Source organism: Megalobrama amblycephala, linkage group LG10 (genome assembly GCF_018812025.1).
Source record: "Megalobrama amblycephala isolate DHTTF-2021 linkage group LG10, ASM1881202v1, whole genome shotgun sequence".
NCBI classification, from domain to species: Eukaryota; Metazoa; Chordata; class Actinopteri; order Cypriniformes; family Xenocyprididae; genus Megalobrama; species Megalobrama amblycephala.
The window spans coordinates 18,131,892-18,276,070 of record NC_063053.1 but is presented as its reverse complement, the minus strand read 5'-3'; the positions used below and the strand labels follow the sequence as shown (position 1 = coordinate 18,276,070).

Here is a 144,179-nt window from a genome sequence, read left to right as displayed (position 1 = left end):
TTCAATTAATTAGCCAATTTCGTTCATCATTATAAGTAGTAATAGGCTGAATTGAAAATAGGTAGCCTAATTCTAATACACGCAATGACTATTCATCATTACATTTTTATATTTATGTAGCCTACACAATAATATTCTTTTACATTGTAATCCTTTTGTTTTTAATATTTGGCATGTTTGTGTGATGCGCATCTCTGTGTGTAATAAGCAAAGTCAATGCGCACTGTGGACGCGCCCAGAGGCGCAGTTTCTACCAACGCGCTCTAACAAAAAAATATTGCGCCATTGACTTTAGACTTTAGACCAGGTTTGAGTTGGTCTATGGCGCAGTCTATTTTCAGCTCCTTAAAATAGCAATGCGCCGGCAATGCGCCTGAACACACCTCTTTTTTAGACCAGCACGCTCATGGGCGCACTAACTGGCGCAAATGCATTTACTAATTTAAGGACGTGGCGCTGAACGGGAAAACGCGAACGGCGCCGGACGCAAACTAGCAAACACACTTGCGCTGCGCCTTCCGTCGCATTGCGCCGGGTGTATTATAGGGCCCTTAGTGTTTTGAGCTATGTAACATGATTAGTTTTCTGTCAATGAATGTATCCATCCAAACAGTTGCTCACCTGTCTAAGAAAACACATAATATATTAAAGCGTCTTTGGTGTTTCCATGGTTTCTACAAAATAAGACCAGAAACCGAGGGTAACGCTGGTATGATAAGCAACGCACAGACACGTCCTGGTTAAAACTGCTTATTTATCTGGATTTAAACAGTCTTGGAAGCATTTGGTATAATGTAAGTTCACAAGTCAACAAAATATATAACATTGTTCTAGTGGTTTTTGGATATTTTATTTCAAAAATTGTACATATTGTGCCTTTAATTCAGCTAGGTTTTCCACTATACACAAAGTGTTTCTATTCTAGAAGTTTAATTCAATATTAAAGGGATAGTTCACCCAAAAATGAAAATTCTTTCATCATTTACTCACCCTTGTGTCGTTCCATATGACTTTAATTATATGGACCAAAAGTTTTTCAAAATATCTGTATGTCCAATGTGTAGAGCCACAGTCCACAATTTAATCAAGTTCAACTGAATTATTGAATTATTAAATGCTAACGAATTATCTTTAATAAGTGAGTGAATTAAACAGAATATATATGGTTCAACTGAGTCCACTGAGCACAAACTTTATAAGTATTTGTGCATATACAGCACAACTGTAGACTCCAGGCACGCTTTTAAAGTGATATTCCAAGCAATGTATGAGATTAGAATTGAACGCATTAAATGAGACCACCACCAGCAGAATGACAGCCCAACATGTTTCACAGAGATTTCGTAACATGCGTCTTGGTTGAAACCCTTTTTACACTGCCTGCTATTGCACATCCTGTAATCCTCTCTTGAGCCCGGCACTACTTTGATCATCTGAAATGCAAAAAAAAGACCCCACTCAAAGCCTGTCATTATTGTTTCCCCTCAAGAATGCATGGTTTATTAACTTTTTCTAACCCTTTGGAAGCTCTTTTCTGCCAAACAGAGAGATGAAAAGTTTAGATAAGGACAGTAAATAACAATAAGACTAAATCCTTCACAGTGTGCCTGTTATACAACCATATGGACTGTTGTGTTTTTTGTTTCCATCCCATTAAGAATAAGACAGTTGATTTAATCTAGAATTTTTCAAAAAAAAAAAAAAAAAACCTCTTCTCCTGATTATCCATAATCCAGGTGTTATGCAACAAGGACAAAAAAAGCATGCTTGTTTCTCCTTAATTTGCGGTTAAATAGCTTTTTAATTGAAAATATTGATGAATAATTAACACAAGACTGATTCTGTTTACCATAGTGAAGTGTCAATCACGATGAAGGTTAATGGCTGTTGTAGAATGCATATTCGAATGTCATCTAATTACTTTGACATATTGTGTGCGTGTAGGTGTGACCTTTAATAAAAACAGACTTTTTCTGAGAAAACTCTGAAGGAACTCTGCAGTGTAAAGAGATGCAAAACAACTAATTTCAATCGTGACAAATCAATGTAATGACATGACACACTGGTTTCAAACGAGAAAGATATAAAAACATCCATGTTTCTCTTTGAAGACTCCCACCACTCAGGTCTAAAGAGGTAACGGCATAACTCTACTCAAAAAGTGAGACTTATTATGCCTTTGATGGTTTGAAAAAGAGGACATAATTGAGTCCTGAAGTGCACAGACTTCCCTGTAATTGCAAATTAATTCAGTCGACTTAAATTCAGCTCCCTTAGGACAGAGAACATACACACACAAAAAAATCAATTAATTTAATTTAATGAGATAAGGTACAGATTTGTTTATCAGAATGTTTGCACTTTGCAAATTCAGAGTTTAATGAAATTATCTTGCATATGTTTGATGTATATTTTAAAGTTGGGCACTGAAATGGAATGTGTTATGGTTATGTCATATCTGCCTATTTTATGTACGATATCTCACACACAAAGTCTCTTAATTCAAATGCAGCTAAAATACACTTGCTAATGAGCCAAATTGCTCAAATTGTACGTGGGATGCAGGTTGGTGGCTGGATGCCTATAGTTAACATCCGACAGCAGCTAGGGAAGATATGCTTCCAGTTTAAAAGCAAATTGGTTTTGCAGGCACCAAAGAGCATGCAAAGAAAGTCCAGGGATTTAGAAATAAAATTAAGTGATTTTCTACTCCGATACAGTTTTCTTGCTTGATACGTGCTGTCTTCACACAAGGTTTGTCATGGATGCAAGTTAAGACTTGGGCCTCAGAGACCACAGCCCACGCTTTCTTGTATTGACCTCTTTGAATGATTAATTGATTTAGTCTGCTAACACCAAGGGAGAAAGTTAGAAGGGAGGATTGACATTAGGATTAAGGCAAAAAGAGGTAAAGGAAGAGAATGCGATCAACCACATGTAAAATGCGATCACGTAAATCATGGCGACACTGAAGAGATGTTCCTAAGGACGGTTCACCCAAAAATTAAAATCATGTCATCGTTCACACTCTTTTATTCACGGACTCCATTTCCCAGAACTCTCTGCCCATTATTTATCAGTTTCAGCCATGTCTTGTTTTAACAATGTAATTAACTCTGTCTATTTATACTCCTCTAGGTTTATATCTACTTTCTAAATGCATGTTATTGATATTATTCATCCATTTAGGTTTAGTTTAGTTTCATTTTCCAGTGAAACAACAAGTGACTTCTCCAATCATTTCATCCTTATAAACCTTGACCTTTTCTTATAATCGCATTCAGATCTGCCTCCATCCAATCAACAACCAACATTTCATCTTTTATTTTTGGATAATCTGTTTCACTAGGATGTAGATCATAATATGAAAGAAAATACTTCTGTTTCATAGTGACTTTAAAATGTTAAAGCATTCTAAACTATTTTAAACGGTATAGCCATACAAAAATAATTAAATAAATATTATTATTATTAGTTCACAAATTTTATAATTAAATAACAAGCATTTTACTTATTCATCACTCCAATTAAAGAAAGACCCAGATGACAAACAAATAGAGGAAAGTCAAACAAATAATATAACAAATAATTTAGTCACCCTCATATTTTAAATAACATGAGTGTGGCTAAATGACAGAACTTTCATTTTAGGGTGAACTATCTCTTTAAAGTAAGCATTGACAAAAATACAAGACAGAAATAGCAGAGCTGCTTATAAGAATAGATTTTGCCATTCCAACCACAAAAAAAAAAGAAAAGGAGGAGCATGTTTCACTTTACACATTCCCGATCGACAGCCTCATCTAAAGTGAGACCAAAGAAAAGCAGGCCCATTCGATACGTCTGTGAAGAGACAAAATGAAACGGTGAGAAAATGCCGGAAATTATGGGGAGGAAAAAAAAAAAAAAACACAGCCAGGGTAAACAAGACGTCCTCACATATTTCTGGCGACACCGCAGAGAAGCTAATCTCTATTGAGGCCCGTTGTCACGCTGACAGAGAGAAAAGCAGAGGCGATTGATCTGATCCGCTCTCATTAAAAGCCGAGCGGCAGATTTCCTCTGAGCTTTGGTCCCTACAGTGCAGCATGGGTCAGCCATTAGAGCCGGAGCTGCAAACAGAGGGAGAAATATTAAAAGCTTACAGGCAGCTTTAACACAGTGGGAACTGGCCGAGCTGAGGTACTAAGGGGGCTGACAAGGAGAGAAAAGGGGCATTAAGCCTCATTTTGGGGCTCGTGTTTGCAGAGGCGCATCAGCATGAAACGGTGTGAGAAATGCAAAGTGGCACAAACTGCAAAATCCACTCATCATGACATGAATAAATAAAAACGGTGTTTTCACAAGCAAGATGATGGCAGGCTCACAGAGTAAACTTTGTGGAAGAACATTTTAAAAGAAAAGAATAGAAAAAAACTTGAAAGGACCTCTCTCTCATTTTCATTTTCTGTGGAAAATGTCAAAATATATTGCCTCGGGGATTTCACCAAAACCCATAAACACTCCTCCTGTAAACAATCCGCAGCTGATGGCTCCTAAGTACACGCATATTATGTGGAATCATTTGGTATGACAGTTTCTTGACAGCAAATTGTCCTCATCACAAGCTTGTTTTGATTTTAAAGCCCTTGTTTGCATGAAGAATTAATGAGAACTGGAATGCATAATGTTACACTAATATTTGAGAGCGACCTTCCAGCGGCATAAACTCAATAATGATGTAACCAGGCTGGTGGGGGAAAAAAATAAATCAAGATATACACAATATCTCACCCACTTGCCTGACGGAGGACAGCTACAGCCGGCACTTTGATTTAGCTCACATTAATGTCACAGACCTTCAATATCCAATCATTTGTCCTGAATCAGTGGAGCTAATCAAAGCTAATAAGGCCCAAAGGATGGACAGGCAGCTGAGGAAACTGCATGTGTGTGGCTGAAGGAAGCGTGGGTGGTTTGTTTGCGCTACATAATAATATCTCATTTCATACGAGTTACTTCACCGTTTGTGATATACGGTGTGGATCGCACGCTGTGACTATCATCTTTTGAGTTCTTTTTCATTTGTTTTCCGACCCCTATTGCTTTTTAAAATGTGTAAAAGTAGTGAGGAGGCAAGTAGAATAAATGTTTCATATCCTCAATAACCACCCCATTATATCCTCCATATCTACAAAATTGTATTCCTGTCCATGGACATAATTATACTATGACAATTAGCTACAGTGCACTGAACTATGGGATTAATGGCTCTCTCTTACCTATTAGATCTGTTTCTGCACAATGTGACCGCTCACATTGTGTGTCAGTCACCTTGAAACACACATGCACCAAATAACACACTCAAAAACCATTCAAAGTGATGCCTGGTGTGCCAATGCTTTTGCTGATCTGTCTTTTACACATTCTCTTTCTGTCAGAGCACAAGAAACGCTGTATTCTCTGGCTTGGTTTTTATTTTATTATTTATTTAATGATGGAGTAATGAAGGACTCATGAATAATGATCTTTCGTGAACATTCACATCATTTGAAATGTATGGACGGCCATTGCGGCGGTCTGACACGCAGCCAATCTGGAAAGCAGACAGGAAAGGTGATTGAAATTCATTGCTTTTGTATGTGTGTAATTTGTTACCAGATCAGATCTTGCATGCCAATTCTAACACGAACTGGGCTTTTTCCAAACCTCCAATTAAATAAAGGCACAATAAGAAGCTATTGCTTTTTGGTAGGTTGGATTGGAGCTGGGTGTGTCCACAGGAGTTAAGTGTTGCTTTGATTGATGGCAGATGACAGGTTAAAAGTCTAACAAAGAAAAAAAAAAAATTACTGTTTTCTACCTTGTGCTGAGAAATTCCAGTGGCTCTCTGGCAAAAACTGCACTATTAAATAAGCTCTAACCATCTCTGTGTGGCCATTTGTAGCTTGGATACTTAGAAGATGATGTGCTATAAGCCCATACCCAGCTGTTATACATTATGTCTGTGCACAGATTTGGAAAATACATTTTGAATGCATACTTAAATATTATCCAAATGACTATAAACAGGCCCCCAGACTATGACTAAAGTGTGACAAAAAATAAAATGTGCAACAATCATTTAAATCCTGGTTGGGAAAGTTTTGAGTGCATCATCAGCTATAATCTCTTTAGAGCTCCTAAACGCAGCAACGAACACAGCACAAGCCATTAATGTCAAATTAGCAAACAAACGACTCTTACAAAACAGTTCTTTTCAATGAGTCAAAAAGATTCACGAAACGCTTTCAAACTCATTTGTGAATTTAAGGTTTGAATCAGACTCACCAAAGTCAGTGAATCTTTCTGAGTGGTTATTGGTTCCACAGCTGGCATTTAGTTTGTCGTGTGTTATTCAAAAGGTACCGTTTACCATTTCCGTGATACATTACTTAAAGTGATAGTTCAAAATAAAAATGATCCAATGATTTACTCATCCTAGGTGTATATGATTATCTTCAGTTCTTTCAAACAAACACAATCTGAGATATATTTAAAGGTGCCCTAGAACCAGTTTTTACAAGATGTAATATAAGTCTAAGGTGTCCCCTGAATGTGTTTCAGCTCAAAATACCCCATAGATTTTTTTTAATTAATTTTTTTAACTGCCTATTTTAAAGCATCATTAACTATGTACCGATTAAGCGTGTGCGGCCCCTTTAAATCCTCTCGCTCCCTGCCCCTTGAGCTCTCGACTATTATACAGTGCATTTGCAAAGTTCACACAGCTGATATAACCCTCAAATGGATCTTTACCAAATGTTCATCATGCATACTGCATGCATGGATTGGATCATGTGAGTATAGTATTTATTTGGATGTTTACATTTGATTCTGAATGAGTTTGATGGTGCTCCGTGGCTAAAGCTAACATTACACACTGTTGGAGAGATTTATAAAGAATGAAGTTGTGTTTATGAATTATACAGACTGCAAGTGTTTAAAAATGAAAATAGCGACGGCTCTTGTCTCCGTGAATACAGTAAGAAACGATGGTAACTTTAACCACATTTAACAGTACATTAGCAACATGCTAACGAAACATTTAGAAAGACAATTTACAAATATCACTAAAAATATCATGATATCATGGATCATGTCAGTTATTATTGCTCCACCTGCCATTTTTCGCTATTGTCCTTGCTTGCTTACCTAGTCTGATGATTCATCAAGTTAATAGAGGAAGTTAATAAAGGCCTTCTGAAGCGAAGCGATGGGAATTTTTGTAAGAAAAATATCCATATTTAAAACTTTATTAACTATATTAACTAGCAGGCAGATGGCCGTACTTATTGATTTCTGGTGGAAAAGTAACCCTTGACCCGACACATGACGCAATGATAAGCGCGGAGCAAAACAAAACACTGGTCACAAATTAGAAGTCTAAAACAAGAAATTTTAAAGAGAAATGTCAGAGGATTTCAATATAAGAGAAGAGGAGCCTGAGTTTGTTGCACAGCCCTATTTGTTTAAACCGCGAGAGGCGTCTAAACTTACGCTACTCCTACATCCTACGTCATACAACGCGTCAGGGGTTACTCTTGTGGCGCAAGTCGACTGCGCATGCGTATGGTAATCTGCCAGAAGCTAGTTATTTTAGTTTATAAAGTTTTAAATATTGATATTTTTCTTACAAAAACCCATCGCTGGATGGATGCATTTTTTTGGGGGGGCTTCAAAACCTCGCCCCCTATTCACTACCATTATAAAGCTTGGAAGAGCCAGGATATTTTTAAATATATCTCTGTCTGAAAGAAGCTAATCATATACACCTATGGCTTGAGGGGGAGTAAATCATGGGATAATTTTAATTTTTGAGTGAACTATCCCTTTAAGGTTTGTGAGAGTTACTGTACGTCAAACTATATGACAAGTTGTTAAAGGGATAGTTCACCCAAAAATGAAAATTTGATGTTTATCTGCTTACCCCCAGTGCATCCAAGATGTAGGTTACTTTTATTCTTCAGTAGAACACAAATGATGATTTTTAACTCCAACCATTGCCGTCTGTCAGCCGAATAATGGGAGTGAATGGGAACTTGGATCAATAAGAGTCGAAAAACATGGCATAGACAAATCCAAATTAAACCCTGCGGCTCGTGATGACACAATGATGCCCTAAGACACAAAACGATCGGTTTGTGCGAGAAACCGAACAATATTTATATAATTTTTTACCTCTAAAACACCACTATGTCCAACTGCGTTCAGCACTCCCTTAGTGAGGTCTGATCGCGCTCTGACAATGGCAGTGATGTCTCGCGCATATACTGTACTTCAATGAGAGCGAGACATCACTGCCGCTGTCAGAGCGGCAGCGGTTGGAGTTAAAAATCATCATTTGTGTTCTACTGAAGAAACAAAGTCACCTACATCTTGGATGCACTGGGGGTAAGCAGATAAACATCAAATTTTCATTTTTGGGTGAACTATCCCTTTAATATGACAGCATGTCAAAAGAGATATATTCACAACAGCATTTTATAAATTAATATTGTATTCTAAGTTAATAATTGTATATTAAAGAAATCATAGAAGTTCTTATTGTTTAATACATGAAGCCAAACGTGACAATCTAGTATACACTAGTAAACCATCTTAGTTTAAATAATTTAAATCACTGTAGTGTAGCACTGATAAATATCTAAAGAAAAACACTTTTAAATTTCAAAGCATTATTTTATATTCTCAAGGCAAACTGTAAGCTAATTAGGCTTTATATATGCTTAAACCAGGTAAGCGACACAATCACAAATAGACAGAGTTTTGTGTTGAGTCGAGCAGCAGGGTCTAAGCCCCAGCGGACCCCTCTATGATTACAGGAGTAATTGTAGACGTCCCACTGTAAGGTGGTAATTAAAGCAGATGAGGAGATTTTCACATTAAGGCAATCTGAAATTGCTGACGGGTCACTGGGCTGACACAGCACGAGGGGCAATCCTTTATCCTTTATCTCAGAGCTGCACACAGCGAAAACGCCAGACAGGGTTCAGTTAAAATAAACCAGTCTGTAATTATGTCCATCTGGGTAGGGTGTGATTGGGATATTAAAAGTAACTGAAGTGTGATTTTAGGTTATATCAAAGGGTAGGTCCCCTCACAGCTCTCCCTAACGTTATGAACACCTGAGCGGTTCGAGATTTTCTTTATAGATTTGGATGGGGTGCTCAAAACTGCACCTGCTCTGCAAAAGCCTTGAGAGACAATCAAATCTCAAGAGCTGCTTTCTTTCTCTCTGTAATGCTAACAAGATAAATTATGAATCATGAAATAATGTGTTAGCAGGCAAATTTTCATTCAAATGCACAATTGGAATTGCTAGGTTAAAGAAAAAAATAAAAGTTCTGATTAGCTAATATTTCAAATAGCCAATCATTCAAAATAGCATACAAATAAATACCAAAACAAAATCTCAAATATGTATTTGAAAAATAAAAGAGGGAGCCAATGGAAGCCTGTTTCTTCCTAAATAAATAATAATAATAATAAAAAAAGGTATTTGTGACAATTTGTTGGTAAAACCCAAAATAAAATCTCAGCACAGGCTAAATATCTCATGCATGCCACGTCTGAGGCCAGAGACAAAGATATTGCCACTGATCTGAGAGCAAAAACTGAAAGCTGCAATCAATCAAACAAGAGTTAATGTCCTTCTCATGTCTTTAAACAAAAATGATGTTTCAGCCTGAAAAATCACCATTGAAAGTACTACATGCCACTTAATTAAGTAATAGAAAATGAGGTGCATAGAAACCCATAATACAGCAGTCACGCTTTCAAGCACTAGCAACACTGCAGTCGGTCCAATATTGAGTGCTTCAGCAGTGAGGTGAGCAAGAGTGAGGATCACATTTTCGTGTCCTTGCTTTTAAAAAAAAAGTCTACCCTCTTGCTATACACAAGTGATTACAGGATCACATTTGTTTTAGTATTTTGTCATGCATTGAAATTGAATTATACTGCCCCCCGGTTTCAAGGCTTATAGGGTTAGTTCACCCAAAAATGAAAATTCTGTCATTAATTACTCACCCTCATGTCGTTCCAAACCTGTAAGACCTTCGTACATCTTCGGAACACAAATTAAGATATTTTTGATGAAATCCGATGGCTCAGTGAGGCCTGCAGTGCCAGCAAGTTAATTTACACTTTCAAATGCCCAGAAAGGTACTAAAGATATATTTAAAACAGTTCATGTGACTACAGTGGTTCAACCTTAATGTTATGAAGCGACAAATTATTTTTGTGCGGCAAAAACAAAAATAACGACTTTATTTAACAATATCTAGTGATGGCCGATATCAAAACACTGCTTCATGAAGCTTTACGAATCTTTTGTTTCAAATCAGTGGTTCGGAGTGCCAAAGTCACGTGATTTCAGTAAACGAGACTTTGTTACATCATAAGTGTTTCAAAATTTAAATGGTTCACGTGACTTTGGTAGTTTGATACGCACTCCGAACCATTTATTCAAAACAAAAGATTCGCAAAGCTTTGCAGCTTCATGAAGCAGCGTTTTGAAATCACCCATCAGATATTGTTGAATAAAGTTGTTATTTTGTTTTTTGGAACACAAGTATTCTTGTCACTTTGTAACATTAAGATGTTCAATCACTGTAGTCACATGAACTGTTTTAAATATAACTTTAGCACATTTCTGGGTGTTTGAAAGTGTAAATTAACTTGCTCACTGAGCCATCAGATTTTATCAAAAATATCTTAATTTGTGTTCTGAAGACGAACAAAGGTCTTACGGGTGTGGAACAACATGAGGGTGAGTAATTAATGACAGAATTTTCATTTTTGGGTGAACTAACCCTTTAAGCCTAGTCTCAGGCTAAAATGCATGTTTGAGCAGTTTTAACTGAAAGCAACTTGCACTGACTAATATGTCAGTGCTTAAACTAAATACCTGTGAAACCAAGCCAAAATATTTTAAATACACCTATAATATCTTAAGAGTAATGCAATCAAATGGATTGAATGCAGTACTGCATGATTCTCAATCATTACATGCTTCAAATCTGAAAGGTGACCACTAATATACCTGTCATGCATACCTGTCAATGGAAGCACCTTTTAATCTATAGCATTAAGCTCTGGTGACAAATGCTGCTTAATTCTAATAGGACATAAAAACCAGTTGCATAAAATAACTGGCAATTATCTATTTAACAGCTCAGACAGCAGTGGCACCACTGGAATTCTCTGTGAATGCATTTACCTTACATGCACAATAAATCTCCACACATGGTTCATACACTCAGGGTCTGAGTGCCTCGAAGTTCTTCCATTCATCAGTGAGGATTATATCTGCATCATAACTTGCACTAGGGATATTTCCTATCTGTGCAGAGGCCCCAATATATGGTGTGCCAAGGAAGATGGAATAATATTTAAAGACATAGTTCACCTAAAATAAAAACATTATAATTTACAGTACCAGGGTTGGGCAAAAATCATAATTTAATAATTGTTTTCACAAACTTTTTTTCCATTAAGTTTATAATTATATTTTTAGTATTTTATATCATATTTATAATTAAATTATGCCTATTGGGGTTATATGAATCTCTTTTGATTTAAATAAATTTAAATTCTACATCCTTACATTCAAATTTGAATATATAATTCTTGTTCCGATTTATTTCCTATTACAATTCATAATCAAGAAGTTGAATTGGATTTTAAAAAGTATTTTCAATTCAATTCTGAATGGAACAATTCCATTCTAAATAGCGCACAACCCTAATATTTATATTAGCCCTTCTGTCCTTCCAAAACCAGAATACTGAAATGCACGAGGAAATGTTTACAGTCATGCTCACATCCGCACATGAACATCGCTCATGACCCTGAGTTTAGTCCCTTATAATAATATATCCCTGCTGGCACAGTTTCCAATGACTCTTATTCTGATTGCTTCCTTCCTCTTGGCCTCTAGCTCTCTCTCTTTCTCCATTCTCTGTATCCCCATGTCCTTTCTAGGATGACAAGAGTGCACAGAGCCTATGGCTACATGCTCCTTTAATAACAAGTACATAAACATTGATGTGCATGTTTATCTTTTGTGTCACTATCTCTTATTCTGTGGCTCTGTGATTCAGACCAAGCACAATGTCATCCACAAACGCAAGTCCTTTGAAAAGTCATCATCTATGTTAAAAACACAGATAACATTTGTTAAAAGAATACATATACGCAATTGTGTTTAACTTTCTAGACATCAAAGCCTTTTTTTTGTCCAAAATATTTTGCAATGTGTAAGCAGGAAAAAACACATGGATTCCAATATTCTCAGATCAGTTTCAGGCCTCATTCATATGTGGAAATAAATCTGATACTGATATGAATTGGATGTGTGCATTTGTGTCTGCCATGTAAGCAGACAGATTGGGTATTCCCCTGTCAATGTGAGTCGTACAAAACACATAAAATTACAAAAGCAAACTAAAATTAAATTGAAAAATGAAAATAAAAAACAAAATTTCAAAATATTGAATCAAACATGCGATGACAGTAAGTTTCTGTATTTTTAAATTGAATAAAACCAAACTTAGAATTATAGCTCTAAATTGTCATTTAAATGAGGTCACATGAACATGTGTCTTACCACAATCACATAATTATAAAAGCTATTATTTCATCCTATAGGGTTTGTGGGTTTAGAATTATGTAGTACACATCTCTATAGAGCTTGTGTGGGAGATCCACAAATTAACTTATATACAGTCATTGAATCTTCTAAGTTTCTCCAACTTAAAGGGTTAGTTCACCCCAAAATGAAAATTCTGTCATTTATTACTTACCCTCATGCCGTTCCACACCCGTAAGACCTTCGTTAATCTTCAGAACACAAATTAAGATATTTTAGTTGAAATCCGATGGCTCCGTGAGGCCTGCATAGGGAGCAATGACACTTCCTCTCTCAAGATCCATAAAGATACTAAAAACACATCTAAATCAGTTCATGTGAGTACAGTGGTTCAATATTAATATTATAAAGCGGTGAGAATATTTTTGGTGCGCCAAAAAAAAACAAAATAACGACTTATTTAGTGATGGCCGATTTCAAAACACTGCTTCAGGAAGATTCGTAAAGTTATGAATCAGTGTATCGAATCATGATTCGGATCGCGTGTCAAACTGCTGAAATCACGTGACTTTGGCGCTCCGAACCGCTGATTTGACACACTGATTCATTATGCTCCGATGCTTCCTGAAGCAGTGTTTTTATCGGCCATCACTATGTAAGTCGTTATTTCGTTTTTTTTTGGCGCACCAAAAATATTCTTGTCACTTTATAACAGGGGTCATCAACTATATTTGTCCAAGGGCCAGAATTTTTCTCTGCAGACACTGTAAGGGCCAGATACTCGTAATATAAAATAAAATTCGAATTGTATCCTAATATGTTATTATTTGATATACTAATTCTAATTCCAAATTTATTTTATTTTTTACATATTACCTGTACTGCAGCAAGCCACCAGGGGGCGATAGCGATATTTTAGGCTTCATATTTGTGAGGCTGTCAAGCTGTCCATCACTGTCACGCAATTGTGCGCTAATCCCAGGCAAGGAAAATTTTGACATTTGTGAAAAAATGAGCACGTGAAACAATAAAAGATGTTCAATAAGAGAACGCGTTTATCGTCATTCTTGACTGAAGGCAGGCTACGGCACAAGCTACTTTTCAGAAGGGTTTTTTTTTTTTCGTTAGATTTAAAAATAAACAAATATGGAACGGACCCGAATATTCAAATATTCGTTCGGTGGGTTGGTATTCGATTTGAAAATTTGACATTCGAATATTTTTTTATTTTTATTTTTTGCACACCTGGGATCCCCCGCGAAACGATTCTCATTCCCCCTTGAATAAGGCCGGCGACACACTGGCTGCGTGAGCGTCTCAGCTGCGTGGAGTGTCCGTTTTTATTTCGGCTCCCATATTTAACAGGTTGGAGTTTGCACACTGAGACACGCGTCTCAGGCGCGCTCGAGCCACGCGGAAAACGCGTGCATGCTAGAAATAGAACCGACGCGTGTTCCAGCAACGGGAGTGTTCAGAACAGCGGAGTTTGTATGGACCGAAGTGCATGTCTGAGCTTGTGTTTTGTTGCTTTGACACTGTGGAAAATACAATAATAGAAACAAAATGTATTAGCATTTTTACCCGTTATTATCAATCTAAATTAATCTTGTTTTTAATTTAACTTAATTTCGTTTTTCTTTATTTAAATTTCATTTTTCTTTATTTAAATTTCGTTTTTTCTTTATTTAAATTTCGTTTTTGTTTATATAAATTTCGTTTTTTCTTTATTTAAATTTCGTTTTTTCTTTATTTAAATTTCGTTTTTCTTTATTTAAATCTACCCTTACTGTGCCAATTTGTTAGTCAGAAAAATATTAGACTACCTTAAAAGTATTGCTTAATTTAACAGACCTGTGTGTGTGCGTTTTATATCACTAGTGCAGTGTCCGTTCTCGGAGCATAAGCCCTGCCCGCGTGAGGTGCGCCGCTTCCCGCTCGCGCTGTTCTGACTGTAGTTTACTAAAAGTTTATTAATTCTGAATGTGTCGCGTCTCGCGTGTCCATCTATATTGCACCAAATGCGACACTGCACTGCCTTGTGAAGTCGATTGGATGAACGGTTCTCGAAATAATAAAAATGCAAATGGACATACAGACACAGATTCCTGCCTTTATTAGAGAGAAAAATATGTTCAGCCCCTCTCTCCGAAGAGTCGATGTTCATTACTACCGAAGCTTCGAAGCTCAAAAAATGGTATTCGGACCAGCCCTAAACTTTTTTCCTCTTACAAGGCTATTCCTGAATTCAGTATTATTCTGGGGGCCAGATGGAAATCTCTGGCGGGCCGGATTTGGCCCGCGGGCCGCCAGTTGACGTTGCATGCTTTATAATATTAATATTGAACCACTGTACTCACATGAACTGATTTAAATATGTTTTTAGTACCTTTATGGATCTTGAGAGAGGAAATGTCATTGCTCTGTCTATGCAGGCCTCAGTGAGCCATCGGATTTCAACTAAAATATCTTAATTTGTGTTCTGAAGATTAACGAAGGTCTTACGGGTGTGGAACGGCATGAGGGTAAGTAATAAATGACAGAATTTTATTTTTGGGGTGAACTAACCCTTTAAATGGATTTAAATGGGGTTTTAAAAAAAGCCCAAAACTGATAGTGAATTATACTTTTACCTCATTAGCATCGTACTTTGCGCCTGTCTCTTTCAGTTTACCCCAGATATATTTACTACCAAATTTAACAGCAGTTCACATTACTGCTGCTTAAAATAACAGTATAATGAAACATTAATTTATGACTAAAATAGAATTAACTTAGTGGTTTTTCATTCATGGCATTTGTAGCTACACCCAGCCAGTCTAACACACTGTAAACACACATGGTGGGAATTCTGCTGCTGACATGAAAGGCAACTTCCTTTCTCTGTGTTGTGCAATGTTAAAATCACTAATGATGTCAACACGCTTTCAAGTGCTCAAAATTGTTTTTTACAAGATTAATAGTTTTTGTTCAAGTGCCAAGTTTTTGTTCATATTCCAAATTTATGGTTTGTTTTTGGAACGCCACACAAATTGCTGTCGTTACTGGAGCACCACAAATTTGATATTTATAAATTATGAAAAGAATGAGCTACTGTTTCATAATGAGCATCAATTATAAAGTGCACTATAGTTCTCAAACTGAATGCTTTCACACTATCATACCTGGTGTGTTCACATTGCATATAAAATCAGTTAAGTTATGCACAGATGATTCTTCTCTTCCTTCTTTTTGGATGGTGATGATCTGAATGCAAACAAAAGATCTCATGTGCATCACAATCTGAACAGAAAGGCATTTTCAATGAATAACGATTTAAATTATGTTCCATTCCTCTCACAAAGCTATCATATGTCTTTAAAAAAGACAGAGTATAGCCACACGGAAGATTAAGAGACTCTTAATATAGAACTCATCAGGTACTTTCTGTCTTAAGGTTCATTAATTTACACCTGGTTGAGATGTGTCAGCGACTTCACTCAAGGTCATGGTTTGACTTGCTGCCATGTCAACGAACTGCAATATCGTGTCACCCAAGTGTAGGTGGAAATGTTATTTTCATAAGTTTTCATAACTGTTAATTGGCAGCTCTAAGATAACAGAAAATATAAAGTTGCCTGGCTGATTAGCACTTACACTGGTTTCACAAAGATACAACCCACACCCACAAAACTTTCTATTGACTTAGTATACAAATTGTATGGAATCAGTAAAGACAAAGAGTTGGAGGGTGATTTATGTACTTATGTAAATTATAATTATAATTTACATAAGTACATAAAACACCCTCCAGGGTAGCAGATGAGGGAAAATTACTTTGTGGATATATTCATAAGATACATATTGTGAATATTAATCAATATTTTGTCTTGTTTCCAGCAAAAATATCAAATCTTTTACCTAATTAGATTGACTTTATGTTACATTCACGCCTTCCCGGACTCCAGTTCCCAGCATACTCCTGTTCTGCACACCCATAGACTGTAAAAAAAGATGGACGACGTGAGGCCGCTTCCTTCCATTGTATTGAACTGAAGCCAAAATGGGCTGATGAATGGGCGCTGACACATTACGCAATACGTAAAAAAAAAAAAAGTTTGGAGCCTGGGCATACGCAGAAGGAATCGCCCAGACGACTGCGTCGTCATCCATGTATTTTAATAGACTATAAAAATTATACACAATTTAAAAGTCTACCTATAAAATAATAGGCTATTCTGTTTCTAGAGCAATAATATTTTTGAAACAGCAAATTCAGTAGATAAAATCAATATAATATGCCACTAGAAACAACTCTAAATCGTCAGAAACGGTCCTGCCATTTTAAATCAAGTTCAACTAACGTTACAGGAGATCGATTGCTGTAATTAGAGTAAGCTATCATTAGTTTTGTCCTGCTAATTATTATTTTATACCCATAAAAATAATAAGTAACTGCCAGATAACGACTGCATTGATAACGACTGCATTGAGAGGGCGGGGTTTATGACCTGTACTGCATCCAGTCTCCAGGGGGCAATCAAAGAGCCCACAGCTTTACTTTTCAGGACGTATGAGACACACCCGTGCACACCTGTCTGCACTTCCCTCATCAGTCTTCCCACCATCCCTGGATTCCCTGTACCTGTTCATTGTCATTAGCACTCCCTTTTAGTTGGACTCACTCCCAGCACTCCTGGTCCGTTCTTATTGTTATGCTGTACGTTAATGGAGATACCTATACTTGTGTTGTAGTTCAGCTGTTCCTTGTTTATATTAAAGCCTATGTCATTATTGTGGATTTCCGTGCCTGCCTCGTCTCTACAGCACAGTGTGTAACAGAAGAACGAACCAAAACCGCTGGAAATCTACAAGGAAAAGGATGGGATTATTCGTCATGTCGGAAGTTCCTGCTTCTCCCATGCCCACACCAACTTCTGTCACGGATCGCCTCGTTGGGCTCCTGCAGGATGGTCGTTCGCTGGAGAGGTATGTGGAGGAGTTTGTCGAGTTGGCTTATCTGACGAATTGGCCAGATGCCTGTTTAAACGCCTTTTCTGGAGGGGCTGGACGAGAGCACGATCTGTTTTAAAGAACCTGCCGATTATTTTTTCCTTAGGTGATACAATTAATCTGATTTTGTCTTTAAATTGTTCTAAGTTTGTTATCGCAGAGGTTCTTGATAAATCGTGCGATCCTTGTCCGGTCCCCCCAGAAACACAGGCGGCCTGGCCGGTTCGTCAATATCCATTTTCCTCAGCATGCCCCTCCAGTGAGTTTTTCCTCTGTGTCCTGCCGGACCCAAACCCCCCAATGGCCAATGAAAAATCCTCCACTGGGCCCAGATGGCCTAAGAGGAAGAAAAAGAAGGCCGCAAAGCAATCCGAGTCTTTTCCGCCTCCGTGCAGCCCAAATCTCCTGAGTTTTCTGCCCCCGTGCAGCCCCAGTCTCCAGAGTTTTCTGCCTCCATGCAGCCCCAGTCTCCTGAGTTTTCTGCCTCCATGCAGCCCCTGGCTCCTGAGTTTTCTGCCGCCGAGTCGCCTGAGTCGTCGTTCTTGGCGACACCCCCTCCAGTGCCTGTAGGCCTTCTTATTGAGTATGAGGGGATGGACTGGACCCTGCTTCCAGAACCCTCCCCATGCCCCGCCGAGCCCGCTCCATGGACCGCTGAGCCCACTCCAGCCGGTGAGCCCACTCCTTTACACGAGTCCTTCCTAAATCTCACGAAATATTTTTTGAGGGGGGGGCAGGGACCTGTGGGTGGGAAACATGTGGGCGCCACACATGTGGGTGGGGCTCCAGACCCGCCATGGCCGCCCACGGCCCCTGACCCGCCACGGCCGCCCTCTGCTCCAGACCCACCACGGCCGCCCACGGCCCCTGACCCGCCATGGCCATCCTCAGCTCCAGACCTGCCATGATGGCCCGAGGACCTAGACCCGCCCTGGAGACCTCCGCACCCGTCTGCACCCCCCGCACCTGCCTGTAGGTCTCCAGGGCACCCACCCCCCCCTCCCTGTTGTATCATCTGAGGCATGGGGACACGCCTACTGGGGAGAGGGAGGTAATGTTACATTCACGCCTTCCCGGACTCCAGTTCCCAGCATCCTCCTGTTCTGCACACCTGTCTGCACTTCCCTCATCAGTCTTCCCGCCGTCCCTGGATTCCCTGCACCTGTTCATTGTCATTGGCACTCCCTTTTGGTTGGACTCACTCCCGGTCCGTTCTTATTGTTATGTTGTACATTAATGGAGATACCTATACTTGTGTTGTAGTTCATCTGTTCCTTGTTTATTGTGGATTTCCATGCCTGCCTCGTCTCTACGGCACAGTGTGTAACACTTTATATACTTGAGTATTTATTTTAGACAATATGTTTAAGTCTATTTTATCCCACTGGTGTAAGATTAAAAAAAAATAAATAAAAAACTGGAAAGCAAAACATAAATACTGAGATCACTGAGAACCCAAATTTGCAAATTTAGAAGACCATGTGGTCTTCTAAAACCTAAAGAAATGCCAACAAACACTCTTCTGACTAAAATATCCAGACTTTCCTATGTGAATTATTCTTTAATAATTTGTGATCATTCATATAGTCTAAAAGCCGTGATGAAGAATTCCCCCTCATTTGGTCTCCTGAAGATGGCCCAAAAGATTTATTAAAACATGCTATAAAAAGAGTCTGAGTAAAAATAACTGACACTGATATCATTTCTCACCTAGCCTGGCTGCAGACCACCTCAGGGATCAACGAGTGTTAAAAGAGAGCAAGAGAGCATGTATGTATGTATGTGTGTTTGGTGGTCTTTATGAGTTAAAAAGGGGTAGGCATTATTAAAATGACACTTGGGGACAAATTCACCCCGAGTGAACCCTGAATTCAACTACTGTGGAACTTTAATGTACTGTATTTCAACATCAGTAATATCTTCATCACTAAATAACATCATATTGTTTTTATTATAAACTTTGAATATGACATTTGCACATATTCAGTAACACACTGTTTAAAATATATCAAATCAAAACTTACTTTTATGTCTAACTTAAATGTATGCCTTATTTATTTGTCTGTATATAAACATACTGCCTTAAAGCCATTCAGAAGATTATATAAACTGACTGTGATAAGTAAACTTTGACATTTAGAGCTAATTTGCAAAAATACCAAACACAAACTAATAACTCCTTTTAATTCTGAAAAATAAACAAGGGTTAATAAATGATTGTGGCAGGAGAGGGACCAGATTGTTGTGGATTAGTGAACCAAATGAAGTGGCATTATGGGAAATATTAAAACAACACAAAGGACTGATAGGCAGAATTCCCTTATGCTCTGATGATATCCTTATTACCATAGCAACACCATGGAGTCTGGGCTTTGAGTTATTTGCCCTTTTGTGTTGTTTTTTTATTTCTTTTTTTCCCATTTCTATTTTTTCATTTAAATAAAGTTGCTGACCCTGACTCTTTTCACACAGCTCCAATAAATCCTCAGCACAAGAATCTGGGCAGTTAAGTTCCTCATTCTTTCATTAAGCATCACAATAAAAAAAAAAAAAAATAATAATAATAATAATAATAATACAAAAAAAAAAAAACATTATTATAGAGGTTTTTCCCTTATTTTACAAGAAAAACATCAGAGAATATATCACCAAGATGAGTTTTGTTTGTTTGTTTGTTTGTTTGTTTTTGCCACAAGTCTCTCAGAAAAAGAAGTTTTCATTAAAACAGGAGAAGACAACCAGTTATGGTTCTGGTAATGACATAAAATTGTGTTTTAATAGAAGCATGTTAATGATAACAATTAGGGAGTACAAAAAGGGTGTAATGGAGAATAACATATTTTTGGATGCTGTGCCCATCCTTTTTTTGTCATAGTAGCAGTATATTTGCTTCTTATTACCAAAAAAGCCATAAAAGCCAAAGGCAGCTTAGGACATAAACCGAGTGCTATGACAAAGCCACAGGCAATGACCTCAACAGATCATCGGTTCAGCAGAAATAAAATGCAACCTGCACTGCATCTATGAGTCAAGGTCCAAAGAGATGGCAGGACAGATCATTAGTTTTCCCCCACAACACAGTTATAAACTCTTGAAGAACTAAAAGAGGAGACAATTACATTTTAAAGGATTTGTGTTATAAACTTGGAAAGAGATTGAGGATTTGGGGAGAAAAACAAGATTCTTCGTTGCATTCAGGGAATTATTAATGGGATATATTGTAAATTAAATTCGGAGAACAGACCACAAATGCATAGTGGTCTTTTTTTTTTAAACGTTACAGTGGAATACAAAGGGGGAAAAAAGGAAGTAATCAGTGTTGGGGGTAACGCATTACAAGTAACTTCAGACTGAAGTAACTGGTAAAGTAAATTACTTTTTAAATTTACAACAAAATACCTAAGTTACTTTTTCAAATAAGTATCACAAGCTGTTGTTTGTTTGCAAGTTGTTTGTTTGTTTTTCTCATTTATTGACCGACAGCCTTCCATGTCCTCATGTTGAGAGAAATAAAGTGCAGAGGTGTTGTGCGCGCTATGTGAACATGATGGTTATTTTAGTTCTAGACTAAATGTGAACACTCATCTCAGTTGTACAAAAACATTCACTATTCCTCAAAATCAATAAAAACAGTGAAATGCAATCTCAGAATTTTATGCAAACCTGTAATAATTATACTTATTAAATTAAATATACTTTATGTATTTAATCTCACTTTATTAACCACCGTCTTTGCTGCTGACCTTCAATGATCCTATTTAACCATAATAATAAACAAAAATCACGTTATATTAGATTTATAAATAAGAGTGTTGAACAACTTCTCATGTATCCTATTCTTCTTTAATCCAGAATGGCAGCACAGCTGAAAGGTTAGTTTGAGCTGCGCCCTCTACTGTACAAGCGTAAATATGCATTTCCTTCAGCCTGAGACTTTCATATTTGGTGTGAAAGGGCTTAACATTTGCCAAAAATAGAACTTTTTTATTGTTATAAAAACAAACAAACAGTCCAGCCCAGATTAGACAAAAAATAACGCAAAAGTAACGTAACACATTACTTTCCATAAAAAGTAACTAACACATTTAGTTATTTTTTTAGGGAGTAACGCAATATTGTAATGCATAACTTCCCCCAACACTGAAAATATTCAGGAGGAAAAGAGAGCAGCGACTGAAAAGAGCTCTTGCCTATAGATATTCTTGTCATACCATGTCACATTAAAATACCAAGCGTTACATTATTCTCAAGACGTCTGAAAATAAAACATGAAGGAAAACTAACAGTTATTGAACTGAAATGAATCAGCACTGAACTTATTTCAACTGAATAATGACAGTTTACTGTTGTCTTTTTAGAGCTGCTTTACAGCAGAGTTGAATTCTGTTTGCATCATTGAATTGTTATTTTCCGGTTTATTACTGTAAAGCTGCTTTGAAACATTCGATTTGTATTGTGTAAAGTCCTATATAAAAAAATGGTGACTTGAATTGACGTTATGAAGAGGGACACACTTCTACCTTCTTGACCTCTTTATCTTGGAGATGGTTCATCCTCTGCTTATGATAAAAACACAGTTTATGCTGGTTTTATTATTATTTAAGAAATAATGATACAAAATGTGAAAATGGCTCTACCTGCAGGGAACATGTCCAACTCAACAAAGGAAACATCTCTGTGAATCACAGCCCAGCAGCCATTATCTGACACCTGTGTCTCTATGGAGTACATTCACTCTGTTCTCTGCTGTATTTGTCATGGCAACAACAAAAGCCTTCCTGTCAGCAAATCATACTTAGATTTGACTTAATAGAGAAAATTTGGTTATTTTTCATAGCATTCAGTCTTGAGGGTTTTTTTTTTTTTTATCCAAAGCTATCAGTATCAGTATCATTTCACAAAAAGAAAATAAAAAAAACACTTTGACACTTTTAAAACCATCATATGACAATAAACCTAAACTCAGTTGTATTGCTTTTTAAAACCGTATGTCTTAAAACATTTATACAGAAGACTGTCAAGATGAAACAATGTCTGAATCAATCAGACTTTGTAAAGTAGAAACTCTCAGCCAGAAGCTAAAAGTCAGCATGTGCTTTTTAGATCACATAAAATGCTGAGTTTATGTCTGAAAAATTAGATGCAGCTCATGATTAGGATGTTATGGCAATACTGCTGTATGTGTTATGTGGAAGCAAAAACCAATGATGGTAAGACTTTTCATAATGGTAATATAACTTGAAGAGGGGAGACACCTCAACTAATTTGTTCTGAACCATGGGGATTTCAAGCTCGCTTTGCAAGCTAATGATTTTAAAAAGGCTCAATTAGTGAAACCTGACAGGCAGGGCAGGTATCATTTGTCACAATGGTAGAAGGAGCCCTTTTGAGGTTAGACATTTCAAAAGTTATTTTGAAAGTGTCACTTGCTTGTCCAGACAAGGGTGTAATTTTTTCTCCCATGCGATTTTTTTTTTTAACTTTATTAATAGAGTGTACATTTGCATTTTCATAGAAATTATATTGGATATTATAGGGAATATCCTTTGTCAAAGTAACCCATCAATGAAACTTATTTTTATAAAACTGAACACGAGTGTGCTGAAAATGTCAAGAGAGAATATGCCATATTAGTAGACAATGTGTATTGGCCTTTCCTCAAAACATTCAGTGAATGTTTCAATCAGTGTCACTCAATCACAATTATATACTGGACTGATGATCATTCACACTAAAGCCTCACATAATATAATATTCATGCTCAGTATGTTTAACACAAACAGGAATATTTCTAAATCAGTAAGCTACTCATACAACATTTGAATGAATTAATTGGAATGAATGAATTGTAATAACAAGACTGATCTCTGCCATACAATTGCAGTTGAAGTTTCAACTGTTAAGCTCCAAAAGGGACCAAAAAAAAAAAAAAGACAAATAATTTTTTTAATGAACTATTTCTTTAAGCATACTCTAAATTAATTTGCATAAAACTGCCACCCTTTAAGGCACAGTGTGCAATTTTCACTGCTAGAGGTCGCTTATTCAAAACAATAACAAAGAATGAGCGTGGAATCATGGGAGTTGATGTCTTCACCTCCACAGCCAATAGGTTGTTTGCAATCACGTGGTTCTGGTGACGTGCGAAATTCCGGTGGAGGGCAAGCAGTGAAAATTAGAATGGAAGAGATGGAGAAAAGTCCTTTCTGTGCTGATTTAGAAAGGTATAAACAGAAAATCACAACATATGTTGGACGTGAACCTTATGTTATGAAGAGGAGCGATTTTTCTACTGAATTGAAAGAGTTGATTGCCATCGAGGAGGTAGATATAGAGAATGTGAAGCTGCCGTCACACCGTGTTCAGTTGTTTGGTTTATATCATGCTGCCTTTCTGCTAGTGACGTTAAGGGCAGTATTTTAATTTTCTGTCATGATTGTGAAAAATGTTACCATTGTTGGTCATTTATGCTGAATCGAGAATTGTAATAGGTACAATATCGTTCAGGGAAAAAAACTGGACGCTAATACAATTTTCGCCTTGGTTGAGAAGGTGAGGGAAGACGACTATCAAATGTAATAATGTCATTAAATAAACCCACTGTCTTTCACTCAAAATAATCACATACTTAGCTGAGTTTTGTATTTGGTTTTTGTGTAATTAATTAACATTATGTTTGCGAGTATGACTCGCTTGTGAATGATTATAACTTGCACGCAGCCACTTCAAAACTGTTGACGAGCTTCTATGGGTTTGATTTTGGTTGTCATTTGTTGAAATAAATACAAAAATACAGCATGTCGGTGTCTGTCCCCTTAATGTGACCCTCCGATTCTCCTTCGTGGTCATATGGGAAAGTGAATATTTACAAAAACAACATTAAAACTAGTTACATTTACACGCTTCCAACAAAAAAAATGCATTGACTTCTGTCAGCTTGTTAAACATTTATTTTATTTGGACATTTTTTCTACCATACGACGGCTGAAGCAGCAGTGCGTGACTGTTTTCATGGTAACCAGATGAACATTGTGAACGGAATTCACCAAATTATCATTCAATAGGATAAAATATCTTCTCTTCCCTGCAAACGATAGCATGAAGAATGTGAATATTTAACCAAGTCAAAAACAAAAGGTAAGCAGGTAGCCATATTCATTTCATTATCAGCAGATGCGAAACGCTATAAAAGGCGACTTTTAAAGTTAAAAATTGAAATAAGTTATGTAAAACGGTATAAGTTATGTAAACGATATAAACACCTTCTGGGATCCCGATTTTAACGATTTTAGCAACCATAAACAATGCAAAACATACGAATTTTGAGTTTTTGAGAGGATTCCTATATAGAAACATCACTCCCTGCCCTCCAGACTCATTCACGCTGCTGCTGTGACATCATGTGCAAACAACCTATGAAAAGCAATCCGATGGGACTCAGCCAGAAATCATGTTCATGGATGAGCTAATGTATTAGTTTTATTAACGTTACAGTGGTATTAAGCTTCTTCCCTGAAACTTGAATTTTGTTACAGTTACATTTGATCACTTAAATTCACATTGTTTTATTTCATTCTAATGAAACATACGCAAGTGCTGAATTACTACACATACAGGTCACTTTATTTGACTAATAAGATTGATTTCAGGCAGACGAAAGTTCGACCACATCTCACCCATTCTTATTTCACTAAACTGTTTACCAGTTAAATTTAGAATTGGTTTTAAAATTTTAACATTTGTTTTCAAATCCTTGCACAATCAAGCCCCACCATATCTCTCCGAGGCAATCTCTATTTATAAACCAGATAGATCTCTAAGGCTACGTTCACACTGCAGGCTGAAACAACCCAATTCCGATTTTTTTGCCCCTATGCGACCTGTATCTGATTCTTTTCATGACAGTCTGAACGACACAGATCCGATCTTTTCAAATGTGACCCAGGCCACTTGGGTATGTGGTCCTGAATCCGATACGTATCCGATCTTTTGAAATGCGACCTCCGTCTGAACGGCCAGGCCACATGTATCCGACCCGTACGTCATTGATACGCTACAAACGTCATAATTGTGCGTTGAAGTAGGCGGGAACGAGAAGATAAACAACAACCATGGCGGACGATGCTGCTGAGACCAGTCAATGGAAGGGAAGCGAGGTCACAGATTTAATTAATATTTGGGGTGACAGCTCTATTCAGGCCAAACTCGAGGGCTCTTATCGAAACCGGGCGGTTTACGAAAACATTTCCAGCGAAATGGCCGAGCGTGGTTACAGACGATCCTGGCTCCAATGCCAGCGAAAAATGCTCCGCTGTTGACTACACTGTTGTTGACATCCATGTTTAACGTTAGCTACTTCCGCAAACAACGAGTGACGTCGTTGACCGTTGCATACTCTTCTGCGCATGCGGGTCACTTCTGGGTCATTTCACGTTCACACAGGAGATCACAAAAGGTCGCATTTAATTGAAAATGTGAGCGGCCTTGCAAAAAAATCTAATTTTTTCAAAAAATCGGAATTGAGCATTAAGCCCTGCAGTGTGAACGTAGCCTAAGATCCAGTAATCTTGGTCTCCTCACTGTTCCTAGATCTAGGTTCCATTGCAGAGGTGATTGAGCCTTCGTTGTTGCTGGTCCTAGTCTTTGGAACAATTTACCAGCTTCTATTAGAGCTGTGCCTTCTTTGCCTGTATTTGCCAGCTTAAAAATCATTTTATGTCAATAGCTTTTATCTAGCCATGTAAATCGTATTGGCATGTTGTGTTTCGATGTTTTGTTGTCTCTTATTCATTTTATTTTACCTGTATTGTACAGCACTTTGGATCAACTAGTTGTGTGAAAGTGCTTTATAAATAAAGAAGGAAGAAGGAAGGAATAAAAGCTGGATGACTTGTTGCTAAATGGCATGCAGTTAATTTTAAAATATATTGTATGGAGAAACTGCAGTATTACTGTGTTACTACAAATAAAGCTATTTCTGATCATGTTACGTTACAAAATAGTGTAGTCTCTGAGGCATTGTACAATAATTTTACTCACGGTAAATCAAGAAAACAAGAGATTCAAACAATAAGACTAACCGAGTTGAGCTACAATGATTAGTTTTCTGACGATAAAGGTATCCAAACAGTTCCTCACCTGTCTACTAAAACACATAAAACATATTAAAGGGATAGTTCACTGTTCAGTTTAACATTCTTCAAAATATCTTCTTTTGTGTTCAACAGAACAAAGAAAATTATACAGATTAGGAACAAATTGAGGGTGAGTAAATGATGATAGAATTTTCATTTTTGGGTGTACTATGCCTTTAAAGTGTCTTTGGTGTTTCCATGGTTTCTATGGAAGTAAAACCTACAAATCAAGGGATCATCAAAGGGATATGACATCATTGACAGACGACGCAATGACATGGGCCGTTAAATTGCAGATTTCTCTGGATTTAAACATTACTGGAAACATGTAGGATAATTAATCCAAAAATCTTATTATGTCTTATTTATATCCTTTGTGCTGGTTCTTCAAGTTCTTTTATAGTTTACGGTTGAGCAGGGACTGCACAAACATCTGCTTTAGTCAGGCAGGTCACAGAATCCAAGGCATGGGGCTTTGTTCTCTGTGACAGTGTTAAAAACAGCATTTGTGACAGCTCAGATTAAGTTGGAGCCAAGGATGTTCAAACAGAGACTGATAATGAAAGTAACCTCCAGACCGCTGACTCTGTGAACCCCCCGCTGTAACACGGCCACTATCTCGCCTTGCCAAGCAGGCTTCCATGCTCAGCGCCGCTTCGGGGGAGGCCTGCTCCTCTGACACTGCAAAGCGAACCGGATACGAGTCTGAGAAAATAGGATGACTCCATCGTGCCCAAAATAGAACGAAAATAAAATGTCAGATGGAGTCAGAGTATTTTGGAAGAACTTAATTTGTGTGTCAGTTTATCAGCTGCTGTTTATGACCTGCTGACTACAGTAGCTGACAGAACTAGCTAGGTTTGCACAAACAAAACCAAACAAAACATGGCATAGATGCAGCAGACCTCGAAGCAACGTGAATCCACAGAGACAAAAGAGTAAAGCACCATGCAGTCATTTTTCAGTAGACTCGTAATGATGGCAGCCAACACTGGGGAGAGAGCAGGGTCAACGCATTGTGGAGTGAGAGCCAGACCCTTCCCAAGGTCAGTCTTGCTCTATACATCACACCACCTCACTCTGTGGCCTCCACAAGCCGACACACCATGGCCACATACACGCATCATTGAAACACTCCTTGCCAAAACAAATCACCCAGAGTGCACCCCAAACAGATCATTCCTCTCAGCTCAGGGACTTCATGTGATCATCTTTCAGTTATGCAAATAGGAGAGAATTGAAATCGAAATACCCTAAATTATCATATGTGTTTTCTGTGTTGGTACAGTTACAAATTTTAATTTATGCAAAATAAATAAAAATCAGAATATCGGAAATAAAATTTACTAGAAAGCACCATCCTATTTGTTCAAGAGAACAAAAATTTGTCATGGGGAAACTGGTGCAAATGCCTTTGTGGTTCATTTGTTACAGTAAATGCAATAAATTACGGTCATGGTTTAGTCAATGCATGCAGACAAAACGCAATGAAATTGACAAACTAGACAATGTTTGCTAGTGATCGGCAGCAAATGTCTGGAAGCGACACAGAATGTCAGACATTTCTAGGAGGTCATAGCAGCCAATCATTTTGATGACAGGTTTTGGCTCTGGCATTTTAGAATGCCTAGAATAGATCAATGTTTTCTTATGTATGAATGACTTGCTGAGACAATGTCACATGATTTGCTTTTAGGAATTTAAGGGTGCTTTCACACCTGCCTCCTTTAGTTCGGTTGAATCGTACTAGAGTTCATTTTCCCCTTTGGTGAGGTTCGATTGGGCAGGTGTGAAAGCAGCAATCGCACTCGGGTGCGCACCAAACGCGGACCAAACAAGCGTACCGAGACCTCCTTGAAGAGGTACGCTTTCATACGAACTCTGGAGCGGTTCGCTTGAGATGTGAAAGCAATCTGACCCAGTTAACGGACCAACGAACAAAATGATATCATAATTCATAATGGGAAATGTGATCTAAAAAGCGGTAGTGTCTGATTCTGTAACAAACTTAGTCCCTGTTTCAGAACAAAACAAACGATCCATAGGTGTGAAAACACCCTAAGGGTGCTGGATCGAAGCTGAGCTCGATTGCTCCCCCTGCCCCCACTAGACTGTGTTCATATTATATTGTCATGAATGGAAGTGGATAATTTGAATGTTTGATGTACACGCCCTTCAGTTTACGTAAGTGGGTGTCCCTTAATGAAATGAATGGGTGCAGGTGATGCGTGTTAAACATTCCTTAAATAATTATCTCGAGGACTGCTCGAGAGAGAATGCTGGGGGAGTTTTTGGGTTTTGGAGCTCTTATGTGGGGAACACGAAACGGCCGCTCGGGACAAATAGTGTCTCCAGCGGTGAAGATAGTAAGTGGGGGGTAAATGTGGTAGGCAGTCAGGGTGGAACTTCTGATTAGGAGAGCTCCTGACTGAAGCCTCAAATAACTCTGCCCCAGGAACTGAGCTGAAAGACACTGAACCTGATGGACTGATTTCTATGTATTGAGTGATTAAGTGACAAAAGGGTCTATGGTGTATCTTCCCTGCTGAGCTGAATCCATCTTCGTGTGATCCTCTCCTGGTCCATCAAGTAAAGGGGGGTAACGTTTTTTTTTAAGTGTGCTGTCTTTTAATGTTTAATAAAGAATTGTGTTTTAATTGCCATCCAGGTGTTCTGTTCTCTGCCCTCTTATTCGTGCGGTTGTTACAATATTATTTGGGTCCGACCCGCGGTTCGTTTGCGTCATCAAACCAGCAGCTGTTTACCTTGTTGCTTAGTAACGGAGAAGGCGGCAAAATGCATAAAGTTGCTCTCCTCACTTTTATTATTTTTGTTTTTGAACCGTTGGTTTCCAAAGCTTCGTACGGCGTCTGTCTGCCACGAAAGTAGAACGCTGAAGGTGTCAGCGAGCGGAAATGAGATAACTTTATGCGGCTCGTCAGTCACGCTCGTCGGGAATGCGAGTGAAACACAAACACACACACAATCACACATTTTTATCAAATAACGTCTTTAATAAAGGCTCAGTTCCGCGATTTGGTACGTTTGCATTCATTTCAGCAGCGAACCGGACCGGATCTTGAACCGGACCCCAGACCAATCTTTTTAAGCGGACTCTGGTTCGCGGGTGTGCACCTGAGTTGTGTTCACATCATCCAAATGTAGCCTACCGAACTCTGATGTCAGTCGAACCAAAAGAGCTAATGTGAAAATGATAAGGACTAAAAATTAAAAGTATAAAAATTAAAAGTTTAAATTTAAAAATGTTTTGGTAATACTTTACAATAAGGTTCAATGTTCATTAGTTTTATGAACCATTTTTACAAAATGTATGAATCTAGGTAAATATAAATTATACTATTTTTCATTGTTTATGTTTGTGCATCATGTGGCGTGCACCTTGAGTCATTAGCGCTTTCCCATTTGTCCCGCCCCCTAAAACGCGATTTCTACGAGGGGGACACCCACCACCCCCCGGAAGGCGATTTCGACCCTTCCCCTGCGGATGTCTGTGCGTGCCACTGCATCATAGAAGTACAAGTTAACTTGAATTTATTAGTATAGGTGGAAATTAATATCACCCTTGATGCTGTAAAATATTTTATGAAACTTAATTCATTAACTACGTTAACAATTTAACTTATAGTAAACTGTTTTAATGCATATGTCGGAAACTGAATTTTCTTCTTGGCATTTCCATCTAGCATTTTTTAATATACAATATCACAAAAATTTGTATAAAAATATTTGAATGGAAATCTAACTAATGATGGATATTTAACTAGATGCTAAATTGGTCTATAAAACCGATCTTAAAAGAAAAAGATGACAATGGAAGAGCTAAAATGACCAATGTATATCTCTAAAGGAAACTGCTTCCTAACTGCATTTTTTCCCAGACTGGTCCCTTGTTTTTTCTGAAGGTAACTTCTGCACTATAAATTCATCTGCTAATCTAAGTCGACCTACTTTTTTGCAGATTACACTCTAAAAGAAGATTTTCCTTTTATATAACTCAACAACACACAAGTATTTAATATATTCTTTTCCTCATCTCCATGGCGTTCTTCTAATTTATGGCCTCTGTGTTTGTCTTTATTCATGATAATAATAATAGTACAGCATAACAACGGTGCCAACCAGGTGTTCAGTAGAAGTGATTAATGTTTTCTATAAGGTCACAACAAAAGCTAGTTTCAGCTGTGGCACCTTTTTCCAGGAAAATGTCTTACTGAAGCAGCCCCAGCTTCCCGGCATCCACCTCAGCAGTTCACGAGCGTCCACTCTTCAGATTTCCAGCTGAAACCCAATGTGGAGTCAGTTTCCTTAGAGACCTCTAACAGCTTTTTGCATTAGGACAGAGGGGTAACCACAAACGCCACAAACTGTCACTGACACCATTATGAAACTCAGCCCCTTATGCATGAAGTAATACACACATAGCAGACACGTTCAGTGCGCACACACATATATCCAACACACACCCTCCCCAAACCCGGGCCATTTATTATTAATACAAGAAATCATTAAAGAATCCTAATTGGTGATGTGCTCGCGGAGTCTCCGAGGTGTGCGCGGTTCTGTCAGAACTGATCTCCAGTCTTCCAGTCTTTTGATAAGATGGCAGGACACCCTGCTTTCATGTGCTCCTCCTGTTGACTGCAAAAGATGTAATTTAAATCTTCCTATCCTTCTCCTCCCCATCCCAGGCTGATTAGCGCAAACCCGCTCCCAGACTGGCAGATGCTAATTCAGGAGCCCTCGTCTGGGGAACGTTGCCATTAGCGGCAGGTAGCACGCCGACGCGAGATACGAAAACCTCCAGACGACTCGACCCGGCTGTCAATCACAGAACTGAAGTCAGTAGTTCAGTGTGGCTAATGATACCTCACCAAATCGACAGAGAAAAGAAGACTGGAGTCGTGAGGTAAAACTAGAGGAAAGATGAAGAACGATGTGAAAACGTAATCAGACGAGCGCTAATAGCAGGGTGACCAAAGATACCACTGGCTCTCTGGACTCTTAATGACAGTCGGCACCCAGAGCAAGAGACCAGGGTGCTGTAAGACAACCTCCGCTGTCTAATTTCTCTCTCATTATGTCAGAAACTTCCTGCCTGTTTCAAAATCTCACACTAATGGTTTAAAATAACATCAATGACGTCCGTCCTACCAGCCCCCATCTGTAAAATATAGGCTAACAAATGCATTTGACTGTACAAAATCAGCAGTGACCATACTGTCGACCTGTCAGACAACACAGGCACGCTGAGATTTCAAAGAGCTTATCATTACCCAGGAATCTTAGCAATGTCTGGTTTGACAAAAGCAATCATGGTGACAGCCCATAGCCCTGTCTGACAGGGCTCTCCGCAAACCCAAAGTGTGACTGAACCAGTCGGACACTGATTATGCAGGCGTTGCACTGCTGCCAGCACCTGTCAAACCAGCTGTCTTCTGTCCAGAGGTAAATAAGAGCCTCTAGTCATTTAAACCTCTATTAAAAAGATTACATTTGGCTCCACTTCCAGCCAAGGGCATCATGAACCTATTTTTTTATTTATTTTTTTGAGGTGGCCCTCAGTTTGAATGGGCACGACTCTTCCGCTTCTAGCCATTCTCACACATGAATGCTAGTTGACCTGCTTGCAACTGCGCTAATTCAAAGCCAGTTCATTACATCCCAGTCTCATCATCATCTTCTGCCGCTGATCTCCCTCTGGTAAAAGCTATTTAAATGAGTCCCATTGGTCACTTGTTAAAAATGAGGTTCCTTAAGCCCAGTTGTACATGATTGATGGCAGACAGAAGTAGCGTAGCTGGTGTACGCAGTGTTGGGGAAGCTACCTTGAAACTGTAAAACTAATTTAATATATAATGTAGACCGATATGTAATGTAATATAATATATATAATGGGAAAAATGTAGCTACACTACAAACTCATACTAACAAAAAGTTGCTAACTACACAAACTACTGAAGGGGGCAATATATTTTTAAATACAGTAACTGTAATTGGAAATAATTGGAGATATAACTTTCCAATTATATGATTTATATTTGATTTCAGAGAAGTAGTTTTCTGGCACAAATACAACAAGTGTTTTTGAAATAAACAATCCAAATTAGGGTAGTAACATCAAATTTGAACTGAAATTTACACCAAAACCACTAAGGGATGAACAATTTGGGGGAAAGTTGAATTGAGATTTTTCTAATAAAAACTGTGATTAAGAGAAAAAAAATTCAGGTTTGCGGTGCTTGTTTGTAGGGCTGCACAATTTGGCCCAAAATTGTATGATTATATATTAATATGACAATAATAATAATTATTATTATTAGTATTATTTATTATTATGAATCATGCAGCAGATATATTTATTTAATTCAATTGCAAACTTTGTGCTTTGACATTTGCACTAAGCCATATTGCGATTTTGGTTTTATTTTGACTAATTTTGCAGCCCAAACTAAAATCAATTAATAGATATAGGGCTGTCGCGATTCCTCGATTCAATCAGAGTACTCAATTTTTTTTTTCCGAGATTGCAATTTGCCCGTGTCGAGTAACTGGCAAAATTCCAGAAGTGGTGCATTCCACGGACGAGAATCCATAAACCGCATTATAAGACCATTTTCTAAGGCTGCACAATGTATTATAAACATTTAAAATGATAATATAGCATAGTGTTATTGTGAAATCAGAAAGGCCCATTAAATAAATATATTTAAAGGGTTAGTTCACCCAAAAATGAAAATCCCGTCATTAATTACTCACCCTCATGTCGTTCCACACCCGTAAGACCTTCGTTCATCTTTGGAACACAAATTCATATATTTTTGATGAAATCCGATGGCTCAGTGAGGCCTCCATTGCCAGCAAGATAATTAACACTTTCAGATGCCCAGAAAGCTAATTAAGATATATTTAAAACAGTTCATGTGACTACAGTTTTTCAACCTTAATGTTATGAAGCGACAAGAATACTTTTTGTACAAAATAATGACTTATCAACAATATCTTCAAATATACAATATTTGAATATCAATATCAAAACACTTCTTCATGAAGCTTCGAAGCTTTACAAATCTTTTGTTTCGAATCAGTGGTTCGGAGCGTGTATCAAAGTCACATCCCCCAGTGGTGAGCCATTGAAATTTCGAAACACCGAAGCCTCATTTACTGAAATCACGTGACTCTGGCAGTTTGAAACATGCTCCAAACCACTGATTCGAAACAAAAGATTCATAAAGCTTCGAAGCTTTATGGTTGAACCACTGTAGTCACATGAACTGTTTTAAATATGTCTTTAGTAGCTTTTTGGGCATCTGAAAGTGTTAATTATCTTGCTGGCAATGGAGGCCTCACTGAGACATCGGATTTCATCAAAAATATCTTAATTTGTGTTCCAAAGATAAACGAAGGTCTTACGGGTGTGGAACGACATGAGGGTGAGTAATTAATGAGTAATTAATGACAGAATTTTTTTGGGTGAACTAACCCTTTAAGCATGACACTTTTAATTATTTACATGCGTGCAGGTTACCATTTCATCAGATTTGTATCATAAATCGCTTATAAACAGGAGAATACACATTTCTAAATATGCAAACTGTTTATCGTGATTTAAAAAAAAAAAAGTTTAAACCCTCGCTCTGAGTTTGCATGTTCTGATGTCCACATGTTCAAGAAATTACAGTGGCTGTAGCATTTACATCGTAAAGAAGCGGCCAAATATTAAAGATTAGGGAAACATTTGGCAAATATTAAGGATTTGATCTTGATAACAACAACAATCACTAGACCATTAGCGCCCACTGCAGGTATTTTTTTTTTTATAATACATAATGCATTTTCTATTTTTATTACCACAAAAAAAATCTGATTACTCGATTAATCGTCAAAATAATCGATCGAGTACTCGATTGCCAAAATAATCGTTAGTGACAGCCCTAGATATTACAAAGAACTAAATATTCTGCTATTTAAAAAAAAAAGCTAAATTCCATAGGGACTCATTTTGTAATCTGTAGATTTAAAAGAATCGTCTGAACTAACATTCAAACACTACGAAGTACCATTAAGGACAAACCGACTCACTAAAATGAATAGAACAAAGTGTGTTTGATTATGTGTTAAACATAACGTAACATTACAAAAAGGCATTTTAGCATTTGATTGTGCAACACCACTAGTCAAAAGCTGGAAAAACTATAGTTCTGTCATGACAACTCTCGGAGTGTTTGACATGGTAATGGGTATGACAATGTTGATATGTTTGATCTTGGCGGAATAGATCTGCTACGCTGCTGCTGCTTTTATTGCTGCTGTTGATTATAGCTCCAGCACAGCAAGTACGGGACTTGCTACTGCCAATACATACACAACACGCTGCTGTGAGCAAGTAAGACATGCTGCTGCTGTACAATATAGCGTACATGAATTACCCATAGCAGATCTATACAGGTGGAGCTGGGGAAAGTGGAGGGTTTCTGAAAGCACGCTGCACTGCTAAGGCAAATGCTAACTCATGTATTTGAAGATCAAGCTCATTGGCTACTAATACAGCAGGAACCAATCATCTGTGTCCTATAGATAATAATGTGATTATGAGCAGGTTGAGTTAAAGGACCTATTAGCCTGCCCATTAGAGGTTCATGCCAGAACTTTGTATTAAGCAGCAGTCACGCTGCTAAACAATTTATTTTAGTTAGTTACTCCCCAACACGGTTTGCGTGTGTAAGAGTTAGTCGCGGGGCGGGAGGGTCATCGAAGCTGCGGCGATACGCATCAACTCATTTTCCCTTGAAACGTAAAATGACAAATATCACAATAACACACACCTTATGTGTACAGCCTCCTAGGAGACGACGCTGAGTTTCATCCTATTTGCACCCAGAGTGTCAGCATAGCACCCAGGCTGACAGTTCCATTTCTCCATCTCCCTGCGGTCGGGCTCACGGTACAGCAGGCCATGGAGGATTCTGAGGTGGGCGCAAGCCTCCAGATTGCCTGGAGTGAGGTTTGTAATTAGCCACTTGCTCCGTGGAGCTGATAGAGGAGAGATGGTAGGGTTTGCTTGCATGAGTGTGTATGTGTTAGAGCATGTGTTTAATGCTAGGCATGTGTGACCGGGGGTGACAGCCTGGTTTTGGGAGGAGAAGAGAGATTGAGTGTGCTGCGATGGTGCCTGGCGTGTCACAGTTCTGTTGGTGAGAACAGCGCCTCGGGCTCTGCTGGTGATTGCTTTGATGTGAAATGATTTCACTGTACCCTCCGGTGGAGTCCACAGACCGTGGGTGCATTTTGATGCCACCAGGCCCTCGCTTAAATGGGCTTGCTAATGTTAACTCACACACACGACACGCACACCTCTATAACACAAACTGAGCTAAGTGAGAACACAGCTGCTGTTCTGATCATCAGGTAATGTCCCTTTAGGACAGACCCGGGCCATCAGCTTGAGAGGTGAAAATGAAACAAACCAAGGGTGATGGCCATGAAGGATGGGAGACACACACACAGGCTATGAGCTCAATGACACCGTCTTCTAAAAGATATTAGGCCCTAGCCGTCATATACGTAGTCTGTCTAGCTCAGGGATCTTTTAACTTTACTGAAGCTCTACCCAGACTTTCAGCCCCATATATATAAAAAAAGTTAGATTTAGCTGGTAACACTTTATAAAACATTAAAAAAAAAAAAAAATTAAAAAAAAATCTGTAATGCTGGGTACACACCACAAGGTAATCAGGCTGATTTTGGGGCTGATTTCTCTCCTTCCGACAAGGTAATGTCCCGATTATCTTGATGGTTCTACAGATTATCTTATAAGATTTTCCTGTGGTGTGAGGTGTGTTAAGAGTAATTGAATCTGCTCGGAGGAACGTCGGAGCCGCCCCGATCGCGAATCATATTCATGTTGAATATTTACGATCAGAAATCCTGACGTGTGGGGGGAACCCCGAGGACAAACGCGCACACGTGGAGATTATCACGTGAAACGAAAAAATATCCAATCAGAAAGCGAGCTGACAGAAAACGGAAGCATAACAAACACAGTCATGGCGTAGCACAAAGTTAAATGGATTTGGACAGCAGAGATGTAGGACCAGATCAGCTTGTGGATTTGTGGCAACAGCACGAGTGTTTATACAACGTGTCCTGTAAAACATCCAAAACCAAAACCATTATGTCAGTAAAGCCGGTTCCCTGATTACCACTAAATCACCATCACCTGCTTTCAAATGGAGCGGCATTTTATAGCCAGAGCCGTAGTTCACTGATAAGCCACGCAATATCGCGTTCATATCGCAGATGAATCGCCTTCGATAATGAACGCGATATTGCATAACTTGTCAGTGAACTACGGCTCTGTCTATTAAATGCCACTCCATTTGAAAGCAGGTGATGGTGATTTAGCGGTAATCAGGGAACCGGCTTTACTGACGAAATGCGCGTGACAATCTCATGCGATATATCGTGCAGCCCTAAAATTGATGTAAATTTTTTATGTCAATTTGACGTCAATTTTATGATGTCAATTTGACGTCCACACACTGATGTCATATTGTCGTCAATTTTTTATGTCAATTTGACGTCAATTTTTTATGTCAAATTGCTGTAAATTTTTTGATGTCAAATTGACGTCAATTTTTTATGTCAAATTGCTGTAAATTTTTTGATGTCAAATTGACGTCCACACACTGATGTCAAATTGACATCAATTTTTTGGTCAAATTGACGTCCACACACTGATGTCAAATTGACGTCAATTTTTTTATGTCAAATTGACGTCCACACACTGATGTCAAATTGACATCAATTTTTTGGTCAAATTGACGTCCACACACTGATGTCAAATTGACATCAATTTTTTGGTCAAATTGACGTCCACACACTGATGTCAAATTGACATCAATTTTTTGGTCAAATTGACGTCCACACGCTGATGTCAAATTGATGTCAATTTTTGATGTCAAACTGACGTCAATTTTTTGATGTCAAATTGACGTCCACACACTGATGTCAAATTGACGTCAATTTTTTGATGTCAAATTGACGTCAATTTTTTGATGTCAAATTGACGTCAATTTTTTGATGTCAAATTGAAGTCCACACACTGATGTCAAATTGACGTACATTTTTTTTATGTCAAATTGACGTCAATTTTTTATGTCAAATTGACGTCAATTTTATGATGTCAATTTGACGTCCATACACTGATGTCAAATTGATGTCAATTTTTGATGTCAAACTGACGTCAATTTTTTGATGTCAAATTGACGTCCACACACTGATGTCAAATTGACGTCAATTTTTTGATGTCAAATTGACGTCAATTTTTTGATGTCAAATTGACGTCAATTTTATGATGTCAATTTGACGTCCATACACTGATGTCAAATTGACATCAATTTTTTATGTCAAATTGACGTCAATTTTATGATGTCAATTTGACGTCCATACACTGATGTCAAATTGACATCAATTTTTTATGTCAATTTGACGTCAATTTTATGATGTCAATTTGACGATGTCAATTTGACGTCCACACACTGATGTCATATTGACATCAATTTTTTGGTCAAACTGACGTCCACACACTGATGTCAAATTGATGTCAATTTTTTATGTCAATTTGACGTCAATTTTATGTCAAATTGCTGTCAATTTTTTGATGTCAAATTGACATCAATTTTTTGGTCAAACTGACGTCCACACACTGATGTCAAATTGATGTAAATTTTTTATGTCAAATTGACGTCAATTTTTTGATGTCAAATTGACGTCCACACACTGATGTCAAATTGACATCAATTTTTTTTATGTCAAATTGACGTCCACACACTGATGTCAAATTGACATCAATTTTTTGGTCAAATTGACGTCCACACACTGATGTCAAATTGACATCAATTTTTTGGTCAAACTGACGTCCACACACTGATGTCAAATTGATGTCAATTTTTTTGTCAAATTGACGTCCACACACTGATGTCAAATTGACGTCAATTTTTTTATGTCAATTTGACGTCCACAAACTGATGTCAAATTGATGTCAATTTTTTTGTCAATTTGACCTCCACACACTGATGTCAAATTGACGTCCACACACTGATGTCAAATTGACGTAAATTTTTTTGTCAATTTGACGTCCACATACTGATGTCAAATTTTTTATGTAAAATTGATGTCAATTTTTTAATGTCAATTTGATGTCCTCAAATTGATGTCAATTTTTTTATGTCAATTTGACCTCCACACACTGATGTCAAATTGACGCCAATTTTTTATATACCATATATATACCATATTACCATATATATATATCATATTTTTTCTTCATCTTTATTTCCTCACTTAAGTTGGCTCTATTCCCTTTGTTACTGAAAACCCCTAGCATAAAACATACAAAAAAGGTGATCACAGGCTTAATGATTCACTGGTGCGTTTCGATACTGATGAAGCCAGTAGCTAATTTTCTAACTAATTATATGGTCGAGTCACCCAGGTGTGTGAGCATATGTGCGGTGTGCATATGTTCTGGTTTGTGTTTGTGGATGTGCTGTGATGCTGAAGCACCTTGACTAGGGTGGAGGTCTCTAGCAGACCGCCAGCATCTGCTGCACTTCAACACCGCCCTGCCCAGACACCATGAGTGAAGGTGCAGGTATAGCCATCAATTAGATTTTAACAAATGACTTTCTAAGTGCATTACCTAGCAGCTGCTAAATCGGTCAACCCCTCCCTTTCCCCATCTCGGAAGGGACAGCAGAGAAAAAGAGGGAGATAAGAGCAGAACTTTTTTTTTCTCCCTTCTTTTCCACAGTGTTTTGTTCCACATCACGGCCAGCTGCTTGTAAAGTCAGCTATGGCCAGGGGCGCCGAACGGTGGATCGAGAGGGGGGGACCTAACCACATCTCTGGGGGCCGAAACGGGAGGTAGGGACACGGAGACACGTACTAGAGACCATGTCCACCCCAGGCTAAGGTCGTAAAGGCCACTCGCTTTCTCCCTTCCTCTTTCTCAATCTTCGTTTAAAGGGATAGTTCACCCAAAAATGTAAATTCTGTAATCATTTACTCACCCTCATGTCATTTAACTTCATTCAAAGGACTTTCTTTCTTCTGCATCATGAGAGTATCATAAAAGTATATTACAAGCAGTGTTAATATTTTCACCAAAATTAATGATGGAAATGTTCATTAACAAAGTGTTTTTATGATTTTGTCAACAATAACGGAGATGAGATGAAAAGCATGCATCATGATGATGATAAACTGAATTAAAACATGCTACTGAGCAAAATAAAATAAAAAAAGATAATACTGCAACTAATTTTTGAAGAAGAAAATGAACACCGCTAAACTTTAGTTAATTAACTCATCCAAACAAACCATATACAGTATATGAGATTATTCAAATATAGTCATGTCACAAATGTTGTGAATGTGCTCTTTCGGTAACAACCCACTAAAACACATTAATATAAATAACTAAAGCATAAAGAATTCATAACATTGTTTTACAATAGTGTACTAATTTTAATAAACAGACCAAAATTTAAGTTGTTACTCAAAATTTTGACATCCGCCCTAGCTCAAATTGGCACGTTCATGATACAGTAGCTCATGTGAGAAGCAGAAAATGAATCTCTCTTTTAAATGAAATCTTTTCAGTGAATCAATTGAGTCAATTGAAATCAACTAAAAGATTAGATCTCAAATCTGATACATTAAATTAAATTTGAGTTAAATTTAACAATCTGGTCACAGAGGTTAACAGCTCACTGGAGGAGAAGATTATCAGTGAAAAACAACTTTAAAAAAAACTTAAAACTTAAGTTCTGTTCCTCAGACAGAGCATTATGAAGACTTAAAAGTTACCACAGCCTCACTTTTTCCCTGAGAAGAACACAACACATGCTAATTCTTCCTCTGTCAGTCAATCCATTTAAAGCATATTCACACAAACGCTGCCCTTCAGAGCCATATATAACTTGTAAACTTTTCTCATCTTTCACTTTGTGGTACCTCTCCATTTCCCTTGGAGGCATTACAGTGTGACACCGGCAAAAGTTCAACTGCTTTCACTTTATCACAAGCTTCTGAGTCACACACTACTTTCAGTCATGGCAATATAGCAGGAGTGATTCAATCAAAATGACACGTTGCCATAAGCTTCCATGGACACACAAAGCCCAATGGTGAAAACTGCTGCCGTGAAGGCCATATTTCAGTCTTGTTATCGTCTTTGAATGATTTCACCAAAATGTTTTTGTGCCACTAATGGCACTGTAGGAAGCACTTAAAAGCTTGCCAGTATAAATTCTGTGACATTCAGAACTGAACTCCAACCTCTGAAAGCTTCCTTTTTTACTCTTTAGAGAGACATTCTGTGACGGTGACTGAGACTTTGCTATTTGTTTGCGCAATGAACAGTGAGAATTCATGAGATGTTTCTCCAAAAGTACAACAGACTTGCCACGGAGACCTGGGTTGTCATGGTTTGTGACATAGGCTACAGGTAAAAATTCTTCCCACGATGATGATAAAGCCTAGTCGATGACGTTTTTCTGTGTGCGATCCATTCGCAGCTCATGTGCAGTGCGAAAACAACTGGCAGAAAGGTAGATGTGAAGCTGAGGAGGAGTTTATCGCTAAATAAAATAAAGTAAGGAGCTACCTCTACTATCTGGAACTTGTACACACAGATATTTTTCACTTGCCGAACACTGAATGAGCGCTTGAGAGATTCGCTCCCTGTCAAGCGATCTGTAAAGCGCACTATTTCAGTTCATCTCAATGAATGCACATTGTACAAACCCGATTCCAAAAAAGTTGGGACACTGTACAAATTGTGAATAAAAACAGAATGCAATGATGTGGAAGTTTCAAATTTCAATATTTTATTCAGAATACAACATAGATGACATATCAAATGTTTAAACTGAGAAAATGTATCATTTTATGGGAAAAATAAGTTGATTTTAAATTTCATGGCAACACATCTCAAAAAAGTTGGGACAAGGCCATGTTTACCACTGTGTTGCATCCCTTCTGGGGACTGAGGAGGCAAGTTGCTCAAGTTTAGGAATAGGAATGTTGTCCCATTCTTGTCTAATATAGGCTTCTAGTTGCTCAACTGTCTAAGGTCTTCTTTGTCGCGTCGTCCTCTTTATGATGCGCCAAATGTTTTCTGTGGATGAAAGATCTGGACTGCAGGCTGGCCATTTCAGTACCCGGATCCTTCTTCTACGCAGCCATGATGTTGTAATTGATGCAGTATGTGGTCTGGCATTGTCATGTTGGAAAATGCAAGGTCTTCCCTGAAAGAGATGACATCTGGATGGGAGCATATGTTGTTATAGAACTTGGATATACCTTTCAGCATTGATGGTGCCTTTCCAGATGTGTAAGCTGCCCATGCCACACGCACTCATCCAACCCCATACCATCAGAGATGCAGGCTTCTGAACTGAGCGCTGATAACAACTTGAGTTGTCCTTGTCCTCTTTAGTCCGGATGACATGGCGTCTCAGTTTTCCAAAAAGAACTTCAAATTTTGAACCACAGAACAGTTTTCCACTTTGCCACAGTCCATTTTAAATGAGCCTTGGCCCAGAGAAAACACCTGCGCTTCTGGATCATGTTTAGATATGGCTTCTTTTTTGACCTACAGAGTTTTAGCCGGCAACGGCGAATGGCACGGTGGATTGTGTTCACCGACAATGTTTTCTGGAAGTATTCCTGAGCCCATGTTGTGATTTCCATTACAGTAGCATTCCTGTATGTGATGCACTGCCGTCTAAGGGCCCCGAAGATCACGGGCATCCAGTATGGTTTTCCGGCCTTGACCCTTACGCACAGAGATTGTTCCAGATTCTATGAATCTTTGGATGATATTATGCACTGTAGATGATGATAACTCCAAACTCTTTGCAATTTTTCTCTCCTTTCCAAACTCCTTTCTGATATAGCTCCAGCATTGGGGGAATTGGTGATCCTCTCCCCATCTTGAATTCTGAGAGACGCTGCCAGTCTGAGAGGCTCTTTTTATACCCGATCATGTTGCCAATTGACCTAATAAGTTGCAAATTGGTCCTCCAGCTGTTCCTTATATGTACATTTAACTTTTCCGGCCTCTTATTGCTACCTGTCCCAACATTTTTGGAATGTGTAGCTCTCATGAAATCCAAAATGAGCCAATATTTGGCATGACATTTCAAAATGTCTCACTTTCAACATTTGATATGTTATCTATATTCTATTGTGAATAAATATAAGTTTATGAGATTTGTAAATTATTGCATTCCTTTTTTATTCACAATTTGTACAGTGTCCCAACTTTTTTGGAATCGGGTTTGTATTTGACGCACAGTAAATACATTTGAGTCGCCCACCTTGCCGTCGCTTTGCTGAGATGGCTCAAGCACCGTTCACACCACCAGCGACACACTCAAAGAGAGAGTGAGAGAGTCTTATACCACGCAGAATTGACGTGCTACATGTAAACAATATTCTTTGTTGTATTTTCCTGTAAAAATAATGGAGTCCATTTGGAATTATTCAGTCTTTAAGAACAAGCAGAAACTAATACGCAAACGGAAACCTCATTGGTTGGCGCTTGTTTGTTTGTTTGTTTTACAGAAACACAGAATGACCAACAATGTCTTAAGCACCACCACCAGTCCTGAGTTCAGTTAAAATGACAAATATGCGTTCATACGTTTTCAACCATGCATGGTTAAAGTTTTAGTTCTAATTACTAAGTTTATTAAAAATCATTAAATAATGCTTGATTATTTGCACTCTTGTAATTTTGTAACCTATCTGAAGACCATGAGAGTATGAGAGTATGAATAAATACAGAATATGTTTACATTTCAAACTTGTAATTGATTTCAATTATTATTGTGTGTAATTTTTAATGTTTTTCAGTACAGTTGCACTCTTTAAACATGATCTGCACTTTTACAGAAGAAAAGTATATCTGCAACTTTTTTATTTCTGCAAGGGCTGGTGTTTGTTTGTTTGTTTGTTTTTATAGCCAAAACAGTGGTGAATGGTATATGTTTATATCGTCATTGATATCGTTATCAAAATAAATAACAAAATATTGTGATCGATTTTTAAGTCCATATCGCCCATCCCTAAATGATAAATAGTTCCTCAAAGGCTCAGAAACTAAAATTAATTCTAACAGCACAAATCCTAAAACATAACACTATTTTGTTAAAAGGAAGATTCAAAACTACAATATTTATACTATTTGTGTATTTCACAGCAGTTATAAATCTGTTAAACTTTTTTTTTTTTAACTCTAAACACAAACATACACATTTTACAATGTAGAATCATTGCAAATTTTAGCAAATTCATTGCAACCTAGGCATGGTTAACACATGGTAGATCACAAGTGAGAAAAATAATACATCCTAAAAGGTCACAGAAAAGTTTATTATTTCAAACAATGCAGAAGTGCTCAAGTTAGCAGAAAAGTAATAGTGACAAAAGGTGTCTGATCAGGTGAAATTGGAGGTTCATGTCATAAAATACTATTCTCACTGCTGTTCAAAATGTATAGAAGCAACTGAAAACCTGATTCATTGTAGTAAAAGGTCATAGTCATAGTTTTTTAATAAATCACAGTATGTAAAGACTTTGTATGACCTTGTGACCCATTAGTAGTCTGAATTAGATTATTTAGTCTTGAATAGAGTGTTTAATTGTCTTGTTTGGTATGTTTAAAGGTGCCCAAGAATGCTTTTTCACAAGATGTAATATAAGTCTAAGATGTCCCCTGAATGTGTCTGTGAAGTGTCAGCTCAAAATACCCCATAGATTTTTTTAAATTAATTTTTTTTTAACTGCCTATTTTGGGGCATCATTAACTATGCACTGATTTTTTCAGCGCGCCACCCCTTTAATTCGCGTGCTCCCTGCCACACGAGATCTCGATTATATTACAGCATATTTACAAAGTTCACACAGCTAATGTAACCCTCAAATGGATCTTTACAAGATGTTCGTCATGCATGCTGTATGCATGCTTCGAATTATGTGAGTAAAGTATTTATTTTGATGTTTATATTTGATTCTCTATGAGTTTGAGGCTATATACTCTGTGGCTAATGGCTAATGCTACACTGTTGGAGAGATTTATAAAGAATGAAGATGTGTTTATGGAATTATACAGACTGCAAGTGTTTAAAAATGAAAATAGCGATGGCTCTTGTCTCCGTGAATTCAGTAAGAAACGATGGTAACTTTAACCTCATTTAACAGTACATTAGCAACATGCTAACGAAACATTTAGATAGACAATTTACAAATATCACTAAAAATATCATGCTATCATGGATCACATCAGTTATTATTGCTCCATCTGCCATTTTCGCTGTTGTCCTTGCTTACCTAGTCTGTTGATTCACCTGTGCAGATCCAGACGTTACTGGCTGCCCTTGTCTAATGCCTTTCATAATGTTGGGAACATGGGCTGACATATGCAAATATTGGGGGCGTACATATTAATGATCCCAACTGTTACGTAACAGTCTGTGTTATGTTGAGATCTGCATGTTTTCCGGAAGTCTTTTAAACAAATGAGATTTACATAAGAAAGAGAAAGCAATGGAGTTTGAAACTCAATGTATGTCTTTTCCATGTACTGAACTCTTGTTATTCAACTATGCCAAGGTAAAATAAAAATTTGAATCTAGGGCACCTTTAAGGTTTGTACAAGTGAGTTTTCATTTTGTGGTTATTAGCTTTAGCAACAGAGAAAAAACAATAAAAACATCTTTAAAGTAAAAGTGAACATTTCTGAGTGAAACAGGATAAGTCACAAGAAAATATCAGAGCTAGACTTGATTTTATTAATTTGGAATTGACTGAATCTTGAAAAATGTGTGTGTTGCATATAAAAATGAAGGAGAGACTGAATCAGGTTTGCAAAAACAATGACTATACAATTAGTTATTTGAGAAAGGAAAAGGAATGTTTTTTTCAGAAAAAAAACAAGTTCTTACATTTTGATGAAAGATTATAATGTCAATTTACATTTTTCTTTAGAATAATATTGTCACAGCTTGGGTTGCAAAATAAAGATGAAATGGGATATAAATGCAGCAGTCTCTCAGCAGTCTCTGAGAGGACAGTCTTTGGACAGGGTCACGGTGAATGAAATCATGAGAATCACGCCATCTCATTTGTCCAAAAAAACAAACAAACAAAAAAACCTCTTCCTGGCTTCAACGCGCCTGGAAAGAGTGAATGCACGACTGAAGAGAGTCATCTCCACTAGCTCTGCCCGCATGCCTTAATGTAAGAATCTCATAAAGTAGCGTTATGATAACCTTCATTTAACTGGCATAAGTATCAATATGTAGGCTAAAGCTTGGGACTGTCAATAAGCCTGACATGGCTGACTTGTTTTGATTTTAACGTTGTTATAGTTATTTCCATTGAACATATTTTTTATTCCAAATACAACTTGTATAACGCTAACATTACCATTTTGCCAACGAATACAACTTTAGTTGAGCTCTACTACATTATATTGTCAATTACATAATGAAACAGTTTGCTTTTACACACACAAGATGTTCTGTGCAATTTCATAAAAATCTGCGCAGATTTAGCGCACAACTCAATTCAATATGAATATTAAATAGGCTATAGCCGAATTGAGCAGCACCTGCGCATTTCTGGCTCAGGCTACTTCAACACAACCGTCACTAAGCAACAAATAAAGGAGCATTGGTTTGTTTGCTTTGAAGGGAATAGCGCAAATCCAAGAAACATAATAATGTGGAGTAAATAACCCCAGTGTAAAATGGAAAGAACCACCTCATAACAATGATGCACATCTGCCAATTTTAGCAGACCCTGGCCAGATATAAACACTGATTTTGCAGCAGCGATAAAAATGAGTAAACGACCTTTGAAACTAATGTTACGCTGCAAATAACAATTGTATTACATTGTTATACCAGTAGGTGGCGACCAGTGACTTTTAAAAAGTACTTGATAGAGATTCGTTAAAAAACTGTACAAATTAAGTTTTCATTCATTAATTTCAAACATTTTTTAAACAATAAAATAATTTAAAATAACATTTTAGACATTTATAAATAGATTTATAACATTAAATAGAACATTTTGTCAGAACCTCAAGTAAATTACATGTTTGTTTTGTTGTTGTTGTAGTTTTCTTTTAAATACAGATCATGGTTCTGACTCTGAAAACAAAGCATTAGACAACTAAACAAAATGAACATTTAAACTGATGCTGGTTAAACTTCATTCACACATTTCCGTCGGATAAATATGTTGACAGGAAACAAAATTGGTGAGAGAAGGCAGATGGGATTCGGAAAATTCCATGAGCATGAACTCAAACCTAGGATTTTTTGTATGCAACTGCACCAAAGGTCAGCGCACTGTCCACAAAGCCATCGTGAAGTGCGAGAATGGGCCAATTTGATAAATATTAGAAACTCATGGGGGGGGGGGGGACAGAATTCGACGGCAAATATACAGCTGCAGTGACTTAAAAGATGCAGATTCTATTCTCTGTGTGGATGGACTTTAACCAGCATCAGTGTAAATGTTTAATTTTTGCCTTTTTAGAATCTCATAGAGGTGGGGGAACAGAATTCAACGGCAAATATTCAGCTGTCGAAATCTGTTCCCACCCCAAATGATGAGAGATGTTGATGCAATGACTTAAAAGATGATGACTCTATCCTCTGTGTGGATGGAGTTTAACCAGCATCATTTGAAATGTTCAATTTTTGCCCTTTTCGAATTTCATAGGGGTGGGGGAACAGAATTCGATGGCAAATATTCAGTTTAACCAGCATCAGTTTAAATTTTCATTTTTTTGCCTTCCATGATTCTTTTTGAAAATGTAGCAATTCTTTTTTAGGAAAGTAGCGATTCTTCTGGGGAAAAGTAGCTATTCTTTTTTTGAAAATGTAGCGATTCTTTTTGGAAATTTAGCGATTCTTTTTGGAAAGTAGCGATTCTTTTTTTAAGAAAGTAGCGATTCTTTTATGAAAGTAGTGAATCTTTTTATAAAATGTAGCGATTCTTTTTGGGGAAAGTAGCGATTCTTTTTCTTTTCTTTTTGAAAATGTAGCGAATCTTTTTGAGGAAATGTAGCAATTCATTTTGGGAAAAGTAGCGATTCTTTTGGGGGAAAGTAGTAATTCTTTTTGGAAATGTAGCAATTCTTTTTTAAGAAATTAGCAATTCTTTTTATGAGTAGCGATTCTTTTTATGAAAGTAGTGATTCTTTATGAAAAATGTTACGATTTTTTTTGAGGATCCGGAAAATTGCACAAGCCTGGACTCGAACCTAGGACTCTTTGCACGCAACTGCACCAGAGGTCAGCGCACTGGACAAAAAGCCATCGGGAAATGTGAGACTGATCCAATTTTATATAATGGGGGGGGGGCAGATGGCAAATATACAGCTGTCGAAATCCCCCACCCCCATGATGAGAGATGCTGATGTACTAACTTAAAAGATGCAGATTCTATCGTGTGAGTTTAACCAGCATCAGTTTAATTGTTCAAGTTTTGCCTTTTTAGAATCTCATGGGAGGTGGGGAACAGAATTCAACAGCAAATATACAGCTGTCGAAACTCTCACAGTGCATTATGGGTATTCTGTAGCCGTTGAGCCGAGCGCACATCGGTTGTACATTCGTTTTTGTAGTGCATTGTGAAATGAGTGCACTCGATAACATCCACTATGGTTTCGGACACCACTACAAATGGCTGTCCCTTCAGATAAGGCCCTATTTAAGGATATAGGGAGCAATTTTGGACACAGCCTAGGTCAGGATACACATGGCAGGGAAACAGAAAAGAACCAAACCAAAAAACAATGAACAACACATAATCCTGACAAACATGTACTAATGAATCATTTACAACAATACTAGGAATGTGCTATCTATTTACAGTATCTATTTATCTGTCGGTCTATATATTGGTCTAGGCTGTAAATGGGATGTGAAATTTTCACACTTTTTTAACCATGCATGTAACGGCCTTTTGACCTCTTACTGAATACAAGGCCAGTAGTGATATGATTACAATCCCTGTGTTGTAGTGTTGTTCAGGAATTATATGTGGCATCCCCCAGGCATCTTCCACTGAAAAGCTGTCTTTTACTTCTTCTCTCCGCTATTCGCATAAATAATAAAAAAGAATTAAATAAAACACAAGTCACATACAAATCACAGATTCATTAAATAATAAATATCTCATCTCTGGATTGAAGGCTGGTTCAACATGAGATTCTGTGGAGAGCCTCTTATTCAGTGAGCGAGTTTGCAGATCCTTCATGTGTGTGCTAGACTTACACACCCCAGCTTTTGTTTACTGATAGAATTAGTGTGGAAATTCATTTCCACTGCACAGACAGTGTGGCCTCACCTTTGAGTCTGTCTCGCTGTTTAGAATGTGATAAAGCAGAACGTAATTAAATAATTTATAATTTTTTTTTTTTTTTTTTTTATAATTATAAGCCTTCATTTTGTTTCTTTAACTCACAAACTTTTTCATTACAATTTTAATGCATAAGCCTCAGGCGTCAAACACATCAAGATTGGTGGTTAAATAATTAGATGGTGGCCCACATTACGTACATTACAATTTTAGGACATGCTTCATGCTGTCCAATTAGCCAAAAATATGGCACTCAACAGCACCCTGCTCCTCCACTCTCACCTGTCTTCAGGGTGATGAATCATCCCCCCCACCCTGACTTTAAATATATATATGAGAGCAGTTTTCTACCCGTTTAGCACTGGGTGGAAAATCCTGAGTCTTAAACTGTCTACTTAAACTGCTAGAAAAGGACAAATACACTTTTTAACACAAATACTCACCGTTTACACTCACATATGTGAAGTGTGGAATTGAAATAAAGGTTTTGACATGCTTTTCCCAGTGAGGTGGTGTTATTTCTGTCACCATCTGGCTTCTTGGGTCATTTGGGGTGGGCTTTTAATGCCTGTGCAGAGTTCATTAGGAAAACCACTAATGGAGAAGCCATTATTGAAGAGCACAGTTTTAAAGAGACCTCGGAGACTGGCATAACAGTTACTTTAGCTGTACATACAAGACACAGGAAGCAAACAAAATATTCTAATGATGGAAGCAGTAAGTGATTTGTGCTTAAAATGCTTAATTCAGATGGATATTTTATACAATGCAGCAACTTTCAGCATATTTCCTATAACATCGTCTGCCATGTTTACGTTTTACGCAGTGTGGGAAAGAGACATTAACCATGTGAGACCCCATTAGAGTGTTCAGACTGAAAAGGATACATATGTAGCTCAAAACAGAATTGTAAAAATTGCATTTCATGCCATTTTTTGCTAAATATGATCAGATTCCAATCAGATTTGCGCAAAAATCAGATTTGGACTGAAAGGGGCCGTTCACACAGAACACGTTTTTCCATTGCAATGCACTACTTTTCCATTGTTTTTATATGTAAACGCGCTAGATGGACGTGCAAAACCGTTGCGTTCGCGTCTTGCATCTTTTGCAGCATCTCGCGCATGACATGGAGTTCTAAAAACGCACTTAAAGGTACAATTTGTAAGATATTCACAGTAAAATATCCAAAAACCTCTAGGCTAGTGTTATATATTTTGTCCAGTTAATTACTAACAATATCTCTAATGTTTTCAACTACTTGTAAATCATGAGAAAATTCCCATTCTAAACAGTGACACGGGGCAGTGCAGTCGCCTGTCAATGACGTCAGTTACCCTTTGTTACCGCCTTTACTGACGTAGAAACCACATGACAACAGTGTCGTGGACATATGCGGAAGTAGTGTCTAGCGTCCAGCAAACCACTAGCTTGCTTCAAGCAGTTCCTTATTTACTTCTTGCACGTTTTATGGTGGATTGTGTTACTTATTTATGGAACATCATTACTGTTTACCATCTGCCGCTGGTTCTGTCGACAAGGACAGCTCCCGTAAACGTAAGCGTACGGGCCAACCAAACGACCCAAGAAGAGTTTGGGACAAGAGGAGAGAAAGAGCGAGGATCAATATCGGTGTTGCATTTTCTAGATGGAGAGAGCTTCGCGACAAACTTCACCTAGAAAGAGATGCCGATCTCGCTTGTGTTTTACTCGACAGGTGAGTTGTTTTGATTCGTGTCTTTACAGAAAACGTATGCCATTATAACGATCAACACGATTAGTATTATGGGGCATACACGCCAAACGCGGGGCATCGCGTCTCTAGACCCGCACGAGGACGCGTCTGATCCATAGTTTATACATTTATAAAACTTTACCTCATCCGTTAAATCCATGATTTATCTTATCCGTCTGATTGATGGCCGTCAGCGGTTGGGTAGAAGACAACAAATCCCATCATTCCACGCACCTTCTTAGCGTCATCAAACCACGCGATTGTTATTGTTTTGGTAGTGCGCCCTCTAGTGGCAGGTCCTACAAATTGTACCTTTAAGTTAAAATCAGTTCAAATTTTAAAAAACATGTCTCGAGACCTTGTGTTTTTTCCCCATTCCACTGCCCGCGTCTCGCGTTTTTCAAAGCAAAAACGCTTTCTGTGTGAACAAACCCTAAGAGTGCTTTAGTGGTGGGGATTTTTTTGCAGGTTACATCAATTTACCAGTAGGTGGTGACAAATTACTTTCTTTTATAAGTGATTAATTGAATAATTTATTCAACAGAGTCTTTCAACAACACAGATTAATTCAGAAACTAAACAAGTGTCTTTAAAGGGGGTGGGGTCTAATGCTATTTCATGCATTCTGACTTATTTGCACTGTTAAAGAGTTGGATTTCTCATGCTAAACATGGCCAAAGTTACAAAACACAAGTTGAACGTATAAAAATTCTGTGCCACTTCCGATTCCTTTTTATGTTAATAAATATCCTGACGCATCCGAGCTTTATAATGGCAGTGATAGTATTCAATGAATATGAGTTGAAGAAAGTGCTTCCATCCACATGCACCCATTTAAAATATGTACTCCACATGGCTCCGGAGTCAAAACTTACGCTACGTTATATGCCTTCCCTATTAAACTTATGGAAAAAATTTAATTGACACAACGCCAGTTTACACTTTCTGCGTACATTGAATACGAAAAGTGGTTTGGCGGAGGCTTGATATTTGACTTCATAACTTGTTTAAATATGGATATTTTTTGCACAAACGCATCGCTTCACTTCAGAAAGCCTTTGTTAACACTCCGGAGCCATGTGGAGCACATATTTATGATGGATGGATGCGACGATCGCTATGCAAAAGCTGTGCGTGCTCATCACTCTAGCTTCGCCCATGGCACACCTCCAGGCGCTCGGCTGTTTTCGGAAAGACTCGGTACAGCATATGTATCTTTTATAAATGTGATCAAACTTTAAGGGAGACTTTTCGGAGATATGAAGGATGCACTACTGCTCCATAGGTACTCAAGATTAACATGAAATTGGCAGAAACTGTGTGTGATTTCACCCCCCCCCCCCCCCCCATATCTATGCTAATATCTCCATATTAACATATTATTTATTGAACTGTTTTAAAAAGCTTATAATCAGATTTGCAAACTATGCTGCTCTGAATACCAGCAATTTCATTATCAAATATTTGGAACAACAGCTCTTTTATATTATTATTTTGTTTTATTTTATTTGGAACAAAAGCTCTTTTATATTATTTTTATATATCATTATAGATTAGAGAATACAAATAGACAGTTTTAGTTATTAAAAGCAAGTGATCTAAAAACACAATTAGTATATATTTTCAGCATATAATTATTACTATAAATTGTATTAAAAATATTATTATAAAAATGTAAAAAGTCATTTAATGACTCAAATTAACTGCAATAACTGCCTGACCTTGTGTAAAACCCCTCTTTACAAACCCTCCATTTACTGAATGTGCTCCTTCCACTTATTTTCATTATGTCTCAAATGATTTCATCTCAAAACAATGTATGACTCAGGAGTATTTGTCTGTGTGAAACGTTTGTTGTGTGAAACATGGGGCGCACAAACGCACTAAAGTGTCTGTGATTTTACAGAGCTGTCGTCAACACCGAGACCGTTATAAAAACACAAGTGCATTGAACGCACCCTGTCACCTTGGTTACACACATCAGCTTTGTCCACTGACTGGGAGAAGTGAGACGATTAAAATTGAGCACATTAAAAACAGTCTTGAAAAAAATGACACCACATCCTGAGAAGACAGGAAGGATCACACTGACTTTTCACAAGTTGATATGGCAAAAAAAAAAAAAAAAAAAAAACACTGAACCCAGATGCAGTGTTAAATTAATTAAAATTACAAATGTGCAATTTCTTGAATGAGTCATACAGTTCATGATGCAGAAGCTGTACAGAAGGCAGATGGTCAACACAAGGGATGATTTGAGCTGTCACTCCAAATGTGTGTGGCTGCTACCCCTATTGGCACTCTGAGGAATAACACACAAAACCAGAGAGAACAATCCCTGAATGCTTCCCCCGACTCCTGTGACCCCCTTCGACCAGGCTGCATGCCTTTCTCCCCTCTCTTCTCGCATGGCTCTTATAACCCCTCTTGCATCCCCCACTGAGAGTAGCTTAGGTCATTACAGTGTGCTGTCAAAACCTGTGACTGCTCTGCGTCAAAGGACTAGGGGTAAGAGAGGCACAGTCTTCATGTTTTCTGCCTCCTTATTCCCCTTCCCAAAGCTGACCTCTCACCATGTTTTGTAGCTACTTTCACAGTGGGTTCCATTAAGGCAAAAGGTATAGGGGTACACGGAACTCACGGATATGGACAACAGGTCAGGATCAGGATTTATACAGCAATCTTGTAATTATTTCCAAAACATCCCAGCTTGTTTAGGTTTTGAAAAACCTAAAATGCACTCATAATGTCTCAAATTTCATTCAGGATTCAGGCCTCATCATAACACAGAAACTGCGCTTGTTAAAATTACAAATGACTTACTTTTAGCTTCTGACCAAGGCTGTTTCTCAATACTAGTTTTACTTGATCTCAGTTCTGCGTTCGACACTATAGATCATAAAATACTCTTAGATCGACTACAATATTACATTGGCATTAAAGGATTAGTTCACTTTCAAATTATAATTTTCTGATAATTTTGGTGGTTTAAAAAAAAAACATTGCTCATTTTCTAAAAGATTTTTTTTAAAGGTGCCCTAGAACATGTTTTTAAAAGATGTAATATAAGTCTAAGGTGTCCCCTGAATGTGTCTGTGAAGTTTCAGCTCAAAATACCCCATAGATTTTTTTTAATTAATTTTTGTAACTGCCTATTTTGGGGCATCATTATAAACGTGCCGAATTATGCTGCGGCCCCTTTAAATCCCGTGTTCTCCGCCCACAGAGCTTGCGCTTGCCTTAAACAGTGCCCTAACAACGTTTACACAGCTAATATAACCCTCAAAATGGATCTTTACAAAGTGTTCGTCATGCATGCGGCATGCATGCGTCGGATTATGTGAGTATTGTGTACTGTTATATTGTTTACATTGATTCTGAGTGAGTTTGAGGCTATGCTGCGTGGCTAAAGCTAACATTACACACTGTTGGAGAGATTTTTAAAGAATGAAGTTGTGTTTATGCATTATACAGACTGCAAGTGTTTAAAAATGAAAATAGCGACGGCTCTCTTGTCTCCGTGAATACAGTAATAACCGATGGTAACTTTAACCACATTTAACAGTACATTAGCAACATGCTAACGAAACATTTAGAAAGACAATTCACAAATATCACTAAAAATATCATGTTATTATGGATCATGTCAGTTATTATTGCTCCATCTGCCATTTTTGTTTTTTTTTCATGTTGTTCTTGCTTGCTTACCTAGTCTGTTGATTCAGCTATGCACATCCAGACGTTCTGCCCTTGTCTAATGCCTTTCATAATGATAATGTTGGGAACGTGGGCTGGCATTATGCAAATATTGGGGGCGTACACCCCGACTGTTACGTAACAGTCGGTGTTATGTTGAGATTCGCCTGTTCTTCGGAGGTCTTTTAAACAAATGAGATTTATATAAGAAGGAGGAAACAATTGAGTTTGAGACTCACTGTATGTCATTTCCATGTACTGAACTCTTGTTATTTAACTATGCCGAGGTAAATTCAATTTTTCATTTGAGGGCACCTTTAATTATATACATTTTAACCATAACTGATCATCTTGAACTAGCTCTCTTCTTCTTCTTTTCTATTAAAATCCCGGCAGTGTAGACACTGCTAAGTGTATTACTGACCTCCACAGGTCAAAGTTTGAACTAAATTGTCATGTACAATATGCTAGTGCAAGTATATAACAATTAGTTCAAACTTTGACCTGTGGAGGGCAGTAATACACTTAGCAGTGTCTACACTGCCGGAATTCTACTAGAGAAGAAGAAGAAGAGAGCTAATTCAAGATCAGCATTTATGGTTAAAACATATATAATTTAAAAAAAATTTTTAGAAAATGAGCGATGGTTTCTCTAGATAAGACCCTTATTCCTCATCTGGGATCATGTAGAATGTTTTGAAGCTGCACTGAAACTGTAATTTTGACCTTCAACCGTTTGGGCTCCATTGAAGTCCACTATATGGAGAAAAATCCTGGAATGTTTTCATCAAAAACCTTAATTTCTTTTCGACTGAAGAAAGAAAGACATGAACATCTTGGATGACATGGGGGTGAGTAAATTATCAGGAAATTTTAATTTGAAAGTGAACTAATCCTTTAAGGTGGTTTAGATGGTACCTATCAGACAGTTACCATTTTGTTTATTTAAACGGAGAAAAATCTAAGATAACATCAGTAAATTATGGAGTGCCGCAAGGATCTGTGTTAGGCCCTCTGCTATTTTCAATATATATGCTGACTTGGTAACATTATAAGAAAACATGGAATTAGATTCCACTGCTATGCCGATGATACTCATATGTTACAAAAATAGCCTTCTTCCACCTCTATAGAAGGTGACTATAGAAGTGAAATGCAGAAAAGACGAGAGTAGTTTTGTGTTTCTTATTCTTTTCTATTAACACTGTCAACAAAGACAGAAATGACAAAAATAATACTAAAATCAGAAAAAACAAAATCCTGAGTTTTGGTTAAACCCCTGAATCATGGTCTAGCTTTCAAAACAGTAAAAAAAAAAAAAAAAAAAGATATTGCGCATATTACACAACTAGTTCTTCTTGTAATATAAGATATGACCAATCCAAACTGCCATCTGAGCAACAGCTGCACCTTTATCAAGGTTACGTGAGGAGAGTCCTTATAAATTGGCAGTTTCTCATTAAGTGTAATGTCAGCCCACTCAACAGGCGTGCAAACATAAGATGAGTCCAACAGAATGGCAGGCTTTCCTGTGCAGAAATAAGAACCAAGAGTAGGAGCATATCATAGAGGGATACATACTAATGACAAGAGTCTGAATATATCATCTCGTAACTGTCTGCCAAGGTCTGTCATTGTCTACCAGCCCTGCAGGATCTACCAGCCCACTGCAGTCACTGGATGAACTGAGTAGGAAGGAGACAGAGTGTAAACATACCGGAGCGAAACCCGGGGTGAAACCGCATCTGTCAGGAAAACTTTTAATGAGGGTTTAAATGCAATGTCACACACGTTTTTCAAGAGGAGGATGGGGGAACCTGCAGAGATTGATTTAAAGGGATAGATAAAATAATCATTTAGTCACTCTCGTGTTGTTTCAAACTTCTCCTGAAGAAGATATTTTGAAAAATGTCTCAGTTTCTTTATGCCCATACAATAACAAAGGGATCCAGTGTTGTTTGGAGCCCAGCGTTCTTCAGAATATCTTCTCTTGTGTACCACAGAAAAAAAGAAAATCATACAGGTTTGATAAAAAGTTATAATGACAGCCAATTGAGTTTGTGCAAATAAGACATTTTCCTTGCTCTTCCATTGTTATATAAAAAAAAAAAAAAACGTGAAGTCTCTTTTCCATTTAGCCAGTATGGAGGGCAACAACTCGCGTAAGATAGTATCACGACTTATCGTGCACTTCATATTAGTTTAATACGCCTTAGGGCTTACTTGAAATGAGTTTGAATCAGCTTGCTAACAAAGGCCTCAGAATGTGAGTGTTTTCATCCAAAATACTTTTCTGAAAGCCCTATAAATAGAGAGGCTTACGCTCCACTCTCTGCAGTTTTCAGCCAATGGAGGCTGATTCAGGCAGAGCTCCTTCAGTACTGTAAATGCCAGCAGTCTAATGCTCCCTTATGTCCTGCAGTTTTCGTTGCCCTCTGCTAATCTGCGTTTGGGGGCTCAAAGTACACTTCTGCCTGTTCCAGAAAATCTACAATTGAAAAAGATAAGGGGAAAAAATGGGATATGACCTCCAAAGTGCAACATTTAACAGGTAAAAGCACACTATCAGGCTCATCAAATTTATTTCTAGTCCAAGTGATGAGTCATGTAGAAGTTGGCTAGTCAGTTAGAGAGTTAAGAACTTAGCCAGCTGTGCCTCCTCCATTATGGCACCTGGCAGCCGCTGTGCCATGCCTCCATCTGTTGGTAGCGCCAGGCTCTCTTTTTCTCGCCCAGTGCTACGGGGTACAGACTGCACAGGCCTGAGAATCCTGGCCCGAGGCCCGTCTCTCCCCGCCCTCCCTGCCGGTTCCCTTTATTATCTCATGGTATTCCTGTATTTGCCCTCTTCTCTTTAAAGGACTGCATTACTTCCACCTCCACAAACTTGTCAAAACCAATTTGCTCCCCTATTATCCCCTGAACTGATTTCGCAGTGACCTCCTCTCTCCCCCTCACTTGCTCACCCCTTTCTCCTCAACCCACTGCATCTCTCAACTGAAACCCCAACACGACCTGTGCTCCAACTAAACCGAACACCTCCCCCTTCCCACCAACTCAACCCACCCTTCCTGAGTGGAGCTTTACCTGCACAGCGTCCATCTTCCTCCCTCACTATACAGTCCTTTATCCTTCAAGTCCTACTCTGGAATACAAAACAAAGGAAGAAGAAAACAACAAATGCAGAGTCTAGGGAAACACACCAAACCTCCATAAAGGCAAAGGGAACATAATATACTTGACAGACTATGATGGAAGCGCAGCTCTGTCACCCCTTCGTGGCCTCCCCTTCCGCCTCCCTTCAATTAACGTCTCACCAGTGACAACATGGAGGATCTTCATTAGGGGAGAATGCTCAATTATATCAGTTGATATTCGTTTCCAAAACTAATTATCCCAGTTGCATGGCATGGCTGACTGAGCCTGCCCCTGCCCCAGGGCGCAGCGGTTACTGATGTGACTTGGCTACAGTTGGGAGTTTGGCTCCACTCCATCCGTGCCTTTTCTACTTGCTCTAAAGTGGCTGAATACATACTCATTTAATTCTCACTTTTCGGCAGGTTTAGTCTGGCAAAAACACATACAAGCATATTAGCAGACTCTGATTGGCAGGTAATTGCTTGGCAGTTATGTAGTCATTTTCATTCTTTTGAACACCACTGTTACTGTGTTTGTGATTATCGAAAACTAAATAATAAAAAAAAAATTAACTGAAATAAAAATACACACTAATATCTGTAAAAATTTGAAACTAAAATTAAAATTTAAGCAATATCATGTCTCCTCAACTAACTTCAATGTAATAAAGAGCATAAATTGTAGTTTTAATTAGAAGAGAATTAATTTTGGAGGCCTAAAATACTAAAACTAAAATAAAAACTATTTAAAAATTGAAACTAAGCTAAAAATAAAAAATAAAAAAAAATATGTGACCGGTGAGAACAAAACTGAAAATCTGAACTGTTTAAAAAAAACTATAGGCTAATATGTTGAACATAATAAAAAAATTTCATGACTCTCAACCTAACTAAAACAACATAAAAATGTTTTATTACATGGTTTTAATAAAATGTTCATAAAATGACTATTACAAATTTAAAAGTAAACTAAACATGAAAACTACAAAACTAAACTTTAAAAAAAAATAGAATTAAAAATCAATCATAGCCATGTTGTTGTTGAACACAATGCTGAGCTGTACACTTGACTGTCGCGGACAGTGAAGCTGTTATTATTGTATTTAATTTCAGGTATTTTACAGGATTTCTATTCAATACAACAGATTAAATGACTAAATGAGGTATAATCAGACAGGAGTGCTGAAGCCGACTCACAGTGTGGAATATATTAATGGGTACATTTACCATCAACATTCAGTGTGGCCCAGAGGGGGATGAGGAAAAAGAACCTATCATTTATGCTAGATGAGGGAACATATTTGTTATTTTAAGGCAAATAAGCTCTTTTTTGCTCTTGTTTATTTATGATTTTCTCTGGATATGAACAGATCTGATTACGTGAATACCCTGAATGCAAAAATAAATCCTAAAAAGTACTTAAATGTAGTTGCTGAGAAAATGAAAAGGTTTAATTAGCTTTCTTGTGAAATCTCTGAAACACAGCAGCTCATCTCACGTGAGTCAGATGTACCATCCTGCATAGAACACTAATCTAAAATAATTATCACGAGTAAAACCGTATAATTAAGTCTTTAAGAGTCACTGGTCTAAATCTTCAGTCAAAATGTCCTAGACTGAAAAAACCTGCTCTAACAGGGAAGAAAGCAGTTAATTGTGGAAACAGAGTAAGTCGCCTGCAGTGACAAATGATTAATCACAGTCTAAAGTGTGAAACAAAATGTGAGGGGGAAAAAAAACATTTAATTAGACTTCCATTTCACCATGGTAAACGAATCTATAGATTTCATGTTAGATTTAAAAAAAAAAAAAAAAAAAAAAAAAAAGATTTCAAGTTAGATAAAAAAAAAAAATGCAATACAAAACTACAAAAAATGTGACATTCATTAAAAACTTTGCAGACGGCTTGTTTGCCAGGTACAACATTTCCTCAAATCAATTATATATATAAAAAAAACATGTTTCAGTCTCAAGTGTAAAGTTTATGACCTTGTGTCTCTTTTGTGTGTGTGCTCACATGCTAGCTGTATTAGCTCACAGAACAAACAATTTAGGTTCATTTCAAAGTAGCTGAGGCCAGACTGATTATGCATAACTCCCCAATTCCAACTCTCCCTCCCTTTCCCAATCCCTGTTTCTGAGCTTAACCCCTCTGCCCCTCTTCTATCAAGCCTCTGTGCCCTCCTCCTTCCCTGGTTCCAAAGCCCTGGGTCCACAGTCCGGAGGTAGATCACTTTAATTCTGCTTCATGGATCTTTTTCAAAAAGGACCTGAGACCCGGAGACCCCAGAACCAGTGACCGCGGGCTGAACCCAGACCAGCCAGCCGGGCTCCGCGCACTCGTAAACACAGCCATCATCTCACATGCTCCCTTTTCCACCCCACACTTTTGTTCCCTCCCAATCGGGCTCAGAGAGTATTTGATGTGGGACATCTGAGTGGGACATCTGAATATGACACTTGACCAGTGCTGCTGTTCAGTACCTATAATGCATGGTGAGAAGAGGAAAAACTGTCAAATAATTTATCAAATTCATGTTCTGATGTAATACCCGGCTTTCACTAGACTAGCTCCATGGGCTCTTTCTTCAAAACACTGAGCTGCAAATGGGTCAGTGATGTACAAGAGTGTCAACAATAAAGAAAAGGGAAAAATATTTTTTAAAAATCTAGATTAAAACAGACATGGCAAATTCAATGTACTATTTGTATTAACATAGGTTTTAAAGCATTTTCAGTTTAAATTAATAGTTCCCTCAAAAATAAAAAATTCATCATCATTTACTCACCCTCACGTTGTTCCAAATCTGTATGAGTTTCTTTCTTCTGTTGAACACAAAAGAAGATATTTTGAAGAATGTTGGTAACCCAACAGTTGATGGTAGCCATTGACTTCCATATAGGGAAAAAATACTATGGAAGTCAATGGCTACCATCAACTGTTGGGTTACCAACATTCTTCAAAATATCTTCTTTTGTGTTCAACAGAAGAAAGAAACTCATACAGGTTTGGAACAACATGAGGGTGAGTAAATGATGACAGAATTTTCTAGCTCTTTAAGTACTTTTAAACTGAATGACTCTTAAAATGTCATGTAGGTGTAACTGTAAATGTGTACAATTAATCATTATTATTATTATTATTATTATTATTATTAATATAAAAAAATTAAAGTAAAAAAATATTTTTTATAAATATTAAGAATGATTAATCCATAAATATATATATATATATATATATATATATATATTTTTTTTTTTTTTTTTTTTTTGGGGGGGGGGAACATTAAATTTTACAATCTGAACTAACCTTGCTTAATTATTAAAAATCCAAATAATATGATATTTTAAGACTCATTGACAAAATCCAGATTTACCGCCACAAAAATATCAAAAAAACTGAAAAAAAAAAAAAAAAAAAAAATCATCATAGAAGATGTGTATTTAACGTCACTGACCCGTATACATGTTGCACCTTGGATGCTCAATAGAGTAAAACAAAATGAAGTTATTCATCATCTTTTTAAGATTCTGGCGGCCTGCAAAAAGCAATTATGAGAACCTAACATCACATAGTTCATGTGTGGACCAGTCCAACGTGTGCTGGCAAGACTTTCTAGGAGATCAAAACGACCATCGTCTGGTTTCCAGCATCCCAATAAATGGCACTTGGCTTAAGGCTTTCCATAGTGAAAATGGGATTTACAGTAATAGTGTCCCTAGGTAGAAATGGATTAGACTTGAGCAGCTACCTAGGGATGATCAAATGAGCAATTTCTTCTATAGATGGTCACCATAGCAATGACCTTTACGCACGCATGGCAACCGGTAGCATATTTTAATAAAAATGATTTTTTTTTTTTTTTTTGGATATCATTTTCCCTATAAGCTTAAAGGCACCTATGATAAAAGTTTGTGCAAGCTCAGAAAATATTAGTCAATAGACATCCGAAGAACTTTACATGGAGGAAAACTCCCATACTGCCATTCCAGGTACCCTAAAAATTACATGAATAATTGTAAGATGCACTTTACCCAACCTTTCTGCAATCTGCAGCTTTACTTCCCATGCTAAGGTTTTCCTGAAAGTGAGAATGAAATCTCCAAATCAAGCTGATGAGGTCTGATGAGGACTGACACAAGCAAAGCAGAGCACCCAGTGGAACGGCCCTGAAGCATCACAGTTTGGGGTCATTCTTTATCCCCCTCTGGGGCAGCTCGTTCACACTATCACACCTGTCTGTCAAAAGAAAGACTTGCAAGCCTCAGCGGAGGGGAACAAGGGAAGAAAGAAGGTTTATGCAAAATTGGAGAGAAAGAAAAGAAAAGAATGGAAATGACAACAGGCAATAAGGGCTAGGTTTAAATTACACCTTAAATAACCTCATGTCCTGCTTTGACTTAATGACCAACATGATTTTATGCCTCTGAACTAAAACCTCAAAGAAATCAAAGCCTTTATCTTCATACAACTGGCAAATTAATTTTCTTAAATCACATCTCTCTCTCTCTCTCTCTCTCTCTCTCTGTGTGTGTGTGTGTGTGTGTGTGTGTGTGTGTGTGTGTGTGTGTGTGTAAAAAACGAAAATACCGTACTGACTGACTATACTACAATTCACTAAGGGATAACTTTGTGTTAAACATCATACCAAGTCATAAAAAATATAATAATAATAATGAATTAATTAAAATTACAGAATTCTAAAAGCTTCTGACACATTTTGACAGCCCATATTTATTTAATGCGCAGAAAGTCCTATTAATAGTAACTATTTGGCATAAACGATGGCTACTCAGATAAATATTTGAAAATAGTTTTACAAATACATTTTACATGCTTAAAATGAAATATGGTTCATAAAATTGATGGATTAACAAATAGAAACAAAGGATTAGCGTTAATCATAAACCAACAACTCTCAAATTCACAACACATGCCATGTAGGCCTACTCTTCAGGTTGCCACAGCTGTGACGATTAATAGTCTATTATTTGAAAACTTCAACAAGTTTGCGTGAGGTTAAAATGAAAACTTTAAAACTGCAATCCGTCCGACAGATGTGCCTACCTTGGCCAGGTCCAGGTGTTCAGGGTGGGCTGGAATTTGCATGCGTTCCAACAGCGTCCCTGTCGTTTAACAACTCGAATATTGTTGATTTGTTAATTTACAGCGACACCTTGTGTTAAATAGAGGTAGAACACTTAAGGGCGTCTGGGGAAACATTTTGAATATATTTAAAAAATAATACAAATAATCAGAAAATAAAAGACGCATTTCACCTTCCTGATAGTACGCCTATTTATTAAAAAATACATTAAACTATAAGGAAAATCAATGTTTATTTACAATCAAGCACAAAAGCAAAACAGGCCAGAGAGTGTGTATTCTTGCATGATATATTCATGTTCATTTCCATGTATGGAAAATAACACACATTAATTTACAACATGTTTGAGACTCATCTTAAAACATCTCTTTCTTCCCTCTCTCTTTGTTCATAATACTAAAAGGGCTTTTAAATGAATACTTCACCCAAAAATATAAAAATTCTGTCATCACTTACTCAATTACACAATTGGAGTCATCTACTAGAATGGTGAAGCTGTTCTATTGTTTAAAAAACAATGAAAATGGATACAGGTTAACATTCTGATATTTGTGCATCAAACAAAAAAGGTTTGGAATGACATGAGGGTGAGTAAATGATGACAGGAGTTCCCTTTTTATGTAAACTATCCCTTTAATAGAGTTCGTGTAGTTCCATTTGGCCTAAAATAATCAAAGGCTTTCAGCTTTATTGAATTCCTAGAAAGTCTTAAACAATAATAAATACATTTGCTTTATGCAGAATAGAAATGTGACAATATCTGTGTATGTGAAGTTCTGTATATGAGTGCTTTATATGCTCAACCTTATATGCATTGCATGCACAATTTCATGGCAGTACACTTGCTGACATTTCAACAATCACAGAGTATACAGAGTTCCGTCAGTTTCCACAATGGTAATAGCTAGGTCAGTTCGTCTATGGCAAGGGTGTCCAAACTCGGTCCTGAGAGCCACTGTCCTGCAGAGTTTAGCTCTAACTTGTCACAACACACCTGCCTGGAAGTTTCTAGTATTCCTAGAAGACCTTGATTAGCTGCTTCAGGTGTGTTTAATTGGGATTGGGGCTAAATTTTACAGGACAGTGGCCATCCAGGAGCAGGATTGGACACCACTGGTCTAGAGCAACATTAGTTTGACAACAGATGCCAGACGAATAACAGAAGGCCCAGAAGGAAGCCGAAGCCTGTGCTGTTTCTGGTGCCGTGTCCTGCCACATTGCAGTCATCAGAGTAGCAGCAGTGAACTTTGACCCCTGGAGCTCTGTAGCCCTGGCTGTTAGCCTGGCTGCAGAAGGATTTGTACGAGCACGACTTCATTACACCACCTAACAAAGACAAGACCGGTATGAGAGCGTGATTACATATTAATGTGCTTTGATCCGCATAAGGAAGCTGTAGACCTCCTGCTATTTCTAAGCTGGAGCCAGACAGAGCAGTCTGTCTTCCACCAACCTGATCCAGTGCCTCCCCTTAAAACACACACACACACACACACTCGCACACACACACAGTCGTTAATGACTTTTCTAAAGATTTATCCCTCTGTGATTCATCACCTACATCCAAGGAAATAAAAAAAATGTTCTCGCCCAGTTTCCTCTCATCCATCCATGCAGGAAGATTAACTATTAACTATGTACCCATTAAACTTACTCCCATGTCCCCGAACAACAGCACATGCATCTGAGTAGCTCGGACACGTTTTGGAGCCCTGGCGATTACAGTCTTCATCTGTAGAGCCCATGCAGGTGTAGCACTTCAGCGCCTCACCTAAAGAGAGACAAAGGGGGAAGAATGCAGCTGAATATGAATTTTTCTCAAAAAAACAAACAAACAAACAAAAAAACTAAAGTGTAAGTACTGATCCATCAATATTTATTACTTTTCTTAATCAGTATTTTTGTATTGTTTTCCAGTAAAAGTTAAATATAATTTTTTTCTTAACAATTAAATGTATTATTATTATGAATATTATTAACAAATCATTTATTTAGTTTGTTTATTACTTATTTTATTTAATAAGTTTATTTATTTGTTAATAGGGTAATAAAAAAACAAGTCTTAATATTTTATGCAATTTTTCTCAGATAAATTTCATATGTTTTAAGGGTATTGTATTAAAATAAAAATAAAAAATAAAAATAATAAATTAAAACAAAAAGAGCAAATTAGATACAGCCACACGGTTTACTATATTTTTATCTTTGTAACACTTTCTTTCTTTTTTGACACTTTTATGATATGTTACAAGTCTGTATCAAAATTGTCCACATGAGAACTATGGTTCAGTGCAATGTATCCGTGTACACTAATGCCTAGACCATGGCTCCAACAATGAAGGCAAATTTCAATCTCCACGGTGGCATAATAATTTGCATTTGACTAAACAAACCTTAATATATTTTATGGCATTTTCATTTTTAATGTGGAGAAGGGAAAATGTCACTCTACTTTACAATGACATACACAGATAATGATGTGATCTCAATTTCCACGAAGAAGCAGCTTTAAAACCGCAGCAAATATGCCATCAACATGAGATCAATAAAAAAAAAAAAAAAAAAAATATATATATATATATATATATATATATATATATATATATATATATATATATAATAAAAATAATATATATATATATTATATTATATTATTTTTATTATATATATTTTATATATTTTATATATATATATATATATATATATATATATATATATATATATATATATATATATATATTTTTTTTTTTTTTTTTTTTTTTTTATCTAAACCCACTGGTCTATGAAGTCAGTAAACAGAACATTGACATTTCATCCTACGACAGATCTTTGCTTCGACAGACCCAAGGGAAGTCAACAGGAGTCAGTGTTTTTAACTGTCTTGTAAATGCCCAACAGTATATGTTGTGGCTAAGCCTTTTTCTTATGCTTCTTTGTTATCATCTCCTAAAAGTGCTTTTTTTTCCAACAAACATCCTTTGAAGTTCAAACCCACAAGATCAGACACGTAAACTCTATGCCGGCATGACTGTAACACCTTCAAAAACAGGCATTGCTTTTTAAAGTATCTGCTATGTGTGTCTTAGCACTGTTAGTTCACCCTAAAGACATGCTTCTGCTGCATCTGAGTCACTCTCTTTGACAGCAAAACCTTCAGTTCACAGGACAGACTCAAAGCTATTTACTGGCAGGCTATTCAATCAGTTTAAAATTGAACTTTTAAAGTGCTTCTTTCTAAGCATTCATCTAAAACGCCATCCTTTCTCTCCCAAAATGTACATTACACTGTTACTTCCTGTCTGTTGAGTTGGACACCACCATTCAAAAGTTACCGTTTTCAACATTGATAATAGTAAGAAATTATTTTTGAGCACCTAAGGATATCAGAATGATTTCTTAAGGATCATGTGACATATATATAGTTAATAATAATGTTATTTTTTAAGAACGTTCTAGAGCAAACTTTATACGAGAAATGTACAAAACACCCTGCTGAATCCTGTACCTGGACTCGTCTATGATGTCACGTAAGTCGCTAAACGTATTATTCATTGTCCTTCAAAAACTACACACACACACACAAGAACATTTGAAATAAATCACTGGTTTGGAACTAACGCTGTCATGTACTTTATTTGCATAAACCAAAAACCATCCAGCAGAGGTTAATAATAAAGTTGTTACATATCATCTGCACACAACATCCATAAAAGAAAGAACAAGCAATCGCCAGTTACTCTATGTCTGACCTCAGCTGTCATTTTTCAAATATATCCAGACAGTTTTGTATTACAGCACAATCATACTTGTAGTATGCTGGGAATATTTCAGCTCTCATTTCTCAAATATATCTGAATAGTTTTGGACTACAATAAAATCATTTAGTTTGTTTGGAGGGAATTTTTTATAAAAGGAAGTCCAATTATATCTGACCTTAGCCAAATACATTACCTCCATATACATTTAATATTAGCTTCAATGTGTAATTTTAGTTTCCTTAAAAAGCTTAATTAGAACTTACATATCAAACTTTCACAGCAGATGCAGTCAATGTTACGCTGCAGAACTGTGTTTTAATATTGAATGCACTGCTGTTTTGGACAGTACTACATGGTAAAATAAGATATTCACTCTTTTTTGGTCCAGCAATCTAAGAAAAATTACACCACCTGACTTGCAAACTCTTTTTAGCCTACAATCTGTTTAAGGGATTGATTTGCACCAATTATTTTCTGTTAGTCCTTTAACACCTTCCTCTAGGCCAACAAGATATTCTCAAGCAAAAGGACACTTCAAAAGGAGGAAATTGGAGAGACTAAATTAATTAAAAATGATGAAAACAACAGAGAAAAGCCAAAATACCAGACTGAGACGTCTAGACTGAAAAGCTAATCAAGATTTGTGAGTGTGGCATACATATGGTAACTGAAAAGACAAGAGCGAAAACTCTTAAGACGTAGAAACAACCGAGAAGTACTCACTGTGAGCCGTGAGGAGGATGAGGCCCAGGCCCAGCAGCAGGAAGAAATGGACCGCTCTCATGTCGCTGGTGGTCTATGGCTGTCAGGTTAGCACGATGAAAAGCAGGTTGTTTGCTCTTAAAACCCCTGAGCTTAAGCCCTGCTTTTGGAGAGCTAATACTCAACAGCAGTAAGGACTCACAGATTACCAGCCTGTCCACTGAGGCCTGTGCTTCGGTCTTAAGATCTGAATGGATTCTCACCATCTTGACTAATCAGAGATGAGGGATCGAAACTGTGCTCCACCCCAAACAGTATTGCATGCAAGCCAGTGGTCTGATACACCAGATTTCATTAAGCTACTGCCTCCATGTACAGTACTAGTTTATCAGTGACCAAACTCACATCATTTCCCTTTGCGACACAGCAGAACAGTGAACACAGCCAATCAAATAGTTGATGCAAAGGCTATTTGAATACGTGCATGTGGTACGGGTAACCAAAATCAAACCTTTACATGAAATTAATAATTAGATCAGTTGTTCCTCTTACAACTACTTCTTATTTTGTATTACTTATTTCTATATGTAATTTCACTTACATACACTGGCATTTTTTTTTGCACTTTCAGGGCTGATATTACAAAATAATAAAAGAAATGTTATTATATAACAAGCCTTATGATTACACAAACCAAATTTGAAGATGATCGGATTAAAACTGTTGGAGGAGTTCGTTAAAGTATGAGGCCAGAAAATGGCAAAAACTACACAAAAATCACACAGGAAATTCAAAATGGCTGACTTCCTGTTGTGTTTAGGACTTAGCTCCTACTTACTACCTACTTTTTTGTAGGTAATGGGACGGTACACGTATGTATCGAATTTCGTATATGTACGTCGAACGCAGCCCGAGGCACACACCGTTGAAGTTTTATAGGTGGCGCTATTGAGCCATTTTGCCCCAGTTTCGTGAGTTTTCGAGCATGTTTAGGCCCTCAAAAATGCGATTATGTTTGGAAAATAATAATAATAATAATAATAAATGGAGAAAAACCAATAGGGTCCTCACACTTTGGTGCTCGGACCCTAATAATTATATATAATTGTAAATAATACAATATAATTGTGTATATAATTGTAATATAATACACATACAGAATATATATAAAAAAATATATATTTTTCCTCACTCACAGACAGTTTGGTTTTGTGCCAGCATGTAATTGCCACTAATATAGCCTGTCTGGTGTGATTTTAAGAGCCATCTGCCAGCTAACTAATGCATCTTTTTATGCACATACGTAGGATCATGTCGGCAAGATTCATTGTTTTTTAATTAACAACATTATTGCTTTTTCTCCCTAGTGGGAGGCTAAAACGTCTGCTGGATGAATAAATGTAATTATTATTGCATCAAACATCATGCCTTTACATTTTGTATATTATCTGCAATTTGGGTCAGATGAACAGAAGAGCTGTATTGCCATCTTTTATTGCACTTTGTAAGCATGTCCTGTATAAATTACAGAGCTTCTGCTGTGTGAAACATCAGCTATAGCAGGACAAAACCGTTCAGATTAAATTAGCTCAAACCACTGACAGTAACAAGTGGGTTCATTTATATATCAAAATAAAATCCAAAAATAAAATCAAACATCAGTGTTGCTAGAAGACAACAAAACAAATGAACAACAAGTATCTACAAAGATACACAAGGAAGCAGATCAAACCAACAGTATCAAAATCTGCAGTTGTGTTCCTTTACTATATTCAAGTCATTTTTATATTTACAAAACCGTCAAGGCCTACAACATGCATTTTTTATTCATGATCATGAATACCACTTTGTGACAACTGAATGATTAATTCATCTATTTTATATCATATATATTCGCTCTGGTCATTTCTGGTTTCAAGTTAAGAAGAGGGTACAACAGGAATCAGTTTAACAGTCGACTCCATCAGCGGTTGTCATGGCATCGACACTCATAACGTCACACTCACTATAAACACATGCTCTCTGTGTGTGTGTGAGCTATACAGACTCTCAAAAAAAGTCTCTATTAATGGGGAGTACTTTCACAAGACCCTCAACATAGGTAAGTTGGTGTACATTAATACATCAAAATGAAGAGAAAATAATTACAGCCAGAATCTAGTGTGTCCTCCCAGTCGTTGGGATTCCAGTTTATGTGTAGAAGTCAGTAGTGTGAGATCCTTTTGTTTTGTTGGTTCATTGTTCTGTCCATTAGAAAGAGGAAAAACAATACCGAACCCTTTAATCTTGCTCCTCTGTCTTTACACCGTTGTCCAGTCATTGTTCTTGTGTCTCTTTGTGGTTTTGGACAGAACTCGACGAACGGACGGCTAGCTCTTCCCCATCTTGGCAATCAGTTCATCGCAAATTTTGGTCAGTTCCTCGATCTCTTTGTTCTGTAAAAAGATAAAACATCATGTCTTCTGAATGTTGGTAAAAAAAAAAAAATTTTGGTCCCACTTTATATTAAGTGGCCTTAACTACTATGTACTTACATCAAAAAATAAGTACAATGTACTTATTGGGTTCATATTGAATTGCAAAACACTTTTTCTGCTATTGAATTGGGATACGGGTAAGGTTAGGGAAAGCTTTGGTAGTATTGGTAGGTTTAAGGGTAGGGGTTAGGTGTAAGGGATGGGTCAACAGTGTAATTATAAATGTAATTACAGAAATTAATTACAGATGTAATTACATGCAGGTGTGTTTCAAATATAAGTACAATGTTAAAACATGTATGTACACAATAAGTGCATTGTATCAAATCATTAATTTAAACGTAAGTACATAGTAGTTAAGGCCACTTAATATAAAGTGGGACCAAATTTTTTAATGTTTTTGAAAGAAGTCTCTTATTTTGGCTGCATTTATTTGAAAAGAAAATGCAGTGAAAACAGTAATATTATTACAATTTAAAACAACCGTTTTCTGTTTTACATGCTAAAGAGAATAAATGCTAATCCAAAAGAAAAACTTCGCTGAGATAGTGAACATCGTTCAACATGTGTTGGTTCCTGACGGAAGCAGGAAGTTGTACGTTATTTTTTAATGGACATTCTTTATGCACAAACTATGCATTCTTATTCTGACACTGATTTGAATATTTTCAATAATTTTCTATTTTTGACTGATGTTTTTTCATAATTTTGCCAAAAGATGAACTGAGATGAGTCCCTACAGTCATCCAATTCGACTCTCACGTGCTGATGTAATATATATTATATACTTGACAAGAGGCAATTATCAAAGTTTGATAAATGTTTAATTTCCCAATAAAAGATGATACATTTTTACATGATTTGTTTCATTTAATAACCCCTTTGAAGATTTTGAGCATATATTTGAGCATATATATAATTACATTATTTTGTTTGCTTAAAAAATCAACTAAATGCTTTAAAAAACAACAAAAAAATGAGGTAATTTTTAGGCTTGCAAGATATGCCTTTAGCAGATGAGCATGTGGATTTGTGAGTGTGAGCAAACCTTTTGTTCCAGTGTGCGCTCCAGTGAGTCCACCTTCATCTGTTCTTTCCTCAGACTGGCCTGATATGCTGCCTGCTCCTGCTTGGCTTTGGCTCTCACCTGAGCGATTTCAGCATTGGCCCTGCGGGTGCCACATGGTCAAAGACATGCCATGATTTCATATTTCTGAGGACTCTTATAGATCACTGAGTGCACAGTTTAAGTCTAACCCTTAATTAGCCTAACAGTTGTTGTTCTAGGCAACATAATTCCTTAACAAAGCAAAGCATGTTAAAAACATATGCATAGATTGCCTGTGAAAGATCTGTACTTACTTATCCAGCTTCTCCTCAGCGTGGATCTTCAAGGCCTGGTAGCGTTGCTCCTCCTTACGGACACGAGACAGGTACTCCTGCGCACATTTCTTCAGCACATCCTCATTCTGATGGGAAAACAAAGAGCTGAAGTGAGTAAATGACTGATAATAATGATTAATAATGAGCTACACGGCTTATTGGATAATGTTAACCAAGAACCATATCAACTCGGGCATTGGTTTAGCAAGCTTGCATTTGGTTTGGCTCCATTTTGGTACGTAATGACCACAATCTAATATAAAATTCTGTTTTGCTCAGAAATACATCACAATACAGAATTGCAAATAGAAACTCACAATGACTTTAACCTTTAACAATCTCAGTGCAAAATGACTTACTTTGCGGAAGCCTTCCAAAACATCTTTCATCTTCTCGTAGCGCCGGAACAAGTCAGCAAGAGATTTCTCCACAGAGTTGAGATCAGCTAAAGCCTGGTCTTTCTCCAGGATCAACTGTTGAATAGTGTGATGAGACAAAGTCTTCTCCCTCTGTTCACCCTCTGAGACATACACACAAACACAAAAATCCATTATAGGTTTATATTATATGATACACGAGCACACAATACACTCAAACAGATGTGTAAATCTGGTTTTGGATGCGGTAGAGGTTAATTTTACAGTTCTCTTGGTTCTTCAGATGTGATGTTATACTCTACACCACTAGTCTACATATTTGATAATGACAAATGAAAATGCAGATTTCGACCCTGCATCTCTATGATGCATGCAGACAACACTCATACACACACACACACTCAATGATGGGCAAACCACTGAAACACTGTGAGAGATGAGAAGACCTTTGAAGGACTTACTTAGCACAAGCCTACTGAATGGTTCGTTTTAATGAACTGGTTTAAATTCACTGATTAAACTGATTCATCGCTTAGTTCTGTGTCTCAAACTAACTTCCCTACCTTTTTTAGGAGTTAAATATTATAGTCTGTCACATGTTTCTAATCAATGATATAAAATTTACTTAGTTTAGTTTGAATGTACACCACCGTTTAAAAGTTTAGAGTGAGTATTGTTTTGTTTTTAAATAAAAGAAATGAATACTGTACCTTTATTCAGCAAGGACAAATACATTAGATTCTAAAGATTTCTATTTTTTTAAATAAATGCTGTTCTTTTGAAATTTCTATTCATCAAAAAATCTTGAAAAATGTATCATGTTTTCCACAAAAATACAACTGTTTTCAACTGTGCTGTAACTACTTTTTTTCTAAATGGTAGCTTGATTGTACTTAGGCTACTTTAAATTAGGATGAGCTTGTCCTATTGAAAAGTACAGTATCAAAGTAGCTTCCCCAACACAGATGAGCTGGCGATGGAAGATCTTTGAGAAAAGGCCTACACAAAGACCTGAAGAGCAAAAGCAGATGATGCTAACAGGAGAGACACAATATCAGGCTATAACAAGAGAAAACTCTCCTTGTCCGTCACTATCAGATGTGGTGGATGCAACACAAACAAAGAAATTAAAGAGTTGCAGTTACTTACCAGGCATGCCTGTGTGATTTATCAAATATTTATGGGGGACAGAGGGAGCAAAACAGAAAGAAGGGACGGCATTTAGTCAAGCCAGCAGGGTGGGACATGTGAGAGAGAAAAGCGTGTCTCAAACATGGAAGAATTTTAAAATTAATGAAAGCGTCAAGGAAGAAAAGTAAGAAAGGCGATGAAAGCCAGAAAAGTGGCCAAGAAAAATGAACCAAGGAAAAATAACATGATTTAAAAAATAAAGTGAAAATAAAATCAAGTGGAATATCAAGGATGGTATTTTATCATGAAGAATGAAAAAAGGTAATGAAAATATTTGTTTTCTTTGTGCAAACAGAGAAAAGCATGTCAAGGTTAAACCAAAGATCACAATCTGAATACGTAAGAACGAACGTACGCAGCCTACAGTATTTACATGGACGTAAATACTGGAGAGGCAAAGAAATTAGATTAATTTGTCAGTCGGTGAGGCTTGGTAAGGGACATGTTTAAGCAGACACATGTTTAAGTTTTCTGAGTCAAGTGAAATATACAGGGAGACATGAAGGTTTGTGCTTATAACTGACCAGTGTTTGGGTCCAGAGGCACGAAAGATTTGTCTGCAAATTAAATGAGAAATTAACAAAAATGTATTGCATATGTGTGTCTGTGTGGCATGACTGGGAAAGGGCTGTGCCTGTTCATTTATAGCATTGTAGCAGAAGAAAAGCACAGATAAATAGAACCGAAACACATAAATTAGAAATCCCCAGGAGAAGATGAAATCGTATTTAGCAATCAAGACTCACCGATCATCTCTGCAATGGTCTTCTCGTACTCCATAACTATCCTCCTGTGAAGAATAAGCAAAAATCAAGTTAATATTCAAATAAGATGCATTTATACTGCAAGATCAGATCTTTTTAAGCAAACTTGCTTCCCACATAAAGCTCTAAATAAATAAAACAGGCTGTGACCTTTCACGAACAAATGTATTAATGCATATATACTGTATCTGTAGTGCGTTATTTTAAAAATCAAGTATCCAGAGGAATAAAATAGGATTGATGTAAACTACTGTTTAAAAGTGTTGGGTAAGTAAGATTTTTTTAATACTTCTTACGTAGACTTTGTTACAAAAAAATATATACTTCAAATAAATGCTGTTCTTTTGAACAAAAATGTCTCAAGCAGTAACTGTTGATAATAAGAAGAAATGTTTTCTGAGTACCAAATCAGCATATTGCGATGATTTCTGAAGGATCAAGTTTAAACCTGGATCTGTTTCAGATGATCCAATCACAAGTGGTTAGCATTAAATACAAGTGTAAGCAGGGTCCAAAATGTTTTGTGATCTGATCACTGAAACCACATACAGAGGTAGTTGCTTTAAAAGAAAATAGGGCTGAGCTTCATACTGGTACTTCGCTAAAAGAACTCAAAATGTGCAAGGGGGAAATGCGTGCCATCTTTTTCACACTTTCTTTCAGTTTTGTTTGTTTGTTTGTTTACTTTTTTGTGATTTGCCAACATGCAGAAACACATTGACTTAGTGAGTGGCATGCATTCGCGAAGTCAGAGACCCTCCCCTCGAAATCTGAACACAAGTGGTCACGGTAGATGCATCTGAGACACATTACTTCCAGCTACCCATCTTGGCTAACCACTTGTGATCGGATCACCCTAGACTAGAAACAGGATTTAGAATCGCATTTGAAAGTGTCCCAAATTGGATGTCAAAGCATCCAAGTTTGCATGCATGCAGAAAAATCCGCTCTGTCCCAGATGTCAGTAAAAAAAAAACGGATTGGTTGATAACATAATAGAAATGCAACTAAGCAGCACTGACGACAAAACATGCTGAGATAACAATGACTTTAAATACTTCTAAACAAGGTTATTTACATGAAAGGTCAAGAAAATGGCATTTGCTATGTCATGTGTTTGACTACTAGAGTTCGGCTGGCAGAAAGCCTTGCTTGGAGAAAAGCAGGTTGCCGGCACAGTAAGCAGATGGATTAGCTACGTCTTCCCTTAGCCTCTTAGGCCTTCCTTATCCTGAGCCCAATCAGGCTAATGAACTAAGCTCCATTCTTATCCACACTAACAAGGCCCAGTCCAGCTGGCTGTAATCCTCAACCCTTGCCGATTGTCTTGTTCACTTTGCCCCTTGAAAACAAAAGGACAGTTTTAAAACATGTCCTGTTCTCTCAACTGTCTTCTGAATTAGACAATACTGCATTTCTTTTAATAGTGCAGTGAGGTGATAAAAAGCTTCAACAATGCTTCAACATGAACTGCGTAATATGTCAACTGATGTAACCTCTCAGTTAAGCGATTCTAAATTAAAAACTAATATAAATCACCTTAAAATTGCATTTAACTGAATGACAAGACAGTTATATGTGTTTTCCAGATGGTTGAAAACAAAACTACATAATCTTTCATCTATTCCCTCTCTTCTCCAGCTCCCACGCCTGGCACATCTGACACATTAAGGCCGCCTTTAATTGGCTTTCTACTTATGCTCGACTTCAAAAAAAAGAGTAGGAAAGAGATAAACCGATTGAGAGGTGGACTGAGGTTGATGCATGTGCTGTAAACAGAGACTTGCATGGTTTACTGATTTCAAATGGTGCTGCCAGATCATCTCATTTTGATCTGAGGGGTGTCATATCAGCTAAGGAACATATGTAGTGCATGAACATTTTGGACACTTTTATTGATTGGAAGAGTATTGAGAGGATATGAAGTGATGGGAGTGTGGGGGGTGGGGGTCAGGAAATGATGCAAGCCTCGTTCGTCACAGCTCACAAGGTCACAGGAATCTTTGTCCATGTGAGAAAACCCACCTCATCTCTTCTACCTCCCGTCTACTCTCCTCATATTTTCTCTTCCACTCCATGGCTTCTTTCTCTTTCAAAACAACCTGAAATAAGAACAGCATCACTTCACACACATGAGCTTTTCACACTTGAAATTGTTAAACCAGTGTAATTCTGGTTTAAAAGTTATCCTTTGCCGTGTTTCAAACTGTAAAAATCCTTGGTTAATATTCTTATTTGCGTATTTAATAAACACTGATTTGTTTAGCAAGTGATGAGCATGGAACCTGTTTCAAAAAAATCTGTGGAAATGTAACCACAAAAATCCGGCTGTAATGCTCTTAAAGTCAAGATGAAATAGAAGTAGCAACAGATCTTTTCTTCCTTGTGTGAAGTACAGCCTATTGAAATGAATTATCGAAAAAATGCTGGGGCTTGGTTCTGTCTATCAATTGTATTTTCAGATGTACAGTACAGTCCAAAAGTTTGGAACCACTAAGATTTTTAATGTTTTTAAAAGAAGTTTCGTCTGCTCACCAAGGCTACATTTATTTAATTAAAAATACAGTAAAAACAGTAATATTATGAAATATTATTACAATTTAAAATAACTGTTTTCTATTTGAATATATTTCACAAAGTAATTTATTCCTGTGATGGCAAAGCTGAATTTTCAGCATCATTACTCCAGTCTTCAGTGTCACATGATCCTTCAGAAATCATTCTAATATGCTGATCTGCTGCTCAAGAAACATTTAATGTGTACAATTGTACAAAATATTTGTGTACAATATTTTTTTTCAGGATTATTTGATGAATAGAAAGTTCAAAAGAACAGTGTTTATCTGAAATCTAATCTTTTGTAACATTATAAATGTCTTTACTGCCACTTTTGATTGATTTAATGCATCCTTGCTGAATAAAAGTATTCATTTCTTTCATTTCTTTTCAAAAAAATAAAAATAAAAATTCTTACTGACCCCAAACTTTTGAACGGTAGTGTATAATGCTACAGAAGCTTTGTATTTCAGATAAATGATGTTCTTTTGAACTTTCTATTCATCAAGGAATCCTGAAAATAATCATAAATGTTTATTGAGCAGCAAATCAGCATATTAGAATGATTTCTGAAGGATCATGTGACACTGAAGACTGGAGTAACAATGCTGAAAATTCAGCTTTGCATCACAGGAATAAATTACTTTGTCAAATATATTTAAATAGTACACAGTTATTTTAAATTGTAAAAATATTTCACAATATTACTGTTTTTTACTGTATTTTTAATTAAATAAATGTAGCCTTGGTGAGCAGACGAAACTTCTTTTAAAAACATTAAAAATCTTAGTGGTTCCAAACTTTTGGACTGTACTGTAGGTGTTGCACTCAAGAATGAATGCGAGCTTTCAGTCGACTAAGAAAGACTAAATGATTAGTCTGTCGTTTCACCAGAAAAATCGAGTTATGAGAAATCAAGTCATTTTCATTTCATGCTGACTTTAAATGTTCTGAAATACAGAAAAATTATACTCTCTCATCACTCCAGTTAATCAACATGAACTTCCGTCAGACTCTTAAACTAAGCACAGCATTCTGACTGTACAGAGCTCATGAATATTTAATAACATTGATGGGTGCATTCAGTTTATGATTGGTTGTCATCTTAGCACTGCATCATTTCACACTTTTCAACTTTAACAATTCAGATTTTTTTTATACAATGTGAAATGAAAACACTAAGATTTTCCTTCCACAATATATAGTCTATTTATTGTGGTGTGGCGCCACAGCACATACCTCTTCTCGGGCGATGACCAGAGAGTGGTCCATGTCACGTGGCAGATGAGGGCTTTCTCCTTCAATGTATGATGCTCGGGAATAGAGGGAGCTCTTCGAAACGCCACTGTCCCCCGGTGAGGCCATTTCTCTCTGATGCCAAGGAGAGATTTTGTGGAGAAACCATTAAAAACCTGTGAGTTTATTTCTGTACAAAAATATTCATTTCACACATCCTGAAGGGAAGCAGCGCATCATCTACAGGTTCTACTCAGCAAAGCCATAATGCCATGGAGAGCAGGCTCTTTGTTTGGGTTTCAAAAGCCTCCAGCAATTTGCGATAGGCCTGCAGCATACAGCTGGGATGTTATGACTGACAATCCCCAATGTGAGATGGGTGCGAAAAGCTGTTTGTCACGAAAAGTTTGCGGCTTTGACCGAATCCGGGTCAGGACGGAATGCTGTGTCAGATGAGGAGCGCAGGAGTACAGGTTGTTTGGTTACTGGAGATAAAAGCTGATGATCCATTTTGAATCAATGACAAAGAAAATATCCTTAATAAAAATAAAAATGTATGTATCTAGGTAGTTAATGCAACCAGCCACTACAAGCACAAAAGTCTGTATAGCTAAATTAAAAAAATAAATAAAAATTTTATTTAATTAATAACTGATTTCTGAAAAATAAAACATATTTTTTAAAAATAACACCTTCAGATTAAAATAACAACATTACGATAAAATGTTTATAAATGTACCATTTTCGGATGGTAATTGTATCCTCTTTATAGCCAGTGATGGGGTGTTGTTACTGAATAATCATCATGTTTAGCCCTTAAACCCACTTGCTGATTAAAGTTGATTAATTCTTCCTAGCAGAGCTGGATTAGAAGATTAATTGAGTTTGACTCTTATACGAGGTAGGGGGTCGTGTGTTAGGGTACAAATACAGAATGCCAATCACATAATGTTTGGTCTGAAAGAAGCATTTATGCCTAATACCATTTATTGAGCATTATTGGGCTGCACATAATACGGTAAACCACACGGGAGGTACAAACTGATAGTACAAACCTGAAACGAAATGTTGAAATGATACTCTATCAAATTCAGAGTTGGAGTGTAATGACTACATACATTAAACATGGTCTGAAGGGGCCTAGTCTTGGTCTTGACTTCAACTCATCAATCTTCCCAACAATCAAATTCTGCACTGCATAATCTTATCTAGAAACTCCCTGAATGTGTGATCCAGCCCAAGAGAAAAGCATGTTGGTCATCAACAATCATAAATACAGGCAGCAGAAGGTGAGCAATGAGGCAGAGGAATAACTTTCTAATTGAATATTGACAAGACAGCAGTGTATTTGGATGAATGATAAATTATCACTAATGACAAGAAAAGGTAAAAAAAGACACATCTTGGAGAATGTGCTGAGGCAGCATGTGAAATGTGTCTGTGGGACTATTTCAGGAAGAGCGTTATCTAATAATGTATGTTAAAATACTGAATATTTTAAGAAGATCATCAATTCCGGCTAGTCGTCACTAAACCTCATTACTCCATAATTCAGCTATATAATACAGTGTCACTCTTTTTATATACGAAAGTACTCCATAATCCTAAAATGTATCAGTACTGTGCCAAAAATACTTTTGATACATTAAAGCTCAGGTCTATTTTGGAAATGAAGTCCAGAGGTTATTTGGGGCAGAAACTATACCTGTGGAATGCGGGACGTCCTGTGACAGAGTTTGCTATCTGTCTGTGTGGATTTTCCTGCAGCTTTCTACAAAAATAACCACACTAGTTTTGACAGTGAGATAAAACGATTATTTAGAAAGAAAAGTTATGAGATCTATATAAAGTTATGTGGATACTTGATAGTCATATTAAATGTGTTTGGAAAATGAGTTAGAGTTGATGTTGGTGTTTTTAATATGTATGTGACTGATTTTTTTTTTAGATTCTTATTTGAGGTTAGATTTTGCTGTTCCTTGTTAAAAAAAAAAAAAAGGAAATCTGAATGGACAAGAGCAACACACTCATGATATCTTGGTTTGTACCATTCAAAAGTTTGGTCAAAATATGCTTATGCTCATCAAGGCTGCATTCATTTGATTAAGATGCAGTAAAATTGTAATATTATGAAATATGATTACAATTTAAAATAACTTTTTTCTATTTTAATATATTTAAAAGTGTAATTTATTACTGTAATGTCAAAGCTGAATTTTCAGCATCATTACTCCAGTCTTCAGTGTCACATGATCCTTCAGAAATATTCTAATATGCTGATTTTGTGCTGAATAAGTATTTTTATTATTATCAATGTTGAAAATATTAAGTGTTGCTTAATATTTTTGTGGAAACCTTTACATTATTTTTTCAGGATTCTTTGATGAATAGAAATTTCAAAAGCACAGCATTTATTTGAAATAGAAATCAACAATTTGAAACTTTTACTGTCACGTTTAATCAGTTCAATGCACTGTTGCTGAATAAAAGTAGTTTCTATATAAAAATTGCACACAAAAAAAATCTCAATTAGCTTTTTGCAGAAAAATCTGCCCACTTAAAACAGGATTAATATCATTTATAAATAATTCATCATTTAAATGTATTTAGTTTTAAAAAATGTTTAGATAAAACAACAAAAATACTGATTTTGAACAGAGAGGACAGGAGAAGGATGAGATGCTTTTTGTCTGTAGTAGACCTATTTTCTGACTAATGGTGGTTTAGTCTAATGGTGGTACAGGGACAATGGGATTAGAATATATGGACTAGACCTAGTTAGACTTTAGAGGGGTTGTTTTCTGTCCTTCTTACTTTAGCCATGTGGGAACCGTTGAGATTCCAGCGGCGTGGGCTGGGCTTCTTGAGGCGAGACTGTGAAGCGTGCAAGACAACATCATGAGAATGGAGCGCGAAGAATATGAGGCGTCGTGTTAGAGGGGTTGTAGTATGCATGTGTGCACATGTCTGTGTATACCAGATTAGTCTGTTCATTCCATTTCCTGTACAAATGCTGAGACTGTGGCGACAGTCGCTCATCCAACATGACTGAAAGCAGATCTGAGCTAAGCTTTATGTGAAGCCACGCCGGCGGCCTCAGACCAAGCATACAAATGATCTGTATGCCCACTGTATTCCAATGAGTTAGTGTAAATTAGTAACAACTGAAACCAGGAACCAGCATGAATGTGACAAGGAATTCAGCTTTCAACTTTTTGCTTATAAAAAGCATATAAATGATGATATCTACAAATCATTCATATTTGAAGTAATAATACATAGACTATATACAGCATTAGCTTCCAAGTCACATTGACCTTTGTTTCTATGGATCTCCTGTCCAGGCGAACATGCAGGATTGTCACAAAGCCCTGGGAGAAACACACCTCTTTTTATGCAAAAGGGTGCTGGATTGGGAAAAAGGAGCACCAATCGAGGGACAGGAGCTGGGTTAGAGAACCAGGGGGTGAGATGTCACGTCCACAGTATGGTGAGGTAGTTTATGGGTAGGTACTAACACTCATACCCAAGGGTGCAGTCAGGGGGCTCATTTCAGAAGGGAGTATATTACATTCACACACACACACACACACACACACGTGCTTGAACACACACACACACACGCTCACACACAGGTGCGGGCTGGTTCAGCGCAGTACCTGAGGGGACACAGTGGACAAAGTAGGGCTCTGAGAGATGCTTTTGGCTACCTGTAGAGCCTCTATCCTCAGGGCTGCGAGCACCAGCTCCTCCTGGGCCACAAGGGAGGGTGGGGGGAGGAAAGGGGGAGTGACCCATGGAGTGGGGGCAGGGCAAGGAGGAAAAGAGGGGTTAGAGTTGTACTGGCCTCACTCAAATACTAAACCTGAGGGGGGAAAACGTACATATACTGTACATACACACAGACACTCATACACATTTTACTGTGAATGTTGTGAATATGGTGAGATCGATCCATCCTTTCACAAAGGTTTATTACTTGAATGTATTTTTAAAGGGATAGTTCGACCAAAATTAACACAAAAGCAGATATTTAGCAGAATCTCTTCCATATAATAATAATAGTGAATGGTACGGTGGCCGAGAGAGCTCAACACGCTGCAACTGAAGAAAGCGCATGCAAATTAGCAAATTAAGAAAACATCTTCATCAGTTTGACAACACGTGCTGCACGTGTTAGCTCACAATGCAACCAAAATACAGAAATGCACTGCGCAGCATAGACCACAATGGAAATGTTACAAGGGGACCCCAACAAGTGAAGAACCTGGCTGGGACATGCTTATTGTTCAATGTCTATTCATCAGTGGTGCTGTCGATGACCTGAAAGGTGAGTTTTTTGTTTATTTTAACATCCTGATTGTATGCGAGTAGTATTTGCAGCGCATTTCTGTATCTGGGTGCGTTGTGAGAATTTGCAGCACATGTGTTGTCAAACTAATTTCTTAACTTATTAACTTTCTCAACTTATTTCTGATTTCTTTTTGCATGTGTTTTCTTCAGTTGCAATGCGCTGAGCTCTGTCGGCCACCGTAGAATGGGAGGCTTTCAAGCTCAATAAAGACAAAAAAGCACCATAACCACAACAGAAAGGTAGTCTATATGATTTATCAATTTCAGAACACTTGAAACTACTATTAAAATTTTTGCTCAGTAAGATTTTTAAATGTTTTTGAAAGAAGTCTCTTATGCTCACCAAGGCAGCATTTATTTGATGAACAAATACAGTAAAAACAGTAATATTATGAAATATTAATACAATTTAAAATAACTCTTTCATTTTATTATATTAAACATTTAATTAATTCCTGTGATGGCAAAGCTGAACAGTCAGCAGCCATTACTTCAGTCTTCAGTGTCACATCATCCTTCAAAAATCATTATAATATGCAGATTTACTGTTCAACAAACATTTCTTATTATTATCAATGTTGAAAACGATTGTGCTGTGTAGTATTTTTGTGGAAACCATGATACTTTTTTTTTTTTTTTGAATGTCAAGTTTACGGAAGAGGATTAGGGCCAAGCAATAATAAAAAAATAAAACCATCTCGAAATTAAAGTTGTTAAAATTACGAGAAAAAACTTGTTAAATTTCGAGAAAAAAGTCGAGATAAAATGTTGAGAATAAACTCGTTAAATTACAAGAAAAAACTCGTTAAATTTCAAGAAAAAAGTCGAGATAAAATGTTGAGAATAAAGTCATTAAATTACGAGAAAAAAGTCGTTAAATTACGAGAACAAATTCGTTAAATTATGAGAAAAATGTTGTTAAATTTCGTGAAAAAAGTCGAGATAAAATGTTGAGAATAAACTCATTAAATTATGAGAATAAAGTCATTAAATTATGAGAATAAAGTCATTAAATTATGAGAAAAAAGTCGTTAAATTAGGAGAACAAATTCGTTAAATTATGAGAAAAATGTTGTTAAATTTCAAGAAAAAAGTCGAGATAAAATGTTGAGAATAAAGTCATTAATTTACGAGAAAAAAGTCGTTAAATTACGAGAACAAATTCGTTAAATTATGAGAAAAATGTCGTTAAATTTTGAGAAAAAAGTCGAGATAAAATGTTGAGAATCATTGAAACTCATTAAATTATGAGAATAAAGTCATTAAATTATGAGAATAAAGTCATTAAATTATGAGAAAAAAGTTGTTAAATTACGAGAACAAAGTCATTAAATTATGAGAAAAAAGTTGTTAAATTACGAGAACAAATTCATTAAATTATGAGAAAAATTTCATTAAGTTTCGAGAAAAAAGTCGAGATAAAATGTTGAGAATAAAGTCATTAAATTATGAGAATAAAGTCATTAAATTATGAGAATAAAGTCATTAAATTACGAGAAAAAAGTAATTAAATTACGAGAACAAATACGTTAAATTATGAGAAAAATGTCGTTAAATTACGAGAAAAAAGTCGAGATAAAATGTTGAGAATAAACTCATTAAATTATGAGAATAAATGCATTAAATTATGAGAATAAAGTCATTAAATTATGAGAAAAAAGTCGTTAAATTATGAGAACAAATTTGAAACTTTTTTCTCATAATTTAATGAGTTTATTCTCAACATTTTATCTCGACTTTTTTCTCTAAATTTAACGACATTTTTCTCATAATTTAACGAATTTGTTCTCGTAATTTAACAACATTTTTCTCGTAATTTAATGACTTTATTCTCAACATTTTATCTCGACATTTTTCTCGAAATTTAACAAGTTTTTTCTCGTAATTTAATGACTTTATTCTCAACATTTTATCTCGACATTTTTCTCGAAATGTAACGAGTTTTTTCTCGTAATTTAACGAGTTTATTCTCAACATTTTATTTGGACTTTTTCTCGAAATTTAACAACTTTAATCTCGAGAAAAAAGTCGAGATAAAATGTTGAGAATAAAGTCATTAAATTACGAGAAAAAAGTCCTTAAATTACGAGAACAAATTCGTTAAATTATGAGAAAAATGTTGTTAAATTTCGTGAAAAAAGTCGAGATAAAATGTTGAGAATAAAGTCATTAAATTATGAGAATAAAGTCATTAAATTATGAGAATAAAGTCATTAAATTATGAGAAAAAAGTCGTTAAATTAGGAGAACAAATTCGTTAAATTATGAGAAAAATGTTGTTAAATTTCAAGAATGTTTATTCTCAACATTTTATTTGGACTTTTTTCTCGAAATTTAACAACTTTAATCTCGAGATGGTTTTATTTTTTTATTATTGCTTGGCCTTAATCCTCTTCCATACAAGTTTAAATAAAGCAGTTATAAAACAGAATATTTTTTGTAACAGTGTAAAAGTCTTTACTGTCACTTTTTATCAATTGAATGCATCTTTGCTGAATAAAAGTTTTAATTTATTTAAAATAAAAATCATACTGACCCTGTTCAAGTTTTGAACAGTAGTGTACTTTAAGTGCATTTTTGTCATTTTGGAGCTTAACAGCCCCAGTTCCCATTTACATAAGAAAGTAAGTCATACATATTTGGAACAATATGTGGATGAATAAATATGACAGAATTTTCATATTTTGGTTGAACTATTCCTTTAATATCTCCTGACCCCAGCACTAGGGGCCAAACAAAAAATAAGAGGCAAAACAAGGCAGACAAGGTACATGAAAGACTGTAGGGACAAACAAACACAGTGAAACACAGCTGAGTGAACACACACACACACACACACTCACACACACATAGAAGCAAAGGACCAAAGGAGAAGAGATTGTTGGCAGGTAGGCTTCTCTCTACACACCTGCAGTTTTTGAGCGAAGGCAGTGGGGTTGGTCTCTGCCAGATCAGGCTCCAGGTAGCTGAGAGGGGCAGGAGAATCAGACAGCCTGTCTAAGAGGGGCAGATCTGAGGGGTCCATGGGGCCCTGGATGGGGGACTGTGTTGGGAGTGATAGCAGAAGAGGGACAAGAGGAGTAGGAGGTGCCTGGGTGTCAGTGAGGCAGCGCAAGCTTGTATTTAGCCTAGTGCATCATAACACTTCTATGATGGGTTTACGAAGCCTATAAACAAACAATCTGCAGAACTGATTCTGGTGGGGAGATCCTGATTAATATAAGCTACATGCAAATTAATGTTATCTTAAAGGGATAGTACACACAACAATAAAAGTTCTGCCATTATTGTTGTAAATGGTAAACAAATGATTTTATAGAAAAGAGGACAGTGTGCATTCTTCATATTGTCTCCTTTTGTGTTCTACTGAAAAAAATAACAGCATAGTTAACGAGTTTGGAATAACATGAGGTTGAGTAAATGACAGAATTGATTTATTTCTTTTTTTAGGATGCACTGTCCCTTTAAGACTGAAAACTAAATTTGACGCATTGTAAATGCATAAGATAAGCTGTGCAATCATAAGTAATAAAATAAAAAATAAAACCATCTTCACACATTTTGTGGTGTCTTTCTTGTGTTTTGACTGTATGAAAAACTCCACATCTGACCTAATGAAATAAACAAACTCTTGAAGGTGCCGAAATCTTTCAATGCTTGACTGGTTTGTACTTACCGCTCCATCTCTCTCGTTGCTCTGCGTTCGACTCTGAGACTGACTGTCCCTCTTTCTGCTTTTCTCTGAGGCCATGGGTTCACGAGGGCCACGTGGTGGCAGCACAGGTGATTTCCCCTGTGAAATCTGAGCCTCCATCTCCTCAAAGCTCCTGTAAAGTGTCAGACCAATACAATTATAAAAAACTTGGAATACACTGCCAAAGTAGATACATTGTTCTCACCCTATGATAACTGAGTTTTGTGACTTTCAGTTTATGGATGATGGCTCTGAGGCCATCTGATAGTGTACTTAGTGAAAATTCACCTTTAGCAAATATATGCCTTTAAAATAATCTATATAACAGTGACTCTGTCAACATAATGGTGCAGTTGTCATAACAGCAGCTGCAAACTGCCAAACTTTCTGTTTGAATAGAAAATATATCAACACAGAAAAGAAAAATATGCATATAAAGTCATTTCATTGCATATTTAAGTAATATATGACTTTGTTTGTGTGTGTGTGTGTGTGTGTGGTCCTGGTTATGGGGACAAAATGTCCCCAAAGATGGCAATATCCAAAATCCTTATCTTGCGGGGACATTTTTTGGTACCCATGAAGGAAAATATCTTATAAATCATCCTAACTCAGGTTGAAAATTTAAAAATTCAGGTTTAGAAAAGATAGGGAAATCCAGTGTTAGCATCAGTTCTGGCAGGTCAAGTCAGTCAAGCTTGCATCAGCTGACTCCCAGGTGACTTACGTCTACCTTTAGGAATACGACGCCTATCACAGCATCCATATATAAGCTCCTCAGTATTATCAGCAGCTATTGCATTTCTCAGGAGCTAATTACCCTTCTCCATCCCCAGCTCCTCCTCTCTTCAGTCAGGATTGGCTTTATGATTCCCCTGAATCAGACTAATTCTTGAAATATGTGTACATGTTAAAATATTGACATTAATTATATCTGCATATGTTGGTTCTGTTCTGTTTACCCTAGGGGGTTTATTGCTGCTCTCCCTGCTTTTATCCATGCTAGGCTGCATGGACGCGCAGAGAGTTCTTGCCCAGAACAGAACCATACCGCCAATACAAACTCTATGCAATTATCAATCATATTTGATGAAAGAGGTCCTGACAGAATAGAATATACAGTTTATACAGTATAAAAATCATTGTCTATGGAATGTCCCTATAAAACATGAAAACCCAACGTGTTTGTGTGTGTGTTTTACCCAGTGCAGGGGGAGTTGGGCTCTGAATCGTGTGTGTTGGACGTCTTCTTTGGACTGTCTGTCACTGAGTCCAGTTTCAGATAAAGTGATGGTTTCTTCACCGAGAGAGGCTGTAAATAAATACATATATGCATTCACATTAATAAAAAGATCTGTAATCTAACATTAGTTTGGTGTTTGTCACACACACACTTATGTTTTTTGGCAGTTGCCCTAAGTTTGTTACATCTATGGGTCAGGTAGATACTCACAGGTGCAGAGGAGCCAATCTTTTCCATGTATTCAATCTCATAATCTGTAACTGCAGAGAAAATGAGTGAAGATATAACAGGTTAAATGTTTTAAAAAGGTTCCAAAAAATATTCTTTCTATGTTGACCATCAGTTAACAGACTGACAGAACCAACATGAGAGTGGCACTATAATTCATCTGCTTCTGTACCGCTGACCCAGTTATATTCAGGCAGAGACTGCCCGAGGGACCAAATGGTTCCCTGTGGGTCAAAGGCTAATAAAACGGGTCAGTGTGGGGCCATTTGGTGTTGCAGCCAAACTTGGATCACGTGGACAATAATATGATGGGTGAATATCACAAAAACATATCACCCCAAAAGAAAAGAAAGTAAATATTTTTTAAATTTTTGGGGCCATTATTATTATTTTGCATTTTGACATTGTTTTCATGAAAATTAATAACATTTTCTCACCAAATTCTTATTAGTACAATGCAAAGAATTGGGATGTTACTATGCAAAAAACTTTACTCAGATATTATTTTGAAATCAGTATTGTACTGACGGTTCCATTCATACTCTTCCAAGATAATGTAAAGTAAAGGGACAATCAGGGACTCTTCCCCTCTCTCACCATCACTCTGCGCAGGCAAACTATTCTCGTTGACAAAAGCTGTGAAGTCTGTCGGCTGTGGGAAGTCTTGGGGGTCAGAGGTCAGCTCCACCTCCACGTCATGTCTAGTCCATTTCTGATTGGTGGAGGAAGCGAGTTTCTCCTCATCTGTGGCGTGATCTTGCGACGGGTCGGGATTGGCATCGGGCGAGTGCTCCTGCAGGTGATGATGTGTGTGTGAAGTGGAGGGCGAGAGTGGAGAACACACAGGACAACACTGTTATGATATGAGGTGACAGCGAAGGAAAGAAACAGATAATCTTCAGAATGAAAATCTGCGGTGACTGTGTGCATGTACTGTAGTAGGTGAATGTGCGCTCATGTATTAACTTACTTGCGCAGATGGCTCAGTAATCTGAGTCCTCTTTGGAGACTTCTTTACTCTAAAAGTGTTACTGTTTAAGAAAACAAGACAAGTTATGTTGTTAGTTCTTAAAATATCAATTTGGAATAAAAGACATCATTTATCATGTGTTCATATACTGTGTGCTGTCCAACCAATCGGCATATAAATATTTTAAAAACCAAACTGTGTGCACACCAACCATCCTATTTAATAAACACAGCAGTTTTTGTACAGATAACATTCTATTGAATAACAGTTTTAGTTAAATAATACATACCTGTTGTGTTGTTCTGATAAATGTTTTAGAAAACCTTTTGATAATGCAAGTATACTGTAATTCAACCAGTAAATGATGGCGCTTATTATTAAGGATTAAATCCCATCAGTTAAGATCTTACCAGAATGACATGGATTATTCAGGGCTTACATTATGATTTACTCTTCTATTAGTGTTACATATGAATGTTATTTTGTGCAGTTTGGGTTTTTTTTAGTGAAATATGTTTTTTAATAGTAAAATAGTCTTTTTTGCTTTTTTTTTTCTACTCACAAATTGAACCATAGCAGGAAATTAAAGACATACAGCTATTGGAGATGAACTGGAAAAAAGTCTTGCAGAAGCATGATGATTATGCAGTAAAGATTTGTGGTTTTGAATAAGGAAATAGATATAAAATAGATACTCTGCCTTGATACATTCACAGTTAATATGAATCCCTGTAACCCCTGATAAATTGCCCAATGACCTGAGAAAATGACACATGTAACAACATAGAAGATGCATATTATATCCTATTCTGTTGCTGTCCCATTTCATATTGTAAGTGTGATGTAAAAATTTCATTTCATCAGTATTGTTGAAGCTCCTCCTATAAAATTTGAAAAGACAACTGTGTTGAAAAACAAAGTTGAAAACAACCTTGAATTGTGTAAGAACTGTGGAAAGAAAGTCTGCAGCTAAGCAATATATATTATAGATAAATTAATCTGAAACAGGGGCAAAGGATCCAGCAAACTCCTCTTCTAAAAGTAATATTACTTAAAAATTCTCCCAAATAGCTGCAATAATGAATCAGGGTATGCAGAGGGTGTTACACAAGAAAACAATAAAGATTCCCTTGTCAACTTTCCAGGTCACAGCTTCTGCTTACACATAATAAAACCTGCAATGTTTATTATCCACCAGCGTGTTAACCACTAGGACACCCTAAAGAGGGAATGTCTCTGAAGGAAGAAAAATCTCTGAAATGAGTCTCATAAAAACAAGGACAAGGAATTCATTCAGAGACATCAACCTTCAGGACTAATTCATTGGAAAAAGTGGTCAACAAAGCTCAAATTGGATCATATGTACATTGTAAGCCAATCATACAATGTTTTCTAGACTGAACGTTCTAGCCTTGTGCACATTTGCACATCTGAACTTGTCCTCTGCCCATGTTCCTGCAATCGACTGCACTTATTGGGGGGGTCCACTAGGTGGCAACACATTCTCATTGGATAATATCAGACATGGAGCAGAGGAAGACATGATGTGAAATCAGTCATATGTATCGCATTTAATGATTAAAACAATTGATGGTGAGCTCATGAGTTAAAACATGTTAAAATGACATTTTATGTTAAGCTATATTATTACTGATGTTGATTTTCCCCCATCTCTCTACTTACAAGAAACAACACAGAGAAGAGACATTGCTGGACTTCCTGTGATACATGAGATCAACAGACAGACATGTAACAGAGGCTGACAAACAACAAGTACTAACAGCCACTCACATACACATAATCTGACCATTCAGAAATATACACAAGGAAATTTACTAGAATTACTCACAGGGCTCTACACTGGCACACATTATGACCTAATATGAAATGAAAATGGATTCATAATAAGTGCAGACTTACGATTTAAGAGGCTTCTTCTTGTTTTTGGCAGGTTTGTTCTGGTTGTGATCCTCTAACTCAACAATGTTATCATTGTCATTCTCGTTATCATTGTTGGACTGGTCAAAAGAGGCAGCTTTCTGAGGCGGGTTAACCATATTGTTAGATGATTTGAAAGGATCGATTGAATCATCAAAGGAGTCAGGATCAAAGCTGTAGGATCCTTTAGACAGTCGAGGAGAGTTTGGGATACCACTGCTTGAGGAAAATGGATTAAAGTTAGGGTCATCCCACTTGCTGGGGTCAAAGTTATATGAAGCCTTGGGGATCGGGATATCATCATTGTCATTTGAAAGTGCTGGGACAGGTGCATTGTCTATCTGTTCTGTCTGGGGAGGAGGGGCCTTCTTAATCCCCAGTTTTGGCTTTCGAATGGGCATCTTGGCTCCTGGTTTCTTGCCCAGGATTTTGGGAGGAGGAGTACTGCGCGGAGCCTCTCCGCTGTCTTCTGAATAGTCAAACTCCAGTCTGACTGGTTGACGCTTGGCGATTGGTTGTTCCTCAATGTTGAGGGGTTGCTCTTTAACAGGGGAAGGGGCACGGGGCTCCTCTACAGCAACAGGGGTGCCTGAAATCAATGTAAAGTCTGCTTTCCGGCCTAAGACCGGCGAGTTTGCCACTTTACTGCCTCCTGTACGGAATGGGTCAATGTTCTCAAAGTTGTCCGGATCCCATTTGTAGGAGGCGCTGGGAGGAATAGGAGATTCCTCGTCTGGGACAGTGGGAGCCTCGGGTACTGGATCAGGAAGCTCTTGCTGGAGTTGAGCTGATATTGAGGTGATAGTGATCTCCTCAGCCAAAGGTGGAGGACTCTCAACTCGAGACTTTATTCTGTTTCTCCGTAGGGTACCAGCAGGACTAGGACTAGGGCTAGGAGAGGAACTAGGCCTCTCTTGGGTTTGCAAGGGGCTTTCGGGACGGGGTTTCCCTCTCTTTTTCTCTTCCGGTGTGCTGCTAGAGGACACAGTTTTGGGAGAGGAACGCTCTGGGTTTGAGTTCTGCCTGGAAAGAGGCTTCTTCTTTAGTGAACCTGGACGAGGCTTCTTCACTTTACGAAGGGTTCCTGGAGCACTCTCTGTTCCTATGCTGAAGGACTCTGTTCGTGGGTGAATGGGTTTGTCGGAGGTTCCTCCTGAAGATTTGTCTCCTGGGCTCTCTAACTCACCAGCCTGTAGGCTTAGAGAGCGAGTGAGAGGCGCTCGGCTTGATGGTCCAGACCCAAAATTTGATTCTGGGAAGGGGTCATTAGCGATTAAGTGATCTAGGTTGTAGGTGCCACTAGCAGCTATTGGTTTGTCCTCATCAAAAACTGTAGATGGAGAGCGGCTGGGAGATTGAAGTACTGCTGGGACTTGAGCTTCACTGCCAGATATGTCAGCAGTGGAAGCTGTGAAGATGGAGAATGACATGTTACTATAGATTTTAAAAAATAGATCATGATTTGAATCAGGTCACAGAGTAGTACTCACAGATGTATTGATATTATTTTAAGTTAAAGAGCTGAAGAACGCAGAAGTAGAGAGTACAAAAGAAGTTTGTTGGTTAGATTTGCTTTTTTCTTTATACATAATCTTTCTTGAAAATACCTTAAACAGCAATACACTGCATTTCCACTAGAGGGAGTACAAGTGCAGTGCTTGATAACAAAGACTACACTACTCCAGTCAGAGAATAATGGAAGTAAAAAGGCAGTCTTTTCTTGATTTTTTTTTTTTTTTTTTTTTTTTAAATAAACCAGAACAAGAAAAAATAAATAAACGAAAACAATGGAAAAAAGTCATGAAGAGAAACTGAATATAGAAAGAATTTAATTGGACCTCCATATCTTTGTTTCCAAAAAAAGCACAAACTGACATCTAAAATATGCATATAATATATTTTAGATCTAGTTTATATTTCTAGTTATAGTTATAGTTACTTAGTTTTCCATACATTTCTTGGGTTCCAAAGTTAAGAATTGTAAATTCTGTTGCTCTACACTGTCTGCTAATTAATACTGTCTTTTTTATATTAAAAATTACAAAATTTGTTCAAGATGAGACACAAACTATATTTTCAATGTCCTGCGATCTAAGCCTCTTGTTAAGCAATACATTGTATTCAATACATAATGAAGCTATTTAGACAATAAATAAAACAATTTAACCCGACATAAGATCATTGTGGTGTGTATTGAGTTGGAATTGGGATCTAAACATACCTGTGTGTTCTGGGGACAATGCCTCTGAGCTGGTGCAGGGGGGCTCTGTTGGGGGCACTGGTGGGGAAGCAGATTTCACAGGGGTGGTGGACTCAGGGGTTTCGAAAGCTCCGTCTGAGTCTGAGCTCCTACAAAAGAGACAATGAGACAGAAGAGAGTCTGAATATATTGAATTAAGAGTTGATTTAATAATCTAATCGAAGTATAAACATCAAGTCTCCTTTGTTTCCATACAAAGAAGTTGCATATCCAATCCAGCACTGATACAGCAAACAAGCAACATCCATTTATGAGGCAATATATTACAGTTTAAATTTACATTACAGGATCAAATACATTCAGATACACCTACAGTATATTAAACAATCATTCACTGCGTGCCAAACCTTATAAACAAATGCCTGCTTCAGCATATGTATAGTAGGCCCTGGTGGATTATTACAGATGGAAATCTGAACCTGCAGCTAGGAGACCAATAACAGCAGCTCAAACACATTACACTCAGCCATGGTGTCCATTTTCTCTCTCATTCACTATATTCACTCATTCTTTGATTTTAACCTACTAAGTATCACAGCAAAGATGTTATGTTCAAAGTCACATTTTATTGTCATTTCAGTAAAGACCGATGATGCCCATGTTGCTTATTTGGTCAATGCAACAAAATGTCGGTTTGTGAACGTTTTTGGTCTTGGCATCAGTGTGTAATACACAAATCTGACACAGTATGGGATCGCATAGGCGAACACATCTGTACAAATAAAGCAGCAGTTCAAATACAGCAACAAAGGCGCAACCTCAGACAGATGTGCAGACCCCCACCCAGTCTCACCGCATTAGTCCCTGTCCTCTCCCTGCTGTTACACCACGCTCACCTCTGCCTGCCGTGGATCATGTAATCATGTCTGGAGGTCCAGCTGAGGCGCCGGAGGAGCCCTAGGGCTGGGTCTGTCCCATCCTCTCCGGATGTCCCTCCCAGCAGTGTGTCCCAGCCCCAGCGAGCCCACTGCAGTGGAGACAGAGCCTGCCACGCGCTCACTGCCATATCTGCCACCGATCACAGGCTCACGATCACTCTTACACATTCCTCATTCCTAATGCTGATTCCTGAAATCTGGTGCCCCTCAGTTCTATGGATTTGTGTGCTATGTCCCCTTATCCCTTTTATCCATTCCTGCCTTTTTTTAATATCGTACGTTCTGTCTCTCTCTCTCCAGTATCTTGCTGAAGGTGGGCTTTATCCAAATGAAACCCGTTGCAGATACTCGCCACTTGCAGACTCACTACTTGGCTCTCTCTCTCTCTCTCTCTCTCTCCCTTCAACATCCTCAGACACATTCTCCCTCCCCCACGTTTAGGAGAGAAGCAGACTTCTCACTCTGACTGCTGTAGTATAAAGAAAAAAAACATTGTGTTTTTTTTTTTCATTATTCCTCAGTTATGTTTCTTTCTTTCTCTCTATATGAACTGAAATTCCCTGTCAGTCACTCCTACTCTACTGTAATGCAAGTAAAGATACTCGGAGAGAGTTCTCAATTCCATGATTAGTTTCTCTGTCTGAACTGATATTCCCTATTAGTATCTACAGCAAGGACTTTGGCTGCAATCATACACTCAGTTTTGCTGCATCAAACACTGATGAATGCATTGATGCCTTTACTTCAGTGCAGTGAACACACCCATTCCCTGCTGAAAAGACCTACACATGTTTTGGATGCTGGTCCATGGGATGCTAATCAGAGATCTTAACCAGCAAGGCAATCTAGACCAGCAGCAGTTTAGCATAAACTAGCTTAGACTTGCATGGATATTTTGGTCTTTTTAGCAGGAGTGATTCTGCAGCTGATAAGAACCACTGTATACTTACAAAAATGAATCACATTTGAGCATGTCAAAATGGTAGTGGTCTTCCATGGTGCTAAATCATATTTTTACAGTCCATCTTCACCATCATTTTGTTTAAATACTGTACCTAGAGTAAATTTAAATTACAACACATTTTTTTAAAAATCACATAATTAGACCACATATGTCCTGCAAACAACTGAACCACATTTGCCCTCTAATGTGATATTTGAGATATCACATCCAGCAGTTTATTAGCAAAATAAGAGATTTACTCTTCATAACCTTAGCAGAATGACTGAAAGGAAGTACTCATCCCCGTCCCTGACCTGATCAGCACAAACAATGTGAACAAAAGAGGATGATGCGTACATGCTGATCATATAATTTAATGCAAAATGCTCTAACAAGCACTCAATAACAAAAGCCACTCTGCATTACATCAGATAACTAGTCTATGAAGAATTTGCAAGAAATACTTCTTACAAGTGCTGCAATATAAAGTTTTCTATTCAAAGATAAAATCATTAATATTACATTCAATATAATTCAAAGACATGGTATGGAGTGCATTTCTAAAGTCTTCCTGTCTAATTTTACAGCTTTCAGTGTGCTAATGACATTCGATAAGATAATTATCAGTTAATGAGCATTTCAGCCAATGTAGTGATGTTTCCACATATCTGGCAAGCACACTGTTGCCATGGTGACAGTGCTCTCTAGACATATGCTCCCATGTGCTAAACAATGCACACACTGGCAACTTCCATAAAATACTGGACGAAGCCTTAAATTTCCTTCTCTTTCACATAGATCCACACAAACAGAGGAAGTATATTAGAGCATATAAAACCCATTTATTTCCTGGTATGGGAAAATAAAATGCTGATTTATTTCTAAAACGTCTGCTGAGGAAATTAGGTGGAACAGTGTATCATCAAGCTTATGTTCCTCTTGGGCGCTTTAAAAAAAAATGGGTTTTCCACATACTATTTGAAACTCTCTTCTAGATGACGGGGGAATATATATGTTTAATTAGTAAATCTTATTGAACATTTTTATAAATGGCACTCAGACAGGAGTATTTGCACATTTCTAGTTGTAAATTGTAAATACAGTAAAATCAAATAATCAGAATCTGCAAATCTTTAGGACCAAATTTCTACTACACAAGTAAACATCTGCAATAGTTCAAATATAATGTAAAAGGCTAAAGGAGACAGAAGAGGTGAGTCATTTCAGGTGATTTTGTCCGCTTGGAGACAGTCAGGCTTGTCTGGCACAGAACAGAACTGCTGGGTTTAGCCACAGACACTGCTGTGAGCACGACAACCCACAATGCTGTTCAAACAAAGATAACCTGAATGAAAGGACAGATATTAAAGTGACAGAGAAGAGAGTGATCAAGAAATTGCTCTAAAAACAACCGCTAAAAGATATTAACACATCACTAACAATAGGGCTGCATTAATATCATACTATGTGCATCTAAAATCCACATTATAAGCGTACCATAATTAAAATGATTTTGAGAAGAAAAGAAAAGAACTTAGGCTAATTGGTTAAAAAAGGATGTGATGTTTTAATTTTATGCCAGAGGGAAAAAAGTGTACGAGACTGAGGTATTGACACAGGTTGACCAAAAGAGGGAGACAAATGAAACTGTAACAGAGGGAGATAGAGACTGGCTGTGTGTGCTCCAAATAGAATACTAGCACAATGTGTACTACAGTTTACATGCTATACTGAACATAGGCCCTGTTTCCAACCCTTAGATAAAAATTAATTATAAAAATAAACTTAAACAATATATTTTCATTCAAAGTCTGGACCGGAATGTATATCTACATATCTCTAAATTACCAATGGCACTGTGTTTTACGAGTAGATCACTCCTTTCTTTGGCAGTTTAACACCTAGAATTTATTCAAAACACAATTTATCTCTATGTGAACTGATTAAGCAGTTAAATCACAGCGATATAATACCGTCATAATCCCTGGCAGCTCAATTTTCATTCGTTTTGATAAATCATTGATTCAGTTCTAGATGAAATATGAAGCTTAAAGGGATAGTTCACCCAAAAAATGGAAATTCTGTCATCATTTATTCACCTTCAATTTGTTCCAAACCTGTATGCATTTGTTTCTTCTGCTGAACACAGAAGAAGATATTTTGAAGAATATGGGTAACCAAACAGTTGATGGGCCCCATTGACTTCCATAATACTGGAAAAAAAAAAACACACAGGTTTGGAACAACTTCAGGGCTAATAAATGATGACAGAATTTTCATTTTTGGGTGAACTGTCCCTTTAAATCATGCTAACAAAGACTATATTAGATATTAATTATTTATATTTCAAGTCAGAAATCCTGCAGCAGTACCATAAAACAGTTAATAAAAACTAAAGGACCAAGGTTCCTCAGTATAGAACTGCTTCTTCTCTGTAGGGATGCAGTGATGTACCAGCTTTCACCACCAGAACTATCAAATAATTCAGATATACTCTCAATATTTTATGTGTGCTAGATCTCCTGCAGCACTGAGCTTATTTCAGGGTCTCAGGGGATTTAGGGAGTGATGCGAGGCAGGAAGAGATAGTACTGGTCATCAACAAATGCATCAACAAATGGGATGTCTCAAAGCTGAATCACCACATGTTGCTCATTTTGACACTAGGCTGTCAAAAGACAGAGTGAATGTCTAATGGACCCATGGTGACATCACATACTGTTGGAACAGAAGGACACATGATCACCGGATGGCCCTTTGACAGCCGTATTTTAACATGCCATAATACTGCATGATTGTCAAAATGATTCCTACAACACAACAGCACACTCATAGGTAACTAGGAAGTCACAGAAGTGGTGGTTGGCCGATAGTACAGTACAGGTACAAACAGGTACAGTGTGTGCCAGTCAAGCAGTTGTACACAGAAAGGATAAAACAAGCTACTTGCGCTTTTATGCTCTTTGTGAAAGAAAGTGCAGGTCACATGGTTACAACCTTCACAGAGTTGAATGCTTAGCGGTGCATGAAATCTCCTGCAGTATTCATGTTTCCCAGTACAACTGAATGTCAGCGCTCATGGTATGCCTTCAGTTTTCTAAAGTGAGTAAGTACTAGTGACATTGAATTCAAGACTAGAGTAAGTAGAGTGTTTTCCATAAAATGACTGAGAATGATATGCAGTAATGACTGCTGAAAATTCATCTTTGCCATCACAGGAATAAATTACTTAAAGGTGCCATCGAATTGAAAATTGAATTTACCTCAGCATAGTTGAATAACAAGAGTTCAGTACATGGAAATGACATACAGTGAGTTTCAAACTCCATTGTTTCCTCCTTCTTATATAAATCTCATTTGTTTAAAAGACCTCCGAAGAACAGGCGAATCTCAACATAACACCGACTGTTACGTAACCGTCGGGGTGTAAGCCCCCAATATTTGCATATGCCAGCCGATGTTTAAGGCATTACACAAGGGCAGCCAGTATTAATGTCTGGATGTGCACAGCTGAATCATCAGACTAGGTAAGCAAGCAAGGACAATAGCAAAAAATGGCAGATGGAGCAATAATAACTGACATGATCCATGATATCATGATATTTTTAGTGATATTTGTAAATTGTCTTTCTAAATGTTTCATTAGCATGTTGCTAATGTACTGTTAAATGAGGTTAAAGTTACCATTGTTTCTTACTGTATTCACGGAGACAAGAGCTGTCGCTATTTTAATTTTTAAACACTTGCAGTCTGTATAATTCATAAACACAACTTCATTCTTTATAAATCTCTCCAACAGTGTAGCATTAGCCGTTAGCCACGGAGCACAGCCTCAAACTCATTCAGAATCAAATGTAAACATCCAAATAAATACCATACTTACGCGATTAGACATGCTGCTTCACGAACACTTTGTAAAGATCCATTTTGAGGGTTATATTAGCTGTGTAAACTTTGTTTATGCAATGATAGAGTCGAGAGCTCTAGGGGGGCGGAGAGCGCGTGATTTAAAGGGGCCGCAGCATGAATCGGTGCATAGTTAATGATGCCCCAAAATAGGCAGTTAAAAAAATTATTTAAAAAAAATCCATGGGGTATTTTGAGCTGAAACTTCACAGACACATTCAGGGGACACCAATTATGGACATTCAATTATGAATAAAGGGTTTTATAAATGACCTCCTAACTCATGCTTGTTCTTCCATCAGATTGCACTCTGTTCTGATGAGCTACTGGCAGGTGAATAAAATGACAAAGCTAATAATATAAAGCTTTTACAGTTGAGGTTCAAACTCCCACGTAAACTATGCAGGTACTGTTATGTAAGAATTCTCAAAAGGAGGTTGCATAAGCCAAACTTTAGACGCTAAAAGCTATTAGTCATAGCTGAATGAGCAGCAGTGTATGGTGCTACAATACTTGTACTTAAAGCACAGACCTCAGAGCAGGTTCAAGCTTTCTCATCATCCCCAGCTGTGTTGCCTAGAGCAACAAATTCCAGGCTTTTTTGCACAAAGGTCAGTTACAACAATAAAATAACCATTGTGGCCAAGGGGATGATGATAAAATGTAGTAGAATGTCATATACTTTACAATATGCTTTATAAACAAAGACACATTTGGTTTATATACACTTTTAAAGAAACAGTTTGCTTTAAAAAATGTAATTTTTCGTTACCATTTACTCACTCTCATGTTGTTCTAAACATGTATGACATTTATGTAATTTCTGCTGTGGCACACAAAATGAACATAATATCTGCTTATTTCTGTACAATAAAAATGGATGTGGACCAGAAAAAAGGACAAAAAAAAACACAATAAAGGATCATAAAACTAGACCATATAACTTATTTAAGTCTACTGAATCAAAATCAAGGCTTTGTGCGGGCAGACTGAAATGTAAGTAATTAAATTTGGCCTTGAAAAAATTGTGTGGTCAACATTTACTTTCATTATAAGAAAAAGAGCAGCTTGGACACTCTACTAAATATCTTGTTCCACAGAAGAAAGAAAGAAAGTGTTTTTTGTAAATGGGTGCATTATTCCTTTAGATTTACAGCAGGCTTCTACCACAAACCAACATGGGTATAGAACCCCACTCCACCTACACAAAATTGACTATTTTTCATGGTCAATGCCATTCTGCTTTTCTGAATGTCTACAACATAAATAGCCTCTCTCTCTCTCTCTCTCTCTCTCTCTCTCTCTCTCAATTTCCCCACCCCCCTTTTCTCCAACACATCTCAGTGTTCTATTTCAGCACCATCTCTCTCATTCTCTCGGTGCTGCAGCATTAGCCTCCATCCCCCACAAAACACACATCTCTCCCTTATTAAATACAGCCATTACTCCCCCATCCAGACGTCTGCAAAGCCCGCCAGACTGGAACGCACACATCAATATGTAGAAACACATACATCGGAGCCTTACTACCATCAACGAACTGCAAATGCAAATAAACCACATGTCCGATTGTGACATCACAAAAACAATAACAATCTCCTCCTCCTTTGTGATTGCCGTTCTCTGACAAATATATTTGAGTGGATATTTTTCTTATCTTTCCACAAGCTGAAAGAATACTCACATGCATTCAACAGAGACTCAAACCAGGTGAGCAAACCAGGTACTAGAACAACAACAACATCACCAGCGACGACAATGAGGTCATCAAGAACCCCCTTCTCTTCTCCACTGGTTCTTACTCACATGCTCTCGGGACGCTCCTGAGAGGGACAGGGGGGCTGTCCGTTCTCAGCGGACTCCACTGCTCCCATCCTCTGCTATATGATCTCCACTGGCACCCGTCTCCCTCCTCCTCCCCCCAACCTGCGCCTCCTGTTCCTCCACGTCTCTCGTCCTGAGGGCCCTTGGGCTGGCGTCAGACACGCTGCTTTGCTGCAGTAGAGCCGGAGCAGATGGCATCAGGGGCATATGGGAGACCCACACTCAGCCCTTAGCATCTCTTCCTTTCGCTCTTTCTGACTCCTTCTCCGTCTCTGTCTACATTGCATCAGTGGGAGGCTGTATCTCTCTCTGTATCCTTGACAACAATAGAACAGTACTGCCAAGCCTTATGGGTAGAGATGTGGAAGGATGCGAAGACGAGTGAGCAAGAGAAGAGGGAGGAAATAAGCGATGCTCCAGCTCTCTAGCAACTCCGTCTTCTCATTGGATTGTTGTGGTGTTTGGCAAAGCGACTGCTGGTTTTCTCCATAGCCCCTCCCACTCTCACTCTCTCTCTCTCTCTCTCTCTCTCTATACCTCCCTAGGGACCAGAGTGCTTTAAAAGATGAGCAGCTTTTCCCTGTCGATCAGAGCTCTCTTGTGGCCGATCAGTACAGCGATCGCAAACAATAGCCGACCCCACACCAAGCCAAAAAACACAGGTATCTTTTTTCACACACTGAGACACAGAAACTGAGGCATGCAGTCACTCCTGCTTTTTGTTATGCAACACCTTTCTCTGTAAGGAAACTTAACCCTGATGGTCTCTTTAGGGTCTTTAGTATCTTGACAAATAGCAGAAGAAATGAAAATGTACTTATTTACTCACACTTACGTAATTCCAAACTTGTATGACTTTATTTCTTCTGTGGAACATAAAATAAGGTATTTTAAAGAATGTTGGGTCCGAACAACTTAGGTGACAACCCGACGACTTTCATCGTATAGATCACAAAACACTGAGGCATTTCTTAAGATATCTTCCTCTGTTTCGAATGACATGACAGTGAGTAAATGAAAGAAATTTCATTTTTGGGACAACTATCCCTTTAATACAGATGTATTTGTCTCAATCTTCATGATTTTTCATCATCTTTTGAAAAATTATATATATAAACAAAAGTTCAGCGTGATAACATGCATCACACTTCTATCCATAAAAATGCAATGAATTTTCACATGCTAGATTCTCTGATACCATAACACTTCTAGAAAGTGCATTTCTACTTTGTGAAGGCTTGAAAAATGTCTGTCAAATGGGTTCTGATGGGGTCAAAGGAACATTAAAATACTTGCCCATCAAAAATCAACAGAGTATGTATCTAATAGCAACATCCAATAAAATCAACCAATATAGCATAAATTAACTGCATGTACAACAGACTTGATTTACCACTGCTCTCTAACAGGTTTCAGATCATTCTATTTGCTCAGGTCAAAGTCATGATATATCATCCCCTCTGAGAACAGAAAGGGGTTATGACAGAAAGCAGTGTCAGTCCTGATGTTCTCAAATGACTGAAACAGATATATTCAAAAAATATGTTGTGAAAGGGTTTGTTGGTGTAATCTGGAAAATGAAATGAGAACAAAAATGACAATGAAAATGAGAGACAACTCAAAGAAAAGAGTTTATCAGCCTGAAGGGGAGTAGCAACGATTCATACAGGTCGAGCTAATCCATATTGATTTACAGCATGAGACAGCAGCAGTTGTGGGAAATTGGGACATTGGTGGGGGGATCTGAAACATGAGGATTATAAATCTATTGTTCACTCATGAGAAAGCAGAACAAAGAGATTTTTGCACAGATCTGCCTATTCACTTACAGAGCCTGAGGACTGGACACATAGTAGGGAAGGTCTTCATGCCCCAAAGTTAAGCGAAGCTTTGTTGTCCTCCTGTGTTTGTATATGACATGAATATGAACCTCTGAAGAAACAAATATTTGCAAAATTAAGGTGAACCTGAAACTCTGAGCTTGGGGCCTTTTTTCTGAAAAGGAAAGGTGGGCAGTGACTCTTCAAGGGAAAAAAAAGAAGAAATAATCAACTGTACAAAAATAAAACAAATATTAGAAAATAGGAGATAAAAGAGTGCATAAAGCATTCATTTTTCTAAAGCAACACTGTCCATCAGTGTGCCAAACAACAAAGTATTGTAACAACTAAAATATTTTTAATCAACCATTTATTTTAATGTATTTCTGTATGATTTTATGTCAAAAAAATGTTTTATAAAGTGATTTCAATGAATAGTATGTTAAAGGTGCCCTAGATTATGTTTTTAAAAGATGTAATATAAGTCTAAGGTGTCCCCTGAATGTGTCTGTGAAGTTTCAGATCAAAATACCCCATAGTTTTTTTTTTTAATTTTTTTAACTGCCTATTTTGAGGCATCATTATAAACGCGCCGATTTTATGCTGCGGCCCCTTTAAATCCCGTGCTCTCCGCCCACAGAGCTCGTGCTTGCCTTGAACAGTGCCTTAACAAAGTTTACACAGCTAATATAACCCTCAAAATGGATCTTTACAAAGTGTTCGTCATGCATGCGGCATGCATGCGTCGGATTATGTGAGTATTGTATACTGTTATATTGTTTACTTCTGATTTTGAATGAGTTTGATAGTGCTCCGTGGCTAACGGCTAATGCTACTCTGTTGGAGAGATTTATAAAGAATGAAGTTGTGTTTATGCATTATACAGACTGCAAGTGTTTAAAAATGAAAATAGCGACGGCTCTCTTGTCTCCGTGAATACAGTAATAACCGATGGTAACTTTAACCACATTTAACAGTACATTAGCAACATGCTAACGAAATATTTAGAAAGACAGTTTACAAATATCACTAAAAATACCATGTTATCATGGATCATGTCAGTTATTATTGCTCCATCTGCCATTTTTCGCTGTTGTTCTTGCTTGCTTACCTAGTCTGATGATTTGGTTGTGCACAGATCCAGACGTTAATACTGGCTGCCCTTGTCTAATGCCTTTTATAATGTTGGAAACGTGGGCTGGCATATGCAAATATTGGGGGCGTACACCCCGACTGTTACGTAACAGTCGGTGTTATGTTGAGATTCGCCTGTTCTTCGGAGGTCTTTTAAACAAATGAGATTTATATAAGAAGGAGGAAACAATGGAGTTTGAGACTCACTGTATGTCATTTCCATGTACTGAACACTTGTTATTTAACTATGCCAATATAAATTCCATTTTTAATTCTAGAGCACCTTTAATATAAATATACAAATATCAGGTACAGGTAACAAGGTAAATGGTGATCCATATGCCTTTAACCCACATAAAAAAACTGGAATGCTTGACATACTCTTCAAAACCGTTGCATGACAAATCACTGCCAAAACATTTTAAAAATATAAAATGATCACAGAAAGCAAAAACCTCCCCCAGTGAACAAAGGGTGTAAATAGCTTGAAGGTGTTCAACAGGATCAACTATATGCAGCATTTGTTTTCATCTCAGCAGAAACCAGGGGCTATTTTTCTTTCACTCTGATTTTCAAGAGCAAGAGTGATGAAAAAATACAGCCAAGTAGAATAGCAAAGGGGTTTTTTAAAGACTTGTCACCAGTTTAATGTCTGTCTGTGTCATTCAGCTAGAAGACAGAATGACATTAATTAACTCATTATTTTACAATAAAAGACATTTACAACAATACTGTGACACAGAGATAGTATGTAGTGTGTACTGACAACTTCATCCTATGCTCAGACACAGGAAATTGAAAATTAAATTTTTAAGTGGTGCAGCCACTGAAAGATATTGCAAAGGCAGTTTTTTTAAAGATTCATAACATGGGCTTTTAGTATCTAGGTTGAACTTACAGTGTCAAATATAGTACAGGAGTAAAGAGAGCAAATTCAGTTATTTATATCTGGGAAATATATTCATATTTGCTATGACTGTCAAACCCTTAAATCTGCCATCAGAGTGATATAATAAATACCTTGAGCTTGATATATTGAACTATATCGAGTCTGATATATTGAATATATTGAGCTACATTTTGCCATGACAAATGTGTAAATGTTTACCTGAACATGTTTTACAAACTGGAACTATGTTTAAATACTGACTCATACATAACTCATAAATACTACAAATTACTTTCCAAAGAGAAAGAAACAGTAAAGGCTAGAGTAAAAGAAAGGATAAAGAGGGAATGCCCTTGGTAGTAGTTTGCAGAGGGGACAAGCTTCATTCCGCTAATGGAAGTTTTATGTTGAGATGCATCAAGCTGGCGCCTCAGGAGAACATCAGTTTTAATTTGGCTGGATGTGGGGGATTTCTGAAAGAAATCTCATTATGCAAATGCTGCTTTTTAAACATACGATTTTAAGATTTGGTTCTCAGTCCAGACAAGTGTAAAAAGCAGATTCATTTTATGTGCATAATATACACTTATTTATATAACATACATATGTTAGACACTAATGAATTAATTAAAGGTGCCATAGAATTGAAAATTGAATTTACCTTGGCATAGTTGAATAACAAGAGTGCAGTACATGGAAATGACATACAGTGAGTCTCAAACACCATTGTTTCCTCCTTCTTATGTAAATCTCATTTGTTTAAAAGACTTCAGAAGAACAGGCGAATCTCAACATAACACTGACTGTTACGTAACAGTCGGGATCATTAATATGTACGCCCCCAATATTTGCATATGCCAGCCCATGTTCAAGGCATTAGACAAGGGCAGCCAGTATTAACGTCTGGATGTGCACAGCTGAATCATCAGACTAGGTAAGCAAGCAAGAACAATAGCGAAAAATGGCAGATGGAGCAATAATAACTGACAATATAAATGATATCATGATATTTTTAGTGATATTTGTAAATTGTCTTTCTAAATGTTTCTTTAGCATGTTGCTAATGTACTGTTAAATGTGGTTAAAGTTACTAGACAGGTCATTTGGTCACAATGTACACTGTCAAAAATGTACAAATATTGTAGGGGATACAATAGCTTGCCACTAGAGCAGTACTATCAAAAGTACACTTTTGTGCCTTATATATCATTTAAGGGTATAAGATACAAAGGTGTACCATTGCCCTAGTTTCAGTGTAGGGCAGTTTATACACAACTGTAGGTTATATGCCTGTTCAGATGTGTGGTTACAAACTGTATGCTGCAGTGGGCAGCAGAGTTCAGGTCCAGTACAGAAAGAAACACGTGCACATACATGCTCGCCCTCTGCTGTCTTATAGAAGAAATGCAAGCTGAGCTCATCGCCTGTCAACATGGCTGAGTCATCCTGCTCTTTATCCAAATATTGCACAGTTTCAGATTATAGATGTATAAACTTTTACAACAATGTACACAAACGGAAATGAGTCATCTACAAAAGCAGTAATGCACTTTATGGCAACATTGTTCTTAAAGCAATAGAGATTTTTATGCATATGTTAGAATGGAATTATAGCATAAATACAGTGGCCCCAAAAGGTATTTGGACAATTAATACAAACTTAAAACTTTTTGAATATTTGCATTACATTACAAAATAAACATTTGGCAAATAAGCACCCTTTTCAAGCAAAACATTACACAAAGTGGTATTTTAAATAATTATTTTTAGGTACTAAAATAATAGAAATATTCTTATATATTTGGACACTTTCTGACTATCATATGTTAGTGGAACATATTCATGTATCCTATGTGCTGAACTACACCTGTGATTACTCTGCTAGGACATCTGTGTGAACTTGAGAGGAAGGGACTTCAAGCACTAAAAATCACCTTGAGGGCAACTGATTAAAAGTAAAAATGTCTACAAAAGCGAATTTAGTCCTAAGAAAAGGTCTAAAATCATTTGCTTGCAGATGCCACTTGGTTTTACATTTTGTTTACAAATGTAATAACTTTTATACATTTTAAGCATGACTAAATTGTCCAAATAATTTCTAGAGCCACTGTATTTAGCATATACAGTCCTTTGAAGATGCATACAAAGCCTGGTGCCAATAGTCTTTATGGTAAATTAATTTCTGGGTGCTGCATAAAATGAATACAGAAACAAGGGAAACACAGGTTGTATTGAGGTACTCAGTGTACAGTACTGTACATACTTTACATCCTGTGTGTGGCAGAAATCCCTCAGGATCATCACTGCTATTATTATCAGCACAATCAACAAAACCCTCCAGACGCAAAGTGATGTTACTGATATCTTAGTCAGAATAATTTACATAAATCTAATCAATATTCATAACTTCTCACCACATGTGAATAGTCATGGCCACACAGGAAGGACATCTAACTGGTAAAAATATTTGTCCTCATTGTCTCAAACCATGAAGGTACTTTACAATAACCACAAAGCAAAAATAATACAAACTGAGTTAAAGTGAAACAACATCTCTGAACTTGTGGCATTCACACACTGGGTAAATGATTATATCCTACCTTGCTGAAGGTTCAGAGTGCTGAAGCTGTTGGATTTGAGGAGGCAGAATGACAGCAGGGGGAGTCTCGGGTAGATCAGAAGGAGCAGCAGCAGGAGGAAGGGTCTGAGGCTCAGAGGGAGCCCTGTCTGGAGGGGTAGGGGGTGGTGTGGGGAACTCGACTGTGTCCTGCAGCTGGTGGGCAGGGAGGGCAGGAGCAGTGCTGTGCTGTGGTGGGGGTGATGAGGGAGAGGGGACAGGCTCACTCCTCTCAGCAGCTTTTATCAGAGGGGACCTGAACAACACACACATATCCCCACATTAACACCACAAATACACATGCAAACACACACAGGGTAGGGTAAGGAGAGAAGCAATGTCACCTATAAAATGGTTCACGAAAGAACCATTGTTATAGTATAATAGCAGCAATAAAAAGCTGATAACACATCTCAGACATCGACAAAGCAAGATTTTTTAATAATTATATTTATTATTGTTAATAATATTTCATCATTTTTGACTCATAACTCAAACAATTTAACAAAAATAAAATAAAATAAAACGTATACTTTTATTAAACAAGGATTCATTCATTTAATCAAAAGTAACAGTAAAGACATTTTTAATGATATAAAAGACTTCTATTTCTATTAGATTTCAAATAAATGCTCTTTATTTGAATATCTTTATCTTGATTAACTTTCTCTTCATCAAATAATCCTGAAAAAATGTATCACGTATGTATCATGTATCACATATTCCACAAAAAATATTAAGCAGGACAACTGTTTTCAGTGTGACATTAAAGACTGAAGTAATGGCAGCTGAAAATTCAGCTTTGTCATCATGGGAATTAGTTACATTTTAAAATATAATAAAATAGAAATTGTGATTTTAAATTGTAATAATATTTCACAATATTACTATTTTTTATTGTATTTTTGGTCAAATAAATGCTGCCTTGGTGAGACTTATTGAACAAAAATCTTAATACCAACCCCAAACATTTGAATGGTAGTGTATTTATATTTGCATAGCATAGTATATATATATATATATATATATATATATATATATATATATATATATATATATATATATATATATATATATATATATATTTACATAGCATACTTGTTCATACAATAATAAATCACATAATGTTATATCACTCCTACCAAATCACCCTTCTGTACTCTTGGCAATGAAAAATGGCAACAGCTAAGCAATATCACAAACAAAACCTAATCCAACAGGCAGAGCAGCAGACAGCCCTTCAGCTGCTCCTATCAAGGGGTGTGCCTCATGTCACATACTAAAAATACAACTCACTCCACCACACCGCCTAAACAACTGCACATAGCATTGCACTATCCTTTCAGTAACAGTTGCAGACAGTTAGCAGAATTGCCCTCTAATCAGGCGTACTCTATGTATGCATCAAAGTATTATGATCCTCTCCTTCTTTTGCTTTAGCTGGATAGTGGGAGATTGCATGTTAGACATAACCACAAACCACAACTTTAATGTACACAACAAGTTAATAAGAAGAGCACAAACACAAAATCTAATCTCCCAGGAGCAGCTGTGTTCATAGGAATGGGTCCAGACAGGGTTTTTAATAGCAAACAGACTGCAGAAAATAAAGGCAGCAGGGGGGAGTTGGTTTTTACCAGCCATAAAAAAAACAACACCACTACTGTTAGAATAGCCACCATACAGACTTTTCATAGTCTTATATGCACACACTCCATCAAACTGACTGACAGCAATATTTAAGGCATAATTAGACAAGTACAGTGTGGTTAGGTTTGAGCTACGCCACGCTGTTCTCTTTTATTAATTTAAATTATTAGGGCCTATTGTCTTGTTTTATAATGTATAATTGTTAAACATTTTGACTAAGCGCTTCGTTTCAAAGCTTCCCTAAAATCATTGTTTCATTAACTCAAAATAATTGCTATGACTAACACTTGTTGCCATGGTAACTGTTGCTTAGCTCTTGTCACGCATCACAAAGTTTCCAAGCCAACCCCTACCTCTTTCTCCCCCTCTCTCTCGGGAGCTATTGCATCCACACAGATACATTCATTCATTTTAGATGTAAAATTACAAGTAGATTTAAAATAGATTGAATTGAACCCTCAAATGTGGAATATGGAACAAGCCATCCAAATTACATGGAACAGTTTGGGAAATTACATATTCAGCTGCCCTATATAAAATGTGTGAAAGTTGGAAACACAGAATCCTGTTGTATGTGACCTATTTGGTAAATGTGTGGTAGGCACTGTAAAAATTTGCATTGCTCTCAAATAAACTTAAAATTACATTCTAATTCAACACAACTGCAGTCAGCTGGACATTATAATAATTTTATAACATTGCTGTTTCCATTCAGCTGTTATAAGAAAAATGTGCAGTTTCCTAAATAACTACAGAAAATAAACAAGCTCTCTAGTTTCCTCTGAAGAGTAACATAAGAGCTTTAACAAAATGGTAGCTGCTCAGGCTTTTATTAAAATTGGCACATTTATCTTAACAAGATAATATTAGCTTGTAGCTGTGGAAAGTTGGTAGCTAGCCTAAAACATCTGACTATAAACTTCAAGCTAGAGTTGTGCAATGTAATTCCTTTATTTACAAACCCTCAAAACCCACATTGTTCAAAACACCATCTCTAAGCATCCCAAAATTAAATAAAGTAAATTTGCATGCCACAAACGATACGTATTACAGCATTTTTTTTTCCGGTTCAAGTCTAAAAGCAGGTCTAGCAGTGACACAACATCTCACATTACCAAGAGCAAAGGTATCTTAACTGCAACCATAAAGTCCTGTGTAATCTACTTCATTCCTTACAATAATGGAATTTAACCTTCTGTCAACAGAGAGCAAATCATTATCATCAGTTGTCTGATGCTGTCAAAACAAAGCGTGAACAAGCCAGCAAATTTGAAAGACAGAAAGAGAGAGACTTCACAACACACTTCCTTATTCCCTCCCTGTCTTCCTACTGTACCTCCCCCCATCTATCCAGTGAGATCATCACAAACCATCTGTAATTAGCATCTCTCCAAATACCCAGTCTGTATTCTCCAGCAACTTCCACTATTTGTCAAATCAAAAGAGAAAAACATTTTAAACAGCAAAAGACAGTGTAGAACTCACCCGAGATCAGCACCCAAAGTAAAGTGTGCGACTATTCTTTTAGGCAAGCCACTCAAAATTCCTCAGGCAGCCACTTTACACTCCCTCTCTCTTTTATTTCTCCCTATCTCTCTCCCTGTCTATCAGTCTCTTGTGAGTGTCAATCTATCTATCTATCTATCTATCTATCTACTCACACTGAGTAATATTCTCAACTGGAGCTGCCCTGAACTATGGCTTTTGTTCCAGACGGACAGACCTCTTGGTATGACCTCATGTGAGGGCGTTGGTGCAAATAGCAAACACATATGCATGCTTTAGCAAGACATGTGCACGCACACACACATACTGACAGATACAGACAAAATTCCTTCAGTCCACATCTGTGACAAGTAACAAAGTGTTGGGCGCTCAGAGATACTGGGGCAAATGCACACAGTCAAAGTTTGTCTCTCTTATTTCCCCTCATTTTCACTGCCTATCACTTTGTACACCACTCTCTCTTTCGTTTTATCTTTCTGTCTCTCTGGCTCCCACGTGTCTTTCTAAATGAGGTGCTAGGCTAAAATCTTTGATTGACAACCACCAAGTGCTCCACTTTCATATGTTGTGGCTGCTGCAACAGAGCAGATATAGAATGAATAGAGGGAGTAGGAGGTAATAATAAAATCAGAGAGAACTAGAAAAGTCACCAGAAGAAAGCTAAGTGCGATGCTCATTGATGTTAAACCTGTTCTTTAAAGACAATTCAACAAATAGGTCTTTGAACACCCATATAGCAATATGGTTAAGTTCAGTAATAACTAATAACAACTAATAATAAGGGGTATTTATGAGGTCTCACCTGCAGTCTTCTTGTTCTTCTGGCTGCTCAGTAACAGGGGGGAAACTCTCTTCAGGTGCAGGGGGGAAACTCTCCTCAGGCAAAGGGGGGAAACTTTCCTCAGGTGCAGGGGGGAAACTCTCCTCAGGCACAGGGGGGAGACTTTCCTCAGGTGCAGGGGGGAAACTCTCCTCAGGCACAGGGGGGAGACTTTCCTCAGGTGCAGGGGGAAACTCTCCTCGGGTGCAGGGGGGAAACTGTCCTCAGGCACAGGGGGGAAACTTTCCTCAGGTGCAGGGGGGAAACTCTCCTCAGGCGCAGGGGGGAAACTCTCCTCAGGCGCAGGGGGGAAACTCTCCTCAATAGCAGGGTGGAAACTCTTCTCAAGAGCAGGGGGGAAACTCTCCGCAGTAGCAGGGGGCAAAATCTCCTCAATAACAGGTTGAAAACTCTTCTCAGGAGCAGGGGGGAAACTCTCATCAGTAGCAAGGGGGAAATATTCCTCAGTTGGGGTTCGGAATTCTAGTTCAGCCTGAGGCGAACCAAGGGTTTCAAATGGTCTGTAAAGAAAAATAAACAGAAAGAGCAGATGAATAAATTACGCTTACTGTTTGTCTCAATGTAAACGTCTTATAGCCTGTATGCGTGCAAGTGTATGTGTCTCGCTCAAATATGAGAAGCACAGTGTGTGTTTGTGCGTGGGTATGAAAGGATTCTTTCTTGCACTAAAGGGCACAAGTTGATGTCACTGTTGAGGTCACTCTCAGGAGATAATGGGCTGTAGTACTTGTACTTGTCTCCATTTTCACAAAAAACATCACACAATCATAAAACATACTTGTTTACACCTATGTTGATAGTCCAGGTTCTGGGATACACTGTTCTTAATAAAAAATGTAATATGTATCTGTGTGTGTGTGTCAATGAAAACCACGACATTTTTTTTGACATTTCTATGAGTGCAACAGAGTCACTTTCCCTCACTGTCACTCATTTTAAAAATAAACACATCAATTTGAAAAGTACCTGTTTTCTGTAGCTCCACAGGTAGTCTCATCTCTGTGCTCTGGAATGATCTGAGACATGGAGGCTGCCTCCTTCAGAGCTCTGAGCCAATCAGAACATTCAGAAGAGTTGACTGACCTCTCAGGTACAGAGACTACACTTAAGCCTCGTCTGTCTGAACTGTCTTTAACCTGTGATACCTGCACTGTTCCTGGGCCTGAACCCAGCAACACATCTGCAGCTTCGGACACCTTGCCGACTTCCTCTTCACAAGCGTCACTGTAATCTTTCTGTATTGTTTTTTCAGTTAGAAGCGATTCTATGTCTCCACGATAGCTATCTGCTATGTCAGGATTTTGTTTGGTGCTACTTTTAGAAGTATCTGTGACATTTTCACGTAAAGTTTGAATAAAAGACTTGGTGGGCTGCTGACTAGACTGTTGATTGACTGTGAGAGGGGGCTGGAGGGAATCCTGGGGGTCAGTCACCAAGTAGACAGCGGTCTCAGGGCATAGCAATGGCATAACCATTTTCATCTCAGTCAGCGTCTCATCAGTAACTTCTTCTACAGATTGGTCTACATTACCGACTATTGCTTCATCAAGAGAAGATAAAGAGTGCTCCTCCAACTTGCTTAGGTTTTCTTTGGATATGCTTTCTTTCACTACAGTCTCTGAAGACTTAGATTCAGCCCTTTTGGACATTTCTATGCATTCTTTTTCAAAGGTTTTATTCTCTTCTTCATCCTCTATCTGCTTACTTATCTCTTCTTGAATTCCTTCTGGCTGTTGTCTGTCATTTGAAACAGTGCCTTCTGCTTTCATAGTACTGATTGTGTTTTCAGGGTCTGAACAAGTTCTTACATGTAACTGCATGAGCTGCTGTTCAGAACACTGTGTAACCTGCTCCTCTGTGTTTTGGGTACCGACTGGGAATTGCTCTGACAAATGCTTATTAAGCTGCTCCATCCTCCAGACAGCTGTCTCAGATTGGTGAGCGGAATTAGGAGCGTTGAACTCTACTGAATCTTTAGAGGCATAATCCACACTTATCTTTTTTTCCTCTTTAATACTTTCCTGGAGCAGACAGTCAGTGGATATGGTGGAGAGCTGCCCATCAGAGGGCTGAAAAACTAACTCTTTCACTTGCTGAAGTTGGGAAGTTCCTGCAGTAGACATCTGTGTAACATCACTCATTGAATTAGGTCTGATCTCAGTGTTTCCAATGTCTCCAGGGGTAACAGAGTCGAAATATTTCTCATTTGTTTTTAGTCGTGCTTCATGGTGTGAGAGGCTGGGAAGCACAGAGAACCCACTTGAGTGATTTATAGGAAGTTCTGAGCCTTTCTTGGTGTCAAGGATTTCATCCCACACATTTCCATGTTTGTCCACACTAGTCTGTGATTTGGCACATTCTGCATGTTTACTCACACTTTCCTGTGATGCTGAGATGGAAGGCTCTTTTGCCTCTGTAGCCTCTATAACCTTTTTGACTTCTGAAGTTTCAGAAGCTGACAATGCCATTCCAGACAAGCTGGGAGCTGCCTGTGTTTGAATTTCACTTGAAGTACTTTCAACACAAACAGGAGAATTCCCACCACTCAGATCTATAGTTTGCATACTCTGCTCTTCATTCTGTGGACATACATTGTACACAGCAACATCTTTGTCATTGCCCCCCACCAGTATGGCACTCTCTGATGTGCTGTTTAGGGAACTTTGAGCCTCTGTACTACAATACACCATCACTTTCTCTTGCGTTTCACTTGCCTCAGGATCTGCATGATTATCAGATTCAGCATTTTCTAAACCATTGCTTTTACCCACACTTAACACTGCTTCTGGGGCACTCATAAACTTCTGTTGCTGCTGAAGCTCTTGGGATTGTGAAAATGCCAAATCTGACTGGCTCAAGGCCCTCAGATCTTGTGTGTGGTCTCTCTCGGGAAAAGCATTCGCCACTGCAGACAGGGTCTGATCAATGACTGGAGGAGATTTTTCAGTTGGTGCCCCTCTACAACCCAGAGCCTCTTCTATAATCCCTTTAGAGGTTAAACCAGGATCAGACACAAGACTAGACTGCAATTTTCCTCTTGGAATGGTTTCATTTAATAGTTTTTCTTCTCCTGATAGCTTGAAGAGATTTATTAACGTCTGGTTCTCTCCTTGTGTTTGATCAATATTTTCTTTTGCGGTAGTCTTATTCTGTTCTTCAGAGGTATGTGTCTTTTCTTTGCTGTCCTTTTCTGTGACAGATTTTACATTGTGTCTCTCGTTTTCTTTCACACAATCCTTGATTTGCTCTCTTCCCATCACCTGCCTGAATCCTTCGGATACATCTGTATTAATTCTTACATTGTCTACAGACACATCTTGAACAGGTTCTTCAGTCAGAAGTGTATCAAGATTGTCCTGTGAGTTCATCAGGAGAGAATCACATTTGTTGTCATCATTAGGACTTTGTGTTGTCAAAGCAGATTGAGAATGAAGCATCTCATCAACACAAGATGCTTCAGAGGTATTTGTTTCTACTCTGCTGTCCTTCTGCTCCCTAAAAGCCATTTCTTCTTGCTCCTTTCTTTCGCCCTGCTTCCCATTTTTCTGTTCATTTCCTTTATCCTGAGAGGCAATAGTTTCATTTTTTTCCTTCACGGACTCCTTGTTTTGCTCTTCTCCCTTCACCTGCTTGAATCCTTCAGATATGTCTTTATTAAGTAACTCCTTGTCTATTGTAACATTTGTAGGTACATTGCACAAATCATTTTCATGTTTAGAATTTACATGTCCTTCTCTCTTCCCTTCTTGACCAATATCAAATTCTACAGTGTCCTTAGATGCTTCATTCTCTTTCATCTTTGCATTTCCAACAATATCTGAGGTTTTTGAGACTAGTGGTGCACAACCTGCCAGTTCTGGTCTGTCAGTTGTAAGCAGAAGGGACCCAGATGATGCTGCAATTTCCTGTGCGGAGACACCAACAGTGTAGGGCGCATCATCTGCATTTTGTTTTCTTAACATGACTTCATTTGCATCTGATTGCTGATTTGTTTTGCCTGCAATATTATTTACAATCTCTATGTCAGACACGCACACGTGGTTCACACTGTAATGCTCCCCAGTTCCTGCAACAGCAATATCACAGTCATTAATGGACTCAGAGTGACTCAGCATTGGGCCTGGAGCCTTTAGTACAATGACAGACACATCCCTGGCATCACTGATAGTGCTTTGTTTAGTGGTTGAGGAAAGATCACTTTGTTCTGGTACTGTAGTTTCCGCTGCAGGAAGAGAAGGGACTGTTGTGTCTTCAGTATTTGCTGCATCACTTTTCATTATTTCACCACTGAACTGTGATTCTGTCTGATAGGGCAGCATGTCTGCACACTTATCTGCTTTTAACAGGAGTGACATCTCTGAGGTTGTAGTAGGCTGCTCGGTGTAGGATTTCTTGTCTGGTTGAGTGCGAGGACACATGCTGTCTGTGTTTGGGGCTGCTGCTGGAGACAATGAGCTGGTTTTTACCATTGACTCCTCTTCATGTGTGTATTTCTCTTGCTCTTGACTGTCATTCACAAGATTCTTTGAATTATTTGGACATGTTACTTCTATATCACTTGCTTCAGGTAACCCACATCCCTTTGATTTATCAGTCTCGTCATTCAGTCTTTCCTTGCTGCCAAGTACCACTTCTATATGTCTCTGTTCAACTCCTTCAGACATAGTGATATCAGCCCGCTCACCATCCACAGCGGGGCTGTCATTACGACCCTCTTGTAGAGAAACATCCTGTAGTAAAACACTATCCTTCTCAGTGGACGCTGACTCATCTGTATCATTTGGACTGATCTGAGTAACATTCAAAGACTCTTTATATTCTTGGTTCTCTTTAATTGCTTCAGTTTCTTCCAGAATTTCATTAACGGCATCCTTTGTTTCAGTAACACTGGTGGTCACGCCTGCAGCTGACAGTGATGAAAATATAACAGGATTTTTTTTGTTAACATCAGCTTCATCTGTTACTTTACTTTCTTCACAACCACCCATATTTACATTAACATTTTCTTCAAGTTTTACAGTAGTCTCACCCTGCTCTTGAGATGTGCTGGTTGTTTCTTTGCAGTCCTTTGATTCTTTATATGTAATTTCCGCTTGTTCCAAATTTTCTCGCTGCTTCCCATTTCTTTCCTCTTTACCTCCTTCCTCAAAAGCAGTAGGTTCTTTTTTTGCATTGGATTTTTCCTTTTCTATTTCCGGTTTGTTGATGGTGAGAAAACCTTTAAAGTTGAAGCTAGTCTCTTTTACTGGGTGTCGTAGACTTTCAAATACCATCAGTGGAGGCAGAGAGGCACATTCAGTCCTTTGGCCTTTCAACACTGTATCCTTTTGGTCCTCAAAAGAGCTCTGCATACCTTTTGGGGATATACGCCCTTCCACTTTGGTACAAATTTCAGCGATATCCCTCATGTTCACTTGTAGCTTAGTTGATTGCGATTTGTCTTCACTTGTAGGGGTTGTTTCTTGCTTTTGTTGCTGTGTTTCTGTCTTGATGGATGTGTCACAGTTTGTGGTTCTAGTTTGTGAAGAGCTCTGTACCTGTTGATTGTTGGCTTGCGCAGTGAGGCATTCGTTTTCCGAAGAAACCGCTGGTGGAAATGATCTATCACTGCCTAGCAATTCTGCTCCTGATGCACTTGGGCTTGGATTCAGATTAGCCTCTTCCTCTCTCAGTGCTTCTGTCTCTGTAGAGTTTATGTGAGAAAGAGGAGGGGGTGGGCTGATGGAGACGCAGTCGTTTATTCTGTTGATGGTCAGAGGAAACAGGGCTGTGCCAGCTGTGACAGGAAGGATGAGGTCACTCTCGTCTTGTGTTGCCGCTAGTGATGCTGTGATGCGGTGGGATGGACACGTCTCGGTTGCTGTCTCTGTCTGTGACACCCTGCCTCCGTTCTGTGCTCCTCCTTCGCTTGTCTCTTTCCCCTCCTCTTCACTCTCTCCTTTTCTCTTCTTTGATCGAGAACTCTCCGCCTTCCAGTCACATGTTCCAAGGACGCCTGGAGAGGAATAGGTGACCAGAGCTTTGTCCTCTTTGCCGACCATGCCTGTTTTCTCGTTTCCGGCTGGGGAGAGTGCGATTGGCAGACCCCCTCCCTTCCCCACGCTCTCTGTTGAGTTGTGTGGCATTTTGTTGCCACAGCTCTCCTCAGTCGCCTTTTCTTTCTGAACAGGTGAGCACTTAATCTTTGGAAAAATTACTGAGGTGCATTGTTGTCCCTGTTCAGCCGTAATTTCAGTTAATGTTCCCTGTGAGCTTGGAGACTCATCCGCTTCCAGCACTGCCGATTCTCCCTCTGCTGCTTGTACTATTATTGCGACACTTTGGAACGCATCATCACTCTTCTTCTCTCCCTCACTTTCTATCATTTCTGGCATTGTGGGTGTTGTTTGTAGCAATGTGGAGGCAGCGGACTCTGCTGAAGCCTGTTCAAGGGCACTCTCTTCCTCCTCCTCTTCTGCACTGGCTCGGCTCAGAGAGTGTGAATTCCCCCACAGTGCTGTGTGTGCGCCAGCTCCACTGCCTAAAGGAGGTCCATTCTCCAGCTCCAGTGGACATGTCTCTAAGTCATATCTCCCTTCGGGCTCATGTTCAGAGGCTGTTTTAGCTTGGCAGAAATCAATCACAACAGCAGATGCCTTAGACACATTTTTCTCATGTTTAACTTCCCCTGTCGTACAGTGGTTGTGGTGTATGGTTTCACCTTCTGATATTGATTTGTAGGGTCCATCTGTCTGATCCTGGTCATCATGTTGCTCAGGCCCCTGTGGAGAGTGTTGTATCAGGGTAGGTGGAGCCTCAGCCAGGGAAAAATGAGCTTGGTGAGCCTCGGGTTCTGGAGGTGGGGAGCAGATCAATTGTTTACCCTCAGGACTCAGCTGTTCTGGGAGTCCTAATTCCTGTCTTTGATGCTCAAGGCTTGATACTACTTTTGTGTTTGTTTCTATCTGTCCACTTATCTGCTGCTGTGTCCCTGACTCCACCTGTTTTTGTATGTTTGGTTGTACGCTTATTTTAGCTTCTAAGTGTAACGAGTGACCAGAATGTTTATCCATATGTGGGGATTGGCATGCCAGTAAATCACTAATTAACTGACTATGCATCTCTATTTTCATTCTGTTTGAATTCTGAATCATCTGTGTAGCTTCTGCAGAACTGATGACTTCTTCGATCACAGGATTTAACTCTTGAATTCCTCCGTTTTCTTTCTGGGTTGTGTGTGCTATAACATTTATTTTGTTTTCATCTTGTGTGCTCTCATCCTCCAGGGTGTATTTCAAAGAGCAGATATCTTGTATTGATTGATCCTGGGTAAGTGTTTCCTTTGCTGCATCCATCTCTGATGTTGTTTGTGTACCTTTCCATATGCTAGGTGTTGTTTGTTGATCAGCTATGTTCTCAGCTGTGTGTATTTTAGTCTCTATCTCTGAATTTGTTTGCCATTCTGCCTCTGACAGCTGTCTAGTTTCCTCACTGTGGTTTTCTGTTATATCCTTGATGTTTTTGACATCCTTAGCTCCATCTGTAAAAGTATTAGTTTGCTTTTTGCCAAGAATATAATCTCTGAAGCTAAACACCCCCTCTTCACCTGCTGAGGAGTCATTTTTGTGTGCTTCATTTCCATGGCAACCTCCATGAATTTTGACAGGTTTTTGTGAAGATGTACCAAAATCCTTTTTGACTTCAGCCTTCTCAGTTTGTTCATTTTTCTCATCATTTTCAGGCAGGACTAAGGAGGAACACCTATCCAGATCACCTGCAGTCCATGTGTCTACATGGGAGGATATGCCAAGAGCAGTCATTTCGTCCTCACATTCCTTTAATGCTTCCTGGAGTTCATAATCCACCTGGGCAGCCAAAGGACTGAGGGATGGAATATCTTGCTGAGGTGTGCTAGACAAGTGGTTCTGGGTCTCAGTAGAAACTTGGTCACCATCACAGCTATCAACGTTCACCAAGAAAAGAGACATTAGACTAAATATGCTCTTAGATACATTTAGTTGTTCATTCCACACCAAGCCAAAGCACTCCACTCCACCTCATGCCAGAGACAGGATGAGAATTCATGCATGAGCACAACTAAGTGTTTTAAAAGGATAAGAAACTAAACACACACACAGCACAAAATGTTTGTTGTCTTAAAACTAGGTAAATTTACTTGAGAAGCAAAATTGCATAAGATAATAAGAATATATCTTGAATTAAGCTTATATTTCTTATCTCAATAGCATATTTAACATAAAATGTAGTGAATTCATTTATTGAAAGTCTTTTATCATATGCAATTTTTCTTCTCAAGTAAATGTATCTTATTTTAAGGATGTTTAGATAATTTTACTGGGAAAAAACTGATTAAGTTGATTATTAAAAAATTGCTTAATAAAAGGATTTTTTTCAGTGCACGCATCAAAAACATCTAGGTTTGACTTTACACCATCATGAATTTTTTCAATGGGTAAACCACTTCATTTCCTCAATTCAACTTTATAAATCACTTGCAATCATGCATAATTTTCATTGAGATTATAATCAACATGCTGAAAACTTTGTAATTTTCAAAAGCTGAAATAAGAGTGTTTGCCAAGTAAAAGCCTTCAGAGAAGTCATAGGCTAAAGTCTGATAGACTTGGCAGAAAAGTCACGTTTTAGATCAAGGTTAATGCATCAATGCTTTTAGTGCAGTGTAATTAGCGTAATTGACTACCTATGCGTATGATAGAAGAGCACCCGCCAAAAAAACTGCAAAATGCTAACAAATTTATTACTGCAGACATTATACAACCTGGTGAATCACTGTGACTGTATATAACGTTTCAAGAGCTGAAACACAGTAAGTGACTAACATCCCAATAAAATAGCTACAGCTGATCTAATATGACAACCATGCTTCCTCCCCACTGCATGTCTCACCTAGTGTTCTCTCTCTCTGTGCCTCCAGGGGTATTAAAAGTACAGAGACAGCTTAGCTAACACATTTATGCCTGTCATTTTACACTAAAAATCTATCAATCACCTTCACCTCAAATGGAAATAAATGAGGGAGCAGATCCTCAAGTGTTTCTCAATTGGAACACAGTGGTCATGTGATCTGCCAGCTCACTGATATAGATGACAACAGGCTCAAGCACGCAGCCTTTTTCTTTTTTCAGTAAATGATTTTGACTAGAAGCTGACACTCCCATTCAGAGGAGGCCAGAAAAAAAGTTTATAACCCTTCTCTGGCATAACTGGAAAGTCAGACAGCTGTACTGCAGTTTAAGTTACAGCAATTATGCTTGTATATGCTAAAAACCTGAGGCCTTTTGGCATACTGTATGTCTGCATGAATTACAGAACTGCAGCCACTCCCTACTGCACTGTCCAGCAGCAGTTCAATACCCACAAAACTCTGCCCTTCGCCTTAGAGTTTCTATAGACCTTCCAGCATAAAAGCATGATGCGAAAAGAATAAATAAATAATAATATTAATAAATATATCAATAGTTTAAAAATAAACCGTTTACTCTGACATGGTACGTCATATTTAGCTGAGAGAAACTAACATGAAGTAAACATGTCAAGTATGAATGGAGATCTCATCTGTCTAAGCAATTGCAAGCAGATGTGTTAATGTGTTGATAACTCTCTCTTAACAGGAAAAAAAAAAAGAACACACACACACACACACACACACACACAAAACACCCGCAAATATACACACACCACACTCAAACATGGCTTCCGGTTAAGGAGGACACCTCTCACGCTGTACATCGATCTAGTGTGGTAAACCATACGTTTTCACCTCATGCAAGCGTGTTAAAGAGTCATTTCAGTGGCCCAATCAAAAACCAACCAATAACAACACTAGTTTAGTTCACAGCAAACCAGCTCTACCAACTGTAAAGCCAAACATATTCGACAAACCACAAATCCAGTAAGCACAGCTACATTTTAAGTTTTGTGATAACGTTTTTATACAAAATACTTAAATATGTCAGTGTAAATAAAATGTTTATGTATTTAAAAAAAAAAAAAACATTTTCACAATGTTTCAGCAACATTTTATAATTGTCATTACCACATTTATATTTTGCTATATTTGTATTTTGCTCATAAACATACATTCTAAAAAACAAAAATATTTTTGCTACATTTTTAAGCCTTTTTCATTTAAATGCACTGATTGCATTATATAAACCTAAATAAGAATTTACACAAACAGTTTTGTTCCATTTTAGTAAAAACATTAAAGTATTTAACATAGATTTTGACTTTAGGTCAAATATACTTTAGGTATATTTATATTTAATTATATACATATTGTCACTTTTCTCAAAGTAGCTGTTTGGTGTTGATAATTTTTTGTAACCCATGTCTTGTTTTGATTATGCCATTTTTTTTCTTTTTTACGTCTTTGTGTTGTTTGTCGAACATTTTTAAAACAATGTACTGCAGCGTAACTTAACTTCAGCTAAAATGCAATGAAATGTAAACAAGTTTTGTGCTTACTGGGAGGAAAATAAAACTCCATTTACACAGCACACATCAATAGCCACAGCCAGAACACAAAATGGAGCAAAAGAGATCTCACCAAAATCTATTACATCTATGAAAACATGATAAACTTTGGCCAAATTAAAAATGTCCATCTATTATGCCATAGCAGACTGGTATCTCTCTGTCTCCATTTTCATTATTCCTCTGTTACCTCTTTATGAGGCCCACTACTGGTGGACTGGCCTCCATGTAGTGCTCTAGGCCTGCCAGCAGAGGGTTGGCAGTGCCACCCAGTGCCACAGCCTCATTCTTCATCTCACCCAAGCCCACCTGCTCACAACTATACACACACATACACAAATAAATGTCCTTTATACCCAAACATTATACTAACAGGCTGTGTGATGCATTGAACAGTTTATTAGCGAGAAATTCATAACATTCACAATTTTTGTCATTTTAGTCCTAGAATTGTCATATGTCTGAGACTATCCAGGATCTTGTCATATGTCTACAGATGTTTAAAGTGATTCAGATCATAAAATAAATATTCTAAGTCCTTTAGAAACCTAATAGCAGAAATTACTTGGACATTTCTACAAAACTCTTGCTGTTTTCTTCAAAAATGTTGTTAAAATCACCCTAATACACAACATACTAATATAGAGGTATATATAATAGAAAACATATGTATAAATAATATTTCATAATGTAAAATATTTATGTCTGCAAACAAGCCTTTCGTTTTCATTAGCATTACATCCATAAAATCATGTAAAATAAAAGTCACTGGAGTGTGCCTTGGCTGTACCACCTTAACTGCAGCTCTTTTGTAGGCCTGCCAATTGTCCATTCCGTCAAGTTTTCCATAGGAATGAGTCAGAGATTAATGGAAATTCACTCTATGTTTATCCAGCCAAGCGAGTATAAGGAAGGATCTTCGTAGAATAAGTCCTGTGTTTTGTTTTGCTCTGATTGTGAAACATAGTAAGACATATACCACTGGGCAAGTGTCAGAGTCCAATCTAATCTGTGGCTTTCAGTTTCAAGACTGATATGAACTTGCATTATTCTTTGCTTCCTCAATTCCTAGGTGAGCTCACAATTTAATGGTACCTTAAAAAGATAGCTCATCTAAAAATAACATTCTGATTTACTCACACTAATGTCATTCCAAACCTGCATGAGACATTTTTCAAAATATCTGTCCTTGAAAGTCATTAAAGTTTAGAAGGATATGAGGGTAAATGATGAAAGAAAATTAATTTTCAGATGAACTATCCCTTTAATTACACTAGACACATTAACAATTATCAGTTCTTTAATCTCTTTATTTTTGTCTCTAGAATGCAAAACTTGCACACAAAAAAAAAAAAAAATAGTTTACCAGACACGTCTATGCAAAACATAACTGAAAGGTGGAAAAATTTGCATCAGATGTGAACAACTTTTCATAAGAATCAGCCATCCTGTTGAAACTTGCCCCTTGATAAGTGTCTGATGACAGGTCTACTCCTCAAAATTCTCTTGAGGAAATAAATGTGTGTGTGTGTGAGAGAGAGAGAAAGAAATTGTTGAGACTTACCCAAGTGAGGTTCCCCAGGTGAGATTGAGCTCAGTGCTGAGGTCGAGGTCTATGCTGGGCAGCAGATCATGAGGAAACTCTAGCTCCTCTTTATCCTCCTCTTCCTGTCTCTGTGGCTTTTCGTCCTCGTCAGCAGACACCTGTGGCTCCGCAGTGACTGAATCAGTGTGGACAGATCCGTTCTCTGCAGCGGCAGACTTTTCCTTCAGTGGGCTCACCTTGTCAGTGTGTACTGCGGCCTAAGAAATGCAATAAAAGTACTTAGAACACAGACCGGCACAATCTGTTTTTAATCAGCGTTTATCTGAGATCAGTAAATCACTCAGACTAGTTGCACACACATAAAATGGCCTACTTGCCACTCAGTGAACAAGTTAGTGGTTCAAACCGAGAGTATGTTTCTTTAAACGTTAAGGGCTTGACATTTAACATAAAAAGAAAACACGCCCACCATGTCAATAAAAAGCTGAGGTGATTCTAGACTACACACCCTGATCATTTATCAATGTGCCATCTGTACTTTTAGACAAATCTTAAAAAATAAACATGTTTTCAATGAATCCAATATATCAGCATGGCCTTAAGGATCAGTTCAGACATGCTCATTTGCCCTCACTTCAGACGTGTTCATACACTTATGAATAAACCATGAAAAAACATATGGTTGTAAACTAAAAAGGTGATTCATAGTTTGTAGTGAACTTTCACAGAATTTATTCACTTACTGTTTATTTAAAAATGAGGCGAATTAAAGTGACTTTACTGGTTTTACTGCTATTCTATCCAAATGAAATAAGATAGCTTCATACAACTGAACTACAAGATTAAGTGCATTCTTAAGCATTTTGTAAAGGGCCAGGCCAAACAAACTACAAAAAAATAAATAAATAAATGTAAAATCACTATAGGCATGCAGAATTTACTTGCATATGGTGTTTTAATTTAGAATTAATTTGTCATACTGCAAGACTACTTAAACTACAAAAAAAGTAATTATACTTGTTTAGGTAATTACTTCAATTACTTCATTAAAGGTGCCATCGAACGATTTTTTTACAAGATGTAATATAAGTCTAAGGTGTCCCCTGAATGTGTCTGTGAAGTTTCAACTCAAAATACCCCATAGATTTTTTTTAATTAATTTTTTTAACTGCCTATTTTGAGGCATAATTAGAAATGCGCCGATTCAGGCTGCGGCCCCTTTAATTGCTCGCGCTCTCCGCCCCCTCCCGAGTTCTCGACTCATTGTATAAACAAAGTTCACACAGCTAATATAACCCTCAAAATGGATCTTTACAAAGTGTTCGTCATGCAGCATGTCTAATCGCGTAAGTATGGTATTTATTTTGATGTTTACATTTGATTCTGAATGAGTTTGAGGCTGTGCTTCGTGGCTAACGGCTAATGCTACACTGTTGGAGAGATTTATAAAGAATGAAGTTGTGTTTATGAATTATACAGACTGTTTAAAAATGAAAATAACGACAGTCTTGTCTCCGTGAATACAGTAAGAAACGATGGTAACTTTAACCACATTTAACAGTACATTAGCAACATGCTAACGAAACATTTAGAAAGACAATTTACAAATATCACTAAAAATATCATGATATCATGGATCATGTCAGTTATTATCGCTCCATCTGCCATTTTTCGCTACTGTCCTTGCTTGCTTACCTAGTCTGATGATTCAGCTGTGCACAAATCCAGACGTTAATACTGGCTGCCCTTGTGTAATGCCTTGAACATGGGCTGGCATATGCAAATATTGGGTGCGTACATATTAATGATCCCGACTGTTACGTCGGTGTTATGTTGAGATTCGCCTGTTCTTCGGAGGTCGTTTAAACAAATGAGATTTATATAAGAAGGAGGAAACAATGGAGTTTGAGACTCACTGTATGTCATTTCCATGTACTGAACTCTTGTTATTCAACTATGCCGAGGTAAATTCAATTTTCGATTCGATGGCACCTTTAAGAGGGTACTTAAAATACTTCCAAGAAATCCCCCTCTCTCACACTTGGCTGTTCCCATTAGGGGTCAAAACAGCGGATCATCCGCAATCCGTATTTATATGGCACAAGTTTTTATGGCGGATTATACATTCTAAAAAAAAATATTTAACTAAAATCCTGATGTTAGGATATGATGTTAGTGGCATCACAATTAGAGAATTTTCTCCTTTGCATAATAAACTCTTTGATTTAGAGTAATTGACAATCTTAACCCTCCAAAACACAGACACACACTCGCTTCACTCATACACACACTCATTGATCGATAGTTTGATTCACAGGCAAGTCTTTGTGCAGCAAAAGAGGATCATGTTGCAGGCTCTCTGGAACACAGGTCACATTAGAGATGCATTACACAGAAGCCCCACATCCATTACCCATTGTTTTCATCATCTTTGATTCCAGTACACACATCATATGCACTTGATATACACGTGCATTCCCACCTCTGCTGTAGGTTATGGGTTATACTCTCTCAGAGCTTTAAGACATGAGTACATTCATGCATTGATCTACATTCCCAGGCCTTTGTGAGCACAAACACCACTCAATTTGAATCAGGTCAGAGTATCAAATGAAACTCCCACAAGTCCAGACAAACTCGAGGGTTCGGATTCCATTAGCTTATTCAGAATTTTAATTTGTTCACCAAACCTGGAATAAACACAAGGGTTTCAAATATCAGTAACATTTTGTAGTGACAGACGGCTGCATTTTCAACAGAGAACAGCAAAATCCCTAAAGAACAGGATGCACTTCACACACCAGTGAACAATCACTGTACTGTATCACTGTATGCAAAAAACCTCCCTCAGCCCCTCAAATGAAAATGACACAGTGTTTGCTAGACTATTCCAAAATTCCTGTCATCAAGCTTAGAATATGTTTACACACCATCAAACAACAAAACAAGGTATTATTATGTCATTTTTAATGTACTAATCATGCTACATTTATATATGCAATGGGCGTACAGAAATCTGGGACCACTAATAGTAAGTGTATTTATTTTATTTATTTATTTTTTGCAATAAACTACAGTATCATAAAACAATTTGAGTGAAAAGTTTAACAGAAAAGTTCACATGAATTTAAAATATTCCAAAAAGCATCTTGTGCTTCAATGGAAACACAGAAAATAATGTTTGGTATAAAGGGGTTAAAGGGGTCAGTATCATAAATCTGCTTACATATCATTACTAACCTTGAAATTGTAAATAATAAATAATATTTACACTTCAAAGTCCTAAAACTTTCTTTCCAGTTTTAAATTAATCATCATACACATTAACTTTTATAACACATTTTGTTGTGCTATAATGCTTTATATATTATATAACAAGTTAAATCATGAGCCAAATACATAATTCAGATATTTGTATCATAAAAAATGAAATTTTTCCCTTCCTAATCATTAAAGTTTTGTTCATGCTGTATAAGACCACATTCATTCAGACCTACACTTGAGTTTAATAGAATAATACCACACTTTATCTCATGGTTGGTTTCAAGTTCCTCAGCTTCCTGTTTCCTGTATATGCTGTGAACTTGTGTCTAAACCTTAAAAAACTTAATTGAGCACACAGTAACTAAAATAAATCAAACTCACTGAGCTACATTTGTCTGTGAGCTTAGGATTTTAAAGCTCCACAGAGGCATCTCTTACCCAGATCTAAAATAGGTAACATCAAATCACCCAAAAAAAAAAAGAGCCACTGTCTGCCATTGTCCTTTGACCTATAGCATGAGTGGTCCTGAAAAGCAGACCCCATATGGTCTCTTTTGCCCTTCCCCTTTAACAGCCCACATTGTCCTCCTCTACAGTAAATCCTTGCTGTTAACTGCCATGCGTCCTGGCTGTGCAGGGTTAATGGTTGTCATGGCAATCATATAAGCCCAACACAGCAGACTGACCTCTGAATAGTTGTGGGATACACACACTACCCATAAATTATATGAAATGCAGTCCAGTTTTGAATTAGTATATAAAATAGACCAAAGTATTATCCCTCTTCAGGAAGCACACATTACTGTACTCAGCTAACACATATCGAAATCAAAACAGAAGCATTAAAATTATAACACTGCAAAAGGTTTTAATTAGTCTTTTTTTACTTGTTAAGAATCTAAAATATATATATTTACAATGTAAAAAAAGTAAAATAAAAACTTTTTACTGTCAGGAAGAAGAAATACACTTGTATTAGAAAAGTACATTCTCTGAAAACAAGTCCTGATATCTCATGCAGCACTCACTGCAACATTGAAAAATTAACTCATTTTAAGGATTTGAGAGACTATATAGAAATACTTGAGAATATAGAGATTTTTGCAGTGTAAAACGCCACTAAATATAACCCAAACTCACCTTCTCTAAGGAGGAACACACACACTTCACAGTGTAGCACTTATGCGCTTAAACTCCCAGGGAGCGCGAGCAGAGACGTGTGCGTGTTTTGGTTCAGCCGGGTAAAGACACAAACATGCTGCAACACATGCTGCCGGTGTTGTGTATATGTTCCTGTCTCCTCCCCAGACTCCTGACTCAGCTCCCTTCACCTCTCCTGCTATATATCCATGTCCTTCAGAGGAGAAATCTACTAGTCCCTTGAAGTATGAGACAGACTGTTCCTCCTGAGAAGCAGTACTACGAAATCTCAGACTAGGACACTCAAAGAGCAACTTGAGTAGTGATCCCTCCCCCTTCTCCGGGTAACTCGTTCAGCATGACGCTTCTGCCCTCTGATCCCTCCCTCTAGAGCTACCTCCTGCTTCTAATGTCTGCTGCTGTTCTGTCACTTCCTGCTGGGGGACTGAGGACTGCACTCTGATGCACACGCTGCAGGTGAATACTGGGAAATGGGCCAAAGATCAATCTCAAAGTAGCTAGTAAGGGGGGGATCATGTTATACACTAACTTTTGAGGTTTTGTGAACTAGAAACATCTTTACACTTAAAATCTGTGAGTTCAAATAGAATACAGACTTGTTAAAGAATAATAAATACTCCCTAGGCCCCTAATTACTAGGGCCCCAATAATAATACCGAATTTTATACATTGAGGCTCTGCAGTGGTTCTAAACCTTTTTGTCTGCAAAGCCCCCTTTCATCCACTACAGTATTCAAAGGCCTCATGACCTTTCCAGTTGTTCATGACTTATACTGCATAAGGATTTTTTTAAATATTCTTTACTCACAATTTTAACTGATAAAATGTTTTAGAGCTTGCCATGACTTGAAAAATGTGTATTTATAAAAATGACTGGGAATCCTGGTTGCTGAGGAGCTTAATTAAAATAAGTTTTTTAGTTGTTTTAGCTTAGCTTGTTTTAATACTTTTCTCTCATTTTAAATACAAAGTCAGCTTGTGGGCCCTGGGCCCCTGAGAACCAAGGCACTAAGGATTGCATCCACTGACATTTGGTCCTGTAAAGCACAAACCACTCATTTCCCTACTAATAAAAAAACCTTACACCAGCCTAAGCAGGTTTGCTAACATCCTACCCTGGCAAAGCTGGTTTTATAATTGTTTTGGGCACTTTTCAGCTGTTCAGCTATAGTAGACAAGTTAGCCATCCAAATAAACACCAGCTAGACAAGTTGAAAACTGGTTTGGCTATGCTGGGAACTTGCTCATTTAAAGGCCCCCTGTGGTGAAAATCAAGTTTTTAATGTTGTTTATATGTCTATGTGGTGTTTTAAATATGCTTTAAGACAAACCATGTGCAAATTCATAAGTCAACACCATTGCTGAGTATTTTGCCTATAAAACTGCAGTGATCTAAAGACAGCTTCAAAATTGCAGTTTGAAATCACTAGTGTTTCTGATGTCAAAAACTATTTTGTAGCCAATAACGTCAACGTGCCAGTGAACTTTAGCATACCATTAACAACGACCGCTCTGAAGCAAAGGAGTCATGTGACATTAGCAACACATTATTAGCTGTTTGATAACGCAGTCAAGCAAAAGGCAAATTATTTTAATTACAAGTATGTGTCCGACGTTGTAAAAAGCGATACCATTGTACAGCTTTTACCTCAGTAAGTTGACCAAGTGGATCTCTGAGCTTGAGCGAGTGAGTGGAGGCGGAGCTAATTTGCATATTCATAGCTCCATGTATACTACATGAAGCAAGGGTGTAGAGTTACATCCAAGCTATTTTAAGGTCTTTTTTCACAGGGGAAAAAAAAAAAACGTTTAAATATGTCATTTTGGTAATCAAAGATGAGTTTAAATGGATAAAATTATTGACTACTGGGGGACTTTAACTTAATTTAAGGTGATTTAAGTGGGTAAAGCAAACAATTGAACTAAATTCCCTGCAAAACCATATGTTAACTGCTGTTATATATGTTCTCACTAAACATTTTGTTATCTTGGGCTATTTCTGAACCAAACTTACTGTAGAAATACCATGCACACTCCCAAGTGCAACTTCACACACACATGCTGAAACTCTCCAGCACCTTATTTACCATGTCAGACTGTTTTTCTTCTGGAGGAAATAGCACCACGTTGTCTGGAGCGCCCTCCTGTGGCAGAGACATATAGGTGTAATGCAAAAGAAGAGACGGATACAAGTTATGGAGACAGGAACAGTCTTAGGAGAAATGCATGGCAGATTTCAGTCCCCATATAACTCAGTCAGTCCACGCTGCTGTTGTGGTTGGAAGTTTACCAAGAGTACTTAACGTTTGTTCTGGGAACCTACCAAACTGGTTGGAGTCATCCATGAAAAAGCACAGAGCCCAGTAGGTTGATCCTATTAAGATAAATCCTGAATTCCAAGTTGAGTAGCCTTTTCAATGTAGCATAACATCGGCCAAATTATTCCTTTCAGGGTCCACTGAAGATCAAACCACATTTCTGAATGCATAAATAACTATCACATTAGCAGCAAAAGGTCATACATGCGAAAGACTTAAATTATGGCGATCACTGTTGGAGAAACTACTTTGAAACAGTAAGCTACAAACTATTCAGAATTTTAAGCTACTGTTCTGAATAATTAGCTACTGTAAAAAGTATGGTTACTTAAGAGGGAAATATGCTTTTATTAATAAAAAATATTAATATAAATATATATATATATATATATATATATATATATATATATATATATATATATATATATATATATATATATATATATATATATATATAAATAACATCCCATGATCAGAGTTATAGTTAACTAAATCTTGAAATAAAATAACAATGAACAAATACAAAAATATATTTAAAAAATGTACATTTATTCCAGCTAGATGGCAAAATGGATAAAAAACGAATTAAAAACAATAAAAACAACAATATCACTAAAAATTTAAATAAAATTTAAATGAAAATATAAAAATACATATAAAATATAAAAATGTAATGTCTAATGTACATGGTGTTGATAAAAAATTAATCTTTTTTTCTCTGCATTTTCTCAGCATCAATATGATACAAGATTATACTATACAAATCAATGTTATAAACAAGTTTGGTCAAAAGTAATCTAAAAGTAGTCATATTACATTAAAAAAGTGTAATGTAGACAAGGTTACTAACATTTTTTTCTATGTAGGCCAAATTTGTATTCATTAGGCTAATGGGCTACAATTTAATGTACAAAGTACATATTTTATCTGTTCTTTTACATGGACAGTTTGAACGAACAGAATCAGAAGAATAAAACAGGAGGACAGTGTTTAGAACAAACCGATTCACTAGATTTAATCAGACATGTCAGCGATCTAGGCCCTATGTGTGAACTTTCCAAAGCTACATAAGAGAGAGGACTACTGAGGTGAGCGTGATTATTTCATCCACTCAGACAAAAAAAAAAAAAAACACAGCGATGTAGCGGTTGGTCATGCGAAACCACTACTCATTGGAAAATGTAACTCATTACTGGAAATGCTGCACTTTGAAAGCAGCCAAACTTTTGTCATGCTACTGAAAAAATTTAGTTAATATAGTTGCGTCTCTACTTTTAGTGATGGGAACAGCATAGTGGTTAATACTGAAAAAATCCCACACAGAATGAGTAGGCTACACTTGACCATCTGCACTCTTTTAAAACTAAATTCAGTCAGAATGTTTGACAACACAGTGAAAACAATGAAAACAGCAGCACTCTCTGTCTCTATCTGTGCTGTTATCTCAAGCACAGCATGTCACAGGCAGTATGTCAGTTGGTGTGGGAATGCTAACATGTCACCAAAAAGTCATAACAGCTCTAAACATCAAGTCTAGTTTCAAGGCACGCAAGCGTAGTTCAAGCCAGTGAAGCATTTCAGAAGAGCACTAACACTGCGGTGCTGAGCCAGGTAGCATGTCCCGACAGAAACCCTCTTACCGGAAGCTCTGAAGTGCTGTTCTCATTGCCCATCTTGTTGAGCGGGGCTGGCAGGGAACCCCTTCACATCAGACCGAAACCAGAGAGACTGAGAGACCCATATGAAGAAAGCAGACACTGTCAAGGAATTATAAACACTATTTCCTCGTCAGACATCCAGTGAAACACTGAGCTTTGAGCGATCAGGGAGTGAAATATGTGTGCAAGTATGTGTCATGTGTTGAGATTAAGAGGCTCTGATGAAAGCAGAACAAAGTGCAGAGATGCTGTCCAGTAGAAAAACTTTTTTCAGAATGTACAGTTGTAAGAAAAAGTATGTGAACCACTTGCAGAATATGCAAAAATGTGAAAAATTTTAACAAAATACAAGAGATCATACAAAACGCATGTTATTTTTTGTTTAGTACTGTCCTGAGTAAGATATTTTACATAAAAGATGTTTACATTTAGTCCACAAGAAGAAAAAAAAGCTGAATTTGTTCAAATGGCCCCATTCAAAAGTATGTGAACCATTAATTCTCAATACTGTGTGTGGTTACCTGATGATCCATGACTGTTTCTGTTCTTCAGAAAAAATCTCAAAAGCATTTTTTGCATATTTGAACCCTTTCCAGCAGTGAGTGTATGATTTTCAGATCCATTTTTATCACACTGAGGACAACTGAGGGACTCAAACACAACTATTAAAAAAGGTTCAAACATTCACTGATGCTCCAGAAGGAAACACAATGCATTAAGAGTTGGGGGGTGAAAACTTTTGAATTTTAATATCAAGGTAAATTGTACTTATTTTTTCTTCCGGGAAAAATGCAAGTATCTTCTGTTGCTTCCGGAGGGCAGTACTAAATGAAAAGCAATGATATTTCAATAAAATAAGAAAAATTTGGACATCTTCATCCTGTTCAAAAGTTTTCACCCCCAACTCTTAATGCATCGTGTTTCCTTCTGGAGCATCTGTGAATGTTTGAATCTTTTTTAAGAGTTGTGTTTGAGTCCCTCAGTTGTCTGAAAATCATACAGTTGCTGCTGGAAAGGGTTCAAATATGCAAAAAAAAAATCTTAAAAACTGAAGAATCTGCAGGACCTGGAGGATTTTTCTGAAGAACAGAGCTCAGTTTAACTGCTCAGAACAAACAAGGGACTCATGAACAACCATCACAAAACAAAACAAAAAAAAAACAGTCATAGATCATCCAGGTAACCACACACAGTATTAAGAACCAATGGTTCACATACTTTTGAATGGGGTTATTTGAATAAATTACTTTTTCTTACAACTGTATTTTTAATATAGCCATGGCTTTCAGGCAGTTAGAATTGAACAACTATACAATAATTTGTACAATGACTATCACATAAAGGCATGAATGAATCAAACAACCTACATAAAATCTGTAATTCAAATATGAAAATCCAGAACACAGACAAGATAAACCAGATTGAAACCAGTCAAACCAAAGAATCCGAAAACAAACCCAGAAGAAACTGCAACAATCTGACTCTCAAAAAAGAGGGACAGTATAGCTAATCTGACCATAACAGAGGAGTATTTATCACTCAGACTGTACTGGAGCCGGTTCACAGAAAAGTTCTAATTGCTGGTGCTATATTGCCATACTCTAATGATCATTTTAAACTAAAAGCTTAAGCCTCTATAGAGTGGGATAAAAGAGAACATTTCTGAATGTGATTTATGCTGGGTGGGCAATATAGGTGATATGTTGTTGAATATACACTACTGTTCAAATGTTTGGGGTCAGTAAGATGCATTAAATTTTTAAAAAGTGAAAGAGACATTTATAATGTGTATATAATAATAATATATTTCAAATAAATGCTGTTTTTTAACTTTCTAAAAAAAAAGGTCAAAGTTTCCACAAAAATATTAAGTAAATTCTGGAGTAATGACTGCTGAAAATTCAGCTCCACCATCTAAGGAATAAATTACATTTGTAAATATAATAAACAGTTCTTTTAAATTGTAATAATATTCCACAATATTACTGTTTTTACTCTATTTTTAATCAAATAAATGCAGCCTTGGTGAGCAGTATTACATTTTTGAGACTTCTCGCAAAAATCGTACCGACCCCAAACATTTGAATTGTAGTGTACATATATAAACACAACAATTTGCATGGTGAAATATATATAAAAAAATAACATTATATATTCATAATAATTTTAATGCATTTTTTCTTTGTCCATTAAGTCCATTCATTAAGAATGTGTCTAGTTTCATGATCGCTATTTGTCTGGCAACTTGCAATTATGAGAATGACGTTTTAATAGCATCCTTGATTTAAAGTTCATTATCCAAAAAAAAAACAAAAAAAAGATACGTTCAATTAATATCCATGAATTATTTTAAACTGTCAGTTTTTCATCGTGCCACATTAAGAGAATGATATTTTCAGGACCATTACACATCTGGCTTGAGTTGCTCAGTGTGTGAAGGTTAGTGAGAGTGAGTGTGTCTTATTAGCCCATAAAAAAAGCTCTTCTAGATGGGTCTAACAGAGCTCTGGCCAGAACCTCTTTTAAGAACACCACAAGCTCATTATAAACATAAATCAGCTTCCTGGAGCATTTCGCACACGCTGTTGACCCGCGGCCAGCACTCTGCAGAAAGCTCCAGGGCCCATCAGTCAAGCTGTCGCCCCCTCAAACAACCACAAATACAGCATGCTCTAATGTGAAGAAACTCAGTACATGGGATCCCATCTATCTAAACCTTCAGTAAAACACCATCTCCCTATCTAGTGCTGTATTTATCTCCATGAGAATTCATTGAGGATTGAGGGCGTGATCTTAAAATCAGAAAGCAGAAATACTAGACCTAGATGTATAATATTAATTTTTTTTCAAATGGGCACAAGAGAACTTAAGATCAGTGGCATGTTGCATGGCACATTGGCACGGTTTTGGCTCAGAGTAGGAGTCTGTATTTGACCCATTAGCTGTCTTAGTGGGTTAATCTGGTGCAGTAAGCTCATCATTTGACAGATTGTCCAAGTAGATGCGTGTGACTGTGAGGGTTTGGAGATTACTGCCAAAATCAACTAGTCAAAAAGAAGCTGCCCTCTGTCTCCCCCTGCTGTGAGTCATTACTCATGGGTTGTGAAAATTAGACATGGTTTGAGACCTCATGTATAACAGTGACTGTACTTCTATCCCTCACAAACCCGTTTTCGGTTACGTCATATTAAATATGTTGTCTATCCTGACTGAAGGTTCACGATCGGCAGGTGTATAGTGGAAAGTGTTTGGAAGGAAGTTGATTTATTAAGTATAATACCAAAAAATGTTGTGTAGCATCTTCAAAACACAAAACCATTACGTCAAACAATGATATAAATCATCTCGAAGAGTTGATGAAGAGTTCTGTTTGTGTGTCCATGTGACTCTGCTGGGTGATCAGTGCCTGCTCTACATTCTGCCAAACCTGAATACGAAACTTGTTATAAATAGATGCTGTTCCTGTCTGTCACTCGTTATTTAAGTCTTCCCGTCCAGCCATGAGTCGTGCAAAACAAACTGTAATACATAGGCCTATACAATTATTTCCATTCAAATAATGTCTGAAGAGTCAAGTTTAGATTTGGCCTGGCTTTCAGAAAACAACCGATCAATAAGATAAACAAGAGAGAAGACAAATGACGGAAGTGCTTTGAGCACTGACGTTCTGAGCTATCTGTAAATGGAGGGTAATTCCATCCCTGCTTATGTTTGTGTCACCCAACATAATACAAACCGAAGCAAATCCAGACTTCTAAATTTCGTATTTTCACACACACACATACACAGTAAATATTACCCATCTGCAGACCCATATCTCCCACTAATAATTAAAGATCAGTTCCTTCCTTTAGCATGGCTGAGTCACTACATGCACTCCTAAATGCCTGTTGACATAGGAACACCCCTCAAGCAGAACAGAACATGTCCTTTTATTCCTGGACTTCTGGCTTATCATTGAAAGGAAAAAAATAGATTTCTTATTTAGAATTACCGCATTTAAATTAATAATTCGATGCAATGCACTTGATTTACTGTGTACATACATGCATACATTTTTACACTGTACTTATATTTAAAAAAATACCTGCATTTAATTACAACTGTAAATAATTTCTGTAATTACATCTATAATTACACTGTTGACCCTTCCCTTACCCCTTAACCTGCCCTTAAACCTACCCATATCACCAAACCTGTGCCTAACCTTACCCGTATTCCATTTCAATAGCAGTAAATGTGTTTAGCAATATAACATGAACACAATAAGTACATTGTACCTAAACTGTTTAAGTATTTAAAGACGCCTAACATAAAGTGTGACCAAATTTGATGTGCCACAATGTTGCATAATACAACCTTAAAAACAAAAGAACTATTAATTTATAAGGGCAATTATATTGATTTTTTCCCCCCCATAACACTATGATATATGAAGTCAAGTGCACCAAAACCAAAAAGTGTACAAAAGGAAATCTAAAGTGATACTAAAGATTTATAAGGTTAGTATAATTTAAACCATGTCAGCGCAGTACAATACCTGACTTCTACTAGTTATGGTCATTGTGTTAAATTCAAAAGTAACAACAAGTCAAGTCAAATTCACTCACCCAGCTCACAGAGGAAGAATCAGTTAACGTAGTTAATGTAGATCTTTAGGTTGTGTTCATTGCAGCTACACCACAGTAAACAAACTTGTCCCCTCTTGAGACAACTGGCTCATTGGGTTGCTATATCTGCAAAGAGTTTGAGCAGGCAAGAGGGGGTAAGCAGTGGGTTGACAGAGAGACCGTGGGGGGCCGCAATGTTTCTGACGGGACAGAGATGACAGAGTCAGCTGGACGGTGCATGGCCCTTGGTAACACTTGTAAACAAACACAATGCCATAAACTAAGCAGAAAGGATCTTACCCTTCCCATAACCCCCTTAGCCTGGCAACAGGGCCCCAAAGCAATTACACAGCACTTTTCTCTGAGCTGTATCCTCCATGTCTTTCTTAAAGGTGCACACAATAATTTTTTTTTCTCATTAAAATAGTTTAACATAAATGAATTAAAACACTGGAAGACTCCAATCATATCAGTAGCATAATAAAAGACATTTAATTTTACATACAGCAGGTCGTCACTCATATTGCAATCACATGATGACCCCAATGCTACTTGCTTTCTCAGTAACCTTCATATTATCAGACATCTTGCTCACAGAATACATTAATCATAGTTGATTGTAAATAGATAATTTCTATAATAGCATCAATAAATGAACACTTGTCATTGAGAAATGCAACATTCACACTGCTAAGTGTTAATATAATGCTCTGTTCAGACTGACGGTGCTTTTATTTCTAGAGGTCGCCAAGTCGCTGTACAGTTGGTCACTAGTTGTAGGTATTTGCACTGCTGGATTCCCAAATATTATAGGTGAGCTGTATAAGTAGCCATGTATTTTTCTACCCATTTAACTTTCATTGGTGTAACCAAAGGTATATAGTCAAATTGACCCTAGTAGAAAAAAAAAAATACTAAAATGTATTTGAAATACAGCTATTTTGTGCCAAGTATACTACAAATAAATTTTTTATATTCATGTGCTAAATAAAAAATACCCTGCAATTGTACTTTTGGTATACTACACTGGTATACTTAAAGTCTGCTCAACTGGAACAACTAATTTTGTACTTAATGCACTGTAATTGTGCTGAAGTAGGTGCAACTAAAGATATACTTAAGTATATTTGATTGTGCTAAGTGGAACTATTGCAAGTATACTTTAGGTACACTTTAAATATCTTGCATTTAAATACTGATATTATACAAAAATCATACAGTCCTTATCAATAGTGAAGTTAAAGCACTTTTTAGGAATAATATTAAGAAATGTACACTGTGCAATAACGGAATACTCCAAATAAAGTTTAATTATAATTTTATATCAGTAACTGATATGTCAATAAATATGTTAATGGATTTGAATTAACTTAGTATGAAATAAATGCATTCTAAATAGATTTCGGTATAGCTTATTTTTAGGGGTCGAGTGATATTAAATATTTAACTTAAATATAATTTAATGGTCATTTATAATGTACAGTAAGTTAGTAAAAAACAGTTAATAGGGCAGAGGAATATATCTTACCAAACCAGTGTTTTCAGCTCTGTCCGTCATCCTCCAAGAACTTCCGTTCAATGACTATTGCTAGCCGTTCTTGCTAAACTCCTGATTGTGATCTTTCAAACTTCAATTCAACCACACAGCTGCTTCCCATTAGACACTCCATTTCACTTCCCTAATTAAAAGCTACATAAAAATACAAAACCATACACCATGCAATGCATAATAATACATGCATTATTTATGTATTATCCATTGTCTGCTACCTGTTCACCTCACCTGTTTACACTCATACACACAAGGGCTGTCTGTCACTGAAAAAAAATGTTAAATAACAAGAGAGGGGCCGTTCACTCCATTTCACTTACTCACTAATTAATTATTTTCACCTTCTGCTACATAAAAATACAAAACCATACACTGAAATTTTAAAAGCATCAAGAAAACATGAATAAAAGTACAGGTCACTGTAATAAATAATTTTTTAATTGCTGCCAGTCACACAACACACCCCTTCTCCTCCTTGATATCATTATACAGTATTAAAACATTACGATTATTATACAAGCATTAAAATAAAGTGACTAACCAAACATTCCTGTTCTAAATCCCTATTAAAACAAGTATAACATGACTGTAGTGCACTTAAGGGATAATGAATAACAAGATATTAATAAATCATTAAGGCAGCATTTATTGTCAATGAACAATCACAGCCTGATTTACTATTCATTTATGTATAATTAAGCATTCAATTAACAGATATTGAATGCACAAATATTGCTTGTTGTCATGGGAATCAATTTCATATTTAATTCTCTGAAACTATGTCTATTTTCAGCACAACCTAGAATTAATTTGCCTGTTGCCATCTTGCCTAAAATGCAAAGAGCTTCCATTTATCCATGTCTGTCATTTTTTCCCCACTCACTGTACAGATATTGTCAGGCATCTCTTTGCACCTCCCCCTCTTTTTTCCCTTCCATTCCCGTCTCTTTTCACGCTCTTCATCTCCCGAGCTCCGACCACTACAGGCCAGTATGAGAAGAGACAGCCAAAAATACATGCTTTTGCTTTGATATCCCCCTGACGTCAGCCCAGTCTGACACAAATACTCCCCCTCATCCCCTTTTTCTGCCTGCACTAACAACCACCGAACAGCCGGCGATGTCTTTGCACACATTCTCGTTTCGTTTTGCCATTCTGTCTGCAGCGTCTGAGAGATGCGGTGTTACCTGGCTGCGTGCAACTCCGATGCAGCTTCCCATCCTGTATTCCATGTCCTCCTGAGGAGAGGTGACAGAAGCACTACAAGGCTTGCAAAAATAGTCTCTCCAGGACTGCATCCCCACTACAAAGAAATGGCATCGCTGAGCAATGCAAGCAGGGTGTGAGCAAGTGAGTGCAAGCGTGCAAGGATACCCTCATGTGTGTGTGTGTGTGTGTGAGTGAGAGTGTGTGAGTGAATAAGCCTCATCTACTGCAATGCCCAGGGTATATGTATGACATACATGCTCGTTCTCTTATATAACAACGCAATTATATAAATAGCACAGTTGAGATTCAAAAAAAGAGTCTTGACAATTTTCCTCCCCTTCCGTTTGCTGTGATGTTAAGAGATGCTGCTCTGCAAGTAGCTAAAAAGCCCCTCTGTTACCGACAGAGACCGTCACACAAGCAGGGAGAGGAGGGGGAGGACAGAAAATACAGAAGCTGAATGAGATTGAGTGAAATAAAAGACCAGAGCATCTGCAAGTTTAAAAGAGCAACAGCTGTCGGCATAATGACACGGTGATGAGCATCAAAGAAAAACTGATGGAGCCACTCAAGTGAAATAGGACAGTGGCAGAAAATAAAAGGATTTTACAAAATAAAAAACAGTCATAATGACAGATGAAGATTCACAAACTAAATTGAAGATATTTATTCTCTAACTTGCATTAAAGTCAGCAGTCAATCATATTCAGATTTGCCTCCAATCCAGCAGGCAACGCTTACGTTTCACAATCCAATCAACAACCAGAGGATAAAATAACAATAACAACATTTTTTTTTTCTGCAGTAAGACTTAAAAATGTGTCACAGTGTGGTAGTAAGGCTGGTCAATTTCCGTTTCATGTCATCTTAAAGCAAAAAATAAAAGAATGTTACTGAATGAAGGTGCCATCTGTGGCACAGGCTGCCTCACACTGCAATGGTTTTCTTAAGTCTCACAAATAAAACTAGATTAAAAACGTTTGTCAAGACAAACTTTAAGTTGGCTTGAAAAAGCCGGTCCAGAAAGTTTGAAGCAGTTTTAATAGTTTTCAGTTTTAGTTTAGTAGTTTTTATCGATCTATCTATCTATAGATCTATCTATCTGCGGTTGCTAAGGTATTCTGGGTGGTTGCTAGGGTACTCAGGGTGGTTGATAGGATATTGCCAGGGTGATTCGTGTGGTTGCTAGGTGGTTGCCATGGTGTTCTGGGTGGTTGCTATGATAGATAGATTGATTGATTTAGTTTGATAGATAGATAGATAGATAGATAGATAGATAGATAGATAGATAGATAGATAGATAGATAGATAGATAGATAGATAGATAGATAGATAGATAGATAGATAGATAGATAGATAGACAATCAGTTTAAATGAGTTTAGATAGATGATAGACAGACAGATAGACAGATAGACTGATGAGTTTAAATGAGTTTAGATAGATGATAGACAGATGAGTTTAAATGAGTTTAGATAGATGATAGACAGATAGACAGACAGTTGGAGTTTGAACAGTCTTGGCTCATTTGAACATTCCGTCAATGAAAGTCAATGGGATTTTTCCGAGTTTTAATAGTCATTTTTAGGAAAACCGTAAGTCGGATCAGTTAGAAAAGATATAGCAACTCGAGTCAGAAGAGTCTGAAAGTCTGACCCTATGGGTCTGACCCGAGTTTGGAGTTTGTAGAGTTAAAGCTCTAGGAGGAATTAGAGTTGGAAATTTTAGTCTCAGAAGAAAATAGCATAACAGTAAGTTGGCTTTTTCAAGCCAACTTAATTAGGGCTGCAACTAAGGATTATTTTGATAATCGATTATTTGGCCGATTCGATTAATCGGGTAAAAAGATCAACTTTCTTTTTAATTTTATTTTATTGACAAAAGACACTTTTCCACATTCTGTCCAATGCTGTCCTTCAAACAAATGTGCCAACTGAATACTATGAAAACATATACAGTGAATATATCTATATCTATGCTATATGCAAAAGAGCTATAAAGCAACAGTTTAAATCACATTAAAAATGAAGATGATAATAAAGATAATAAATAAAAACTCAGTGTTAACAGTCAAGAGGAATGTTCTGCAGGAACACAAACATTCACTCTCAACACAGTAACCTGTTCTTTATCCTGTAAACGTCTTACAGTTACAGTAGCTAGCTATATTGATTACATGCGGTTATACCTTTACAATTACCACTCTCATAAAATTACGTTGACTTTTAAATCTAAATTTAATGTCCAACAACAGAAAAAAAATATATATATTTGCGCTGAAAATATATATATATTTGCGCTGACATTTAATAGTCTCCCTCTCTAATGCGCCGTCGCTCATTCAGTAAAGTTTGAAGTTTTACTCAGACTGTAAAAGGACGAGCCTTCATGTAAAATGGAATTATTCGAGTGAATTTGCAACCCTTACGGATAAGGATAATCATAAAACTAGATGAGTAAAGTTCGTAGACAAACTTTAAGTTGGCTTGAAAAAGCCTAGCCAGAAGGTTTGGAGTAGTTTTAAAAGCTTGAAGTTTGAAGCTTTTCAGTTTGAAATAGTTTAAGTTTTAGTTTAGTAGTTTAAAAGGTAGATAGTGTGTGAGTGAGTGAGTGAGTGAGTGTGCATAGACAGATATAGTTAGTTAGATAGTTAGTTAGTAAGATAGATAGTAAGTTAGATAGTTAGTTAGCTAGCTAGATAGTAAGTTAGTTAGATAGTTATATAGTTAGTTCGATAGATAGATAGATAGATAGATAGATAGATAGATAGATAGATAGATAGATAGATAGATAGATAGATAGATAGATAGATAGATAGATAGATAGATAGATAGATAGATAGATAGATAGATAGATAGATAGATAGATAGATTGATTGATAGTTAGATAGTAAGTTTGAATGGCTTAGTAATGGTACATAGAATGGAAGCTTCATTGAGTTTAATCAAAGACTAGAATAACACAAGACGTGTCACTCGTATTGTTTTGAATGGGAGAAAGTGTAACGCGCAATATGGCGGAATAAGTCCCGCCTTCTAAAGCCAAGAGCCGACTGGTAAAGTAATCGCGTCACCTCAGCGGCCGTTAGAATCACCGGTTTCTATAGAAACAGTCAGACGCGCGCCTCCGAAGAGACGCGCATTTAGGTCTGCGCATGCGCATTAGCTTGATCCAGCCTGAAAAAATACAGTTTTTTTTGTCATGATACGAGCGTTTAGAAACTAAATTTATGAGTCGGTTGTTGTTAGATTTCATTGGTGATTTCAAATATGAAATTTAATCGTAAGGTTGGCGAACAGTTTTGGAGAATCTGATGTTTCCCCATTCAAAGAGATATGAAGAGAAATGACTTGTCTTAAAGGGACTTTGGTTTAATGGGCTTCACTTTGTTTTGATTTGAATTTGAGTTAGACAGATAGTTATATAGTTAGTTAGATAATAAGTTAGATAGTTAGATAATAAGCTTGATAGATAGTTTTATAGTTAGATAGTAAGTTAGTTAGTTAGTAAGTTAGATAGGTAGATGGATAGGAAGTTACATAGTAAGTTAGATAATAAGTTAGATAATTAGTAAATTAGATAGTTATATAGTTAGTTACATTATAAGTTAGTTAGATAGTAAGTTAGATAGATATATAGTAAGTTAGTTAGATGGTTAATAAGTTAGATAGATAGTTAGATGGATAGTAAGTTAGTTAGTTAGGTAGATGGGTAGGAAGTTATATAAATGGTTAGTAAGTTAGATAGATAGTTAAGGCATCTTTACACAGCCGATTTATGGCTGTTCTGAAGCGGGTCTGTACCTGCTCAGAATTCAGTGTAAAGACGCAATGCCGTGTTAAAGAAGACCTAAAATACGCCGGGTCTGACCCACCTCAGCCCCAGTATCAAAGGCGACTCTGATACTGTTCTGGTTCAGTGTAAATGAACGCGGAATATAGCCGCTCTAAACTACGTCATTGTCATGACAACCAAAAGCATTCCAGTCAGCTCAGGCGGCGCGAGATTCAAGAAGAAGGAGACGAAACATATAACTTAGAGCAAATAATAAAAATAATGTCTTCCAACAAGGGGGATTGAAGTAAAAGAGTCCTGTACTCACATCGTGAAGCAAAACCACCAAAATAACAGCAGAGAATCGTCGTGGGTCATCAATTGGCTTTCGCCGTTTGTAATCTTCCCATGAAGAGACTGTCAGATCAACGCGCTGCTACATTTTTCTCAGATAAGGTAAATGCTTAACACAATCGGCGTCACTTTGATTGTGTACTGTTAAATTATATTCCAAAAATAATCTCCTTGAGGACGATATTTCAACCACACACGACGGTCTATCTGGTGATCTGCTGCTGCCTGATACACGCAAATGCTAGCATCATTTGTTGTTTCTGTCTCTTTGGAAAAAAAAAAAATGTTCGACCTCTTTTAATCCTGTTGTGAACTACCCGGTGTAATAATGTCTAATTTTTTGTTGCATCGTTCAATTTTTATTATGACAAACATCAAAGCGTGAGATATAGCACGCAGTTTACTACTTTAAATTTTCGTATTTTTTTTATTTCGAGTTATATTTCATTGTTTATTATTTAATTATTTTTAAATTTATTTTGTTAAAACTGTTAGTTTTGAAATACTTATGTTCAAAGCATTGTTTCCCGCGATTTTAATTCCTGTGTAAATGCATTTATGCCGCTTCAGAGGAGCATTAAACAGTCTGTGTAAATGCACATTTTTGTGATTTTATGCCGCTTCAGAGTTGGTTTCTGTGCCGCTTTTTCTGTGTAAAGATGCCTTTAGATAGTTAGTTAGAAAGTTAGTTAAGGATATAATCATAAAATTACATTTTGCGCTGTGGAAACATATCACTCATTAAAAAGCACTCACATCTGTCAAAGCGCCTGACAAGACAAGCAAATGCATAGTCTGAAGCTTAAAATAAAGAATTCACATGTTATCGGGAGTTTGGATCACGTACCTTTCCCGCAGCGGCTCACTCCGTTTCCTCCACTACTTTTTTAGATGCATTCTGTCCACAAAAATGCGTTATTCAGTGCTGTAATTTGACGGACTGGCGGAAGTTTTCGGTGCACGGTGGGCAGACGTGGACTAATCGATAACGACATTCGACTATTTTCATTATCGATTTTATCGATTAGTTGTTAGCAAGCCCTAAATTAAAATAACATTTAAAATCACACCTGGACCATCATTAGAAGTACAGATTATCAGAATCATATCAGTTATCATCAATCTTAAGGATTTTTTTTTTTTAAATATAGCAATATTGGTTGATGCCTAAATTAAAGCATGACAACACTGAATTGATACTGAATTTAGTTTTAGAATATTTTTTAAGGACTAAAATAATATTAATGATATCAACAACTATTTAATTTTATTATTTTAATATCATTCATAACATGAAAATAATCATCAGTACAGGCCAGAATTTTATTATCTGTGCATTATGAAAGATGAGATTTCAGCAAAAAAAAAAGAAAAAAAAAGCAACCTTATTACTTCTGAAATGGAAGGCAAAATTCTCAAGAGTTCAAATAAACACATGAAGAAGTGTGTTTAAATGCATATCTTATTCTAAATTATATAAAATAAAAAACAACACCAGGCAAAGATACTGCAGTTCCCTAAAACATTTAAATTACAAGAATGTTTAATACAGACAAACTAAACAATAGCTCATAAAAGATGAGGAAAAAGTAAGAACATTTAAGGAAATCTGATAATAACTTATATAGCAAAGCTATATAAATAATTTTCCATTATTTTTATATGCTGCCACTTTCTTAAAAATGAGATAGGATCTCTGCCACTGTGAAATACAAAGGATGTAGAACTTTAATCAGTGAGCCAACACACTGACCCACTGAAAAAACAAACAAGCAAACAAAAAAACACTTATCAACATTAAAATGAAGCATAAAAGCATATAAAAGGCATAAAACAACACCTACCCTGTTTAAAATAGAGCACACCAACAAACAATAAGCCTATAGACAAATCTGAAGTGAAAATCAAAACAAATGTTGTTGGGGAAAAAACACCACCACAAAAACAAACACAGTCAACAAAAAATTGCTGCCCAATACTATACTCAAAATCATAACTTCAGCCACTGACCTGAACACAGATTTACACCACTACACCATCCAAAAAGTCCCTGCAGCTGAGAGATGCGTCTTGTGAGCATGAGCGTTACTCAGACAGCAGGCAGATCCCTCCAAAAGGTTTCAGATGTCAGTGGGTTTAAACTACAGGGCAGTTAATCCAAGCTTGGACCAATCTGTGTACATATGGACGGCTCTCTATCGCCGCCCTGCATAAGCATTTT

General features: G+C 37.3%; 2 protein-coding genes across 20 annotated transcripts; both read right to left on the bottom strand.

Annotated features, from left to right (window-relative positions):
• Positions 1 to 58,701: 58,701 nt before the first annotated feature.
• On the bottom strand, positions 58,702 to 68,403 carry ly6pge (lymphocyte antigen 6 family member pge). 3 transcript variants are annotated; one of them, XM_048205130.1, is made up of 5 exons: positions 67,361 to 68,403; positions 64,534 to 64,650; positions 62,840 to 64,205; positions 61,812 to 62,035; positions 58,702 to 60,255 (listed from the first exon to the last, which is right to left on the bottom strand). In XM_048205130.1, the coding sequence occupies exons 1-3, from the start codon at positions 67,419 to 67,421 to the stop codon at positions 64,009 to 64,011; spliced, it is 375 nt and encodes a 124-aa protein (XP_048061087.1). In that variant the 5' UTR covers positions 67,422 to 68,403; the 3' UTR covers positions 58,702 to 60,255; positions 61,812 to 62,035; positions 62,840 to 64,008. The 3 variants fall into 3 exon arrangements, with proteins under 3 accessions (XP_048061087.1, XP_048061086.1, XP_048061085.1); XM_048205129.1 differs by having other exon boundaries at positions 58,703 to 60,255; positions 61,807 to 62,011; XM_048205128.1 differs by having other exon boundaries at positions 58,704 to 60,255; positions 61,812 to 62,011.
• A 414-nt stretch (positions 68,404 to 68,817) lies between these two features.
• On the bottom strand, positions 68,818 to 138,363 carry tacc2 (transforming, acidic coiled-coil containing protein 2). Of its 17 annotated transcripts, XM_048205087.1 has the most exons (20): positions 109,979 to 110,189; positions 106,004 to 106,276; positions 91,971 to 92,098; positions 89,732 to 91,157; positions 87,812 to 87,872; positions 87,439 to 87,694; positions 86,824 to 86,873; positions 86,573 to 86,682; positions 85,353 to 85,503; positions 84,585 to 84,719; positions 80,983 to 81,075; positions 80,138 to 80,197; positions 77,327 to 77,458; positions 75,557 to 75,633; positions 73,514 to 73,557; positions 72,726 to 72,734; positions 71,559 to 71,719; positions 71,179 to 71,285; positions 70,865 to 70,985; positions 68,818 to 69,774 (listed from the first exon to the last, which is right to left on the bottom strand). In XM_048205087.1, the coding sequence occupies exons 4-20, from the start codon at positions 90,148 to 90,150 to the stop codon at positions 69,709 to 69,711; spliced, it is 2,052 nt and encodes a 683-aa protein (XP_048061044.1). In that variant the 5' UTR covers positions 90,151 to 91,157; positions 91,971 to 92,098; positions 106,004 to 106,276; positions 109,979 to 110,189; the 3' UTR covers positions 68,818 to 69,708. The 17 variants fall into 17 exon arrangements, with proteins under 17 accessions (XP_048061044.1, XP_048061042.1, XP_048061036.1 ...); XM_048205085.1 differs by lacking the exons at positions 106,004 to 106,276; positions 109,979 to 110,189 and adding an exon at positions 99,543 to 101,762; XM_048205079.1 differs by lacking the exons at positions 106,004 to 106,276; positions 109,979 to 110,189 and adding an exon at positions 92,846 to 95,894.
• Between the last annotated feature and the right edge of the window lie 5,816 nt (positions 138,364 to 144,179).

What these genes read in the sequence shown, in the direction of transcription:
- ly6pge (XM_048205130.1), bottom strand. Translation starts at nt 67,421, where the DNA reads ATGAGAGCGGTCCATTTCTTCCTGCTGCTGGGCCTGGGCCTCATCCTC. An exon ending in CATCCTCCTCACGGCTCACA is followed by an intron (nt 64,651 to 67,360) that starts GTGAGTACTTCT and finishes GTCTCTCTTTAG; the next exon opens with GTGAGGCGCTGAAGTGCTAC. An exon ending in TGTTGTTCGGGGACATGGGA is followed by an intron (nt 64,206 to 64,533) that starts GTAAGTTTAATG and finishes TGTCTTTGTTAG; the next exon opens with GTGGTGTAATGAAGTCGTGC.
- tacc2 (XM_048205073.1), bottom strand. Translation starts at nt 137,921, where the DNA reads ATGCAGTCCTGGAGAGACTATTTTTGCAAGCCTTGTAGTGCTTCTGTC. An exon ending in ACCTGGGGAACCTCACTTGG is followed by an intron (nt 120,834 to 122,078) that starts GTAAGTCTCAAC and finishes GTGTGTGTATAG; the next exon opens with TTGTGAGCAGGTGGGCTTGG. An exon ending in TGTGGAGCTACAGAAAACAG is followed by an intron (nt 110,518 to 110,983) that starts GTACTTTTCAAA and finishes TTTTCTTTACAG; the next exon opens with ACCATTTGAAACCCTTGGTT.